The 144,179-nt window shown below is 34.9% G+C and overlaps 6 protein-coding genes across 8 annotated transcripts; 3 read left to right on the top strand and 3 right to left on the bottom strand.

The window, feature by feature from the left end:
* Positions 1-30,175: 30,175 nt before the first annotated feature.
* LOC110815587 (RAB6-interacting golgin (DUF662)) lies at positions 30,176-31,420 on the bottom strand. The gene is made up of 4 exons (XM_022043425.2): positions 31,132-31,420; positions 30,848-30,958; positions 30,583-30,663; positions 30,176-30,452 (listed from the first exon to the last, which is right to left on the bottom strand). The coding sequence occupies exons 1-4, from the start codon at positions 31,348-31,350 to the stop codon at positions 30,378-30,380; spliced, it is 486 nt and encodes a 161-aa protein (XP_021899117.1). The 5' UTR covers positions 31,351-31,420; the 3' UTR covers positions 30,176-30,377.
* Positions 31,421-58,190: 26,770 nt separating this feature from the next.
* Positions 58,191-62,879, top strand: LOC110815548 (serine/threonine-protein kinase D6PKL2-like). Its single transcript, XM_022043378.2, has 3 exons — positions 58,191-58,520; positions 59,554-61,499; positions 61,771-62,879. Exons 2-3 carry the CDS (start codon positions 59,758-59,760, stop codon positions 62,624-62,626), a joined length of 2,598 nt encoding a protein of 865 aa, XP_021899070.2. The 5' UTR covers positions 58,191-58,520; positions 59,554-59,757; the 3' UTR covers positions 62,627-62,879.
* Positions 62,880-69,181: 6,302 nt separating this feature from the next.
* Positions 69,182-93,114, top strand: IPT2 (tRNAisopentenyltransferase 2). Of its 3 annotated transcripts, none has more exons than XR_015816991.1 (10): positions 69,182-69,540; positions 69,666-69,745; positions 70,725-70,793; positions 78,850-78,922; positions 78,986-79,107; positions 90,945-91,019; positions 91,152-91,574; positions 92,235-92,324; positions 92,403-92,566; positions 92,717-93,114. XR_015816991.1 is itself a non-coding variant. In XM_088213348.1 (10 exons), the coding sequence occupies exons 1-10, from the start codon at positions 69,297-69,299 to the stop codon at positions 92,840-92,842; spliced, it is 1,173 nt and encodes a 390-aa protein (XP_088069474.1). In that variant the 5' UTR covers positions 69,184-69,296; the 3' UTR covers positions 92,843-93,114. The 3 variants fall into 3 exon arrangements, 2 of the variants coding, with proteins under 2 accessions (XP_088069474.1, XP_088069473.1); XM_088213348.1 differs by having other exon boundaries at positions 69,184-69,540; positions 91,431-91,574; positions 92,235-92,310; XM_088213347.1 differs by having other exon boundaries at positions 69,184-69,540; positions 92,235-92,310.
* Positions 93,115-96,121: 3,007 nt separating this feature from the next.
* Positions 96,122-97,518, top strand: LOC110815568 (Stress responsive A/B Barrel Domain-containing protein). The gene is made up of 2 exons (XM_022043399.2): positions 96,122-96,320; positions 97,137-97,518. The coding sequence occupies exons 1-2, from the start codon at positions 96,178-96,180 to the stop codon at positions 97,333-97,335; spliced, it is 342 nt and encodes a 113-aa protein (XP_021899091.2). The 5' UTR covers positions 96,122-96,177; the 3' UTR covers positions 97,336-97,518.
* A 13,743-nt stretch (positions 97,519-111,261) lies between these two features.
* On the bottom strand, positions 111,262-112,632 carry LOC110815590 (DUF868 family protein (DUF868)). Its single transcript, XM_022043427.2, has one exon. The coding sequence runs from the start codon at positions 112,306-112,308 to the stop codon at positions 111,412-111,414; it is 897 nt and encodes a 298-aa protein (XP_021899119.1). The 5' UTR covers positions 112,309-112,632; the 3' UTR covers positions 111,262-111,411.
* A 7,249-nt stretch (positions 112,633-119,881) lies between these two features.
* On the bottom strand, positions 119,882-142,139 carry LOC110815582 (PPR containing protein). The gene is made up of 3 exons (XM_022043421.2): positions 141,798-142,139; positions 141,568-141,671; positions 119,882-120,198 (listed from the first exon to the last, which is right to left on the bottom strand). Exons 1-3 carry the CDS (start codon positions 141,950-141,952, stop codon positions 120,167-120,169), a joined length of 291 nt encoding a protein of 96 aa, XP_021899113.2. The 5' UTR covers positions 141,953-142,139; the 3' UTR covers positions 119,882-120,166.
* Between the last annotated feature and the right edge of the window lie 2,040 nt (positions 142,140-144,179).

Here is a 144,179-nt window from a genome sequence, read left to right as displayed (position 1 = left end):
ACCCATATTAAATCAGATGGACAGCTCAGATTAAAAGGGGAAGGTTATAAATAATCGCATCCACGCCCAACCCCAAACCCTAGCCGCCAAAACCCTCGCCGGAGAAGATGACCCAGCCACCGGAGGAACCGGCCATCGCCACCCGCCGCCGCACCGGAGGATTTTTTGGCCGCCAAACATGGTAAAATTTCTCCCCATGGCTCGTTTTTCGATGCTGAACCTCCCTGTGGCCAAATCAGAGCTAAACCATCAGGCCAATTGGCCGAAAAATACCGTCGAAACCCAGCGGCGCCGCCACGGGTTTTCTCAATTTTTGCTTCCGATGAGGCCCTTCCCGGTTCCCATTCGATGTAATTTTTATACCACCGTGACCACCGTCCTTTTCTCTACAGGTTAACTAGAGTAAAACACCAAATCGCAACTCGCGTCGGAGGAGTCGCCGCACCCGAGAGCCCCGCCGCCGGTAAGCCTCGGTTTTCTGTAATTTTTTGGCCCACCGAGGGCTCTAGTGGTGTTTTATCACAAGAACCAATGCAACTTTGGCCGAATTCGGTCGAAAACGACCAACCCGAGGTGGATCGCCGATGCGGGCGGTGGCACCGTCGCTGGAACACGGCGGAGCCACCGTGCCGGAATTCTAAAATTGGCCGAAAGGGACCTAGGTCTGATTTGGGATTTTTTGGGGACATGTGCAGGTACCGGAAGTGTGTTTCAGTTTCTGGAAAAAAATTTGAGAAATCTAGGGACTGCCCGTAGGCACAGTGAGAACCCGATTTCAAACTCCGAAACAAGTAATAACCTCTCAGCCTATTTTCTATTACGGCATTAAAACTTAATAAATGATAAAACGGTATTTATGAATTAATAGATATGTATAATTAATTAAGGTTGCTAATGGAGCCCGAATTTGATGTATTTTTCGGTCAGTTGTTGTTTGATTTATTTTACAGTTTTAAATGAAGTATGGTTCCTTATGTGTTTATTCTATAGTTTCATATGTATGAATCACGGTTTCATTTATTATGCTTTGAATTATTGTGAACCCGATGTTGTGTTGCCTTGTTTGGTGTCTATTACTGGGTTACGTGTTTATGTTTGATTGGATAATTGAAATTAAGAAAAGAATGAAAAAAGGTATGCGAATTGATAAATAGATAATGTCAACAACCTGACTAGGTATCCTAGGAGATGGTGGACGGATCGGATCCATAGGGAACCCTACCGGGAACGTGGTCTCTCATATCGGACGGGGTATGGAGACTTTATGTGTTTTGACGCCCATACCGGACGGGGTATGAGGACGGCCCTGGAATTAAGTTATTAATGTAAATGGTTCACGTGTAGCGGGGACCCCCTATGGATCCCCATGGATACTAGTAGGCTGATAAAAGAGGAAATATATTGTCTGATGATTGAAATACAAAAATATGATATGTGTTATGTTACAGAGTGTGCATGATCTTATGATGTTTATGATGTTATTGTCTCTCATAAGTTGTTTTCATGAATCTCACTGAGGTAAGTGGACAGTAAAGGTTTTTATTATTGATAAATGAGTTTGTTATAAATTATGCTCCATTGGTCGTTTTTGTTTTCTTCCAACCTTTACTTTTATGACGGTGAGATAGTGTGATGTCTTTACTGGGTTAGTGTAACTCATTCCTTACTTAACAATTTCATATCAGGAGGACTTGGTTCCCAAGCCCGTTCTGTAGGAAGACGGCGAGTAGAAGCCAAAGAATTTATTAGTTTTCCTTATAGCATTCATTCATAATATTTCCTTTATGTTAGTCTATTCTTTCATACGTTTAATTCATTTTAGTTATTGTGTAAGGGATGTTAATCATAATCTATTTTATTTCACTTCCGCACTTAGAATAATTATATACATTTTTTTTTAATTTCCAGGGCCGTTACAATCATAAAATTGCATAATGTCTAAAAAAACTAAAGCAATATATGACAAAAAGGTAAAAGTGTACGGAAAATATATATATATATACATGGTAGGTTATTACTAAAATCCCATAAAGACTAATCAAAATCTCATACCTCTTTTGCAGGTTTTTCTTATTTGATCGAGGTCTCCCTTAACTTTTCTTTAATGCTTTTCTTGCCCATGCAAATTAAGAGTTCTTTTTTAATATATAATTAGTTATTACTAAATTTTACTTGAAATAAAATTTTTTTCCCTAAAAAATTTACTATTGAGAAAAAATAAAAGAAAAAATTGAAGAGAGAACAATAGTAATTTATGTTTAAAGAAAATGTAGAAACTGAAGCAACTGGAGAGCAAGTAGACAGAAATAAGTTATGGTTGATTGCATCTACTTTTTTTTAGTGTTTCTCTTCTTTTGTTTAAAATCGGGAAAAAAAATCAATCTGTGACAAAGCAAATTATGTTGGGTCTTTCAAAATAATCTTACTTGTGCAAATTAAGGGAATCACAAAATTAATCAACAAATATCAATTAATACTTTCAAGCCAATCAATTTGTAAATTAATTCCAATGCAAACAAAGAAGCAACCTCAAAAATAAATAAAAAACACAAGATTTACGTTAAAAACCCTCCACTGTAGAGGACAAAATCATGAACCAAATTACGAGTCAAATCTACTCTCACAAAAATCAAGTACACAGTATTCTAGAGAAAATATATAAATTCTTCCGTAACCAAACTTAATTTCTCTTGAATGATCACACCAAGAAATTAGAGAATAATCCTCCAAAAAATTAATTCAAAAATTACCAAAGAAAATTACCAAACCTTGTCAATAATTTTTCCTGTCTCGATTTCTATGTATGAAACAAAACAAATCCTTCCTTTTCTACTTTCATCAGTACCCATACATAGAGTAGAAGAAAATCAATTATGAACTATTTTGCTTTTCTTTTCCTTTTCTGAAGACAAAACCTTTTTCCCCTTCTCAGTCTGTATGCGTGAGAATGAGAGATAACTAAAAATTTGATGCTCTTTTGCTTTTACGATTTTCGTGCGGAGAAGAAAAATTGGAAACCCCTTTCTTTTATGTTAGTTCCCAAAAAACTACCAACACCCTTTATTTATTTATTTATTTTATTTTATTTAATTTGCCATGTGGGATGGATAACCAACAATCTACCGTTCTAGCCCATGAGGAGATGTACACTCATTTATCACTCAATTACTATTCAGTCCCACCATCTTAGTACAAGACTTATACTTGTCATGAATCAGCACCTTGGTCAATATATTAGTTGGATTTTAATCAGTGTGAATCTTTTTTAATAACATTTATTGATTATTCACCACTTCACATATCCAATGGTATCTCACATCAATATGTTTATTTCGACAATGATGTGTGATATTCTTACTCAAATCTAGAGTACTTTAACTATCACAATTCATCACATACTCATCTTGCTTCAAACCCAATTTTTTGAGAAATCTTTTCATCCAAAGCATTTCTTTACTTGCTTCTGTCATAGCTATGTACTCTGTCTAAGTTGTAGATAAAGAAACACATACCTGAGGTTGATGTTTTACCGTCAAGGTCACTTGTCATATCTGCATCTATATATCCCTCTAGAAATAGTTTTGAGCCTCTATATATAAATACATCTTAGAAGTACCTATCAAATGTCTAAAAATTCATTTTACTGCTTCCTACTGGTCCTCATTGGGATTAGAGAGAAACCTGCTGACCAAACCAACAGCCTGAGCAATATCTGGCCGGGTTCAAACCATAGCATACATCAAATTCTCAACTGCAGAGGAGTAAGGAACAATTGTCATTTCTTCCTTTTTCTTTTGAGTAAATGGACATTATTTCTTGCTAAGTGTGAAGTGGTTAGCAAGTGGTGTGCTAACTGACTTACATTCTAATATTAAATCTGTTTAGAACCTACTCGACATACTTATGTTGTAACAACCACAACTTTTTAGCTTTCTTGTCATGAGTAATCTCCATACATTTAGATGAGAATAAGTGACATCCTTCTCAAATCATACCTCTATGGAATATCAAAATCTAGAAGAACATATGGAGATCGATTCATTAAGTAGCATGTAGTACAGAGTGCTTTACCCCAAATGGCTTTGGTAGCTTAGCCATTTTCAACATGGATCTGACCTTCTTTAAGAGGGTTCTATTTGTTCTTTTAGCCATACCATTATGCTAAGGAATACTGTGAACAGTCTTCTCATGTATGATTCCATGTTGTAGGTAGTAATTCTCAAACTCTTTTGAAGTATTTTTACCTCCATTGTCACTCGAAGGCACTTCAAAGATGTTTTTTTCTCTCTTTTTATCAAAACATGAAACTGTTTAAAATACTGAAGAACCTGTCTTTTGTTTTCAACATAAACACCCAAAACTTTCAAAAAGTATCATGAATAAAAGTAAGAAAATATCTACTATCTTCTATAATTTCCACATTGATAGGACCACATACATAAGAGTAAACTAATTTAAGAGCATTCGTTTTTTTTTTAGATGAACTAATAAAAGAAATTTTATGTTGTTTTTTGTAAAAACAATAATCACAAGGGTATAAACTCATACCTTTGGCAAAAGCAATAAGAGACTTATTTTTCAGAATCTGCAACTACTTCTTACTCATATGAGCCAACCTCTTATGCCATAAATCTGGTGAAACATCAACTTCATCTTCATTCAATGCACCTATACTAATCTTAACTTGAGTCTTGTAAAGTATGCGAGACAATTTGCCTCTAGCAATAACAATTGAACCTTTAGTAAGTTTTCATTTTCTACCACTAAATGGATTGTAATAGCCATTTAAGTCAAGGGTGTGAGTATAAATCAAATTCAAACACAAATCTGGCACACGTCACATGTTCTTTAGAGTTAATGTGCAACCAATATTTATCTGTACACAAATATCACCAATACACATAATATCTGCGCAACTAGTATTACTCATATACCAAAATTTCCTACTTTGTACATAGTAAAGACATCTCTCATGGGTGTAGCATGATAGGATGTTATAGAATCAATAACCTACTTAGTATTAAAATCAATGACATGACTATGATCCTCAACAAATGAAAATACAACTAGTTCCTCACTATCATTAGTTACAGTTACAGTGGTGTTCTAATTATCTTTTATTTTTTAATTTTCTCATTGCCTCTTCTTCCTTCATCGATATGCAGATTTCCTCTCCTTCTCGTGCAGACACTAGAGGCATACACACCTCTTCCTCCTCCCCTTATGGAGGCAAACATGCCTTTGCAACTTTTTTTTGTCTTTCATCAAAACGGCATCGTTTTTAGGATTTTCCCAAAATGACACCATTTTTTATCCTTTTCTACTTCTGATGCCCATCTTTAGAATGACGTCGATTTGAAGTTGATGGGCTGGGCCCTATTTCTCTAGGCTTGGATGTTACAACTTGACTCCATTGTTTCTATATTTTTTTATAGAAAAGATATTTAAACTAACTTTGGTAATTCATTTAGTTCAGGTTTACCGCACACCAATTTTTCTAAAGAACTTAATACTTATTAGTGTATAAATAGTTTAGATCGTATAATTCCTATAAAATTATGGTTTTTATAAAATCTAATCTTTTTAAAACATCTTAGGAAAAAACTTCAGGAACTAATCTGAAAATGACATTGATTTATTCTTTGAAATGTATTCTCAAAAGTTTTTTAAAAAATAGACGAAACAATTAACTTATTCATCGAATATAATTTCCTCGCGATCAAGCTTGTGGTTTATTTCTTATGGAACATAAAGGAATTGATAAAAATAATGTCTCAAATTTAAATTGCATTTCCTTATGTTTAATAATTTAACTAAAATGAAGTTAATACAAATAATATTTCAAATGGCTAATAGGTTCTTCATGCACATATATTAAAATTCAAAAATTAATTTAAATACAATTGCTGACTACATAATGAATTAAATTATTCTTTATAATTATCTTGTATAAATTAAGTAAGATATCTGATAAGTATTATAAAATCACGTTCCAAATTATCACAGATTCTTTATTTAAGTTCAAAGATTTCATTTAGAAAATCACGTTCTAGATAGTGATAGATTTTTTATTTAAGTTAAAGATTTCTTAATTCACAGTATAAAATGAAGGATAGGCAATGAATGCTCGTTAACAAAAAAAAAAAAAACTAAGTTCTCTTTCATTATTCTTTATCTTTAGGTACAAACAAAAAATTTAGATGTTTGTGTTGGCATTTCTAAATGCCTAATCTCGAGTCATGAGATTCAAAAAGGGAAACCTTGGAGAAGACCAATGCTGTAAAAAATTTTGTAGGACCCAAGACCATGTTGCACTTGTTTCACTAGGTGCGACTTTACTCATTGTTATGTGATGGTATATAAGACACTTTCTCAATTCATTTTTTTCTGTATTTTAATTCTATTTGTGTTTAATGTGTAAATATATGTAGAAATATTGATGCATATTTTGTAGATAAAATTTTAAGGAGCTTCAATTATAAAATAGTGAAGTAAAATTTAATGAAATAAAATTTAACAAAATAAAATTTAATGACAAAAACTCTTTAGTTAATAGTAAATGAAAAACCTCCACTAGAAAATATATATGATACCTTAAGTTTAATGAAGTAAAATTTTTAAACTTCACTAGAAAATATAGATTATCAATGAAAAATAATTTTTTTAACTAACTTGTCTTATTTTTTTTACTAATATATATGTGATCATAGAAAAAAGATAGTAGTACTAAATTTATAAGGTTATTCGGCAGAAAGTTTTTTAAGCTAATTTGACAGTTTACTTTAGTTAGAAAAGATAGGTATTTTACATAATACATACTGCTCGTTTATAATAGTATATTAGTTTCTTAGTAAATTTTACTACAAATTGTTTGGCACTTAAATGGCAAAGTGATGGTTATAATTCAAATCCTATCTCAATATAATAGATATATATAATCCTAAATTTGAACGTTTTTGACATGTAATATTTATACATTAAATATTTTGTATTAAAATGGTTAGTAACTTGATATCTAATAATATCAAATTCACTGCCAAAAAGATTTTTTCTAAATCTGAATTTTTTTACCCAATACTATTTATATGTAGTACAATATTTGTATTAAAATAGTTAGTGACTTAATATTTAATAGTTTCGGATTCACTATAAAAAATATTATTCTATTATAGCTCATTTATATAAATATATATTAAAAATATAGACCCCTTAAGTTTATTAATATTATGAAGAAGTCACTAACTTATTTTTAGAAATTATTTTATTCTTGGAACAGATAGCAAGATAATACAGTCAAATAGTAATACAATATAGTAAATAATTTTAATGTACTGACACTTTCAAATATTATAGAGATACACATAGAAATTCTATTTACATCATTTTACAGAGTATTTTATTATATAATACTAATTTAAAATTTTAGATTTGTTTAAAGAAAAACTCTTAAAGAAGAAATTTTCAGTACTTTAAACTGTCCGTAAAATTAATTTTGAGATTTTTTTGTAAAACTTATTTATAAGTTACATTTGGGTTAAGTAGAAGCTACTGGAGAGCTTCCTTGAAATAATAAAAAGCTAAGATTATTTTATATTTTATGTGAAATTTGGAAAATGTTATTCCAAATGTTGTCAAGATTAGTAAAGTATGGGATTATTATTGGTATTCTATATGAAATATCATATGATCTTAATTTTTATTATTTTGTAATAAAAGTTACATTACCTAATAATTAAATTGAATACAAAAATACAAACGAATTTCATATAAATTTTAAATCTTTAGAAGATATAACAGTACAATAAGGTCCAATTTATTAATTGGATTTACGATTAATCCATATAAAAATATTACCAATTTGACTTGAAGTTTAAATTAGATATAAAATCTAAATTGAATAAAGAATCAAAATTAAAATAAAAGTGGACACATAATCGAAATTAAATCCAAATCCTGCCAATTAATCATAAAATCCAAATTATTAATTCACTTAGGTATATCAACAAAAACTTTTATAAAAGATTTGCTTACAAATTATTGTATCAGCGTAAATAGATAGATTGTTAAATGTTGAAACATCATGCTTACATGCATAGATAGATAGATATATATATATATATATATGAATATCTTGAAATATTAAGTACAAGAAATTGAATGAAAAATCTAATTAGTGTCATAGCATTAGAAAAAGAAGCAAATAAGTTGACAAGAGAGTAAGCAATTTAATTTCTTGTGAATAGACAAAAATGGTAGCACTTACTCTATCTCAAGAGCTCGCGAATTTCATGCAAAACCTGAAGAATCAGGTAAGTTCCAGACTTTGGTTTTCCCATTTTTTACTTTTTTCGGCTAGTAAATCATATTTTAATTTTTGAAGTGAGGTTTATTTATTTCTCATTCTCTCTATATATAAATATATAAGGATTATAACTAAATTTTTTATTTAAATCTTATGTGAGATGATACATAACCATGTAGGACACTCAAATATATTCCCTTATGGTCACGAAAAAAGTTACCAATCGTGCTAATTACGTTAATAAAATTTGACCTTGACTTAAGTAGTGATAAATTGTTTATAATTTGCATGCATTTTCATATATGTTCTTTTAAAATATTTATTAATGGTAGTTACTATCATTTTAATATCTTTTAATCACAATTTTCCCTCATGAGATTCAAGAAAATATATAAGAGGAACAGAATTATCTTTTTTTTTTTTGCAGGGTATTCTTGATGATAACGTTGGTGCTCTGCAAAGATGATGAAGCTTCTATACTAGAACTGACAAATGACATGTAATCTCTCAAACTATCTAAGCTATTTTCTAATTGTGACCTAATAATTCGTAAGAATATGTACTTTCGTTTTTGCTATGTGGAGTAATACATATATATGTATTACTCCACATAGCAATATGTATATATGTATGTAATTTTGCAAGTTCCTAACTTTTATATCTTTTGGTGTTTATGTTTTGCTTATACTTAGGAATGACATCAAAACAAGTATATCTAGGTATCTTTGGAAGAATCCATTTTATCCAATTATGTATTTTCTAAATTGTATTATACAAAAAAAAAAATTAAGTTCACATAGAGTTCTATACAAATTTAAAATAATATATTTTAAATGATATATGGAAATATCGTTCTTATTTCACATAAAATTTTATATTGACTTAATTTTTATTAATTTAGATAGAATTCTCATCATCTTATAGTTAAAATAAAACATAACTTTCAAATTCATTCCACAATAATTTACACTTGTTCCAATCATTGCTCTTTAACATAAGTCTTTCATAGGTTGTATTTTCTGTTCATCTATATAATCATTTTAGATGAGTAAACTAGGTGAAAAACACGTCCATAATTCCAAAAGAAAATGTGTTAGCTTGCCAATGAGGTAATTAGGTTTAAGTGTTTACAATATTTTTATATGAGGCCTAAGAACAAAATGTAATTTGTAACGGCCCCAGAAATTTAAATGGAATATATGTATCCAAAATCTCAAATGCGAAAGCGTAATAAAATTTTTGATTAACATCCCTTACACAATAATTAAAACGTATTCAAAACATGAAGGAACAAACTAACTAAAAGAGATATTCGAAATAAAAACTATAAATATAACTATGAAGTCTTTAGGCGTCCCCTTCGCCGTCTTCCTGCGGAACGGGCTCGGGAACTACGTCTTCTTGAGCTGAAATGGTTAAATAAGGGATGAGCTACACTAGCCCAGTAAAGACATCACACTATCTCACCGCCATGGAAGTAAAGGTGGGTAGAAAATAAAATGACCAATGGAGCATAATTTATAATAAACTCGTTTATTAACATAAAAACCTTTACTGTCCACTTACCTCGGTGAGACCCATGAAAGCAACATATGAAAACAATAACATTATCATCATCATGAAATCATATAAACTTTACAACATAACACTTATCATGCCTTTGCATTTCAATCATCAAACAACATATTTTCTTATTTTACCAGCCTACTAGTATCCATAGGGGTCCCGCTACCCGTGAACTCTTAACATTTATAACCTGATTCCAGGGCCGTCCCCATACCCCATCTGGTATGAGCGCCAAAACCATGAACCTCAATACCCTTTCCGGTATGAGGGTGAAACGGGCTATCCCCATACCTCGTCCGGTATGGGCGCCAAAACACATAAGGTCTCCATACCCCGTCCGGTATGAGAGACCACGTTCCCGGTAGGGTTCCCTACGGACCCGGTCCGTCCACCATCTTCCAGGATATTTAGTCAAGCTATCCACATTATCCATTTATCAATTCACATAACCTTTTTGCCTTTTTTTCTTGATCTCAATCATCCAATCATACACAACATGTAAACCAGTAATTGACACCAAATAAGACAACACAGTATCGGGTTCACCATAGTACAAACCATAATTAAAAAAACCATAGATCATGCATACGAGACCATAACATAATTACATCAAACATCATGCTGCATTTAATACTGAAAATTAGATCAAACAATAACAGACCAACACTGTATCAAACTCGAGCTCCCTTGGTAACCTTAATCAATTATATATTTATAAAGTCACACAGTACAGTTTAATTATTTATTTAGCTTTAATACCGTGATAGGAAATAGAGTGAGGGGTCCTTACCTGTTTCGGGGTCTGAATTCGACTATACAGTGCGCCTACAGGCTGTCCCTAATTTTCCTGAATTTTTTTCAAAAAACTGAAACGCACTACTGGTACCTGCACGTGTCCCAAAAAATCCCAAATCAGACCTGGGCCCCTTTCGGCCAATATCACAATTCTGGCACGGCGGCTCCGCCGTGCCCCGGCGACGGCGCCGCCGCAAGCAACGGTGATTCGCCTCGGGTTGGTCGTTTTTGGCTGAATTCGGCCACACTTGCATCGGTCCCTGCGATAAAACAACCCTAGGGCCCTCGGTGGGCCAAAAAATCACGAAAAACCAAAACTTACCAGCAGCGGTGCTCTCGGGTGCGGCGGCTCTTCCAGCGTGAGTCGCGTTTTGATGTTTGGCTCCGATCAACCTGTAGAGAAAATAACAGTGATCACAGTGATATAAAATTTGCATCGAACGGAAGCCGGGAAGGGCCTCATCGGAGGCAAAAATAGAGGGGGGGCGCGGTGGCACCGCTGGGCTTCGGTTGGGTTTTTCAGCTGTTTGGCCGGTGGTTTGGCTCCGGTTTGGCCATAGGCGGACTCAGCATCGAAAAACAAGCTAGGGAGAGAAAATTTACCTCGATCGGCAGTCAGAAACTTCCCCGGTGCGGCGGTGGGTGGCGGCGGCCGGCTCCTCCGGCGTCTGGTTCTTCTTCTCCGACGAGGCACTGGCGGCTAGGGTTTTTGTGGTCAGGTGTGGGAGGGGTTATTTATACCCTTTGCCTTTTAATCTCAACCGTCCATCAAGATTAAATCTGGACCGTTCGATCGCGATTTAATTTGGATTAAATCTAAGCCGTCCATCGCGATGCAATCTGGGCCGTCCGTGCCTGATTGAATCTGAGTCGTCCGTGCGCGTGAATCTGGGCCGCTGACGTGGCTGCTGACGTGGGTGCTGACGTGGCACAACTTTTTAAAATTATATTTTGACCCTCGGTTTCCGATTTTCTTTTCAAAAATACCCTCGGAATCCAAATTTTCACCCCTTTTTCCCAAAATCAATCTCAATTAAATTCAAATAATATTTTTATCCAATTTTATCATTATTATTATTTTTATTTTCATTAAATTAAATTAAATTAAATCAAATTAAATTAATTAAAAATCTAAAAAATTCAAATACAAAAAAAGGAAAATATGAAAAAAATAATAAAAATAATAAGAATGAGATTAAAATACTTGGGTGTTACATAATTAGCTTAAAAAGAAAAAATATTCCAATTAATTGTTTAAAAAGTTAGTATACTAAAATTACAAAATCAGGCATATGCGTAATATGTATTGGAAAAAAACCTACTTATAAAGACTCAAAATATAAGTTTCTATTACACAGTTTTAATAAATTACTGAATAAAATATTCAAATTATCAAATAAATTATTTTATAAATGCTTCAAAGACTTAAATGTCTCCAAGGTTCCATAGAATTCCCCTTTAAAACATCTTTTTATCATGTCTAATCCTATCATCATATCTTGAAACTTTTTAAATTAACAATTAAATTTAACTATAAATATAATTTTTTAATCTTTTTAGTTTTAATTTAGTGTAAAAATGAAGAAAATGTGATGGATGATGAAATTGAAAACAATTTTTAAAAAAATTGGTGAAAATTTGGGTTTTAGAGGTACTTTTAAAAGAAAAATCGAAAACCGGATGTCAAAATACAGTTTAGAAATAATTTGCCACGTAGGATGTATGGTCAGCAGTCCCGACGAACCAGGACGTGTCGCGTGGCAACGGATGCTGACGAGGTGCCACACGGGCAATCTGCGTTCTCGCGATTGAACGGTCCAGATCCGTTCCCGCGTGCACGGACGGCCTGGATGCTTTCCCTCCCCAAACGCAATTGGATGGTCAGATTTAAACGCGATCAGACGGTCCAGATTAGATCGAGATGAACGGCGCAGATTAGATCGCAATAAACAGTCCAGATTCACTCTCTTTTAATCACGATCGGATGGTCCATATCAAATGCGATAGACGGTTCATATTAAATGGGGACAGATATAAATAACCCCCTTTACACCCAACGTTAACCCTAGCCTCCAGCCACCCTCGTTGGAGAAGAAGACCCAGCCGCCGCCACCCGCCGCGGCGCCGGAGCTACTTCTGACCACTAAAAAAGGTAAAAAATTCTCCCTTTACTCGGAATTCAATTTAAACACCCACATGGTCAAATCAGAGTAAAAGGATTGGTCCATCGGCTGAAAACTATGGGTAAAGGCCGACGGCACCACTGTAGGGAATTTCATAAAATGCCTCTGATGAGGCCCTTTCCGATTCCCGTTCAGCATAATTTTGCTACCGTTGTGATCACCGTCTCCTTCTCTACAAGTTGATTGGAGCAAAATACCCAACCGCAACGTGAGTCAGAGAAGCTGTCGCACCGGAGAGTCCTGCCGCTGGTGAGTTATGATTTTTTGTATTTTTTCAGCCAACCGAGGCCCCTTAACGTGTTTTCTTGCAGGAATTGATGCAAAATCGGTTAAAAACAGCCGACTCGAGGCAGACGGCGGCACCGGCGTTGGAGCACGGCGAAGCTGCCGTGACAGAATTCTGGAATTGGCCAAAGTGGCCTTGACACTATTTTTGAGTTTTTTGGGATATTCGTAGGCACTTGCAGCGTGTTTTAATCCCCGAAGAAAAATTTAGAGAACCCAGGGACCGCTAGTAGGTGCAGTCAACAACTTAGTCTTTCGGGCATCAAATCAAGTAAGAATCCTTCATCCTATCATCGTTTATAGAATTGAAGTCTAAATAAATAATAATATGGTATTTTGTATAATTTAAAAGATATTTATAATTAATTACGGATTACTAATGGAGCCAGAACCAAAAAGTATCTACTATTGTTCTGTTAGTTGTTTTTACAGTTTAAATGCAAGATACCTTATTGATCGATTTTATAGTTTTGAATACATGTATTGTTTGATTTATGTGATTACGATCGAATTGGAAAAATTGAAACTAAAGGAAAACGAAAAATTTTGTGATTAATTAAATGGATGAAACGGCAGCCTTACTAGATATCCTGGGAGGTGGTGGATAGACCGAGTACAATAGAAAACCCTACCGTGAATGTTGTCTCATACCTGACAGGATATCGAGACTTGGTAAATCGGTGCTCATACCGGACGGGGTATGGGCACGGCCCGTTTCACCCTTATATCGGACGGGGTATTGAGATTTAATAATTTGGTGCTCATACCGGACGGGGTATGGAGACGGTCCGTTAATTGAAAATGTTAAAGGAAAGGATTCACGCATAGCGGGGACATCCCTGTGAACCTCCATGGATGCCAGCAGGTTGATGGAAAGTGACAGTTGTTGTTTCGATTATTTGAATGTAAAAGTATAATATGTGCTATGTTACCGATTACATATGAAATCATGATATGTATAATGTTATTGTTTATATAGATTATTTTTATAATCTCGCTACGGTAAGTGAACAGTAAATGATTTTATTATTAATAAATGAATTTGTTTAATTAAGTGCTCCATTTGTTGTTTTGATTTTCTACCAACCTTCATTTTTGTATCGGAGAGTTTGTGTGATATTCTTACTGGGTTGACATGATATTCTTACTGGGCTAGTGTAGCTCATTCCTTATTTAACCATTTTAGATCAGGAGGACCAAGATCCAGAGGTCGATCCACAAGAGGGTTGAGAGTAGGATGCTAGTTTTATTTATTTTTCGCTCATTTTCTTATTTCGTTGTATTTTTTAAAAAAATGTAATTTTCGTAGCACTGTTTGGTACTTTAAATTATTGTATAAGAAATGTAATCTTAACCATTTATTTCGCTTCCGCACTTAAGTTATAATTTATTTCTTTGGACATTCTGGAGTCGTTACAGTTGGTATCAGAGTCGCATTCTTTAGACCCATTCCTTACACAAAACCCTTAGAAAACACCAAAAATAATGAATTGTCACTCAACCATTCCCTATAAAATTCAGGTACAGATAAATAAGGAGAGAAAGACCCCCACTAAACCGAGCAGCCTGGGAGGGTTCGTTTAGAGATGATGTTGATCGGTTATTTGAGATGGTGGAGAGACTCATTGCTGCCCAACAAGCTTAGGAGAAAAGGAGGGAGCTACCTAACCCTCCCCCACTGCCACAGGTTAAGCCACCCCTACAACAGGAGGATCCTGAGCCACCTAGATATGACCCTACTCCTCCACAGTACCACCCAACACCCCACAATATGATCTGGTGCCCCAGCCACCCCATCACCCGGCACCACCACAGTACAATCTGGTGCCTCCACCGTACCATCAAGTACCACTGCAGGGCCATCCAATCCATCCTCAGCCCAGCCCACTCCCTCATCCACGTGACCCAGCTCCTCTCATGATGGACCCAGGCTATATAGAAAACTATAGAAGACTAAATCCTTCTACTTTTGCAGGGGGATCCTCCTTTGAAGAGGCTGAGTTCTAGTTATCTGAGAAAGAGAAGGCCTTCAAGACCCTGTGGGTGATCCCCGAACAGAAGGTCATCCTTGCTACCTACATGCTAGTGGGAGAAGCAGACCGCTGGTGGCAACTCAAGCAGACCACCCTACCATTTTCAATCACTTGGGAACAATTCCTGACGACCTTTCACACAGAGTACCTCTCAGAACATCTCCGACATCTGAAGGAGATGGAGTTTGCACACTTGGTCCAGGGGGACATGACTATATCAAAATATACTTGCAAGTTCCTAGAGTTGGGTTGATATTCTCCTAAGAGCATAATGGACGAAGGCATGAATGCTAGAAGGTTCGAGTGGAGTCTCCATCTTGAGATCAAACAGTAGTTGTTTGTGCTCGAGCTCAGTATTTATTCGACTGTTCTAGCTAAGGCACAGTTAGCAGAGAGGAGCCTTCACACCTTCCCTCAAGTAGCAGGGATCTTTAGGTCCTCAGCCCCACACTACATACCAGCACCTACTGCACCTTTTCAACAAAAAAAGAAACCCAGGCCAATGACTCAGGCTCCCCCTCAGGATTCAGTAGCAGGATGCGGCAAGATCTGTCAGTATTGTGGTAAGGATCATGGGGACCGACCCTGCAATCGCCTCAACAACACCTGCCGCATATGTGGTAGCGCCCAACATTATGCAAGGGAGTGTCCGAGGAACCAGAACCAGCCCAGACCTCTTATTCAGGGCAGGGCTTACAATCTGAATCAGCAGGATATAGAAGCCAACTCGAACATGGTACAGGGCAAACCTAAGAAAAAAATTTATATTCAAGAGATTTCGGTAGTCCGAGACTTTTTAGAAGTGTTTTCGGATGAACTATCTGAACTGCTAGTCGACAGAGAAGTCAAATTCATCATAGACATTCAGTCAGGCACCCAGCCTATTTCGGTTGCTCCTTACCGCATGAGCCATGTTGAGATGGAAGAATTTAGAAAATAAATCACAGAATTGCAGGACAATGGATTCATCTGACATAGTGTATCCCCTTGTAGTGCCGGAGTCACATTTGTAAGAAAGAAAGATGGGACGTTCAGGTTATGTATTGATTACAAAAGTCTGAACAGGGTCACGGTCAAAAACAAGTATCCTCTCTCCAAGATCGATGACCTCTTTGATCAGTTGCAGGGTGCACAAGTCTTCTCCAAGATAGACCTCCGTTCAAGTTACCATCAGATAAAAATCAGGGCAAAAGACATTCCCAAAACAGCCTTTCAAACCAGGTACGGACACTATGAGTTCCTAGTCATGCCATTTGGATTAACCAACGTTTAAGTCATCTTCATGGACTTGATGAACAGAGTTTTCAGACAATTCCTGGATCAGTTTGTCATTGTGTTCATCGATGATATCTTGGTCTATTCAAAGAGCAGAGATGAGTACGTTCACCATTTGACTCAGGTTTTGTAGGTTCTTAGAGAGAAGAAGTTGTATGCAAAGTTGAATAAGTGTGGGTTCTAGCTTGAGCAGAGGGTATTTTTGAAAGCAAAATTAGAAACCGGAGGTCAAAATGAAATTTAAAAAAATTTTGCCACATAGGATGCCCGGTCAGTAGCCCCAACAAATCAGGACGGGTTGCGTGGCAACAGACGCTAACACGGTGCCACACAAGAGGCCACACAAGCGATCTGCGTGCCCACGATCGGACAGTCCAGATCCGTTCTCGCGCGCACGGACGACTTGGATACGTTCCCTCCCCAAACGCGATCAGACAGCCAGATTTAAACGCGATCAGATAGTACAGATTAGATCACGATGAACGGTCCAGATTCACTCCCTATTTAATCACGATCAAACATTATAGCTCAAACACGATGGATGGCCCAGATTAAATGAGAACGGATATAAATAACCCCTTTCCACCAAACTCTAACCCTAGCCACCCGCCACCCTCGCCGGAGAAGAAGACCTAGCCGCTGGGAAGGAGAGCAGTCGCCACCCCCTGCCACGCCGGAGCTACTTCCGACCACCAGAAAAGATAAAAAAATTTCTTTTCACTTAGAATCTAATTTTAAACACCCCCATGGCTAAATCAAAGCAAAAGGATCGGTTGATTGGTCGAAAACTGCGGGCAAAACCCAGCGGCACCATCACTGGGAATTTCACAAAATGCCTCAAATTAGGCCCTTCACGATTCCCGTTCGGTGTAATTTTTTTACCATTGTAATCACTGTCTCCTTCTCTACAGGTTGGCCAGAGCAAAACACCCAACCGCAACGTAAGCCAGATGAGCCACCGCACCAAAGAGCCCCGCCACCGGTGAGTTTTAATTTTTTGTATTTTTTTGACCAACTGAGCTCCCTTAACATGTTTTCTCATAGGATTGATGCAAAATCAGCTGAATTCCGCCAAAAAAGGCCGAAAATAGTCGACTTGACGCGGATTGCCACCACAGGAGGCGATGCCATCCCCGGTTTTTTTGGGATATTTGTAGGCACTTGTAATGTAAATTAATCCCCGAAGAAAAGTTCAGGGAACCTAGGGACTGCCAATAGGCGCAGTCAACAACTTAGCCTTTCGGGCATCAAATCGAGTAAGAATCCCTCACCCTATCCTCGGTTATAGAATTGAAGTATAAATAAATAATAATATGGTATTTTATGTAATTTAAAAAATATTCATAATTAATTATAGATTACTAATGGAGCCAGAATCAGAAATTATATATTGTTGTTCTGTTGGTTGTTTTTAGAGTTTAAATGCATGATAGTACCTTATTGATCAATTTTATAGTTTTGAATACATGCATTTTTTAATTCATGTGATTACGATCGAATTCAAAAAATGAAAACTAAAGAAAAATGAAAAATTGTGTGATTAAGTAAATGGATGAAACGGCAGCCTTACTTGATATCTGAGAGATGGTGGACGGACTGGGTATAATAGGGAACCCTACTGTGAATGTTGTCTCATACCGGAGGGGGTATCGAGACTTGGTAATTTAGTGCTCATATCGGACAAGGTATGGGGACGGCCCGTTTCACCCTCATACCGAATGGGGTATTGAGGTTTAGTAATTTGGCGCTCATACCGAACGGGATATGAGGACGGCCTGTTAATTGAGAATGTTAAAGAAAAGGATTCATGCGTAGCGGGGACATCCCTATGAACCCCCATGGATGCCAGCAGGCTGATGGAAAGTGACAGTTGTTGTTTCGATTATTTGAATGTGAAAGTATAATATGTGCTATGTTATCGATTACATATGAAATCATGATATGTATAATGTTCTTATTTCTATAGGTTATTTTTGTAATCTCGCTACGGTAAGTGGACAATAAATAATTTTATTATTAATGAATGCATTTGTTTAATTAAGTCCTCCATTTGTTCTACCAACCTTCATTTCTGTGTCAGAGAGTTGGCGTGATATTCTTATTGGGCTAGTGTAGCTCATTCCTTATTTAACTATTTCAGATCAGGAGGACCAGGATCCAGAGCTCGATCTACAAGAGAGTTGCGAGTAGGATGCTAGTTTTATTTATTTTTTGCTCATTTCCTTATTTCGTTGTATTTCCTTTGAAATGGTAATTCCCGCAGCACTATTTGGTACTTTAAGTTATTATGTAAGGAATGTAAACCTTAACCATTTATTTTGCTTCCGCACTTAAGTTATAATTTATTTTTTTGGACATTCCAGGGTCGTTACAAATTTGATGAACCTTTTTGTGTAGTATGTATGTAATTTTTGGTCCGAAGAATTATAGTAGAAGATAACTTTTTTCTAAATGGCACATTTATATCTACACATAATAGTCTCATAGTTAAATTTCATCTGTAACACTCATAGTCACAATTTTATCATGAATAAAGTATTTTATTTTATTTTTAATAATATTTTCATGTTATCAAATTGTTGGCACAGATAAATATCTTGGATAGGCCCCGAAAAAATTGACTTAAGAGATATCTAATGGTTGATCTTTATTCCATGGAAAATATTGTTGTATTATTCGAAAAAGCCATAATTGGTTCTCTTCGGTGTCGAACATCTGTGCAGTTTATATTTTTTTATAAGCTAGTATTTTTTAATGTAGCAAAGAGCTTGACTAATTTGCCTTTTATGGTTAGCATGTTTAGTTGATAGTTGATGTTTAATTGGTTTGATCATCAATAATTGGTGAGCCATGAGCACACCCTAGATTTGATCTAGTAATTTGGGTTTAACTTTCTTTATTATATGTATTTAAGGTGCGTGTTTAAATATATGATGGATTTAGAGTAAACAAAAAATTAAAAATCTCTCCTTTCCTCTAAAAAAAATAATTCTCTATTAAAAAAATAAAGCACTCCTCTTAAAAAGTAAATTAAGAGTATTTTCATCGATAACAGTACTTGGGATCTATGAGACATTTGATAATTTATTACGAGTGCGAAAGAGAAGCGATAAGCTTTTAGGCTTCATCAAGCTAGATAATGGATGAACATAAGCTAGATATGTTGTATTATCTTGAATTGCTTTCATGCGCATTCTAGGATCTTTATATTATGAATATAAAAAAATAAATGTTCAATGCTTTTATAAGAAGATATTGAACCAAAAACTTTTAAATTTCAAGCCATTATTGATTTTTGGATTGTCTCAAAGAGCTTAACAAAGGGAAATCAAGATATTCATTTCTTCATCTTACAATTTTTATGAGAGAAATTTGATAATTATGAGAATTTTATCGCTCATATCAAAGACAAATTATTTCATGCCTCTAAATGTTAATCCCTAGATGTTATGTTTCAATAGGTAAAAATTTTCTATAGTAATGTTAATCCCTCTAAAATGTAAAATAATAGAACTTAGACTAAGAATTTATTCTAATAAAGAAAGAAAAGGACATTCAAAATTCAATAACAAAACTCTATTACATATAAAATATAAAGTGAAAGAGATCCAAGTACACCTTCAACAACAAAATTTGCTAGGTTACAATGTGGAGACTTTTTTAAAACACTATTTTAATCAAAAAATGCTTCAAGTTCAAGGATTTCTAAATCTTTCAAGTTTAAAATTTTAGATCTCTTTAAATGACAAACTTGCATAAATTTTTGAACTCAACTAAATTTTCTATTGTTGAGATTAATTATCATAATATTTTATTCTTTGATTTTCTAGTCTTTCAATGAATGTCCAACTTTCCATTTAAAAAGGAAATAGACCGCCCACAATCATAAAGTAACATAATAATAAACATAACATGAGAAAATAAGGAAAAGGCAAAAGAGTATGTAAGGGTGTTATGTACTGTTAAAATCTCATAAAATGGTACCAACATCCCATGTCTTTCTTATAGGTTAAAGTATTTGTCCTTGTGAAGTCTCCATAACTATTCTAGTAATGTTTTTCTTATCTACAAAATTTAAGAGTTTTTTTAATTAGTTAATACTAAATTTAAGTTTCTTTCCGAAAAATTTATTATTGAGAAAAAATAAGAGTAAGAAATGTTGGCTAAGTGGCTATTAATGGGTCCAACCCATTATCATAAAACTAATAGTAATAAAAAGAATACTAAAATCTTAGTTTTATGAAGGAAAAAAGGAAGAAAGTGGGCAGTGTTAAAGTTACAATATCGACCAGCACAGTTTTTATTTGATCGATTTTATTTTTTATTTTAATTTAATTTATTAATTTAGGTGCTATAATTTATCTTTACTAAGCCGAGAAGTTAGTGGAGAAGTTAGCTAGTCTTAAGCATTCAATTTTGGTTTTTTATTCTTTAATGATTTATTGAAAAATCATTAGTGGAGAAGTTAGCGGCAAAGAATAAGGAAACATGTCTTTTGTTACATTAATTGTGCCTATATAAGGTAGCTTATTTGCATCAAATGAATTCATTCATTTATACATTCATATTTTGTTTTGTGATATACCTTTCATTGAGTGCATTTCAAAGCTTTGAAGCCTCCTTCACGAGAGATTCTAAAGTCTTCTTTCTAGATGTCTTTCAATATTGTAATATTAAAGCAAGACAGTTAAGGAAGTCCTACATTAATTTCATGAGAGCTTTCTATTAACAAGATGGGTGATCTTGAATTCGTTGGCAAAAACAAAAAGCTCGATAATCAAAATAATAATTCTTGGTCTACATGTATGATGTCTTACATGCAATGCCAAGATTTGTGGGAGGTTATCAATGGAAACAATGTTTTATAACCGAAGGCAAAGGATGCACATGGTATATTACAGAAATAGAAGATAAAAATGGGCAAAACAACATTTGTTTTGAAGACTACGATCGAAGATGACATATTAGAGCATATTCGGGATGTCAAAACCCTAAAAGAATCTCATGATACATTTGCCAAGTTGTTCTCAAAGAAGAATGACACAAGACTTCAATTTCTTGAGAGTGAGTTACTATCTATAACACAATACAACATGACAATAGTCAGTACTTTCACAAGGTGAAGTTGTTATGCCACGAAATTTCAAAGTTGGATCCACAAGTTCCAATTGGAGAAACAAGGATGAAAAGAATAATTATTCATGGTTTGAGAGCCAAATATAGAGGCTTTGTCACTATAGTATAGGGATGCTAAAATCAATCATTACTTGTTGAGTTCAAGAATTTATTTGTTGATCAATAAGCCTTGGTTAAGAAAATGGGAGGAGTTTCGTTAAATGGTGAAGATGAAGCCCTATACACCAACAAAAGCATATGGAATTCTAAGTAGCATATTGTCGATGAATCTAAAAGAAATGAAGTAAAGGAAAGCTTCATCAAAGTGAGGGAAAGCTCGTGCAGGGGGAGCTTCAAAGAACCATGACAATAGAAAAAAATTTGAAGCGAAGTGGTATAATTGTGGGAAAAAAGGTCAAATGGCAAAAGTTTATCTGTAAAAAAAAAAGCACGTGGAGAGTAACATTACTACTTCTAAAAGTGAAGAGGAATGAGATGTTAAGGCATTCTTTGATATAAAAAAGGAGGAACTAGCTCTTATAGCAACAAAATCTAATCAAATTGATTAATACCTCACATCGGTAATACGATAGTCTCTCTTCACTATAATGGTACAAAGATGCCACTCTAAAATGTCTACTATGTTCTAGGTATGGAGAAAAATCTTCTCTCCATAGCACAATTAACTTTTTCATGCCATTTTATTTTGTTTGGTCCGCAAGATGTAAAGGTATATCATAGTTTTGAGATTATAGAAGAGTTGGTGATGAAGAGATAGAGACAAGAATCAGTCTATGTAATGTCTGCAGAAATTGTAAATGTTGACAATACAAAAACGAACAAGATGATAGATTTATAACACATGCAGTTAAGTCAAGTTAGTTATTCGAAGCTAAATGTGATGATAAAAATGCTAATGCTAAAGGGACTTCCACAACTTGAAGCAAGAACATACACCATTATGTAGGATGTTAATTTGGGCAAATGCATCAGTATTCATATAAAGAGTCCAAATTATAAGTGAATGAGCCATTATAGTTAATTCACTCTTATTTATTTAGACATGTCAACCAAGTCTCTATTGGTGTCATGACATATCTGGTGACTTTTATTGACCATTTTTTAGGTACTTGTGGATTTAAAAATCTGAAACATTTTTAAAATTTAAAGAGTTTAAAAATATTGCAAAAGTGGAGGTTGGTAAAAAGGTTCAATGACTACGCACTGACAAGGGGGAAGAGTATACCTCATATGAATTCTCTTAGTTTCTTCAAAAGTGTCAAATACGCCATTAATTCACATATGCTAGCACTCCACAACAAAATGACGTAATAGAAAGGGAATAACGGACACTTAGCAAAAGTTTATCATAGTATGCATCATGAGGAAAATGTCCCGGGATGATTTTGGGCATAAGCAATGAAGACTATAGCTTTTGCGATCAATAGGCTTCCTCAATAAAAGTTATGTTTTCTTTCACCCTTTGAAAAGTTTAGGAATACGAAACCTAAGGTTAGTTATTTTCTAGTTTATATATATATATATATATATATATACTACGTATTTGTACTTCATCATTTACATAATAAGATTGATAGTAAAGTTATTAGGTGTAACTTTATGGGATATAACATTAAAGGAAGGGGTGGAAATGTTGTGATCCTTTAACTAGGAAGTGCTACACCTCGTGGAATGTGGTGTTTGATGAAACATCCTCATGGTGGTCCTCAGAAAATGAGATATTACTATAATTAGACGCTTTCAAAGATAAGTTCCAAGCTGCGTAAATCCAACTGAGTTTAGGTAAAGTTAAAGATGCAAATGATAGATGTGATATCGAAAAAGGCATAGCGTAAATTGTATATATAAATGACCAAATGAAGAAATGAGTTTAGTGAAGCAAAAGTGTCAATTTCACTCAAAAGATCAATAAAAACCAAAAAGCCAAATCTCAAATATGTTAGTGATGTTATGGTAGAAGAAGCAGATGCAAAAAAACCAAAGATATTTAAAGAAGCATCTTAGAATTTGGAGTGGAATAAAACTATGGAAGAGGAAATTATTGCATTAAAGTAAAATCAAACGTGGGAGCTCCTACCAAAGCCGACATATGTGAAGCTTATTTCCTGCAAATAGATTTACGAGATAAAGCGTCGGACAGATGGACCAATTGAGAGACACAAGGCTCATTATAACTTTCTATCACAAGGTAATCTTATCTTTATTCATTAGGCCTCATTTTGGAATAGAAGAGATCGCTAATTTCTAAAGTTTTGAATTCTTTCTATGAGACTCCTATCCAATTTACCTACACTTGTAAGATTTTTATATGACAACTTGACTAATACTACTAACAGACTCCTAACCTCTAAATATAATGTTGAAATGGAAATATCACTTGATAACCTTTCAAAATTGAGGAGGGTTCCCAATAAAGGAGCTAATTTTTATGAAGGAAATGGTCTGGCTACATTTTAAACTATAGCAAAAGCAAAGCCACCAAATTAATGATTAATTACTTTAAACTTGAGCATTCCAAGTGTGACACCAGCTTCTTAAATGTTAGAATTCTGCATTATATAGTAAGAATTAATGTACTTCTTACTCATCATCAATTTGATAGTTTGGCCCTTTCAAAAATATTCATACTTAAGCACATACTTCAATAAAAGTTAATATATGCTCTATATGATCCCGCCTAGGATGAAAGTCATTAAAACTAAGACCACCCTAGTACCCTTCGATTCATTAATATCACTTATTGGAAGACTTAGAGTAACTCTTGATTTTTTAAAGGAAGAAGATATCATAAAAATGCCAACTACATAGAATTATGATGAAGACAACTTAGAGAATGAGGATGTAAATAAATCTAAATCCTAAAGAAACTAAACCAATAACAAGCCACTCAAAGCAATTAAAACACTAATTAATACAGAATTAGCTAGAACCTCTTCTATTAAGGGTTAGTTAATTTTGCTATATGAAATCTCAATCAAGATGAAAAAGTCTTGAGGCCCTTCAAAACATAAAAAATCAACTTAAAATTTAAGTTGGCTCAACATATCTAGTTAAAAAGGGATAGGAAGTAGTGACAGTAAGTTTTTGAGCTATCAACATATTCGATAGTCTTAATGAACAGTCTTGAGTCTTTTCTATTGTGAATGTTATATAGCCTTAGAACATTATACTTGCCCTGTTTTAAGCATGTGTTGCACTAGTGATTTGGTTGTGATGTGATGAACACATATTCTAGTTTTTGTGCCAATAGTGGAGTTATGTTGTGATCAATATGATGTTTCTTACATGTTACACGTAATTTTAGTATGCTACTTTTAAACTTTGAAAGACACCTGACTTTGAAAAGTTCTGAATGAGGAATTACTGATTTTGCACTATTCTTAAAATGTTTAAGTATTGTAAAATGAGAATTATAAATGTTCTATTAACTTATATACGTGTTGCATGTTCCACCTTGGGAATCCCAAGTATGATGAGATTCAAATTATAAGGTGATTTATTTGTATCTTTAAGGTTTGACAAGTTTCTATTACATGCCAAGGGTTTATGAAATTTTGAAATATTTATCATTTCATTGCATACATGACAAATCAAATATTTTTCTCCCATATATTACTCTTTTTAACTGATGATAGAAAGGTGAAAAGTAAGGGAATAATAAGCCATTAAAAAATGAAAAACACTATTACTTATAAGGACATTATCATTGAGAAAGTGAAAAAATGGACAAGAAAAAAAAGAAGGGAATAGGAAAATGAGAGAAATTTTAAAAATTTATAAAAGATTCTTTTATGGATAGGAACAAATAAAATGGGGAGAAATTTTAGACAAACTGAAAGATTCCATATTGGAGATAAGAAATTCTCTCTGAAATAAAAACCCTTGAATTTAACATTTCATTGGATTTAGTAAAATATCTTGAGATTATAAAATTAAAAAAAAAATTGAAAAAGTGCATGAATTTCCTTAAGAAGACACTAGTCCACTTGTACATTTCCCTTATGTTAAGGACTACTCATAAAATAGAGAATAGAATAAGAGAAAATGTGAACTATAATGGAAAAATCATTTACTCACCCTATTAAGTCAAGAGCATATAGTAAAGAGAGATGTGAACTAAATGAGAATGTTATTTGTTTGCCTTATTAAGTTGAGAGCATAAAGTGAGAGGGAGCATTAGTATTGAGAAATTTATTCCAACTTCTTTAGTAAACACTACCTTACCTTTCGATTGAAATTTAAAATTAGAATTATGTTTTATCATCTATAAGAAATTAAAATGGCTTTTGAAATTTTTATGTTGATTTTGTTTACATTAAATACCTAATATATGTTAATGAATACTTTATGAGCTCTTGAGAAGTTGAATATAGAACAATGATTAACGAAAAGCAATCGATTTGATGAACATCAAGGAAAGTAAAGACTGAGAGTAAAGAGAAAAACTACAAGTCGGTGACTTCACTTCTAAATATTTGTATAAAAGATTTCAAATCTATGAATCAAGAAAAATGAAAAGCTTTCTAGAAATAGTTTAAATTGTGTTTTGAAAAGTGCTTTCAAGAGAAGATCTTCTAAAGGATTCAAAAGAATTTGAGAATTAAATTCTGAGAATTTTTTTAAATAATCCACATGAATTGAATAAGGCACTAGAAGAACTTGACATTCATACAAGCAAAGAAAGGCATGTGAGCAAATCAAACGCTTTTAATTTGGTTCATCTTTGGGCTACAATCAAAGAAACTAAGTGATTATATCTTGGTGGACCTTTACACCCTGTTTGGATTTAGTGATGGTTAATTAATATATAGTAATGGCAGTAATTAGATGGAAATGACATAGGATGGGGATCGCAAAATTTTTTTATGTTTAGATGATTGTATATTAATGTATGTTAATGGCATATTTTTGGTTAGATGATAGGATGGTATGGTTGTATCTTCAGTCAAATTACTTGTAATGATCCCGAAAACTCCAAAGGTGATAAATTATAAATTTAGTACGGAAATGAAATAATAAATTAGAGTTTATATTCTTTACACAATGACTGAAAGTACCAAATAGAGCTTATGGGAATAACCATTCTAAAAGAATAACTAATAACCAAAGAAATAAATTAAAAGTAAACAAACTGAACGTCCTACTCACAACCCTCTTGTGGATCAAGCTCTGGATCCTGCTCCTCTTGATCTGAAATGGTTAATGAAAGAGTAAACTACACTAAGCCAGTAAGAATATCACACTACTCACCGACACATAAATGAAAGTTGGTAGAAATCATAAAAATAACTAATGGAGCTTCTTGATTTAAGTAAATCTGTTTGTCATAATAAAATCATTAACCACATACTTATCATAGCGAGATTACCAAAAACAACCTATATAGTCAATAACATAACGCATATCATAATTTCATATACGATCAATCATAACAACAACCTTCCCTTTTAACAGCCTACTAGTATCCATGGAGGTCCATAGAGATGTCCTCACTACGCGTGAACCCTCTTTTTACATTTTAAAATTAATGGGTCATCCCTATACCCCGTCTGATATGAGCACCAAAAGATATCATTCCTCAATACCCCATCCAGTATGAGGGTGAAACAGGTCGTCCCTATACCCCGTCCGGTATGAGCGCCAAATTACCAAACCTTGATACCCCGTCCGATATAAGGCAATGTTCACGGTAGGGTTCCCTATGTACCCGGTCCGTCCACCATCTCCCAGGATATCCAATAAGGATGTCGTCTCATCCATCCACTTAATCAAACAATTTCTCTTTTTCTTTTAATTTCCTGTTTTCCAATTCAATGTAGTCACAAAAAATAAGCAAAACATGCATCAAAAGAATACAATCGCATCATTATACCAATTTCAGTGTATTATCATGCACTCGAAAACTATAAAATCATAAAATCGTTTAAACATAGAAAACAATAATAAAATAACCGATTTCGGCTCCATTAGTAACATGTAATTAATTATGAATTTTTTCTAAGTTTCACAAAGTACCATATTATTTAAAATAAAACTTCAATTCCATAATAGGGAATAAGGTGAGGGATTCTTAATCAAATTGATATCCAAAATGCTAAACTTTTGACTGCGCCTACGGGCAGTCTCAGGGTTCCCTGAATTTTCCTTTGAGGATTAAAACGCACTTCAAGTACTTAGAAATATCTCAAAAAATTGAAAATAAGTGTTAAGAACCCTTTTTGGCCAATTTTAGAATTCCAGCACAACGACTCTGCTGTAGTGCTCCAGCGACGGTACCGCCATATGCGGCGGCAATTTGCCTCGAATCGCCTATTTTTGACCAGTTTTGTACCAATCTCTGTGAGAAAACACGTTAACGGGTCTCGGTTAGCCGAAAAAGTCAAAAAATCGAAATGGTGACCAATCCGCCGGCTCACCTTCTTAGTTTGGTGTTTTAGTTCGGTCAACCTGTAGAGAAGGAAATGGTGATTACAATGATGGAGAAATTATGCAGAACGGGAATCGAAAAGGGCCTCATTGGAGGCGATTTTTGTATTTTCTCGAAACGGCGCTGTCGGTCTTTCCCGTGGTTTTCGGCCAATCTGCCGGTTTTTTTGCTCCGATTTACCCATGGGAGTGTTTAAAATCAAATTTCGAGCAAATGAGAAAATTTTTACCTCTTTTGGCAGTCGGAAGTGGCTCCAGTGCGGCGGCAGCGACAGTCGGCTTCCTTCCTAGCGACTGAGTCTTTTTCTCCGGCGGGGGAGAGGGAGGAGGGTCTGGTGACTAGGGTTAGGGTTTAGTATGAAGAGGATTATTTATATCTGTCACCTTTTAATCTGGACCGTCCAATCGCAATTAAATAGGGAGTGAATCTGATCTGGACCGTCCGATCGCATTTAAATAGGAAGTTAATCTGGACCGTTCATCGCGATCTGATCTGAGCCGTATGATCGTTTTTAAATAGAAAGTGGATCTGGATCGTTCATCGTATTTAAATCTGACCGTCCGATCATGTCTGAGAGGGAACAGATTTGGACCGTCCGTGTGCACAGGAACGAATTTAGACCGTCCGATCGCAGGCATGTAGATCGCCAGCATGGCCTCCCGCGTGGCACTGCGTCTGCGTGCCTTGCCATGCGGCGTGCTCTTATTAGTCGGGGCTGCTGATTGGGCATCCCACGTAGCACAATTTTCTTAAATTGCATTTTGACCTCCGGTTTTCGATATTTTTTTTCAAAAATACCCCTATAACCCAAATTTTTACCTTTTTTTCCCAAAATTGTTTTCAATTTCATCCTCAAATTATTTTTCTTCATTTTTACAATAAAATAAAATTCAAAAACTAAAAAATATTTATTTATGTATATAAATTTTAATTACATTAAAATTAATTAATTAAAGGTATTACATTACTAATTTATCCCTACCTATTTATGTAATAATATGTGGTATATAAGAAATATATAATAAAAAAAATTAAATTATTTACCAATATAATTATATTTGTATTTAAATAAATAATTATTACAAATTAAATTTTTTTATTTAATAAAATAAATAATAAATTGTGATGATAAAAATAGAATTAAGTATATTATATGAGGGTATAAAGGAAAAAAAAGTAACTTGTCATTCACATATTCGATGGTTTTAAAATTCATCCCAAATTTGTCAGTCAGATACCGTTTATTACCATTAAAAGTTGAAACAAATATGATTTTTTCACACTCGTAAAATATCATACATTAAAATTCTATCATTTACTACGATCCAAACAGAGTGTTAGTAACACGCCAATTTACTAATGACTGTACCGTGGATGGCCACCATATAGCAAATGATACTTGTTTGCCTATTAGCATTGGAAAATTCTCATAAACTCGCGAGTATGATCCAATTATTTGGAATTTAAGCTAGAGATTTCTTACTAATAACAAAAACATTGGCGTTTGGAGTCAAAATTTAGAATATATTCTATATAGGTTTAGTAGAAGGGCATGTCTTGATTTATATATTGCCTTCTAAATGATGCACTTGGGGCTTGCTGCCATTTTACATGCTTTCCGTATTTGGACTCCATCAAATTCACCGGTTGATATGACTGAGATGGATGGTTTGGCTAACGCAAAGGCCACTCTACTTCAAGTTTTTTTATATCTACGTCTGTCTAGCCCTAAGTTCTACCAGTAAATTGATTAATCATTGTATATGAGTTCTACATGTACAATTAGAAGTAGTTGATTTTTTTTTACAGTTTTTATTAACAATTAAGATTAGCTTAGTAATGTATAGAGAAGATGTTTGAATTGTTAATAGGTGTTTACAATTTAGTTTCGATCAGAAAATCAAACTAACCAGCTATAGTTTGATTAAGTCTTTACTTTTGTAAGTTAAATGAGTTAAATGATTCAAACACTTTTCAAACTTAAACATAGAATTTATTAAGACTACAAACTTATATTAACTTAAAACATAATGAAGAAAAAGTCAATCTTAACAGCTGTCAACGAAAGTAATGGCATTTTGAAGTAAACTTGTTAAGGCTCTTGTATTGGAGCTTAACTAATTTGCAGTTACATTTTGTAAAAAATTATCAATAAGCCAACATCAAGAGATCATAAGAAAAGTAATAGGAGTGAATTTTTAATTCAAGTCAATATACAAAGGCTTACTTTCTGGGTAGAAGAAGTTAATCTGAGTAAATAGAACATTCTCTCCTAATTGGAGAGATCACCAGCAGAACTCACAAACAAAGTGTTTGGAGAAATCAATCAGCAAATCAGTGAAATATTACAGGCAAAACCCATATTGTTTGAAAAGTTAATTTAGAGTTTCAATGTTTCTGCTCAGCTCTTCCAGCTTCTTCATTCTCAATTTCTCACTTTCACCCACCAGCTGTGGAACCCATCATGTTCAATAACAAGGAACAAAAATAATTCATTAATTAGTTTTTAATACAAAGTAATTAAAAAAAAAAAAAAAAGGATGAGAAATTAATTGTGACAACCAAATTTGAATCCTATACCTCCATTAATTTGCCAACAAGTTGAGCTTTTTCTTTGTTCTTCTCATTCAAAGCTTCAAGGGCCTCTTTGTATTCTCTCTCCTATATACACACACACACAACATATGCTCAGGTTTTATCACTATTTCATCTTCAAATTGACATGGGTACGAAAATATATTTACAGAAAATATATAGTTTACATAATATGATGTTCATTTTGAATTTGAGTTCTACCACATCTTATATTATAGAAGAAAGGAAATTATAATAATAAACATTCAACCTTTTTCTGGCAGGTCTGTCCCAATGGTTTCAATTCTCGTTTAAGACTATCTATCCTTTTCCGTAGAATTGAAACTTCTCTTCCCATTGGATCCATAAGACTCTCAAGTTCCTAAAACCGTTAATTATAACATCAAATAATAAACATGAAGCAAATATATACAGATGTTTATCATAGTAGTAGTCTGTACCTATATAACATACATAGCATGCATATATATACATATTTAGATGTAGTTTGAAACTAGATTACATGTTAATTCTTAATTTTTTTCCCAAACTTACTTCTCGAATCTCGGCTAATCGTCTAGAAGCTTCTTCAACACGTCCAAGCTGAGCCTCAACCTTGTCTCGGATCTCAATCTTCTTCTTCTCAATCTCTTCTTCTTTGGCTCGAAACATTGCTAATGCAGATCTTGACATTTCTTCTTCCTTATCATCCATTTCACACCCATTAAACTTGATAACACCAGAATTCTTTACTCTCTGTACCTGTGTTGCCATTCTCCTTTACCTTCTTCTCTCTTCTTTTTAAAATAAACTTTTTTCTTTAGAATGATGATGGTCCTCTTTCTCTCTTGCTATATAAACAAGCTTATCTTGCTTGCTTTACAACACAAATCAATACACTATACTAATCAAATTGCAAGTAAAATTACCAAATTGCCCTCGCACCTTTGTAATCATGAAGCTTTCACTTTTGTTGAACGATGACTTTATTTAAAATCTTAAATGTTTTCCCACCTTAATTACTTAATTAACTTTAACACCCACTTAATCTAGACCGTCAAAATTTTTCTTTTTTGGTTACTTAATCTAATTAAAAATCCTTGTAGACTAAGTTAAGTTTGTAGAACAAATTAAGGAGATATAAAAATTGCATAAAGTATTTTAGTACATTAACTCCGTAAAATTTGTCAATAATTTTTCTTTCACTGGTCAGAATAATTTTTTAAAAAAAAATTCTTAAATTGAGATAATACTTTTTATTCGATAATCTTAAAGGCACATTTCTCATATTAAATATTTAAAATCTTACTCATCTGAATACTATTAGTAAAAATTAAATTCAAATGATTAATGTATATTTGTAAGATTTGTTAAATTTTAAGATTTTATTTGTGAAAATATGTTAGAGTATAAATATTTATAGATAAAAGTTCTATAAAGAATTATTTTTTATTATGTAATCTCCAATACTAATAATTTTTTGCATTTAAAAAGAATAAAAATTAAAAAAAAAAAAATTGGACAAATACATGTATTCGAGGAAATTACATAGTTATTGGGGTAATTACAATTTTTCTCCTAATTAATTATAAAATAAGCATATGTAAGTCCGAAATCCTATAACCCAATTATGTAAATAATCAAATGATATAAATTGAGGGTGTATTAGTTGCAAAGTCTTAGTTAAGTGTACTTGTAATTTGGAAAGGAGGTACTTGGGATAGAAGTTTTGTGTGAGTAGTGGACATTAAGGGCTCACCTACACAAAGATATATGTATATATATATAAACACACTCACACATGCATATTATATTTAGTAAATTGAAAAGCCTTAATGCCCAAGACAGAGTAGGAGAGATGGCCAGTAGCGACCTTCTTACCTTCCATGAATTTTGGAAGAATTTTTAATTTAAAAATTTTAATTTAATAGTTAGTAAAAATTTTTATTAAATTTTAATCTTCGTTGAACTCTTTATTAAATAGTTTAACTCTTAATTGAGCACAATTTGATAATATCCAAATAGATTTTCATATATGAGAGATAGTAGATAAAAGAATATAGATTATTTTCTTCTATATTTTGATAATTTCGAATTCTTACTAATAAATCATTTAATTATATATATATGTTAAAATTATTTCCAAAGAACACTGTAACATGTGGCAGCTACCGTTATTATATACATATATATAATATTTCTTTTAGAAAGGAATATCTTAGTTTATTGGGTTAATTAGTTCGTTTATGTAACACCTAAATTTTTATTATTTTTATTTTTTAATTTATTTTAAATTATATTAGAATTTTAGTTTAATTTTTTAATATTTAATTTATAAGGTTTTAATTTAATAAAAATAATAATGATAAAATAGGGTAAAATTATTTTTTTGATTTAATTGAAATTGATTTTGGAAAAAATGGGTAAAAATTTGGATTCTGTGGGTGTTTTTGAAAAGAAAATAGAAAACCGGAAGTCAAAACGCAATTTAGGAAAGTTGTACCACGTCAGCGCCCCAGCCAACTAGAACACGCCGCGTGGCAAGAAAGCTGACGTGGGAGGCCACGTGGGCGATCCGCGTGCACGCGATCGAACGGTCCAGATCTCATGCATGCGGACGGCCCAGATCTCACGCGCACGGACGGCCCAGATCTCATGCGTGCGGACGGTCCAGATTGAATCACGCACGGACGACCCAGATCGCATCGCGATGGACGGTCCAGATTTATTTCTATTTTAATCGCAATCGGACTGCCCAGATTAAATCGTGATGGATGGCTGAGATTAAAAGGGGAAGGTTATAAATAACCTCACCCACACCCGACCCCAAACCCTAGCCGCCAGTACCCTCGCCGGAGAAGAAGAACCAGTCACCGGAGGAGCCGGCCGCCGCCACCCACCGCCACACCTTCCGACCACTAAACGAGGTAAATTTTCTCTCCTTGGCTCGTTTTTCGATGATGAATCCGCCTATGGCCAAATCGGAGCCAAACCACCGACCAATCGACCGAAAAATACTGCCGAAGTCCGGCGCCGCCGCCGCGGCTTCCCTCGATTTTTGTCTCCGATGAGACCCTTTTCTGGTTCCCATTCGATGCAATTTTTACACCATTGTGATCACCGTCTTTTTCTCTACAGGTTGACCGGAGTAAAACATCAAATCGCGACTCGCGCCGGAGAAACCGCTGCACCCGAGAGCTCCGCCGCCGGTAAGTCTCAGTTTTTCGTGATTTTTTGGCCCACTGAGGGCCCTAGGGTTGTTTTATCGCAGGAACCAATGCAAGTTTGGCCGAATTCGGCCAAAAACGGCCAACCTGAGACGGATCACCGTCGCAGGCAGCGGTGCCGTTGCCGGAGCACAGCGGAGCCGCCGTGTCGGAATTCCCATATTGGCCAAAAAGGGGCCCTGGGTCTGATTTGGGATTTTTTGGAATACATGCAGGTACCGGTAGTGCGTTTCAGTTTCCCGGAAAAAATTCAGAGAATTTAGGGACAGCCCGTAGGCGCATTGCAGAGCCGATTTCAGACCCCGAAACAAGTAAGGATCTCTCACCCTATTTCTTATCACGGCATTAAAGCCTAATAAATGATAAAACGGTATTTTATGATTTAATAGATATGTATAATTGATTAAGGTTGCCAATGGAGCCCGAATCTGATATATTTTCAGTCAGGTGTTGTTTGATTTATTTTGCAGTTTTGAATGTTGTATGGTGCATGATGTATTTATTCTATGGTTTCGTATACGTGAATCACCGTTTCATTTATTATGCTTTGAATTATTATGAACTCGATGTTGTGTTGCCCTGTTTGGTGTCCATTACTGGTTTACGTGTTTGTGTTTGATTGGATAATTGAGATTAAGAAAAATGGTAAAAAGGTATGTGAATTGATAATGAATAATGTCTACAGCCTCACTAGATATCCTGGGAGATGGTGGACGGACCGAGTCCATAGGGAACCCTACCGGGAACGTAGTCTCTCATATCTAAAGGGGTATGGAGACCTTATGCATTTTGGCACCCATACCGGACGGGGTATAGGGACGGCCCTAGGATCAGGTTATTAATGTTAATGGTTCACGTGTAGCGGGGACCCCCTATGGATCTCTATGGATAATAGTAGGCTGGTAAAAGAGGAAATTCGTTGTCTGATTATTGAAGTGCAAAAATATAACATGTGTTATGTTACAAAATGTATATGATTTTATGATGGTTATAATGTTATTGTTTTCATATGTTATTTTCACGAGTCTCACCGAGGTAAGTGGACAGTAAAAGTTTTTATCATTAATAAATGAGTTTGTTATAAATTATGCTCCATTGGTCGTTTTTGTTTTCTACCAACCTTTACTTCTGTGGCAGTGAGATAGTATGATGCCTTTACTGGGCTAGTGTAGCACATTTCTTACTTAACCATTTCAGATCAAGAATACGTGGTTCCCGAGCCCGTTCCGCAGGAAGACGGCGAGTTAGACGCCTAAAGATTTTATAGTTCTATTTATAGTTTTTATTTCGAGTATTTCTTTTAATTAGCTTATTCTTTCATACGTTGAATACGTTTATGGTTATTGTGTAAGGGATGTTAATCAGAATTTTTATTTCGCTTTTGCATTTAAAATTTTTAATACATACATCTTCATTTAAATTTCTGAAACCGTTACAGTTTATATATACATATATATATGTATATACTATTTTTAGAAACACATAAAAGCTAGGTTATTTCATCCAAAAACTAATAGTTGATTTTATTATTGATTTTTTAACAGAAATGATGTAATACCTAGGGCTGAAATTTGGCCTGGGATCAATATTAGCATTTAAAAATAAATAAAAATTTCTTTATAAATTAATTTTTATTGAATTTATTGAAAAAAAATAGGTTAGGGATGTAATCGAACATAATTTTAGAAAGATATGTGAAAATTTGGATTCAGTTGGTGTTTTTAAAAGAAAAATTAGAAACAGGGGGTCAAAATGCAAATATAAAAAATTGTGCCACGTAGAACCGCCCGTCAGCAGCCCCAACGAACTAGAACACACCGCGTGGCAAGGCACGCTGACATCGGTGCCACGCGGGAGATCACGCAAGCGATCCGCATTCCCCGCGATTGGACAGCCCAGGATCGATCCTACGCACGTGGACGGTACGAATTTATTTTTCCCTTAAATGCAATCGGACGGTCGAGATCAAATTGTGATGGACGAGCCATATTCATTTTCTCCTTAAGTGCGATCGGACGGTCGACATCAAATCGCAATGAATAGTTCAGATTCATTTCCTCCTTAGACACGATCGGATGGACGAGATCGATTACGATGGACGGCCTATATCAACGCAGGATGGGAATAAATAATTCGCATCACATAGAAACTCGAACCCTACCCGCTAGCCCCCGTCGGGGAAGAAGAACCAAACGCTAGAGAAGGAGGCCGACCGCCAACCGTTGCCGCACCGGAGGCACCATCGATCGCCAAAAAATGTAAAACTTCTCCCTACCCACTCAAAATTCGATTTCGAGCACTCTGTTGCCAAATCAGAGCAATATGGATGACAGATGAGCCAAAGCCCGGCAGAGCTACCACGGCCAAAATCCCAAAATCCCTCCGATGAGCCCCTTTCGATTCCCGTTTCACATGATTTTTTTATCATTCTGTTCACCGTCCTTTCTTGTGCAGGTTAGCTGAAGAAAGAACCTTAGTCGCGAAGGAGGACCGGCATAGCTACCGCACCCGGAGGTTTCTCTCATCGGTAAGTTTGGTTTTTTGTGATTTTCGGCCAACTGAGGCCCCTAACGTGTTTTTGTATAGGGATACAGCTAAAACTAGACAAAACTTGCCAAAATCAGCCAAAACTAGATGGGCCGAGGCGAACTGCCGCCATGGGCGGTAGAGTCAGCACCAGAGCACGATGTCGTCGCTGTGCCGAAATTTTAAAATTGATCGGAATGAGTTTTGGACACCGATTTTGGATTTCTATGGTATTTTTAGGTATGTGACGAGTGTCTTCGATTCTACATAAAAAATTTAAGAAACTCAATACCCGTTAGGAGGCGTAGTAGATAGCTCGACGTCTCGAAATACTGATTCGGATAAGGATCCCTCACCCTATTCTCCGTTACGATAAATTGAGACTTAACGTTACATAATTTCATATTTTTATAAAACATTAGAAAACTTTAAAAATAATTACAATTACTAGTGAATCTAGAACCGATTAGTGCAAATTTGTCCTGATTCCCAGTATATTTTCATGTATTGTCTAAATTGCTTACAATGACGTCGTCCATGCTTACATTGATAGTTTTTATAGTTTTCTCGATTATTTGGGTTAATCAGTTCCTTTTTGCATGATTTATCTGGTTATCTGATTATTCAGTTATTGGTTATGCTAAGTTTAATTGCTTGCTTAAATATTATTTTATTGATCTGTAAATATAAAATGAGATATTGGGATTGCGTCGTTGATTGTTATATTTATAGAAATTTATATGTGAAAGACTTACTGGGTACCTAAAAAAGGGCAGATGGACCTGGTACATAGGGAATCTTACCATGAACGTTACCTCAGTCGGACGGGCCTGAAAAGTCCCTTACGAGTAAAATTTTGTAGATATGGTTCACTCTCATACTGGACGAGGTATCGAGGTAGTAGAATATTTGGCGCTAATTACTGGACAAGGTATGGGGACAACTGATTAATTGTTTAATTGAATATTGGATTCACGAGTATGAGGACATCTCCATAAACCCTCAGGGGTACCGGTAAGCGGGTGAAAACGAAAGTGATCGCCTCTTATTATCTTATATGTAAAAATAAAAAGTGTATGAATATAGGTATTCATAGGTTGTTTTTAAAAAAACATGTTACGTAAATATGGAATAAATGGCTTTCTTTATATTAAATAAAATTACATTAAATTAAGGGGTTCATTAGTTATTTTTTTATTTTTTCCAATCTTCAGTTTTTCGTATCTATGATTAATGTAATATTCTTACTGAGCTAATGTATCTCACCCTTTCATTAACTATTTCATATCAAAAGGGTTAAGATCCAGATCTCAATCAACATGAGGGTTGTGAGTAGTTCAATACCTGAACTCCCTTAAAGTACTAGTGAAGGTTGTCCTATGATATTTATTTATTCGTTTTGCTATAATTATCGTTTATCTTTTAGAATGGACATTCTCATAGCCCTATTGGATATTCTAAACTATTGTGTAAGGAATGTAAAATTTATCTCTATTATTCGCTTTTGCGTTTTATAAATTTATTTTTATTTAAGTTCTGAGCCTTTACAGTTGATATCAGAGTCGCATTCTTCAGAACTATTCCTTACACAAAGACTTAAGAAATACCAAATACGAATTATAGCTCAACCCTTCCTTGTGAAATACAAGTACAGATAGATTATGAGAGGAAGGCCCGCACTAAATCGAGTAGCTCATGAGGGTTTGCTTCGAGAGGATGTTGACCGACTCTTTAAGATGCTTGAGAGACTTATCGCTGCCCAGCAGGCCCTAGAGGAAATGAGGGAGATACCTAACCCTCCCCCGCTGCCACAGTTTGAACCACCCTTGAAGTAGAAAGATCCAGAGCCACCCCGGTACAACCCTGCTCCTCCTTCATACCATCCAACACCACCACAATATAATCTGGTGTCTCCACCGCATCATCTAGTGCTTCCATAGTATAATCCGGTGCATCCACCGTATCATTCGGCACCACCACAGGGCCACCCAGTCCCTCCCCAGCACAATTCAGTCCCTCTTCCAAGGGATCCAGCTCCACTCATTATGGACTCAGGCTATATTGAAATATACAAAAGACTAAACTCATCTACTTTTGCAGGGGCATCCTTTTTTAAAGAAGCCGAGTACTGGTTAGCTGAGATAGAAAAGGTTTTCGTGACTCTTGGGGTGGTTCCCGAATAGAAAGTTATACTTGTCGCCTACACACTTGTGGGAGAGGTTGGTCGTTGGTGGCAGCTCAAGCAGGCCACACTACCCGTTCTAGTCACTTTAGAATAGTTCCTGATGGCCTTCAATGCAGAGTACCTCCCATAGCACCTCCGGTATCTGAAGAAAATAGAGTTTGCACACCTAGTCCAGGGTGATATCATTGTGTCAAAGTATGCTTGAAGGTTCCTAGAGTTGGGTCAGTATTCCCCTGCGAGCATTATGGATGAAGGTAGGAAGACAAAAAAGTTCGAGTGGGGCCTTTGTCCTGAGATTAGATAGCAACTGTACGTGTTCGAGCTCAGTACTTACTCAGCCATTCTGGCCAAGGCATAGCTAGTGGAGAGGAACCTTCGCATCTTTCTTTCAGCAGTGAGGAATCTCAAACCCCCAATTTCACACCGCAAAACAACACCCACTACACCAATTCAGCAGAACAAGAGATCTAGACCAGTGACTCGGGCTCCAGTAATAGGACGCAATAGGACTTGCTAGTACTATGGCAAGGATCGTGGGGACCAATCCTGTTATTACCTCAATAATATTTCCTACATATGTGGGAGTGTCCAACACTACGCAAGAAAGTGCCCACAAAATCAAAACCAGACCAGACCTCCTATCCAGGGCAAAACTTATAACTTCACTCAGCAGGATGCTGAAGCCAACCCATGTGTGATACAGGGACGTACACTATCTGTAATTACCTTGCACATGTCTTGATTGATACTGGTGCTTCACATTCATTTGTCTCACATGTTTATATACCAAGCTTGAATGTATTTTCTGAAAGACTTGATTTTGTGTTGTTTGTGTCTACTCTTGGGAATAGGACACTACTAGAGGAGGTTATATATAGAGCTTGTATCATAAACATAACAGATGAAAAATTGAGTATGGACCTAATAGAGATTGACATGGGGGACTTTGATATAATTCTATGAATGAAATGGCTAGCGGTGTATCACGCCACCGTAGATTATTTTTACAAGAAATTTGTATTTAACTCTCCTAATGAAGAGTTATTTACAAGCTAATAAAAATTTTAAACATTATTCCCTCATGGAAATTTCCTTATTACAAAGTTTTTTAACTCGGTTGTTTTCTCTAACTAGGCAAACCTAAGAAAAAAATTTGCATTCAAGAGATTCTAGTAGTCTGAAACTTTCCGGATGTATTTCATGATGAACTACCTAGACTGTCAGTGGATAGAGCAATTGAGTTCACCATAGATCTTCAGCCAGGCACCCAACCTATCTCGGTTTTCCCTTACTGTATGAGTCATGTTAATATAGAAGAGTTGAGGCAACATATCAATGAATTGTAAGATAGTGGGTTCATCTGATATAGTGTGTCCCTTTGGGGTGTTAGAGTCACATTTATAAGGAAAGAGGATAGGACGTTAAGGTTATGTATTGACTACAGGGGATTGAATAAGGTCACGATCAAGAACAAGTACTACATCTCCAGAATCGATGACCTTTTGACCAGTTGTAGGGTGCCTAGGTCTTCTCCAAAATAAATTTACGTTCAGGTTACTATCAAGTAAATATTAGGGCAGAGGACATTCTTTAGATAGCCTTCAAAACCAGGTACGAACACTATGACTTCCTGGTCATGTCATTAGAACTAACCAATGCACCACCCATTTTTATGGACTTGATGAATAGGATTTTCAGACAATTTTTAAATCAGTCTGTCATTATATTTATCGATAATATCCTGGTCTATTCAAAAAGTAGAGAGGAACACGTTCACCACCTGACTCGGGTTTTGCAAGTTATCAGAGAAAAGAAGTTGTATCCAAAGTTGAGTAAGTATTTTAGCTCGAGTAGAGTACCTTCCTATAGCACATCATATCAAGGGATGGAATGTCAGTGAACCCCGAAAAGGTTGAGACAGTGCTTGGTTTGGAGAGATTGACCTCGATCAAGGAGATTCGTAGCTTTCTGGGAATGACAGGTTATTACCGCAAGTTTTTAGAATGATTTTCTAGCCTAATCGCTCCTTTGACGTGGCTCATAAAAAAGAACGTTAAGTTTGACTGGAACGAGAACTGTGAAAGGAGGTTTTCAGAACTAAAGAAGTGGTTGACTACTACACTAATGTTGGTTTTACCGAGTGGGACATGTGGATATACAGTTTATAGTGATGCCTCCTACCTGGGGTTGAGTTGTGTTCTGATGCAGCATGAGAATGTCATAACCTATAAGTCTAGGCAGTTGAAGAATCATGAGAAAAACTACCCCACCCATGACTTAAAACTCGTCGTTATTATCCACGCCTTGAAGATTTGGCGCAACTACTTGTATGGGGAGACGTTTCAGATCTACACTGACCATAAGAGTTTGAAACATATATTCACTCATAAGGATCTCAACATGTGTCAGAGACGTTGGATAAAACTCCTCAAAGACTACGATTGCAATATTTTGTATCACCCAAGGAAGGACAATGTGGTAGCCAATGTGCTCAGTAGAAAAAGTACAGGTATATTAGCTCACCTAATGATTTTAGAATGCAAGGTAATAGGGGCCGCACAACAAATACGACTTCAGAACTTGAAGAAAATTATATATTTGGCCCACCTGACTATTCAACTTGATTTAATCCAGAGAATAAAGGAAGCTCAATCGGCTGATTCCACCCTAGCAACTTTAGGAAGGATGTAGAACATGGAGTAAATTAAGAATTTTGAGTCTCTGTCGAATGGTTGCTCAGATTTCAAGATAGGGTGTGTGTTCCAAGTGACAGTGAACTGAAAAGGGACATCATGACAGAGGCTTATATCTCAAAGTTTATCATGCATCCTGGGAGCACTAAAATATGTCAAAGTATGCGACTTTTGGTATAACAGGATGAAAAAAGAGGTAGCCAAATTTGTTTCCAAGTGTCTAATATGTCAATAGGTTAAGGCAGAGCATCAACGGTCAGGTGGGCTACTTCAATCATTACTGATCCCATAGTGGAAGTGAGAACATATCACAATAGATTTCGTGACAGGATTGCCTAAAGCATGCTCAGGACATGATGTCATTTGGGTAATTGTCGACCGGCTAATCAAGTCTTCTCACTTCTTGGCTATCAAGATGACCAACCTCTTGGACAAATTAGCAAGAAGGTATATCTTGGAGATAGTCAGGTTACTTGGAGTGCTAGTAATAATAGTATCTAATAAAGGCCCTAGGTTCACTTCTCGATTTTAGTCTAGTTTTCAACAAGTTATGGGAACGAAATTGTCTCTTAGTACAGCATTCTACCCTCAGGTCGTAGACAATCATAGAGGACGATTCGCACACTGGAGGATATGCTCCGAGCTTGTGTTCTTGACTTCAGGGTCCATTGGGATGATCACTTACCTTTAATAGAGTACGCCTACAATAACATCTACCAAGCAAGTATCGACATGGATCCTTACGAGGCATTGTATGGCTGCCCATACAGATCATCAATCCGTTGGGAAAATGTGGGTGATAGAAAATTGTTCGGCCTAGATTTTGTGAATGAGACTACAACCAAGATAGTTAAGATCTAAAGAAATCCAGACGATTTAGAGCAAACAGAAGAGTTATGCGAACACCTGGATGAGAGATTTAGAATTTGAGAAAAGTGATCGAGTGTTCCTCAAGATCACCCCTTTCAAGGAAATCAGTAGGTTTGATAAGAGGAAAAAATTAAATCATCGGTTCATTGGGTCAATTGAGATCTTAAACAGAATTAGTACCACCACCTACAGACTGGCACCACCTTCAGAGCTATCTAGGGTTTTATAATGTGTTTCATGTGTCCATACTACACAGGTACAACTCGAACCCCTCACACATCTTGGCCCACGAGCCCCTTTCACTCCAGAAGGATCTATCCTAAGAAGAGGTACCAATGGACATTGTAGACCGAAAGAGTGGAGTACTCCGCAACAGAGAAATTTTTTTCATTAAGGTCCTATGACAGAATCACACGCAGAGAGGTCACATCTACAATAAGACTTTAGAGCCAAATATCTCCAATTGTTTGATTAAGTGAGAGGATGACAAATTTGAGAGACCAAATTTCTTCTTAAGGAGGGGAGAGTTGTAATACCTGGACTCAGAATTTGGTCCGGGATCAATTTTAGTATTTAAAAATAAATAAAAATTTATTTATAAATTAATTTATTAATTTTTGTTGAATTTATTGAAAAAATAAGTTAGGAATGTAATCAAAAATAATTATGAAAAAAATGAGTGAAAATTTGGATTTGTTAAAAGAAAAATTAGAAATAGTGGGTCAAAGTGCAAATAGAAAAAATTATGTCACGTAAGACCGCCTAGTCAACAACCCCAACAAATCGGAACATACCATGTGGCAAGGTACGCTGACATCGATGCCACACGGGAGACCACGCGGGCGATCCGTGTGCCCTGCGATCGGATGGCCCATGATTGATCTTGCCGTGTGGACAACCCAGATTTATTTTCCCCTTAAGCATGATCGGACAGCCAAGATCAAATCGTAATAGACGGTCCAGATTTATTTCTTCCTAAAGCGCTATCGAACGGACGAGATCAATCGCGATGGATGGTCCAGATCAATGCGGGATGGGTGTAAATAATTCACATCACATGGGAACACAAACCCTAGCCGCCAGCCCCCGCTGGAGAAGAAGAACCAGACGCTAGAAAAAGAGGTCGACCGTCGACCACCAAAAAATGTAAGAATTCCCTCTACCCGCTCAGAATTCAATTCCGAGCACTCCCAGCCAAATTAAAGCGAAAGGGACAACGGGTGAGACAGAAACTGCAGGCAAAGCCCAGTGGAGTAGCTGCGGCCAAAATCTCAAAATCCCTCCGATGAGCCCCTTTCTGATTTTCATTTCGTGTGATTTTTCGATCATTATGTTCATCGTTCTTTTCTGTGAAAGTTAGTCAAAGAAAGAACCTCAGCCGCGAAGGACCGGCGAAGCCACTGCACCCAGAGGTTTCTCCCGCCGGTAAGTTCAATTTTTTGTGATTTTCCAACCAACCAAGGCCGCTAACGTGTTTTTCTATAAGGATACGGCTAAAATCGGTCAAAACTGGTCGAGTTGAGGCGAACCACCCCCGTGGGTGGCAGAGCCGGTGCCAAAGCATAGCGTCGTCGCCATGCCAGAGCCTCAAAATTGGCCGGGATGAGTTTTGGACGCCGATTTTGAATTCCTAAGGTATTTTTAGGTATGTGACAAGTATTTTGAATTCCACATGAAAAATTCAAGAAATCTGGTACCCATTGGGGACGTAATAAACAGTGCGATGTCTCGAAACACCGATCTGGGTAAGGATGTCTCACCTTATTCTTTGTTACGATAAATTGAGGGTTAACGTTGCATAATTTCGTATTTTTATGAAAGATTAAAAAACCTTAAAAATAATTACATATTACTTGTGGAGCCGGAGCCGGTTAGTGCACATTTATCCAGATTCCTAGTTTATGTTCATATATTGCCTAAATTACTTACCATTATATTGTACATGCTTACATTGATAGTTTTTATAGTCTTCTCGATTATCTTGGTTAATTGGTTCCTTCCTGTATGATTTATCTGGTTATCTGATTACTCGGTTATTAGTTATAATAAGTTTAATCGTTTACTTAAATATCGTTTTATTGATCTGTGAATATAAAATGAGATATTGATATTGTGTGGTTGATTATTATGTTGATGAAAATCTGTGTGTGAAACACTTACTGGGTACTCGAAAAAGGGCAGACGGACTCAGTACATAGGGAACCCTACCGTGAACGTTACCTCAGTCGGACAGAGTTGGAAAGTCTCTTACCACTAAGGTTTGGGAGATATGGTTCACCCTCATACTAGACGGGGTATCGAGGTGGTGGAATGTTTGGTGCCTATTATTGGACGGGGTATGGGGACAGCTGGTTAATTGTTTAATTGGATATTGAGTTCACAAGTAAATGGACATCTCTATGGACTCACAGGGGTATCGGTAAGCAAGTAAAAATAGAAAGTGATCATCTCTTGTTATCTTATATGTGAAAATAAAAAGTGTATGAATATAGGTTTTCATATGTTGTTTTTAGAAAAACTCATTACGTAAATACGGAATAAATTGCTTTCTTTATATTAAATAAATTTACATTAAATTAAGAGTTTCATTAATTGTTTTTCTGACTTTTACCAATCTTTAGTTTTCTGTGTATGTGATTAGTGTGATATTCTTACTGTATTAGTGTAATTCACCCTTTTATTAATTATTTCATATCAAGATGATCAAGATCCAGATCCCAATCAGAAAGAGGGTTGTGAGTAGTTCACCACCTAGACTCCCTTCAAGTACTAGTGAAGATTGTTTCAGGATATTTATTTATTCGTTTTGCTTTAGTTATCGTTTGTCTTTTAGAATGAATATTTTCATAACCCTATTGGGTATTCTAAACTATTATGTAAAGAACGTAAACTCTAACTCAATTATTCACTTCTGTATTTAATTTATAAATTTATTTCTATTTAAGTTTCGAATCTTTACAAATGATGATTTGCTACAATTAGTATATAAATCTTGCTTTGGAATTTGCCGTAAAGCAAAATTAGTGAGGATTAATTTTTTAATATTTGCATGCATGGATTTGGGACATAAAACTTTTTGGCCTGATATTCTAATTAGTAAACAACTTTTATTTTTATTAATGTCTAATTAATTATTGAAATTAAAATCTCTTTATTGTAGTATTCATTGTCAACTTTATAGTATAATAGTCATACTTCTGCTAACACTTAGATTGTATATGGTGCAAGACTATCTCATTTTTATTTAATTTAAAATTTTAATTATTTAATAGTCTTATATTTGAATTAACACAGTTGAGATGATGAAATTGCTTGAAGCTAAAATGATTTTTTTTCATTTTACATCATATTCTTAATTTATATATTAACTAATAAAAATATTTAAAATAAAAAAAGAGAGACTGTTATTTTTTAACTATAAATTATGATCTGCAGCTTAAAATATATACATATATATATATATATATATATGTTGATACATGTTGATAGAGCCAGAATGTCTGCCATCCCTAATTTATGGGAAAGGCTACTAATTATAATAAAGAAATGTTAGTCTGTCAGAATCATAAGCTTTGCTTTGGGGTTTTAAATTTCTAATTATATCCTTCTCCTTTAATCCCTTCAAACAACAGCTTGTAATGAAATGTTGCCAACTTTGAAACCTAAAATTTTTTAATGGCCATTCAAAGATTCCCACTTTGAGGTATACAAATATAAAATTTGTTGAATTTATTTATAAATTTAATTCGAAAATTCTAAACACTATCTTTTAAAAGGATTAAAAAATTTAACTTTTGTTGAGTTTAATATGAAATAACCAATTATTTCTTAACTAAATATTGATTGTCTTCATCTATTTTTATAAGGGTTTTAGTTGGGTTGAGTTGTGCAATTCATAATTATCATTACAAAATTGTCTTATATATATATATATATTAGTAAATTGTGTTTATTGAGTTTTAATCAATCATATAGACTTAATGTGGGTTTTATTATATATAAAAGACTATCGATTATAAGACCCTTTTAAAAGTGATCGGGTTACAAATATTAAACCTTAATGCATTTGGTAAAGTACGGACATTTTTTATATGTAGAGATAAAAAGTATTATTTCTGATTTTATGATGCACTAAATCATAAATAACCAAATTTGACAATGTAAAAATATAGTTATGGTCTCCATATTGCACATAAGATTTATTCCTCTTATTATTTCATCAGCAAAAAAAGAGAATTTAAAATACCACAGGTTAATTTGGAAGATCTACCGTACTAAGCACAAATTTCTTCCACTATGGATTCAACTACACTTCTGATTATAAATCTAATCATTTTGATTCAATATAAGCATAGTTATTTGATTTCATATATAAATTATTTTGAAATCCTACAGTGTTATCATAAGTATTCGGATGTTATTTACTAATAAAATATATATATTTGTATTTAATAAAAATTAAAATAATGCATTTAAAAACTCATTTATTTTAATAAATTTTGAAATTGATTGTTCTAGTTTTATATTAAATTCAATACGGATCAAATTTTCTTATTTTCTAATAAATGTTTGAATTTGTAGATAAATTTATAAAATCATAAATATGTTCGGAACACAATGTTAATCTCCAATGTCATGAACTTCTTTTAGTTATTTCAATCTAATGAGTGCTTTCTTAAATTGTGTTGAGAAAATAGTATGTTGGTATTTTAGATATACTAATTGGGTCAGAGTACATATGTGTATTTATAATGAATTAAAACAATGTAGGCTGATAATCCTGAAAGCCAAAAACTACATCTAACTTGACAGAGATAACGGATGAAGTTATGGATAAATTATGTATGGGAAAAAAGCTTTTGGACAATGAGGTGAAGAGATATCATATTTGATGATATTAACTTGATAGTGTTTGGATAAAGAAAAAAACTTTAAGAATATTATAATCTCTATAACTTCTACAAAATATGTGTAGTTTTTATCTTTATGATTGACAATGAGATCAATAAATGTCCCTAAAAGATTTGTCTTTTGATAAATTTACACTTTTTTAAATAAGTGGTTTTATTATATATTTTATTTGTAATTTCTCAATTTCTTTCAATGAAATATTTTATATGTTTTACACTTTAATTTTAATAACATAATGCATATTGTCATTTTATTTGTCATTATATGTTATTTAGGCCTTTTGATCCCAAGCCCATTACCCTTAAAACCCAAGCCAACCAATTGAAAAACAAATTTTTTTAGGAAAAAAAAAAAAAAAAAAACACTTCAGTGAAACGACAACGTATCACTGAAGGGAGCAAGCTTGAGAGAGAAGCAAAGAGAGAGCGGCTCCAAGAGCTGGTCTCTTGACGCAGCACAGTTACACCGGAGGTGAAAGCCCAGAGATGAGGTCCTTTTTGCCATTTTACGTGATGATTAACCTTTCACCGGAAACAAAGCTTGGGGGAGAAGAGAAGCAGAGATCAGAAAAGCGCTCCGATCGATGAGACAGAAATGAAGTACCCAAAGAGAAGTAGAGAGCTTCAGGTGACCAGCTTCTCACCAAAGAAGAAAGAAGGAAAAAAGAGAGAAAGGAGAAATTTCAAATGGGTTTCCTCTCTGGTGAGTGTGCTCTGTCCGAGGAAGACGAAGGGAACAGGGAGTAGTGGCAAAGATGGGGACTCGGCACAAGGAAGAAACAGAACAGGAACTTGTAGAAGAAGCCTCTACTTCCTAGTCTGCAAAAGCCAAAGACCAGAAGAGAAAGAGGGACACGGTTGAAAAAGGAGAAGGGGTAAGAAGTGAGTCTAATGGAATTTCTACATGTGAATAGACTAATGAAATTTTAGAATAAATTAGAGATAACTCCAGAATGAACAAATCAAATAAAAAGGGCAAAGTAAATATGTCTATCTACAACTATGAGTTATTTTCTTAGGATAAAAAATGATGAAATATCGAGGAAACAAGGATAAAGGAGTTCCTGTATAAGAAAATTAGCGTTGGGGTTGTGAGGAGCTCTATGTGCTTGTGCATTAGCTCTTTTGTTTCAATCCTTACAAGTTCAATTTAATAAAATTGTTGGGTCCGAATTTAGATATAATTAATTGTATAAATTAATATAATTTTAAATTAATTTATAAGAATTAATAATAATAATTTTAAATCAAATTAATGTACAATTTAATAAAAAATAATAAATAAATAATAACTTTAAAATTAAATAAATATAAAATTTTACGCGAAAATTTATTCAACGTGAAGAGAAAAACTATAAGTCAAATTCAGCTACAAGTTAAATTCTGAATCAAATTCACTATCAATAAAAATAAGTACAAAATAATCTACCAAAAATTAAATCCAGAACAAAAATAATAACGTATTTTTGTGCAGAACTTGAAGAAAAGGAAAACAATCATGTCACTTGTGAGAGAGAATGGCAACCTCCTTTTTCTTTTTCTCTTGTTGTCACTCTACCACTCTACCATACATATATATATATATATATACATATATATATATATATATACCCTTCCTTTCTTTGTTCTCTTCATTCTCTCTTTTTTTCTTCTCTCTCTCTTTCTTCCACACAACTACTTTGTTTTTGAATTTTTTTCTTTTTTATTTTTTGATCGTGCAGTATACATGTATATATGACCTCCAGCCCTAATTCTTTTTTTTTTTCTTTTTAAATTACTAATTTGTCTTTTTCTTCAATAGGTTGTATCTTAACAATCTCTCCCTCTAGCCCATGGGAGGTATCTACTTATCTATTGCTCAATTTTTATTCAACCCCCTGTCTTGGTATAAGATTGATACTTGTCGCGAATTTTGATCACCATATTAACCAGATCAGTCTAAATCTTTTTCAAATAACTCATATTCTGCTTTATTACATTTATCCACTGATTCTGCATTTCTTAAAAGCTTTCTTGCTCTCCCTCTTTAATAACTGTAATATATTCAGAACTTGGATATTTGGAATGTAAATGATATGTCTGTTTGACCTTCTAACATGAGGTTCTTCAACAATCTGAGGTGGAGATGGCTACTCCCCCTGCTCAACATCATCATTTACATCTATTGATACTGACACATAATCACTTTCATCTCCTTTATTACTACATTTCTTATTTTAGGAGGAATCAACGCAGGAAAATGAATCTTTTCACTTGTAGTCTTCTCAGATATCTCAAAATCTAGTAAAGTCCTATATTCATCAAAGATTACATCTCTCGACCTGATGACTTTCTTTTTCACTGGATCTCATAACTTGTACTCAAACTCTGTATTTTCATAACCCAAAAAAACACATAAAACTGTCATGTCATCAAGTTTATGTCTCTGCTCCTTAGGTACATGTATAAATGTCTTACAGCCAAAAATTTTCAAATGAGAATAACTGACATCCTTCCCAAACCATACTCTCTAAAGAATATCAAAATCTAAAAGAGCTTATGGAGATCGATCCATCAAGTAGCAAGTAGTGTAGATTGCTTCACCCTAAAATAATTTTGGTAAATTAGCCATTTTTAACAAGTATCTGACATTCTCTAAGATGGTTCTATTTGCTCTTTCAGCAACATCATTGTGTTGAGGAGTACTTAGAATGATCTTTTTATGTCTGATTCCGTGCTGTAAATAATAATTCTCAAATTCTTTTGAAGTATATTCGCCACCATTGTCATTGCAAAGACACTTTAAAAGTGTTCCTTTTTCTTTTTCTACCATAGCATGAAACTAGTTGAAACACTGTAGAATCTGATCTTTTCTTTTCAAAATAAACGCTCAAATTTTTAGTAAAGCATCATCAATAAATGTAACAAAATATCTACTACTACCTAATGATTCTACATCAATGGGACCACATACATCAGAATAGACTAACTCAAGTACATTCATTCTTCTTTCAAAAGAATTGCTAAAAGAACTTTTATGTTGTTTACTATATAAACAATCATCACAAGAATTTAAACTCGTATCTTTGGCAAAGGAAATGAGAGACTTTTTTGCCATAATCTGAAATCTTTTCTCACTCATATGAGCCAACCTCCTATGCCACAAGTTTGGCAAAACATATTCTTCTACTGCATTGTAACACCCAACCTTTAATTTTTTATTAATTATTATTATTTTTATATATAAATATAATTAGTATTTATATGATTTTAATTAATTAATTTAATTTTAATTTAATTTAATGAAAATAATAATAATAATAAATGGTAAAAATTAATTGGGAATTTAATTGAAAATAAATTTGAAAAAAATTGGTGAAAATTTAGATTCTGGTGGTATTTTTTAAAGAAAAATAAAAAACTGAAAGTCAGAACACAATTTAAACAAGTTACGCCACGTCAGCTACCCAGTCAGTAGCCCTGACCAACTAGGACGTGCCAGGTGGTAGAGACGCTGATGTGGGAGGTCACGCGAGGGGGACCACGTGGGTGATCCACGTGCGCGCTATCGAATGGCTAAGAACCGTTCCCGCGCGCACGGATGGCACAGATCAAAAACGCGCACAGACGACCTAGATTGCATCGCGCATGGACGGCCCAGAGTGAATCGCGATGAACAGCCCAGATTCACTCCCTATTTAATCACGATCGGACGGTCCAAATTAAAAACGATGGACGGCCCAGATCAAAAGTGGATTGGTATAAATAACTCCATCCGCACCCAAACCTTAACCCTAGCCGCCAGAGCCCCTCGCTGCAGAAGACAGCCCAGCTGCCGGGGAGCCGACCGCCGCCACTCGCCGCCGTTACTTGAGCAATTTCCGACCACCAAACGAGGTAAAAATTTCTCGTCTTTCACAAAATTCAATTTTAAACGCACCTATGGTCAAATCAGAGTGAAAGAACCGATCGATTGGCCGAAAATACTGCTAAAGCTCGACGCCGCCGCTGCAGGGTGTTTCGAAAAATGCCTCCAATGAGGCCTTCCCTGATTCCTATTCGATGTGATTTTTCCACTGTTGTGACCACCGTTTCTTTCTCTACAGGTTGACCGAAGCAAAACACCCAACCGTAATATGAGCTAGAGAAGCCGCCGCACCGGAGAGCCCCACCGCCGGTGAGTTTCAGTTTTCTGTATTTTTTCAGCACACCGATGGCCCTAAGTGTGTTTTCTTGCAGGAACCGGTGCAACTTCGGCTAAATTTGACCGAAAACGGCCGAAAACAGCCAACCCGAGGTAGATCGTCGTCGCCAGAGCACGGCGGAGCTGCCGTGCCAGAATTTTAAAATTGGTCGAGTGGGCCCTGGGTTTGATTTTTGGGTTTATTTGGGACACTTGTAGGTACTGTAAATGCGTTTCAGTTCCCGAAGAAAAATTCAAAGAACATAGAGACCACCCGTAGGCGCAGTAACCATCTAGTTTTCGGCGTCGAATCAAGTAAGGACCCCTCACCCTATTTCCTATCATAGATATGAAGTTTGAATAAATAATAATATGATCCTTTGTACAAGTTAGATAAAAAAGCATAATTAATTATGGATTGCTAATGGAGTCCGAAATCGGACATTATTTTCTATTGATTCCTGTTGATTTATTTTACAGTTTAGATGCATGATGGTATCTGATTTATCTATTCTATGGTTTTAAATGTATGTATTACTGTATTACTTGACCACTGTGTGATTTTGGAATTTAAGATATGATTGTATTATCGGGTACATGTTCATTATTTATGTGATTGTGTTTAATTTGGTAACGGAGATTAAGGATAAACAGGAAAGGGATGTAATCTGATAAATGGAGAAGATGAAAGCCTCACTAGATATCCTGGGAGATGGTGGACGTACCGAGTTCATAGGGAACCCTACCGTGAATGTTATCTCATACCGGACGGGGTATGGAGACTTGGTCATTTAGCACTCATACCGGACGGGGTATGGAGACGGCCCGCTTCACCCTCATATCGAACGGGGTATTGAGGTTTAATGTCTTGGTGCTCATACCGAACGGGGTATGGGGACGACTCTGGAATTAAGATTGTTAATAGAAAGGGTTCACGTGTAGCGGAGACACCCCTATGGATCTCATGGATATTAGTAAGCTGATAAAAAAGGGCAATTGTTGTTTGATGATTTGAATATAACAGTATAATATATTCTATGTTGCAGATTATATATGAAATCATGATATTTATAATGTTATTGGTTCCATATGTTGTTTTTATAAATCTCACTGCGGAGGAATTCGGTTAAGTTGCCTACATGGCTACTTATAGCAGCTCCCCAAGATCAGGAATAGCCTTTAAGAACCGAATGGCAAGCAGAAAAAACTTTAGCCCCAGAGATGGACTTTGGACTTTACGCGAGATTGGTTCTAGATGCATCTATCCTGGAAAGTGAGAGCGTCATCTATTCAAGCTATGAAAGAGAATGAGCTGCTTGAGAATTTGCTTAAGTAGACGATAAATAGTTTTATTATTGATAAATTAATTTGTTTAAAATTTGTGCTTCATTGGTTGTTTTTGATTTTTTACCAACCTTTACTTCTGTGATGGCGATATATTGTGATGTTCTTATTTGGTTAGTATAGCTCACCCCTTATTTAACCATTTTAGATCATGAGGACCCGATTACCGAACTCGATCCGCAAGAAGGCTACGAGTAGACCCTAAATACTTTATAGTTTCCTTTATTTTTTCTATTTTTCGTATTTCTTTCAGAAAATTTATTCCGTGATGTTTGTTAGTACTTTTAAGTTATCGTGTAAAGGATGTTAATCTTAACATTTATTTCGCTTCTGCACTTTTTAAATTTTCGGGGTCGTTTCATGCATTTAAAGTATCTCTAATTATCTTTACTTGAGTCTTGTACAAATATACCCCTAGCAACCACAATTGAACCTTTGATGAGTTTTTGTTTTCTATCACCAAACGAGTTGTAATAACCACCAAGATCCAAAGCATGTGTAGAAATCAAGTTTTGGTGTAAATCAGGCACAAGTCGCACATTTTTCAGAGTTAATGTGCAACTAACATCTATCTGCACGCAAATATCACCAATACCTACAATATCTGTATAACTAGTATTACCCATCTTTATTTTGTCAAAGTTCCCTACTTTATACATAGTAAAGACATCCCTCTTAGGTGTAGTATGGTAGGATGATGCTGAATCAACAACCCACTAAGTATCAAGATCAATAGTATGATCATGATTCTCAATAAAATAAAGTACAACTAGTTCTTCATTATGAGTTACAATTGTTGTGCTATTCTAATCATCTGCATTTTTCTGATTATTTTGTTCCATTTTCTAAATTCTACAATTCTATTTCATATGTCCTTCCTTACCACAATGATAACAACTGAATTTACCTTTATTTCGTCCTTTAGTATCTCTGCTTTTTACTTCTACCCCTGCCCTCTGTGACAAGGGCTTGTGAGGTATCAATGTCCATATCCTTCCCTCTGATCTCTTCATTATAGAGACTATTCTTTACCATGGATGAAGACAAAATATAATATGGAGCAGAGTTACTAAAAGACACTACCAAAGTTTTTCAACTATCTGACAACAAACTCAAAAATAATAATGCCTACATTTTCATCATCTAGGGTTAATTTCATAATATTCAATTGATTTATCAGATTTTGGAACTCACTCAAGTGTACTGCTATTGATTGTCTATCTCGTAGTTTTATATTCACTAACTTTCTAATTACAAAAGCTTTATTTTGAGCATTTTTTCTCTCACACATATTCTCTAATTTTTTTCATAAATCCTGTGTGTTGACTTCTTTACTTATATAGTGATGGATACTAATATCCACCCACTGTCGAATAGTTCTACCAACTTTCGTGTGCATTTTCTCTCAATCATCTTCTGATTTTCCAGTTGGCTTGACAGTTGCTAATTTAATAGGATCATACAGATCTCTGCAATAAAGAAGATCTTCCATCTTCGTCTTTCAAATTGAATAATTTGAAGTCGACAATAAAATCATAGTACATGCATATTTGTCCATCCTAATCTGTACAATTAATTCCGGATCACAGATCAACCAGACTCTGATACTACTTGTTGGGTCCCGAACATGGATATAATTAATTATATAAATTAAGGTAATTTCAAATTAATTCCCAGGAACTAATTATAATAATCCAAAGTCAAATTGATCCACAACCGAACAAAAAATAATAAGCAGATAATAATCCTAAAATTAAGTAAACACAGGATTTTACGTGAAAAATCCCTCAACGTGAAAGAAAAAATTATAGACCAAACACCGAATCAAATCCACTGTAAACAAAAATAAATATAAGATAATCTAACAAAGATTAAATCCAGAATAAAAGAAACAACTTGTTTTTATACAGAAGTTAAAAGATTTTTTACCACTCTACCATATATATATATATATATATATATGTATATATGTATGCCATTCTTTCTTTACACAACCACTCTTTTTCTAAATTTTGTTTTCTTTTTTGTTTTTTCTGCTTAATGTGCAACATATATATATATATATATGTATACCATTCTTCTTTTTTTTTTTTCTTTTCTTTTTAAATTACTAATTTATCTTTTTTTTAATGTGTTAGATCTTAACAAAAACTACATCAATACTATGATACAAATAAAATAAATCATCTACATCAATATTCAGATTAGGTAATTATATGTCTGAGTCATAAGATTTTCGACCCGTTTTGGATTTCTTTCCACATGTATTCTTGTGATTATCATCCATAATACTATTTACAATTCCTAAATCATATTTTGTATATCAACATATAGTAGAGTGGATACTTTTCTTATATATGTGAACAGATCAATCCCGTTATAATTTCTCCATATAATTCAAAATCTTGTATATCCATCTATATATCAATAGAGACGTCACCGTTAAGTTTTAACATATCTTGCAATGGTGGGTTCTGATGCAAGTTAACAGTGTTAACCCCTGTACCCTCTCCATGTGATTGAATAGAAGCAATTTCTCTTGTAGAGTGAAAGTTCATTTAATTTATGTGGGTTAAGTAATTTGTGAACCAATAAAAATAAACAGTCTATTCATTAAAAGACATTAAACATAATTTATTAAATATTAATTAATTATGTGATAAAGGGCATATAGTAATTTTATAAATTATATTATTATTCAATTATTGATATAAAATACTTGTCTGTCTAGATTTTACACCATCTTCTTAACGTTTCAAAAATTATTTGAAAAAGAAAATGACTCACCAAAAGATAAAATCGAAGTTTGATTAGTTTTAAAAAAACTTTGTTTTTAATAAGATTATTTTTCTTGAGAAGATAAAAACATAATTCATTAATTAATCACTTTTCCAAGAGTTGGATAAGGTAAATAAATGAATCAAGACATATTTCATGACATGAAGCACAATTTTTAGAATCATTTTATATCTCAAAATTGAATACAAACATGAATCTTGTTAAGGAAATTGTTTTGACTATAAATAAGAGCCTGCACTCCTTTACTAGTGGTGGAAGCCAGAAATCTAGATTAGGTAGGTGAAAAAAAGGTTTTCTATTTATAAGTAAATGATATGGGAGATAATGATAAGTTTTAGTTTATTATTTAGTATTATATATAAGCAATATATTTATAAAAATATTGAAAAATGATTAAAGAATATATATCAATATTTCAAATTATGGGATAAAATATAAAGAAAATATGGAAGAAAATTTGGTCCTTTAACATGCTAAATACACATTAATTAAAAACTTTTATAACATTTTAATTAGATGAATTAAGTTTTATAACATTTTAATTAGACGAATTATATAGGAACCGAAATTGAGAGATATAGTGTAATGACTCCAAAAATTTAAAAGAAAATACATATAATGATCTGAGTGCGGAAGGGAAATAAAAAATTAAGCTTAACATCCCTTACACAATAACTTAAAAGAACTAAACAATGTCACATAATAAGTTCTCCGAAAAAAATACGAGAAATGAGAAAAATAAAAGAAACTATAAAGTATCTAGCATCTACTTGCAGTCTTCTTGTGGATCGGGTTCGGGAACCAGGTCCTCTTGATCTGAAATAGTTAAATAAGGAATGAGCTACACTATCCCAATAAAGATATCACACTATATTACCGCTACAGAAGGAAATGCTGGTAGAAAATCAAAACAACCAATGGAGCAGTAGATTTAAACCAATACATTTATTTAAAATAAAACTATTTACCTTTTTTCTTACCATTGGAGAACATGTGAAAATAACCTATAAAGACAATAACATCATAGAGATCATAATTTTATGCATAATCAGTAACATAAAATATATCATAAATCCGTATTTATTAACAATAACTTATTATTATCGTTTCTCGTTTTCACCAGCCTACTAATATCCATGGAGATCCATAGGGGTGTCTCCGCTACACATAAACCATTTTTCTTAACAATCTTAATTATCGAGCCGTCCTCATACCCCGTCCGGTATGAGTACCAAGGCATTAAACCTCAATACCCTGTCCAGTATGAGGGTGAAGCGGGCCGTCCCCATACCATGTCCGGTATGAGCGCCAAATGACCAAATCTCCATACACCGTCTGATATGAGACAACGCTCACGGTAGGGTTCCCTATGAACCCGATCTGTCCACCATCTCCCAAGATATCTAGTGAGCTTGTCACCTCATCTATTTTCCTTTAGTCTCTGTTACCAGGTTAAACATAATCATATAAATAATAAACATGCACCCAGTAATACAATCATATCTTAAATTTCAAAATCACACAGTGGTCAAGTAAGACAGTAAGACGTACATTTAAAACTATAGAATAGATAAACCAGATATCATAATGCATTTAAACTGTAAAATAAATCAAGCAGGAATCGACAGAGAATAATGTCCGGTTTGGGCTCCATTAGCAACCTTAATTAATTATGCATATCTATTTAATTTGTACAAAATACAGTATTATCATTTATTCAAACTTTAATTTCATGATAGGAAATAAGGTGAGGGGTCCTTACTTGATTTGACGCTGAAAACTAGATGGTTACTACGCCTACGGACGATCCCTGAGTTCCTTAAATTTTTCATCGGGAACTGAAACGCGTTTATGATACCTACAAGTGTCCCAAATAAACTCAAAAATCAGACTCAGGGCCTACTCGGTCAATTTCGAAAATCCGACACGGCAGCTCCGCCGTGCTTCGGCAGATCCCTGCCATTAAATTAAATTAAATTAATACATATTTATATTTATATAGAAATAATAAAAATAATAAAAATAATTAGATGTTACATATAGAAAATTGAAAAAATTTCATCTAATATATCAGACGTTTTTTACTTTTTAAATTTTAATAAATAACATTATGTTGTTAGTTTTCTTTTTAATTTATTCTGTACATTTCGGAAAAGGAAATTTCTCTATTTGTTATAAACCTTTCTTCTTTAATTATATGAAACAAGTGAAGACTTGACTTTAATTGAGGGTGGACCAAGAGTTGAAATTTTTCTGAGAAAATTTCATCTATTAGCCAAAATATATAATGACAAAAAGGAAAAGGAGAAACTAAACAACACTCTTGAGTTTTCCTCTTAAAGATATTCTAGACAGTGAGTTTTTGGGTTAAAAAAAAATATATATTAATTCAAAATTTTGATTGATGTAATTATTCTAATTGAAAAAGTTAAAATATTGTGAATTTTTTTTTAATACGTAATAAATTTGTTGGAATTTAATTTAATTTGATCACTATAATTTTATTAATATATTAATAAATTAAATATTATTAACATACTATCATTTATAATACATTAAAAAATATTAAATTTGTAATTTTTAAAATAGAATTAAAAAATTTTAAATACCAAATGATCATATTGTTAGCACTCTTTGCAAAAACTTAACTTAGGAGAGAATAATAAATGAAGCTTGCTGATAAAATTGAAATTTGCACAATAGTAAACATTCTTATTATTTCCAGAAACTTGGTATTTAAGTTTTAAAATTAATGTTTCAATAATTTTTTAAAAATAACTGTTTAAATTAACTCACATCCTCAAACAAAGGTGAAATTTTGGAATTTGCACATGTAATATAATGGAAGAAAGAATCTGTCTGTGTGGTGTATATATAAAGGGTATGTACATATATACACATATATATAGTTTGTGGAAGAGAGGGGTGAGTATCTGTTATTTGTTTCCGCCATTTTAGAAAGAAAAGGAAACAGTGAACTTCCCGTGATTTGTATTTCCACCTATCTTTTTCTCTTTCCCCATTCACTTCGCAGCCACTGTCTCTCGTGCCCTAACCCTCCAAAAGCAGAATCTCCCTTTCCTTCTCTTTCTCTTTGCACTTCCACCCTAGTTTTTCTTCTCCCTTCGGAATCAAAATTGTCCGGGTCTTCCAATCAACTCTAGTTGAGCGTATTCTGAAAGCATCTTTCTTTCCTATTTTGATCTCCTTGTCTGTTACTGCAATCAGGTATTTCTGTTTTTGCTTTTCTTTATATATATATATATATATATTATGTTCTATTTACACGTTTATGGCTTCTTTCTCTCAGTTTTCTTTTTTAGGATTTTCGGTTTTATTCGGTTTGTGGGTTCTGATTTATGTAAGGAAGGACTAATATACATGTTTGAAGTAAAAGGAATTGAAGAAAGGTTTTTATGATTCTGATTTGGCTTTTTTTTTTCTTATATTCGTTTCCTTTTATAAATTTAAGCTTGTACTTCTATCATTTGATTTCCTTTTCCTTTTTCACTTGCTTTTCTCAAGTTTATGTATCAAGTTCAGTAATTGTTGCACTTAGGATGAAAATAAAATGAGACTATCTCCTTCTAGTATTTGACATCTCTGATCATTTTTGTAACTGTCAATAGCTTTCTATGATGAGGAATTTAAGATTTAGGACAAGAATTTAATTAATATTTGTAAGGAATATATAATATTTTAGCAGATTTTCAGGACTTTTTTTTCTTCAAAGAAAAGTGAGCTTCCATGGCAGCAGTTTTCATAAGTGCAAAATGGAAAGGGGTTCTAAACTTGAAAGCATAATTAAAGTTCTTAGGTATGCTGGAAATTTTCTAGCTAGTGCGGGGTTCTTCTCTTTGTTTTGAGGCGTTAAAGGTCCAACTAAGTTTTGAACAGGGTGGTTGCAAATGTTAGGTCCTATTTTGACCTTGCTTCTTAAATGCATGATAGTGTGTATGAAAGCTAAAGTCTTCATCTGTGCATCTTTCCCGAACTGAATTCTTGGTATGAAGTAGGAGATAGTTAGTGCATCTGTATATGACTCTTTTTAGTTGAGTCAGCTTCCTCATTTCAGCTTTCTCAACCAGAATTTGATTAGTTGAAGAGTGATTAAGATGAAGTTTAATGTCTTACTTATATATGTAAGGGTTCCTGAAATTAACTCCTATGCAACTGTTGCCTTCACAGTATTAGGGTCTCTTTTATGCTCTCAGCATAAAATTTTTTATTGTACTTACCTTAAATTCCTCGATAATGTCAGGATTGGGGTGCTTCATCCCGAGTTTTTTAAAGGCCTCTCTTTGTTTTTCTTGCCATTCAATTCTGCAATCATTATGGTCGAGGACAACTTTGAGGGATATGTGACATTCTATCTCTACTCAGTGCTTTTCTACCTTCGAACTATGTTATCAGAAATGGGTTAGTATAACTTTGTGAATTAATATCTAGATTTGTTAGTGTTGGAATGAATTTGGGGGAGATGGATACTCTTCCCAGCACTTCTGAGATTGTTGAATCAATTGAAGGGTTGGAAAATGAATTGAGTATGGGTGGGAGAAATGGAAAGCATATTATGCCAAATTCAGGAAATAAGTATTCCATAGAGGATAATATCAACCGTCTCTTTGAGGCAATTGATATCAGAACCTCAGCTAGCAGAGATGGTTTAAGAAAAAGTGCCATGAAAAGACCTGTTAGACCTGGCTCATCTCAAGCATCAGGAATTGGAATCTCAGAGCATGTGAGTCTAAAACAGGCACTCAGGGGACTATGCATCTCTCAAGCATCAGAGATGGCTGCCATGAAGAAGAAACTATTAAAGCCATCAGGTTCTTTAGGAGTCTCTGAAGCAGGAGCTATCAAAAGATTATATAGGACAGTAGTAGTTGAGGCTAATGGATCTGGCCTTCGTTTGAATGAAAGTAAAGGAAATTTGGTTAAAATCTCCCTTATACCAGAAAAGGTCACATCTTATTCTTCTGAAGATATGATAGAATCTCTGCAAGTGCCTTTTGCAGAGTTTCCTAATCAAAGTACTCATTCTTCTTCTCCATCTGATAGTGCGACAAAATTAAAGGCAGTCATGACCAAATTACCTTCATTGGATCAGATTGTGCCTTTGGAAACAGTATCTGGAAGTAAAGTATCAAATGCAGGGTTTAGCACGAAAAATTTGAGACATGATGCTCCTCCTATCTGCAATGGTGAGAAAGTACAGGAGTTAGAAGTGATATCTCCTGCCTGGACCGATGTTCCAGCCAAACCTTCAATTCCAGATGGAGATCAAAAAGACAAGCTCCATAGTGGAGCTCTTCTGAATAGTCCTATTGTGTATAGTAAGGTAAACAATTCTGTTAGCAACACTCCGCGGTTACTAAAACCAGTCTTCAGGAACAAAAGCTTCATCAAGAGAAAAGTGAAGCAGGGTTCAACTTTTTGCAGCAGCAGCCATCCTTTCAATGGAAATGTCAGTAATGATTTGGGTCTGAGCACAAGTTACTCAGACTGCAGGTCAACCAACCATACAGCTAAGGATGAAAGTGAAGAAAATCTGAAAGCCTCCCCAGCATCCAGCAGCAAAAATAATAGTATAGAAGTCAATTCAAACACTGTGGACACATGTGGAAGCAAACCAGAGATTAGTTTGAACTGTGGTAACCCAATCAAACTCACAGTAGCAAAAGCTGATGAAAGATCAAGGTTCAGAGAAAAGGGAGAATTCTCCCAGAGTTCAAAAAGTAGCATCGGTGATTATAGCAGCACAACAAGCATTAGTGAGGAAAGCAGTCTAAGTGGGTCTAATCGTATTGGCAGTAGGCCTCATATGTCAAAAGATGCAAGGTGGGAAGCAATTCACCTTGTTCAGAAGCAGTATGGCAGCCTGGGCTTGAGGCAGTTCAAGCTGCTGAGAAAACTTGGTTGTGGGGATATTGGGACTGTATATCTTGCTGAGCTCATGGGTACAAATTGCTTATTTGCTTTGAAAGTGATGGACACTGAATTTTTGATGAGTAGGAAAAAAATGGCAAGGGCCGAAACTGAAAGAGAGATTCTGCAAATGCTAGATCATCCATTTCTTCCTACACTTTATGCTCATTTTGCAACAGAGAAGCTGTCTTGCTTGGTTATGGAGTACTGTCCAGGTGGTGATTTACATGTGCTGCGGCAGAAACAACCATGCAGGAGTTTCTCAGAACATGCAGCCAGGTATTGATCTTTTATTGATGTTTGGATTTTCTTTATGAATTTTATTATTTATGTTTTGATGGTATGATTGTTTTTTCCACTTCCATTGTTGTATTTTATTATCTGTTTGTGGCATCTCTTTCATTCTCCTGCTTACTGGTTGTAGAACACATCTGTCTTCTGTTATTCAAAGCTGTAGTTGACAAAGGCTTCTTTGCTTATTATTGGAATAAATCACCTTTTCTAGTCCTTTGCTCCTCACTGGAAAGAGTCATTCTAATTCAATTTGCAGATTTTATGTTGCTGAAGTTCTTCTCGCATTGGAGTACCTTCACATGCTTGGTGTTGTATATCGAGATTTGAAACCAGAAAATATCCTTGTTCGAGAAAATGGTCACATAATGCTCTCAGATTTTGATTTGTCTCTCAGATGTGTGGTGAATCCAATACTGCTTAAGTCATCTCCACCTACCCAAGAACCTGCAAAAAAGATTTCGAGCCCTTGCACTGGGGATGGTTGTATTGACCCTTTCTGCCTTCATCCATCCTTTCAAGTTCCATGTTTCACTCCAAGACTCCGATCAGTTTCTGCAAAACCCCGAAGAGTAAAAGTTGATGCGGGTGCTCAAGTAAGTCCGTTACCTCAGGTTGTAGTGGAGCCAACCAGTGCCAGATCAAACTCATTTGTTGGGACACATGAATACTTGGCCCCAGAGATCATCAAAGGTGAAGGACATGGGAATGCTGTTGATTGGTGGATGTTTGGAATCTTCCTGTTTGAGCTCTTGTATGGTAAAACGCCCTTCAAGGGCTCTGGAAATGATGAAACGCTATCCAATGTGGTGTCTCAGAGCCTCAGGTTCCCTAGTACCCCCGTAGTTAGTTTTCATGCCCGGGATTTGATCAGAGATTTGCTGGTAAAGGAACCTGAGAATCGACTTGGATCTGTCAAAGGAGCAGCAGAAATCAAACAACACCCTTTCTTTGAAGGACTTAATTGGGCTTTGATACGGTGTGCGACACCACCGGAGCTGCCTAGGTTCTGTGACACAGGAACTGGAGCAGGTACGACAGTGCACAAAAAGGAGAGCTACAAATGCGATGAATTGCTGCGTGTAGAAGAGCAAATTGAGTTCGAGATGTTTTAACTAAAGTGCAGAAGACAAATTGCGTTTGAGATGTTTTAACTAGAGCTAATGGATAACGTCGAGAGGAAGATCTTTGAGTTTTTGTTTCAACTGATATAATAGCAAATAGTGTATATGTACTTTCGGAAAACTGCTGGCTAGTACCATACATGTATCTATTTATATATACTATACTAGTAGTTGACACTGCAAACATCTGGTGTACTGCTTCTCCATGCTTTAAATGATTATAATCTCACAAGTTTTGCATGTACTCAAGTTTTTAAAACAGGTGGTATCATTTTTTTCCCTGTTGAAGTCATAAATGACTGCATAGAAAGGAAAAGTATTTGTGACATTTACATGAAGATACCTCCCGAGGAGAGATTTGGATCATTAGTTTTCTCTTTTTACCATCATCTTTCCCCTTTCCTTCCTAAAAGATAATATCACTTCAAAATTCAAATTAATTAATCTGTTTTTGGACTATCCATAGGAGGAAAAACTGTGTTACCTTGGATCCAAATATCATACAATTTTTTCTTATGCTAAGCATGTTTAGATATAATATGATTTTATCTTCAGTTGGTATATGGTTCAATTTCCATTTAATTTCTAGTTTATAAGACAAATTTTTAAAAAATAATAATAATAAAGATAAATCAAATAAAAATAAGACAAACATAAAACAACATAAATAACTTTTTTGGTAAAAGAGATGGAGCATCAACCAAACTCCTTATTATCAATAAGATTGGTAAATCTAGTTGCAAAACTAAATGGAATAAAATAAAAATTTCTTTTTAACTCTTTTACATTGATTTAAACTAAGCCAAATTCCATACGATCATTGTGATTGGAACCACAATGCTAACATTTCAACAACGGAAATTGAGTTGTTATTTATTCCCTTTTATTTGATCATAGAAACAAATATGACCCGAAAATATTAGGAGCAATTACACCCATTCTAATCTCACCTTTTTTTTTTCAAACTATCCATCTATGTTAATCTTTAACTTTGTCTCTGAGAGTTAATGTAATAAGATGTAATTGAGAACACATCTGATTTACAAAAAACCATAAATAAAAAGATATTATTCATTATGATATGTCCCAGTCAAAGAGGTAAAAAATTTATTTTGCTTTTGGTGGGAATTAAACCAGAAGGTTGCTATTAAAATTCATTGCCTTCATTCAACAACACAATGCTTTAATACACAATGAAATGAACCAATTTTCCTACTTCTACTAATTGAGATAAGACTAAAAAACCCAAAAATTAGCAATATAAGATGATGGAAGATAAAAACTAAAGATGATTGACCGGTTCTAGTGGTGGCATGTTCGGTGGTGCTGATCAATTTTTTTACCATGTTCTGCTTATGCTTCTTTTTGTTGTTTAGTGCAGATATTTTGGGTTTAGGATGGGCCTCCTGTTGGTCCTTTTAGGCTTCTCATTTCTATCATTTTTGGGCTTATTATCGTCCCCTCGTTGGAAAGAACCTTGTCCTTAAGATTTAGGTTGAGGAATATATCCATGAGCTCTTGAGCATTTTTTCATGTTGTATATTTAGGTGGTAACTACTACCATTTAACCAAGCTCTCTTCTACAAACTTTGAGCCTTTCTTAATCCAATGTGTGTCAAGAATTGTTACAAGTTTGTAGCACAAAATCTCTTTTTTTTTTTTTTTGTGGTGGGGGCTAAATCTTTAATTTGAAGGACTGATTCTCCAATTTTCTTCTTGTGTAGTGAGACATGGAACAAAAGATGAATTTTGGATCCGGCAAGTAGCTTGAGCTTATATGCCATGGGTCCCAACTTTTGTTCTATTTAGTAGGGACCATAAAATTTACATGAGAGTTTTTAGATAGCTCTTCGAAAGGCTATATGCTGGCGGTATGGTTAAAACTTGAGAAAAACCCACTCTCCCACTTGGAATTCCAAATGGCACCTTTTGGCATTAGTCACTTGTTGCATGTGGTTGGTGGCAGCATCTAAGTTGGCTTTAAATTGTGTGAGCAATTTGTTTTGGTCATTGAGCTATTGGTCATCCTCATTCCTCGTGGCCGTACTTGTTTGATAGTGAGGAATGGTGGGCAAAGGTCAGTCATAAAAGCTTGGAATGGTCATTCCAATAGACGAGTGGAAAGTAATGTTACACAAGAATTCGCCCCATGGAAGAAGGGAGTTCCACTTGCAAGGCTATTGATGAGCCAAACAACGAAGGTATTGTTCAACATATCCATTAACCACCTTTTTTTGTCCGTCGGTTTAAGGATGGTATGAAGAGTTCATTTTTAGCTATGTACCTGACATCTTAAAGAACTCATTCCATAAATGATTGATAAAGATTGAATCTTAGTCACTTGTGATGGAACGTGACATTCCATGGAGCTTGACTACTCCCTCAACAAATCTTTCAATTACCACCTTAGCTGTATAAGGATGAGACAAGACCAAGAAATGTGTTGATTTGCTAAGGTAGTCAATTATAACCAAGATGGTATTTTTTCCACTAGATGGTGGTAACCACTAAATAAAATTTACAATGTTGTTGTCCCATACTTGGTAAGGAACCAGCAAAGGTTATAGAAGTCTAGTTGGGGATAGTGTGTCATATTTAGCACGTTGACATGTTTGACAAGCAGCCATGCATTCTTGCACTCTTCACCGCATGGAAGGCCAATAAAATTGTTGGGCAAGTCTCTTGTAAGTACGGAGGACTCCAAAGTGGTCTTCTATCTGTGAATCATGATAAGCTTGTAAAAGTTGTTGGATAATTTCTGACCTGGGTGGTATCATCACTCTATTTTTGTAGAGGATAAGTCTATTCTTCTAACTATAGGGTCGATCAGGCTTGTCGGAGGCTAATTTCCCAATATGTCAAGTGAGGATGACTTGTTATGGCTTTCTTTATGTCTTCCCATATTTGGTGGTGGGAGATGAATAGGGGCAGCTAAAGATGGGTAATGCATTTGTCTTGAGAGTGCATCGATCTCAATATTTTCCTTCCCATGCTTGTAAGTGATCTTATAGCCATATCCAAACAGCTTGGACACCAACTTCTATTGTTTTGGAGTAGCAATGCATTGTTCTAAAAAGTATTTCAGACTACACTTGTCTGTTTTGATATAAAATTTATACCCCATTAAGTAAGGCCTCCAGACTTGTATTATAACCACAATAGTTAACATTTCTTTAGCGTAAATTGACCATGATTGTTTGGTTACTTCTAATGCTTGATTCATGTATGCAATAGGTCTTCTTTGTTGTGTCAGGATGACACTAATTTCATTCTTCGAGACATCTGTTTCAATGATGAATGGTTCATTGAAGTTAGGTTAGGCTAATGTCAGAGTGTTTGTGAAAGCATGCTTAACTGCAATAAAGACAGATTCTGCTTCTTCATTTCACCCAAATTGGCCATTTTTTAAGTAAGTTGGTCAATGGTCTGGTTATATTTCTATAGTTCTGGACAAAATTCCTATAATATCTTATTAATCCTAAAAATCCTTGTAATTTAGTGATAGTAACAGATCTTGGCCAATTCATCATAACTTATACCTTGTCTTGATCCAATTTTACTCTTTGAGGAGTAACGATATGCCCCAAATACTCTAACTTTTATTGTCCAAACATACATTTTTTTATTTTCACCAAGAATTGATGCTGCTGTAAGATTTCAAAAGTATATTTGACTTGCTCAAAATATAAATTCCAGTTAAGGGTATAAATTAAAATGTCTTCAAAGAAGACCAGAATGAACTTGCGCAAATATGGTTGGAATATGGTGTTCATAATGGCTTAGAAGGTTGACGGCGCATTGTATAACTCAAACGACATGACCAACTACTCAGTGGTCATTATGGGTTCTAAAGGCCGTCTTGTATGTGTCTGGTGGATGTACCCTAACTCGGTGATAATCGAAAGTCAAGTTTAATTTGGTGAAGAAGGTGGCCTCCTGCAATTCATCAAGCATATTGTCGATGGTGGGAATGGGGATGCAATCCTTAATGGCAATCGCGTTTAGGGCATTATAGTCAGCATAAAAGCACCACATACCGTCTTTTTTCTTGATTAACAGCATCGGGAATGAGAAGGGGCTAACACTCGGCTTGATGATCCTCATTTTTTATATATCCTAAACCTATTTCTCAATTTCAATTTTTTAAAAATAAGCATATCTGTAGAGTCTAATGTTGATCAGATTAGTACTTTCTTTAAGATTAATTTGATGGGCAATTTCTCTAATTGGTGGGAGCTCAGTTGGCTCTTGAAATATATCATTGTATTCTGTCAATAATTCTTCTAATTACATACATACTGCCACAACTATATTTTTCTGCTGAAGAGTTTTAGTGACTAACCTCATGGAGGTCGCTTGGATGGATTGTTCACCGGTGCCCTGTAACTTCTGCATCTAGCCATTCCAGAGAAATTTCTTGGTTATCTTCTTTCAATCATAGGTTATGATACTGAACAACTCTAACCATTAGATTCCTATCACTAAATCCAGGTCAGTTAAAGACAAAACATATAGAGTAACGTAAAAAGGGGATGCCTTGTATAATGATAAGCATGCTGCTAAACCTCCCTTAACATTGCAGGGGCTAGCCATTTACCACTTTTACTTGCAATGACTCAATTGGTATCACCAAAAGTTGTAGGTTGTCAGCAATCCTTTTATTGATAAAATTATGGGTTGAGCCACTATTAATGAGAGTCGTCATCCTCTACTTGCCAATGGTGATCGATAATCGCATCGTTTGGGCGATGGTACATCCCACGAGCGCATGGAGAGATTTTCGAGGTTTTCAATGTTGTCGGGTTCATCTTCATCCTTGGCTCCTTCCATAACCAGGAGCTATGATTGGTGGCAACGGTAGCCTGAAGTGAATTTTTCATTGCAGTGGAAGCAGAGCCCCTGCAGGCGACAATGTTGTATTTCTTCCTAAGATAGTCGTTTTGGTTGTCCTACGTCGGGGGCTTGGGCTTGGGATGCTATGAGGTGGGGTTCGGAGGCGGATTACACCCGACCCTGATGGCTCTATGCTAGCAGCCCAATTGGTATTCCCGCATCCGAGCCAAGCTGATGGCCTTTGTTAGTGTTGTGGACTTAAATAATCGGATCCGATCAATGATCTCAAGCTTGAGCCTGCCCATGAAGGTCCCCACTAAAGCCTTTTGAGTCTTGCCCTAGACCTTGTTATTAAACTTCTCACATTCCTTTTAGTAGTCCCTGAGTGAGCCCACTTACCAAATTCTGAAAATAGCCTCATCAAAATCCTCACATTCAGGTGGCTCGTAACGAGCTTGCAACTTAGTGGTGAACCCGATCTAGGTAATTTCTCTGCCTTCTTCATGATACATTTTTCGGAGCCACTGTCACTAAGAATTCGCTTTTCTCTCGAGGTGGAATACGTTCATGATAACTTTATTGTCATCGATGGTCCCTTAAAACTCGAAGAATTACTTAATACTTCGTCGAATCACCGCTGGTGAAGGTAAGAAATTCTAGTTTGGCTAGATTCAAATAGAAGTTCTGTCGAGTCGCATCTGTGCATTCAGGGTCGTCGTCTTTGATGGTTCTGGTCTGTCCAAGCCAGCTTATGGATTTTTTGGCAGGGCCTTCATGGCTGGACATCCGGTGTTTGTGAGGCGTTGCAAATTTTCCTCGATGAGGTGGAACTTATCAACCATCCCCACTTCTAGCCGACTAACGATATCTTATAACCAGCCCAAGCCATTCTCGAGGTTCTCAATTCGTTCTTTGTTCGAAGCTAACCTGGTTCTGATACCAATGATAGGTTCAAATTAGAGATGTAAGAAATATATTCTGTTTTTGGTGAGAATTAAACTAGAAGGTTGTTATCAAAATTCAATGCCTTCATTCACCAGCACGAGGCTTTAAATACACAATGAAATGAACCAACTTTCCTGCTTCTACGAATTGAGATAAGATTAAAAAAGTTGAAGACTAGTAATTACAAGATAATGGAAGATAAAGACTAAAGATGATTAACCGGTTCTGGTGGTGGCACGTTCGGTGGTGCTAACCGATTCTTTTGTCATGTTTTGCTTCTACATCTTTTTATTGTTTAGTGTAGATATTTTGGGTTTGGGATTGACCTCTTGTTGGTCCTTCTGGGCTTCTCATTTTTGTCATTTATGGGCTTATCACATTATGATTTTAAGTGAAAACTAATTCATTCTTACCCACCAAATGACTCAAACACTTCTATTATAATGGTTACCCTAACCTCTCAAGGATCAACGGTAGAAAAATAGACAAACATGATGATAACTTTTAACTTACTTAAAAGTATAAACATAAATAATTTTGTGTTCTCTTTATAGACTAAATAAATAGTTCTTAAACAATACTAATGAGAAATGATTCCAAATTTGCTTGTGAGCCACTAATGAGCTGGTTTATTTATCTACCCATAAAAATTCAAGATATCACTTCTAAATCCAAATAAAAATGGGGAGAGTCTTATCTCTCAACTTTTTTTACCTAGTTCCTCTTAATAATGAATTTTACTTTTCTTCAAAAGATATTTATTTATTATTTTCTTTTCTTGGTAGGCCGAGGGCTGGCCTCATGTCCAAATGTTTTAGTATGAGTAGTTCCCAACAATAGTGCCCGGCAAACGAGGGAGAGCTCGAGACTGAGCGGGAGAGACATGGACGGTCCTGCCGCCATTCGGTCGGAGGAAACTTTAAACCCTAATAACGGAGGACACAGAAAAGAAGAGGAGGCGAAGCCGAAGGTGGTGGTGATAATGGGTCCTACAGGGTCAGGCAAATCAAAACTAGCAATTGATCTAGCATCCCACTTTCCGATAGAAATCATCAACTCCGATTCCATGCAGGTCTACCGAGGCCTTGATGTTCTCACCAACAAGGTTCCCCTCCATGAGCAAAAGGGTTAGCATTAACACCCCTCCCTTTTCATCTCTCTATATGCATCTGTTTGCGTATGTATGTAGTAAAGATTAGTTTTAGTGAGCTCGAATGCATTTTGCAATGGGTCCTTTTATATGAATTTATAGGAGTCAAACATCATCTCTTGGGGACCGTAAGCCCAGACGTAGAGTTCACTGTCAAGGATTTCCGGAATGCTGCTATTCCTGTGAGTTTTGCCTCCTTTCATGCATTTTGCACTTTTCTTTTGTCACTTTTGTTGAAATTTTTTATTAGGATTGATCAATCCCCGTGAACACTCAGTTCGGTTTTTATTTCTTAGCTTATTAATGTAAAAACAATAGTGTTTTGATGTCTTAAGTTCACATTTAGGTTTCATATATAAAGTAGATGCTGTATTAAAGCCAAACATGCTAAGCTTCTTATTTAAGGCCTTTCCAGTCATGTTCAGAATTGTGAAGTTACAAAGAACTGCTTTGAACTTTTGTCTGCATCAATTACTAACCCTGTTATTCAGTTTGGGCTTATTTATTTATTTTCTGTTGTCTTAATTAGCATCATATATTTGTAAGTAAACTAGTTTTCTTTTTCAGAGAAAAAGATAAATAGAATGTATAAAAGGGCAACTTGGGGTGCAACCCATGTACAAAAGAGAACAAAGCTGGGTATATCTATGTGGACAACCCAGAAAGCCATGTACCTGTGAGATAACAATATGGAGAATCCTTTACTGCCCCTAACAATTTGACTTTCACTGGAAACAGCGATGATTTCATTTACCAACACTTTTTTGTCATCCACTTGGCCTGGTTGATTTTGTTGTTGGCTATTTTGTTGCCTAAACTGATTATTCAATGTATAGGTACTGTGATATATCTATATCAGTAAATGTTTCATGGTTCTCTTTTTATTTTTGTTTTGTCTTTCAATCCTATATGCAGCTTGTGTAAATCTGGAAATCTAGACATTTGAATTTATCTCACCTTTTGAGATTTCAAGACTCAACCTGTATTTATTTGGGAGTCTAGCATTTATCTCATTTTTATCATTTATACTTTTTCCTTTCATTATCACCGAGCACAATATGTCACATCATTATTTGTTGTACTTTTAAGTGCAGTCATGTATCTTTTATGAATTGTATTTTTCCTTATATTTTTTACTTAAGTGGGTCACTATGCTTTCAGCTAATCATGGACATATTCTCTCGCAACTGCTTGCCTGTCATTGTTGGGGGAACAAATTACTACATTCAGGTAATAAATTATTATATTTTCTCAATTTGAGTGAGGCTTTTTCTTTTTTCATCTACAATATATACTCGGGTTTGAGTTCTCTATGGTCCATGAACATTGTTTTTCCCAACTAACCAAATTGCACTTCTCGAAGCTTGAGAAGGATATTTCATGCTAGCTTGTTTGTGGTTGGTATACGTACAAAAGAGTCGGTAGACATTATTTGCATGGCCAAAGACCTTCAAGGTCTTAATTCTCCTTCATTTGAGAGTGAATGATTAGTAAGCCTTAGGTCTATACCATGAAACTAGACGTGTCTAACTCTATGGCATAGGAGTTCAGGAGGTTTATTGTTCCTTTTGGTTCAAATAACCCAGAAATTAGCAAGTTGCATTGATGAAATGACCCTTATGGTTTTTGTATGGATATTTTTTTTGTTTGAACTAGTTATCTGTTATTGTTCCTTTTGGTTTAGATAACCCAGAAATTAGCAAGTTGCATTGATGAAATGGCCCTTATGTTTTTTGAATGGATATTTTTTTTTGTTTGAACTGGTTATCTGTTATTCTAACGTGTTTTAGAATCACAGGCTGAGATGGAAATTTAGGGTTTATGGCTTGTTAGAGAGAACCCAAAGATCTCTATGGTTAGGGTACTCTATAACCCATTTTTAATTAATTGTTCTAAGAGATTCTATTCATGCCAATTGTTTATATATTTATAGATGGTGTCACGAACCTGATCCATAGTTCAGATCTGGAAGAAAGTGAGAGAGAGAGAGAAAGCCAAGAAAGAGTCGGCAATATTTGTGAGAAAAAATATATTCTAATTTCAATAATTTTTGGATGATTCTCTTTGAATACATGCTATATATAGACTACAAAAGTAGAAAGTTGTAACCGCTTGAACAACGGAATGATGATCGGGTAAAGGTCCCGATCTTCGTCTTTGTTTTATGTTTTTTTGTTTCTCCATTCATCCAATCCTGAGCCTAATTTGTTATAATGGAAAAGAAAAAACTATCCTTGTACAATCTTTACCTTTTTTACCGTGCATGTTAATTCTTATTTCCCAATTTACCTCTGGTTCCATAGAATATCCTCCTCTTGAGCATCTACCTTATCCCCAAGGTTGAGATCCAACTCCCAAATATTTGGTGACAAAGATCTAGTTAGCCTTTGATATATATATATATATATATATATATACTCTAAGCGTGGGCTTCTTCCCTCCCCTGCCTCCTCCCCCCCCCCAATTCTGTGGCAGAACTGTAATAAACAAAATCATCATCCATGTAAGTTGCTCCATCTCTCGCTGTCCCAGTGACATCTTCTCATATGTGCTGGATCCATTTTCACCATATAGGAGCCTAAGTGATGTGAGCAAGGAAAGGAAAAAGAATTTCTTCTTAAAAAGAGAATCAGCCAAGGGGTGAATTTCCTTCCTAAACAGCATAGGAAATCAAGAGAAAGAAGAAAACAAATCTCATATCTTAATGGGAGATTGAATCTCATGGATTTTGAGAGATTATGGGAGCAATTAATTCTTTCCCAAACTTGTCATAATCTTCCTTATTTCTCCCTCAACCATCTCTACAATTAATTAAGATCTTCTCTATTTAAAAAGAAAGATCATATCTATCATATTTTAGTAAACAATTCTTTTAATTGTTGTAAGTTTTCTATTCTATTTTACATTTATTTTTCTATGTAACTTTGCCATTAATTTAGGAGATTGTTTTTCTTATTATTTACATGACCTACACTATAAATAAGTTATCAATTCACAGTTGTAATAATTGAAGTTTTGATAATAATAAAAATACAAAGTCTAGTTTCAACTAGTGAAGTTTTCTTCAATCTTCTTGTTGAGTAGAGAATTAGTGTTTACTTATTAAAGTAACTTGTAGTTATTTTATCAATTTCTTTCTTGAATTAATTTTAGGTTATCAAGGTTTTTCTTGTAGCATTCTAATTAATTCATTTTTCATTCCCCTATTGAGTGCAGGTCAATTAAGGAGGGTTCACTTAAGTATTTTAAGTTTCTGATTACTGATGTATATGCGGGGTTTTGGATTCTACTGTTGATTCCGAGTTCCGCATCATTTAGTGTCAGAGTTTAGGCTCAATGGAAATCTTACTATTTTGCATCTTTTATCCTTGCATATTTTTTTTATTCTTCATATTTAAAAAAAAATACTTTGCATCATTTCTTACATAAAAAAAAATTCATATCCGTATTGTGTTTCGTGCACTTTAGGTTTTTTTTTTTTATTGTGTTTTTGTTCCATTGCATTTTTAAGTAGATAATTGCACCATAGTTATGTAGTATCATATATAAAACACACACTATCTTCATCTGTGTGTTTAAATTGTTATTTTTAGAATTGTTGTACCACTTTCTTTCCCTAAGATTTTTTGAAGTGTCGTAAACAAAACTTGATTATCTTGATTTAAGCAAATTCAATTCTAACATTCAATTTGAAGGAAGGAAGTTGAGTAAAATATAAAGAGTGAAACACGTGAGAGAGTGTTATTTTCATTACTAACAATTCCTTGCAGATTTTCAATGACCTTATACAACATCACATCCGATGACATTTTCTCAAATAAAGTAGAATTGGTGAAACCCTGATATAAGAAGTGTCTGATTCGAGGACGAATCGTTTTTTAAGAGGGAGAGGATGATGTGAGCAAGGAAAAGGAAAATAATTTCTTCTTAAATGGAGAATCAGCCAAGGGATAAATTTTCTTACTAAACCGCATAGGAAATCAATAGAAAGAAGGCATGGGAGATTGAATCTCATGGATTTTAGAAAATTATGGGAACAATTAATCCTTTCCCAAGCTGATCATAATCTTCCTTAATTCTTCCTCAATCATCTCCATAATTAATTAAAATATTCTCTTTTTAAAAAGGGAGATCATTATTACCCTATTTTAGAAAACAATCATTTTAATTGTTGCTTCCTATTTTATTTTAGATTTATTTTCCTATGTAATTTTATCATTAAGTTAGAAGATTGTTTTCCTTTTTATTCACATGATCTACACTATAAATAGACCATTAATTCATACTTGTAATAATTGAAGTTTTGAGATTAATAAAATTACAAAGTTTTAGTTTCAACTAGTGAGGTTTTCTTCAAACTTCTTGTTGAGTGGGGAATTGGTGTTTTACTTATCAAAATAATTTGCGGCCTTTTCATCAATTTCTCTCTTGAATCAATTTTAACTTATCAAGGTTTTCTTTATAGCGTTCAATTAATTCATTTATTTTTATTATTTTGGTTTTCACTCTCTTGTTAAGTGCGGGTCAAGTAGGTAGGGTTTACTTAGGGTTTTAAGTTTTTGATTACTGATGTATATGCGGAATTTTGGATTTCATTGTTGATCGTGGGTTTCGCATCACTAAGTCAAGTCCTTAACCTCATGGACCAATTCATCGAAAATCCTTTCCTTGTAGCCTCACGTGGAATGAGAGCTGGACTTTGCTGAGGCTGGGAAGCCAAGGTCTCTGAGCTGTCGATCTAGAATGATGCCTCCACCTTGTTCATTTCACAGATCTTTGTATACTGAATAAGGAATATGTAGAGCTTTTTGAGGTTCGGTTTAAGCAAAGGCTTGTTCTTTTTTTCATCATCTTCTTCTTCATCGATTTCTCCTTCTCTGTTTTCTTCCTCATTTTCTTCTTCATCAATTTCTCCTTCCTTGTATTCCTCTTCATCTTCTTTTTCATCAATTTCTCCCTCTTCATATTCCTCTTTGTCTTCTTCTTCCACTTCTTCTTCTTCATCAAAGGGGTCTGAACCACTTCGGTTCAATGAACCAGTCTAGTTTAAACCGGATTCGGTCTACCCCATGTTTTCTTCGACCGATTCATACCTTCTTGTATCGCAATCTCATCTTTATGAAGGATGTTCTTTTTCTGGCAAAGCAGATCTGGAAGATGAAGACCCCTCCTAAAGTTACTTTCTTTGCTTGGCAAGCGAGTAAGAATAAGTTGAAGAGGAGAGGTATAATCATGGTTAAATAGATGCTTATTGGGTAAAATGTAGGAGGAACCTTGCAATCACATCTTTCTTTGGTGCCCTGTGGTTTTTAATATTTGGACCATGGTGTGTAGCCTTTTGGGAATTAACTAGGTAATGGTGGGTCGATTAGGGATGAGTTGTGTGCTTGGGCGGGCTTGTGTGATTAGGGATGATTAGGGATTCCTCTTCCTATCTTTTGGGTTGTGTGGAATGAGAGAAATGCTAGAGCTTTTGAGAATATTGAGTCGGAGATAGGTAATATTAGAGAGATGGATCCACGTTTTTAGTTCTATGCTTTTGGGTTATGACATTAATTGGATGGATGATTTTGGAAATGTCATTGATCACCTTATCGATTTGTAAATAATATGTATACAGGTTGTACCCCTTTGGTACCAATGTGAATTCTATATTTTTATACTTTTATTTCAAAAAAAAAAAAAGAAAAATGGAGGTCGGTTAGTGGTGGGGATGTTCTGCGGTTGTCTTGGTTCCCTCTTCAAGTTAATCTGGTGGTCATGGTCCTGTTGGAAGGGGGAAGACCTATAGTTGGCGCATATATGGGTTCAGATTTTGCTAAGACCCATTCCACATCTAGCTGTCTATTAGACTTAAGAGAACTGTAGTTAATTGTAATAGAATAGGAGGATGGATGCCTGAATACCTCTCAATTTAACTTGGGATCCATGCTAGAAGAAAGACATTTGTCGTAGAAAAAATTCTAATAAATGGAGATCAATGGCTGCAGCCAGTTGACCAACGAGAATAACTTGTAAACTATGCAGTGGTAGGACATAAAGGTGCAAGCAGAATTGATATCTGTCGAAGACCAAGGAAATCTTTCAAGAAGTCTCCACCCATGCTTTGCACTCATTCACGATTGGCTAGTAGGTCTTGTAGCTGTTTTTGGCCTCAATACGTGTACTTAATTGGCCAAGTTTGTGTCTATGAAGTAGTAATTACTGTTAGAGTTTATCGAGATCATCAGATACTTTCCTGTTGGTGCCGTCTGTATCCTCATGGGCTGGGCTTGGGATATCTACGTGATTGCATGGTGTGATGTTTTGGATCATTGATGTCCTCCTTTAAAATCTATATCCTCTTGTAGCTCTACCAAAAACAGTTGCTTATAAATGCATTGTGCTTATGGTTCATCGAAATTGAACATAAGGCCTTTCTGGTGCTTGCCGTCCATCTCTATGCATCTCAATCCTTTAGCAAATTGTGGCTTAGCTCTGTTAGGCTTAATTGTCCTCTCTTCTTTTGTCGCTGCATCTCTCTTATACTCTAGCTAGGCTCGTGGCAGTTATAATGTCGTGGGATGTTTTAGTTCCACTTCACAACAATAGTGTTCTGCAAACCACTAAGAAAAATCTCTTGATTCTTGTTTAAATGTGAGCAAAGAAGCACGTGCAAACAATTGCTCAAACATTAATACTCCTTTATTGTCTCAGTTTGACACGGTTTGATGAGCTCATCCTGTTTGTTGCTATTGCCGGGGAGCCTGAACTGGAGATTGCAATGTTGTTCAAAAATGCTCCCATGCCAAGATCGGACTCTAATTTTAGAAATAAAATGTGCGTCCCCTAGAAATGGAAGGATACTGAGCCTACTTTACCCTCCTTTTGTGTGCTTTGGTGTTGGAAAAGTGCTTTCAACGATTGAGACGTCCTAGTAGGTCAAGGTTTTCATCGAAGCACAGGAAACCCAAGTTGGCATACTATCCTACACGTGCTTCATTGTGTTGTCTTGCTAGAGCCATTGTGGTAGTATTGATTGCCTTTGAATGCCTTATGGCTTTTCAATTGGTTGGTTGAGAGATCCTTGGAGAGGACCTCAGTTTTTGTTGCAAATTCCTTCTGCCTCTGCTTGCACATAGTCTTGCTGAATTGAATCTTCATGAAGATTTTGAAGTGTTGTTGAAAAGCTTTGAAGTTTTCCATTAGAAGCTTGCTATAATACCAAGATGTTAGGAAAAACCTCAGACTAATTCCTATCACTGTCTTCTAGGTACTTTGGAAAGAGGGAAACAATCGTGCATTTGAAGACAAAGTAGCTGACTTTAGTATTATCACTAACAGTTGGTTTCATTTTTTTTACTCCACAGTTTTGGGACATAATATTGACTGTTTAGAAGATCTTGGTTTTGTGGAATCGACTTGTAAATAATTTTGTACATGGGTGGTGCCCCCTTGGCACCTTTACATCAATATATACAACACTTCTATTTCAAAAAAAAAAAAAAACCAAGATGTTAGAACCTTGTGCCTGGGGTCGTGTCATGGGGTGACTGAGCATGAAACCAAAGTTGGCATACTATCCTGCACATGTGCCTTGTTCTGTGCCTTGCTAGAACCAACAAATTTTTTGTCCTTATGGCAGCATTGGTTGCCTTTGAATGCATTATGGCTTTTCAATTGGTTGGTTGAGAGGTCCTTGGAGAGGACCTCAGTTTATGCTGCAAATTCCTTCTGCCTCTGCTTGCGCAAAGTCCTGCTAATCTTCATGAAGATTTCGAAGTGTTGTTGAAAAGCTGTAAAGTTTTCCATAAGAAGCTTGCTATAAGACCAAGAGGTCAGAACCTTGTGCCTGGGGTCGTGTCAGGGGGGGACTGAGCGTGAAGTTGCCTAACAAAGTTATTTGTGGATAAGTTTTGCACGTGATAAATTTCTTGAAGAAAGAGAGGCATTAATTCACTATCTCCTGGCTGACAACAGTCATAGGTTAGCCATCTGTGACATTAACTTTTCTTGTTCCAGAGTGTGGACTATAAATAATGACTATGGTTGGGCTGTGTCATGTGATCACTAGCTTCCGAATCTACATCCCAGCAACAAGGAGGTGAATTTAAGGCAGTAAAAGCATAAGGGGGACAAAGCACCTAGTTAACTGAGCCATTAAAGAGCACTAATGGGTTTAGCAAGGGAATGGAGATCTGTGAGTTTTCGAGTTCTCCTCTTGAGTTCTCCAAAAATGATGTTGTGGGATTAAATTTTTCTGACAGGATTCTTCCCTATTTGTGAAGATTCTCCCTCTTGGAGTGTGTTTTTCTTAAAATATTTGGGCCAAATTCCTTCTGTTTAAATGACTTAAGACTATTCTAATCTCCTTTTCTCATTTTTACAATTCAGCCATGGATTACACTTGAGTCCATTATGTTTTATAAGAAAGTTGAACTGGTTCTAAAACTATAAGAGAGTGTTTGAGATTGCTAAAATAACTATTCTTAAAGCAGTAAAGTACTTTAAGTTACTTCAAGTACATAAATTCTTATTTTTAAAAGTAAGTAGTTATGTGTTTGGATGAAGTGCTAATTGCAAAAAATAAACAGCTTTTTTTTGGTAAAAATAAATAATTGAGAATACATATTTCTTACAAGTATTATATAACTTGTATTATTATATGTATTGTTACTAGTTAAGTAAATTTCTTGGATAAAAAATAGAAACTTATGGAGTTGGAAATGAGGTGCTTACTTTATACATTCTTAAAGTCGTTTTTAAGAACTTAAATAAATATCTGTTTCTTATGTTACTGAACATAGAAATTTGATGCATGCATAGAGCTGCTTATAAGTAGGAAAAAAGCAAATATCAAACACCTCCAAAATTGATTAAAAAAAATTGTTTATAGATTATCACTTTTGATTCATCATCATATGACTACACGTCTGTTTCACATTCTATCTGTTAAGTTCATTGAGCTAAGTCTCTTCTTTGAGGAGCTTCTTAAATAAATATCTGTTTCTTATGTTACTGAACATAGAAATTTGATGCATGCGTAGAGCTGCTTATAAGTAGGAAAAAAGCAAATATCAAACACCTCCAAAATTGATTAAAAAAAATTGTTTATAGATTATCACTTTTGATTCATCATCATATGACTACACGTCTGTTTCACATTCTATCTGTTAAGTTCATTGAGTTAAGTCTCTTCTTTGAGGAGCTTCTTAAGAACTAATGGAATTCTCTTTCAATTTACTTCCCGTAGGTGGTACTTCTTCTGAAATCATCTTGATAATGTTCTTTTTTTTATTATATGCAGGCCCTTGTGAGTCAATTTCTTCTTGACGACTCAGCAGAAGAAATGGATGAAAGCTGTTTAAATCACCCTCCTGGTAGGTAAAAGCTACTGCTTCAAATATCCATGCGCAATTAACAGAGAATTGATTTCTTCACAGGTGATGTGCTTGAAAAGTTTGAGCCTGACTTTGCAAGAGACAGTTCCAACTATAACTATGGCCTACTTAAAGATATTGATCCAGTCGCGGCAAACAGAATTCATCCAAATAACCATAGAAAAGTAGGTTTTCAAATTCCCACTCACGATACATACTTGCCACTGAAGTCTGTAACCAAGTGTGCATCAGTGCACGTATAAGACCTTTTCTTTCTCCAGTTTTTTTTGGTTTTGTGATTAAATGAAGAAGTTTAGAATTGATATTTCTAGTTGGTAATAATTATGTCTATGATACTCTGGATTATTTTTGACGAAATACCAATGCAGTTGGGCCTTAAAATTAAATGCTTTATGGTATTAATTCGGTCTGTGCTGTGATGAATTGATGTTCAACATGTTTCTCGTTTTGATGGCATTGAAGTCGAAATTCTCTTGCTTATTGAATGCTTTTGAGAGATTAACTTTCATGATATAGTCCATCATTTGCCTCTTTTATACAATGGGACAATTAAGGTTCCAAAAGATTCCATGTAGCTTTGAAGGGTTCTGGGGGATCCCCTATCTCATTTGTTATTCTCTCTAGTTGGTTGTGTATGTCCTGTTTAGATGTTTGCTAGAGGGGTCTAGAGAGGCTTGCTAAGAGGTGTTTATGTGGGGAAGGAGAATGTTGAGGTCTTTATACTCGGTTTTCGATGATTCCGTTCTCTTTTTGTTCACAGATAAGAATTTTTCCTCACTGTCACTTTTTCATTTTTTGGAGGTGACTTAACTTGGGAATCAAGTTGCATAAAATTGGTCTAGCAGGTACAAACATTTAGGGAATAATGTTTTTAGCATTTAGCAAGTTTAGTCGGTTTCTATCTTGGAATGACCATTTTGCTTACCTAGGGGCATTACTAGGAGGTTATCCTCTTCTCTCTCTCTTTTGCAATCCCGTTATAGGAAGATTTACAAGTGTTTAGAGGGCTGGAAAGAGGCTTTATTTTCAAGGGGTAGGATAACTTTGTTGCAAGTGTATCTGTCTAGCATTCCCTAGTATTATATTTCTCACTTTAGAATTCCTATTGTTGTCGCTAATAGAATTGAGAAGATCAAGAGCATAGTTGCTAAAGATAATTTCCTGAAATTTTCCTTCTTTTTCATACATTTAGAGACACCAAATGGTGCTTATTTATAGAGGGATTACAACCATATTTTTCCAGCTGTATAGCCAGGTGTGATAACAGAAAAATGGAATCACACATCTCCTACCATACTGGAGATTCCCTTTACCCGAATAACAATAAGAAAAAAACAGAATGAAAAAACTAATAATTCTCTACACACCCCCTCAATTTAGTTTATATGTATATTAAGTAATCCTATATTGGATAAAATGTCATCAAATTGCTACCTTGGTAGTGCTTTAGTTAGGATGTCTGCAGTTTGTTTATTTGTAGGAATGTGCATAAGAGTTACAGTTCTATTTTCAATCTTTCTTTGATAAAATGGCTGTCTATCTCCACATGTTTGATTCTGTCATAGTGTACTGGGTTCTTTGCCATGCTAATGATTGATTGGTTGTTACACCATACCTTCATCGAAGCAGTAATGGGAGTCTTTAGCTCAAGTAGTATTCTTCTTAACCACACTCCCTCACATATTCTGCGGGCAATAGCACGAAACTCTAATTCAACACTACTGCGAGACACTACAGATTGCTTCTTGCTGCGGCAAGTAACTAGATTTCCCCAGATGTAGGTACAATAGCCAGAAATTGATCTTCTGTCAGTAATAGATCCTACCCAATCAATATCAGTAAATATTTCAATGTCCCTGTTCACCCATTTTTAGAAGAACAACTCTTGACCTGGTGTCTTCTTTAGATATTTCAGGATCCTGTGTATAGCCTTCATATGTGTCTCTGTCGGTTGATTCATGAATTAACTTACCGTGCTGACTGCAAAACTGATATCTGATCTTATGTGTGATAAATATATGAGTTTGCCCACCAGTTTTTGATACCTTTCTCTATCAGCCATCTCACCACAATTTTCGGATCCAAGTTTCAACGTTGAGTCCATGGGAGTGTTTACGGGTTTACAACTGAGCATACATGTTTCTTTCAAGAGGTCTAGTACATACTTTCACTGTGACATAAAGATTCCCTTCTTGGATCGTGCGAATTCCATACCCAAGAAATACTTGAGTGTTTCAAGATCTTTAATTTCAAATTCCTTGGCTAGAAATTTCTTAAGTTTCTGAATCTCCTCGATGTGATCCCTTGTGAGAATGATGTCATCAATATAAACAATCAAAATTGATTTCTTACCCGAGATACTATGCTTAATAAATAAGGTATGATCTGACTGGCATTGCTCATATCCAACTCGCTTTACTGCTTTTGTGAATCTCTCGAACCAAGCCCTTGTGGATTGCTTAAGTCCGTAGAGTGATTAATTAAGTTCGTACACCTTACGGATACTGTCGGCAACTTCAATACCTGGTGGGATATCCATGTATATTTTTTCTTCTAGATCACCATTTAGGAAGGCATTCTTTACATCTAATTGATGAAGAGACCAATCAAGATTCGAGGCAAGAGAGAGCAGTACCCGTATTGTGTTATGTTTGGCAACTGGATCGAAGGTCTCCTGGTAGTCTATCCCATATGATTTGGTAAAGCCTTTGGCTACAAGGCAAGCTTTGTACTGATTCACACTCACATCTGGATTATATTTTAATGGTAAACACCCATTTGCATCCAACCTTATATTTCCTTGGAGGTAGTTCAGTCAACTTTTTTCTCAATTGCTTCAATTTCTTCTTGAATGGCTGCCCTCCATTATGGCAGCTGAAGGGCTTCATCAATTGTTCTCAGTTCTGGAGGACTACTGTCTATCTTGCTTACAAATGCATGACACTTAGAAGATAAGTTTCCAAATGAGACAAAATCTTGAATAGGATGTCTAGTACACGTCCGAGTACCTTTCCTCAAAATAACAGGTAGATTAATGTCAGTAGTAGAGCTAGTGATAGAGATCTCATTACCTGTTGACTTTTGGACAGTTGGAGCTGAATTCAAATCATGGTAGGGCTTGGTTGACTACAGCACTTTCTCTTCTCGGGATTTGTTCCTTCTAGTATAGACACGTAACTTATTAACTGTAGGTAATGCACTTTCAGTTCTTGTGAGTGGTGTGCTTAAATTGGTGTTTCCTTGATCAGATTCAAGTGTGGATGAAGGTTGTGAGAGCTGTGGGTAGAGTGGTGGTGTATCATCCCACAATTGATATTCCTGAGTATGTTCCTTCCCCTGAATATCAATAGTGGGGTAAAAGGGTTGGTTTTCAAAAAAGGTTACATCAATTGTGTTGTAAAATTGACAGGCATCTGGAAAAAACAATTTGTATCCTTTTTTATTACAGGAGTATCCAACAAAGATGAATTTCAGTGCCCTTGGGTCGAGTTTTCCTCTAAGATGGGAGTGTATGTGAATAAAAGCTGTACATCTAAAGACCTTAAAAGGTATGGTGTTCAAAATATGAGAATCAGGAAATGCTTTTGAAAGAAGTTCATGAGGTGTTTGAAATTATAAAGTTCGGGAAGACATTCGATTTATCAAATAAGTGGCGGTGAGTATGGCTTCACCCCAAACATATTAGGAACATGGGTAGCAAACATAAGTGATCGGGTCACTTCAATAATATGCCTGTTTTTTCTTTCGGTAATACCATTTTGCTGAGGGGCGTAAACACAAGAACTTTGGTGAATAATCCCATGTTCTACAAGATATTTTCCAAGGATGGTTTCAAAATACTTGCATGCATTATCATATTTCAATACTTGTATAGTGGTATGAAACTGGTTTTGGATCATTGTATTGAATTTTTTGAATATAGTTGCAATTTCCGACTTTTCTTTTATGAGGAAAATCCAAATAATTCTATTATGATCATCAATAAATGATATAAACCACTTAGTTCTGGATACATTGGTGACCTTGAAAGATCCCCAGACATCATTGTGAATCAATGCAAATAGTTTTGAGAATTTATAAGGAAGACTCGGAAAAGAGATTCGAACATGTTTAGAAAACTGACAAACTTCACATTGAAATAACACAAGATTTTTATTTTTAAACAAAGAGGGAAACATTTTTCGTAGATACAAGAAATTAGGGGTGTCCTACACGATAATGTCATAACAAGATATCACTGTCATTATTGGACCGACTTACAGAAACTGAAGTTGCACATCCTACTTTTCGAGATTGTCTTCCAGAAGGTTCAGCTTGAAAGAGATATAGTCCCGAAATCATCTTAGCACTGCCAATCGTCTTCTCCAAGTTCAAGTCCTAAAATTCACACATGTTGGAAACAAAGTTAACCATACAATTCTGATCTCTGGAAAGCTTGCTCATTGATAACAAATTGCAGTCTAATTTTGGGACATATAAGACAGATCGTAAAGTCAAGTATGGTGACAACATAATAGAGCCGTGTCCAACTATTTGGGAGATTGACCCATCAACAATTTTAATTGTGAAGTATTCATTACACTGTAATTTTGGAATAAGGATACATTACCAGTCATATGGTCTGATGCCCCGGAGTCAACGATCTATGTCTGTCCACTTGTTGAGCAAGCTGTAAAACCACAAACATCAGGATTCTTACCTTTGTGGGCCACGGTTACATTAGCTAGATTAACTTTTGGAGAAAATATTTGCTGAAGGGCCTCAATCTGCTCAGAGCTGAATGGGCTTTTCTCTATAGCATTCCGTGGCACATCCTCTGCAGTTGATATCATCACAGCATTGCCTTGGTGCTCATCAAGCTTTTCGTGCTTCACTGGCCTTCGATCAGCGGGCTTTCCATGTAACCTCTAGCATTTTTCACGCACATAGCCAATTTTCTTGCAGAAATCGCACCAAGGTCGCCCTTTCTTTCCGCGTACGTCAACCCGAGTCGTGAGTGCAGAGGTGTTTTTCGGTCGTCGACAGTGAGCTCTGCACTTCACCCATCATCACTTTCTTCCTGCTTTCTTTCTGTCTTATTTCGGAAAATACTTCATGAATACTCGGAAGTGGTTTCATGCCCAAGACATGTCCGCAAACATCATCGAGATACCTATTCAGACCTAACAAAAATTTGAAGATTCTCTTACGTTCGGTGATAGCTTTAAACTCCTTCGCGTCATCTGGGCAGCTCTAGTGGTGTTCCTCAAACGTATCAAGCTGCTGTCAGCTACGAGACAAAGCATTGTAATATTGAGTTATAGTCAGCTCTCCTTGTCGCAAATCGTGGAGGGTCGATTCAATATCAAAGATATCAGAGATGTTGTCCTTGTTGGAATAAAACTCTCGCGACGACTCCCAGATTTCTTATGCGGTGTTGTAGAGGAGAAAGTTCTCCCTGATTTTAGGTGCCATCGAGTTCAATAACCACGACATCACGAGGCTGTTCTCTATGCTCCATACTCGGGCATTTGGGTCATCAGCAGGAGGCTGTGCTACAGCCCCCGTAATGTATTCGTCACGGCCCTTTCCACGGATGAATATCTGTACGGACGACGACCATTGAAGATAGTTATTCCCATTCAATCTATGAGCAGTGATGAATGAGGAAGACTGCTCAACCGGACTGTGGTTGAGGGACAAAGGAAGATAGAGGCCTGAAGAAATATCGGGCGGAGAGGATGAGGTTTCTCCATGGCCATTTTTCACTCTGGCTCGCTCGGGATAAAGGATATGGATTAGGAGAGCTCTGATACCATGAAGATAATTTCCTGAAATTTCCCTTCTTTTTCATACATTTACGGGCACCAAATGGTGTTGATTTATAAAGAGATTACAACTATATTTTTTCAGCTGTATAGTCAGGTGTAATAAGAAAAAAAATGGAATCACACATCTCCCAACATGCTGGAGATTTCCTTTACCCGAATAATAATAAAAAAATAGAATGAAAAAACTAATAATTCTCTACAGTTGCTAAATTGAGATTTGAATTAAATATTTAGAATCCAAAATTTAGATGAGAATTGTATATTGAATTGAATCATAAGATTCAAATATAGTTTATTAATCAAAAACTACTGTTATTTATATATATATTGTGTGAACTAAAGTAATTAAAAATAAAAGTTTTTAAGGAATTTAGACATGTATTATAAATGAGTAAAAAGTACTTGTTTCTCAAAGCAAATTTGTTCAAACATGTATGATATTCTTCCATGAGTATAATTTGTTTTTCAAAGTAACTAAAAATAATTCATATATCATCCTCAAAATTGTACTTAATAGCTAATAAACGTAAATAATCTAATATTTAATTGGATTTAGTGTTGACCAAAATTGACTGAATCACATAAATTGAATTGAATCATGTGATTGGCTCTTTATTCTTAATATTTGCTTAGATTGATGATGAATTGCAATTTAACGATATAATTCAGGTAATTTTTTCACTTAATCGAATTGAATCATAGGATTTAAATCTTGTAAAATTATAATGACAATGGTCATGAGAGACTTTCTTTGGTGTGGTATGGGTGAGGACGCAAGGGATCATCTTGTTAAGTGGGAAGTATGTTGCCTTTATGAGGAGGAATCAGGTGTCGAGGAATCTAGTGTCCTAAACCTTTTTTTGATGGGTAAGTGGCTTTGGCAGTTCCCATTTGAACCTAGTTTATTGCGGCATAGGTTGGTGAAGAGTAAGTTTGTGCTGCACCAGATGTCCAGAATGGTTCGGATGCCAAAGCTGGAATATCTATTTCTCATAGATGACCCTGGAAATCTATCGCACAAGTGTATGATTCTTTTCAATGACTTTGGAAATCTATTGCACAAGTGTATATATATTTTCATCCTTTCCTTCGGTTGGGAGTCGTTTCCTTTTTATGGAATGATCATTTGTTGCGAAAAGAGCCCCTTGCCTTGAGATATCCTCAGCTTTATAGTCTTATCACTATGTACCACTTCCTTTTTGAACCACCATGATGAGCTCATTTTTCTGAACCTTTTCCCTCTCAGAAGTCCTAATGATGGTGGATCATTAGAATTGATGTCCTTGATTACTTTGTTGGATTCATTTCTTTTCACTTGTACTCTTGATTACAAATTATGATCAATTAAATCTTTGAGGGCTTTTACTTGCAAACATCTTTTTTTTTTTGAGTTTCTTACCATTGTCCTACCATAAGCATTTTTGACTTTTTACCCTGTCTTTGAAGAGTGAGAGTTCCCTCGAAGATGAGTCTTAGTGTTTGGCGGTGATACTAAACAGGTCTGACCAATGACTTGCTTCAAACCCATAAATGCTGCATCTGGATGTTTGTTTATGTGCTTTGACAATCCAGAAGACAACAATCATTTGTTTCTTTGTTGTGGGATGGCTTGGAGGATTGGCACTAGATTATTTTCTTTTTGTGTTTCTTGGGTATTGTCCTTCCGACTTGAGGATCTTCATATCCATCTCTTTATGTAGTGTTGGATTGAGTAAGGATCAAAAGATGCTTTTGATAGGCCCTATAGTTTCTGGGTTATGGATCATTTGGTTGGAGACAAAACTGAGAATTTTTAGGAGTTGTTTGATGACATTTGGGAGACAACAGTTTCTTAAGCTTCCATTTGGGATAACTTTAACAGCTTATTAATTTTGTGCATTTATGTTGTGTTAATGTTCTTTTTTTTTTTTCTCTGATTATACCAATAGGAGGATGTCTTATTCTCCTTTTTTGTACTTTTTCCCTCTTCTCTTAATAAAGTTAGCGACTCTTTGGGGTAAAGCCCATAGTTTCTTTTGGGGAACTTCTTTGTCGACAATACAAAAGGATTGGATTGTTATCATGTATAAACAGTGCATTTACTTTGTTTCCTTTCCTTTTAGAGGGATAGGTTTTCCTTCTTTAGTTTGTTTTGTTTCCTCCCTTCTAAAGATATTTCTGCAGAAACAGAAGGGCAATTTGGGCATCGAGGGGGTGGAAACCGAACATCCCTGGTACCCAATGGATGAGAGTGGAAAGGAAAAGGGGAAGGAGCCCAGAGTTACAGAAGGGTTGGAGATGGATTGCTATTCGGAAGCGAGGAGAAAGGAAGATGAGGTAAAGGATGGTCTGTGCCGGATTACGGGATCCGGTCTATCTATGTTTTCTCTGGGGACCGAGGGGGTAGGAGGTGTTGGTGGGGGAGAGAGGGTCGAGGGTTACGCAACTTCATCGGGTGCGAAGGATGTGGGAAGCGACCTTGCTTTAATGGAGGTTGGGTTATTTGCGAAGGATAGCGGGGAGGCCTTGGTGGTGACCCCCATTCAGATTGTCAACCAGAAGGAGGCTTTGTTGGCAAGGGGAGATGAAGACTTGGCTGCTCACTACTCGGATTGGGTTCGGCGGAATCTTGTCAAGGTGAGTAAGATGTTTGGGATGGGTTTTGAGGATTTGGAACATAAGGTGTTGAGTTTATTGGCTGAACTTGAAAGCAGATTTATGGAAGCTGAAAAGGAAAAGAAAAAAGAAAAGAGGAGTAGAACAAAAAAGGGGGAGGGGGGCAGCAGAGAATTGAAGATGTTAGAATGGGCGTGGAATTATGAAGAGAAAAAAAGTAGGAAGAGAGGGGAATGGGAGATTTCTGATGTATTAAATTAATGATTGGTAAAACCATTTCCTATGACGTGAGGGGGATACATGAGGTTAAAAAGAGAGGGGTTATTAAAGGGTGTGCCTGAAGAGGTGGAAACCGGATGTTGTTCGTCTTCAAGAAACTAAATCGGAGGAGATAAATAAAAAGGTGATTAATTCTTTGGGTAGCTATGTGTTTGCTTCTAAATTGAAGACTCTAAAAAATGAAATTAAGAGATGGGCGAGGGTGGAGGAGGGTAGGCTTGAAACGATCTTAAAGGATAATCTTACTGAGTTGGAGGATTGTGACAGAAGGGAGATGGGTGGTATTTTGGGTGAGAACGGAAGGGTGAGGAGGGAGCATTTAAGGAAGGAAATAGCTGAGGTTATGCATTTGGAGGCAATCTCGCGGAGACAAAAGGTTAGGGAGAAATGGCTTAAAGAGGGGGATAGAAACACTTGGTACTTCCATTGCATGGCAAATTCTCATCAAAATAATAATTATGTGGAAGAATTATGGTGTAATGGTGAGGTGGTTAGTGGTAATGAAAATATGAGAAAGATGACAAGTCTGTTTTTTCAACAACTATATAAGGAAGAGGAGCAGAGAAGACCCAATCTTGATAATCTGCATTTCGAGATATTGTGTGATGAAAGTAGAGATGGGTTAGAAGAGCCATTCACTGAAGAGGAAATTAGAGGGTGTCTTGATGAGTGTAATGGGGATAAGGCGCTAGGCCCGGATGGTTTCAACATGAAATTCTAGCAAGTCTTTTGGGATGTAATAAAGAATGATGTGGTTGTTGTTTTCAATGATTTTCATAGTGCTGAGTCTTTTGTTAACTCTATCAATTCAACCTTCTTGGTTCATATTCCTAAGGTGGCTGAGTGCGAAAGATATTAAAGATTTCAGACCAATTCGTTTGGTGGGGAGTATCTACAAATTGATTTCTAAAGTTCTTGCAAAGAAACTCTCTAAGGTGCTGGGTGAGGTTATTGGTGAAAACCAAAACGCGTTTGTGGAGGATAGACAAATCCTTGATGCTGTAATAATTGCTAGCAAATTGTTGGATGAATTGGTTGGGCAAAAAAAAGAGGGTATTTTGTGTAAAATTGATATAGAAAAGGCGTATGATCATGTTTGTTGGGATTTTGTGGACTATATGCTTAGAAGAATGGGTTTTGGATGCAAATGGCGGACTTGGTTCATGAAATGTATTTCTACTACTTCATTTGCAGTCATGATTAATGGGGGCCCTTCCAAGTTCTTTAAAACTTCTAGAGGTCTTCGCCAAGGGGATCCGTTATCGCCATTACTTTTGCTCAATGTTATGGAGGCCTTTAGTAGACTCATGGAGAAGGCGGGGGAGTTAAAGTTATTGAATGGGGTGGCTGTGGGAAGGGGGGTGGAAAGTGTTGAGATCTCCCATCTTTTTTTCGCGGATGATACCCTTATTTTTTGTGAACCTTCTATCAATGCTATACTTCGCTTGAGATGCATACTTCTTTGCTTTCAAATGGCGTCTGATCTCAAAATAAATATGAGAAAAATGGAATTGGTTAGAATCGGTGATAGGAGGGATGAGGAGAGTTTGACGATGGCGTTGGGTTGTAAGACAACAACATTTTCTATTAAATATCTTGGTATTCCTCTTGAAGCAAAATTTAAAGATAGAAAAACTTGGGAGCCTATTTTGGAGTGTTGTGAAAAAAAAAGTTAGCGGGGTGGAAGAGAAATTTTCTTTCTAAATGGGGTAGACTTACTTTGATTAAAAGTACATTGGCCAATTTACCAATGTATTACCTCTCCATTTTAACCATTCCGGCTAGTATTGCAAAGAAACTTGAGAACATTCAATGCATATTTCTTTGGGGTGATGAGGAGGAGAATAGAAAATACCATTTAATTAGGTGGGAGGAGGTGAACTGTTGTGGGAGGGGGGGTTTGGTTTAAGGTCCATTAGAGCACTCAATAATGCTCTTCACGGAAAATGGCTATGGAGATATTTCATGGAGGAGGGGAGGCTGTGGAGGAGGGTCGTGCAAGTGAGGTGGGGGGCCTGGGAGAAGGAGAGGGGTAGGTGGGGTAGATTCAAACTGCATGGGAGGAGTTGTTGGAAGAAAGTCAGGGATGACAGCAATGTTTTCATGGGCTGTGGGGTGGCACCTTGGAAATGGTGAGGATATTAGTTTTTGGGAGGATGAATGGATGGGAAGTTTTAAACTCAAAGACCGTTTTAAAAGAATTTTTTAGATTGCTAGTGATAAGGAGGCGACGGTGAAGGACATGTACGAAAATATGGGGGAAGGGAAGACTTGGAATGTGAAAGTTACAAGGAACCTGCAGGACTGGGAAATTAATGAATATTGCAACTTGCTGTTGGCTTTGGGCAGCATGAAGGTGAAAGAAGCAAGGGATAAAAGAGTATGGAAGCCTGATGAGAAAAATGATTTTTCTGTGAAATCGATGTACAATCTTCTTGACACAAATGCTGGAAATATTATCATTTCAGCTCCCTTTAAACAAATCTGGAAAAGTGGGCTTCCTCCTAGGATGGTTTTTTTTTACGTGGAAAGCGGCTAACGAATGCATTTTGACCATTGATATGCTGAAAAGAAGAGATAATACCATGGTTAATGGATGCTGTATGTGCAAATCAGATGAGGAGACCTGCAACCATCTACTTTTGTGGTGCCCGATGACCTACAGCATTTGGTATACTGTTTTGGGTTTGCTGGGATTAATTTGGGTTATGACTGAAAGTGTGAGTAAAGAGTTGTGGGCGTGGACAGTGTATTGTAAGAAAAAAAAATATTTCTTCCTTATTCCACTAATTATTTTTTGGATTGTGCGGAAGGAAAGAAATGTAAGAGCTTTTGAGGGCATAGAGACTAATATTACAAAAATTAAAAATAAGTTGATCCATATTTTTGGTTCTATTTTGTTAGGTCATGATCTCATAGATTGGGATGATTTTTGTTTGGTCATGCGCCACTTAACAGATTTGTAATATATACTTCGTACATGGGCGGTACTTCCTTGGTATCTTTGTGAATAATATTTTTTGTCTTATATTTAAAAAAAAAAGGATATTTCTGCAGAAGAAAAAAAACAAAAGCTTTCAGGATTTCAGATTTGAGTTGTGTGGTAAAATGTGTTGTTGAACTGTGCTAGGTGTGAGTTGATTTCGAATGGTGAAGGTTCTGCTATTACTGGATTGAATTGCTAATATATGCTCCTTGTTCTGACACTTAAGAGTGCAAGTGAACATGTCCAAGAGCATTTTGTGGAATATTATAAATTTTTGTGATATTTCTAGTGTTGTTTTTGGAGTTATACAGATTTGTTGAATGTTTTGCAGATTAATCAATACCTAGGTTTATACGCTCGCTCCGGTGTTCTCCCTAGCAAGCTTTACCAAGGAAAAGATTTGGAGGTTGGTTGTTAATGTTGATTGAAGTCTATGTTGAAATGTTACATGATAATAGTGTCATTAACATTTAAATCAATCTTCTTTGATCAAGAGAGATGGGGCCAAGAGATAATTATTTTTCTTGTGACAGGGCAGAACTGGGGCCAAGTACATAATTTTAGATTCAATTGCTGTTTCATATGTGTTGATGCTGCCACTCCTGTACTGGACCATTATGTGGAACAAAGAGTAGACTGCATGATAGATTCTGGATTACTTAATGAAGTCTATGACATTTACAATCTAAATGCGGATTATACAAAAGGTCTACGGCAGGCAATTGGTGTTAGGGAATTTGAAAACTTTCTTGAATTTTACCTCTCCAACAGCAGCAGCAACAAGCCAGTGGATTCTAATGACGATTCTATGTTCCAGATCCCAAAGGACAACGGTGACAAGGTGTTGAAAGAGAAAATGAGGGCCATCCTGAATTCCCCAAGAGATAATAAACAAAAAATTCTGTTGGAAGAAGCAATTAACAAAGTTAAATTGAATACTAGAAGGCTAGTTCATCGTCAGGTAAGTGCATGCTTATGTTTTCCCATCACTGGGTTAGGGACGTGTTATCTTTGTTTTCTTGCTTGTCCTTTCAGAAAAAAAGAAGTATTTAATTTTTTATATTAGATGGCTAAAATATTGGCTGTCTCTCTAAAAAGAACTGGGAACTCTAATGGTTTATGATCCTCTAAACCATCTTTAATCAACTCACTGAGGTTCATAGAGTTATTATTTATTGAAATCTTGGGTTTTTAATATGTTCTGTCGCAATAATCGTTGTATGTCTCCTTCCATATAACTGAGTCTTGGTGGATATTTTCAACTCAGTTTCTAGTTCTTCTAGGCTTAGAGATGACGAGTTCAAAGCTTGTGTATTTTGTTTAAAGATAATTCTCTCCTCAAGGGAGATCTTGGTGGCCCTCTTAGATAGTTTGGCTGTTCATTTTTTGGAAGTTTACTTTCTCCTTATTCCTTCATAGGTGGCATTCCCCTGGTGCATTTGTTTATATTTCTTCTGAAATAATAACTTCCTACCATTTAATTATTTGCTGCTCTTCACCATATGTTTAAATAGCAAGAACGATATATTACTAACATTGGGCCCTTGAATAGCATCACCTTTAATTATGCCACTGGCTGATTCTTCCTTGTCTGAAACCGTGAAGCCCAATTGTATTGCAGAAGAGGAGGGTCAATCGACTGCAAACATTTTTTGGTTGGAACATACATTATGTTGATGCTACAGAATACGTATCACGTATGCCTTCTGTGGTCAGCATATTCTTTGACATGTGAAAATTTCTTCTAGGCTCTAGTACGAGCGAAGATAACCTTTCAAAATTGTTCCAGGCAAATCTGATGAATCATGGGTTGCACAAGTGGTTGAACCTGCTGTGATGATCATCAAATCTTTCTTGAATGAGAACTTAAGATCAGTATTTGACTTGGAGGCACCAAATAGTGCAGTGGTGGAACCAGTACAAAGAGATTTATGGACTCAGTACGTTTGCCAGGTGAGCAAAATCTGAGAGGCCTTGGTAAACAATCTGTTTGATTTTCCTTTTCACTTCCATTTTTGTCGGTTCTTAGTTGTTGTCAAGCTTTTAGCTGGTTGTTTATATGAAGATCCTGGAATTAAATTTGTTTTGCTTATTGTTTGATAGGCTTGTGGGGGTAAGATCCTAAGAGGATCACATGAGTGGGAAGAACACAAACGGGGACACAGGCACCGGAAGAGGATTTCTCGGCTGAAGAAGGCTCAGGCTCAGGGTGTGCGCTCTGCAGAGTAATAGCTGCAACCTGACCAATAAAGATCAACTCTATTGAGGAGCATCAACATGGTCTCCGATGCTAAGAGTCTTGGAGATGAAGTTTGAATGTCATTAGGGTTTACATGGATGCCTGAGGTACTTAGATAGTTCTGTAACTTGAGGCCAACTTCATCGTTGTATGGATGCAATGAGAGACATACCGGAGGTAGGTACGTGATCGGTTTTTAGCATCTGATCTTTGATTTATAGTATTCTTGAAATATACATTCAAGAAAAGTTAATTTTGTTAATATTTGAGATAATAAGCTACATTTAGTGGTGCATATCAGTAGAAAATTGGATTAAACTGAAGATCTTGAAACCGAATTAAGAAAAAAATAAATGCCAAAACTAGAACCCAAAGTTGGTTCAGTTGGTTAAAATCCAAGTATGGACATAGTTTGATGCACAATCACATGTAATGTTACAGGCCTATTATCAAGTATGAACTTAGCCTGGACACATTATTTCACCTATATTTTTCTTTTAAAAAAATTAAAAAATATATGTATGTACGTTGTATAAAATAAATATTAAATATTCCTTAATTTTTAAAAGACAAAAAAGCAATACAAACGGTGATATACTATATTATTTTTAAAAAAAATCAAAATAAAAAAAAGTTTTAAATTACAATTAAGTGTTTAAAATAAAACATTAAACTAAAAATTTAAGTTAAATTTACGAAGAATATCGAGTCAGCATATAAGTTTAAAATTGTTATATCGTGAAGATCAGTCCGAGCTGAGAGCTTAAATAAAAGAAATTCAAAATTAAAATTAAAAAGAGTCGTACATTTATCCAAAAAAAAAAAAGTGTTTAAAATAAAATATTAAAATAAATTTATGAAGAATATATTAATATTATTATCTGAGTTGGGTCTAAATTAAATATAAAAATAAAAAAAAGGACAATCCAAGCCTGTCCCAATTTTTGGAGACCTAAACATTAAAGAAGTAAAAGTTAAATTTAGAATCAAACATATAATAAAATACAGTATATCATTTTATTTAAAATATTTAAATAAAATTAAATATAAATATTAGTTTTAAATCCTTATTACTTAACTTCAAATAAAAACATTGAAACAGTTTATAATAATTCATTAATATAAACCTGTTGATACTAAAGTAATATTATATTCTAATTTTAATAAAACCATTAAGTTAACAAATTAATAAGACATAAAATTAATAAATAACTCAATTAAAAATATTATTTATTTTTAAAATATTTATTCATAACTTTTGATTTCATATTTATTAAAAGCTAAATATAAATTTTAATTTTGCCTAAAAAAAACATACTTCTGAGGTAGATATGATAAAACTCTATTTCTACTAAGGGAAATAGAGAACTTTTTTAATTATTTTTTTTAATAATAACTCTGGGTATTTTTCTTCTTTCACAACATCAATATATATGTGATAAGCATGTAAAATATATATTTTTGTGATTATGATTGACAAAATGTTATATGATTTGAATTTGAAATTAAAGAAATATAAAAATTAGCCCACATCCAAAACTGAGAAAAATGAGTTTTTATTTTATTTTTTTTTAAAATGTAATATAGCGTAAAATAGAATAGAAATTAATGTGTAAAATTGGAGATTTATTTATTTATGTTCCCCTTAGGCTCTCCATATGTATAGAGATTGCAAAAATCCTTAATTGCTAAATGCTGGAATTTGTTTGACGTACCTTCCCATGTGCTCCAAGGTTATGTAATTATTAGAAATTTGGGTCATGGATGACTTATGACCACCACTTATCTTTAAGGAATCTTTAAACAGTAGACACCCTTTTCTCAGATAATGATGGATGGATGGATGGATGTGGTGATGAAAAAGTTATACATATACATGATAGGTTCTAATTATAAATTTATAGATTTATTTTCAAATTATATATATATATATATATATATATTGTTTATGGTATTGATCAATTTGATGGATAGTGGGTATTTTTTACATCTTTACTTGAGTGTAAGTTTGAACTACAGGTAATGTATTGTTTATTAGAAAGTTGTATAATTCGTACTCTATTTAAGAAATGTGTAATTATTATTATTATACATACATACATACATACTTACATGTAAATTTAAATTTAAGTTTTCTCCATATGTGTCTTGTAAGTATTTTGCTTTGGACAAATTCAAAAGATTTGCTTAGATTTTGAGGAAGCAAAATAACAAATTAGAGAGATTATTAAGTCATGATTTAGCTTTTTCTTTGTTGGTAGTATGCTAATTAGCTACGTGATTAGTAGTTATATCAACTAAAATTGACCATTAAGTTTTTTCAATGACTCAAAAGTACAATAATTATCTCAACTTGTTCATCCAAGGATTTGACTTTTGACGCCTCTTCAAACAGATTTAAACCCACGAAGCTAATTTACAACAAACCAATTACCTTTTAGTAAATAATTGCTTTAAAAATACTTTTAAAACTCATAGTATAAACTAGAAACATCCACTTATGCCAAATAAGTTACATATGATTTATTTATTTGGAGCATATATATTTATGAGCTAATTGTGTATGTGTGGGGTTTGAATTGCATTACTAATTTGGATTACTCATCTTTTAAGTAAGCAATTCTTTTAGTATTCTTTCTTTAGAAGATCAGTATGATGCCCGTCTTGGATTTAAAGGACATACTTTTTTCACTTAGTGGGGTTGTATAGAATTGCCTTAAAATTCTAAATTTAGTGATCTTAACTGGTGAGAAAATATACCAAGTTGTAAAGTGCTAACAAACGAAACAAACATTCAAAAAGTATAGAAACTAGTATTTGAGTTTAAATTCTAAATTTATTTTACTAAAGAAAAAAGTATTGGGTTTTACAAAAAAAAAAAAAAAAAAAAAAAGGATGTTGCAATTAAGTACATTATAGTTTCATAAGTTGAAAAAATATTGATTAATCATATAAAAAATAATGAAGGTAAAAACAGAAGATGGAGATTAGAGTGGGAGTTGGATTGTTATATACTTGTGTGTGTAAAAAAAAGTAAATAAATAAATAAATAAACTACCCCACTCATGTGCAAAAGGAAGAAGTGAGGACAAAAGGGAAGAGACAATGAAGGTGGTGAGTAGTGGGTGTCAACACTCATTTCCATATATTTAGCTGCAGATTCTGTCTAACAAAAGATGAATTTTGATGATGGATGGGTGACATTCAAATAATATTCATATATATATATATATATTCTTTCTTCTTCTTTTTTTTTTTGTATATAAGTAAATTCAGAGTCCTAAACCGAGTCATCATCAATTTCAAGTGTGTGGTGAAGAAGAAAATGGCAGGAACAGGAGGAGGAGGAGGAGGTGGGTTCAAGCATTTAGTGGTTATTAAGTTCAAAGATGGTGTGAATGAAGAAGAGATTTTGAAAGGCCTTCAGAAATTGGTTTCAGAGATTGATTATGTCAAATCCTTTGAATGGTTAGTCTTTCTTTCCCTTAATTTCTTATTATCCTAAATCTTTCTGATCAATTACAAAAGAAATATGTCAAGTTATCTTTTGTCTAAATCTTGTACTAATAAAGATTAGTGTAATCTAAGTGAGAATTATGTTTTGATATTTACATACTGATGGTAATATACTAAACAAATCATAATCTCCCCACATATAATATACAGCTTAAATATCTACCTCCACCTGAATAAAATTACAAGTATCAATTAGATATGAATAATTTAGTCAATAAAATAAAGTCGGTTGATATTAAAACGAAGATTACTAACCAAATGTCTCGAGTGAAAGGAATTAAAAATTAAATTAAATTATCTTATAATATGTAATTTATAAATTCACTGTTTCTCTATAACATATTAATTAAAGAAAATATTTAAATTAAAACAAAAAAATAATCTTTTTAAAATTCTATAATCTCTAACAAAATTTCAAATTACTTTTTATTTTCAATTTCATTTTTAGGTTATTTTTATATTTTTAATAAAAATCTTTATTATCTCTAACCAGCTGAACTAATAATTGTAAACTTTTAAAAATATTTTCACCAAAAAAAGAAATCCTTGTGCTCTGTGCAATAAAATCTCTGTTAAATTTGTCATTTTAATCGTCACCCATTTTAACCCCAACAATATAATATTATAAGAAAACAAAGCTAGAAATTATATGTGTGTCTGCGTGTGTATATATATATATATATATATGAAAATATATACCATTTATAAACCTAAAGTAAATATTATTGATTTTGAATGAATTAAATAATTATAATGGATGCGTTGCAGGGGGAAGGACACTGATAGCCATGATGCACTTAGGCAGGGACACACCCATGCTTTCTTGACCAGTTTTGACAGCAAAGAAGACTACAATTCATTTGTCAGTCACCCCATCCATGTTGAATTCTCTGCTACTTTTTCAAACGCCATTGAAAAGATTGTATTGCTTGATTTCCCATCTACTCTTGTCAAGCCACCAGCTTGAATGCATTTTATCTATACCCACCCACCACCCACCACCCACCATTTTAAGTTCGTCAGCACTATTATTAAAAGAAGCTAATTAAGCTACTCATGATAAGAATCCAATGTGTATTTTGAGTCCATGTATCAGAATCTCTAAGTGTTAATTTTGCTTTTATAAGTATGAGTAAGCTTTTCCTATCAATCTCCAATTATTAAGTCTCCGTCTGTTCATTTATGATTTCTATTTTTAGACAAGTAGAAAAATGGAATTGGGAGCAAGGCTATTTTGAGAATAAATTCAGAAATTTGGTAGACAGCATTTGTAAATTCATACTTTAGTTATGTTTAAAATAATTTTGCCAAAATTATATAAAACCATGTATATATTTTTATTACATATCAAGATCAAAGACGTCCAGAATATTCATTAAAATTAAAAAATTGACATTCAATAATTGGTGTACTCTTTTTTTTTTTTTTTTTTTTTTTTTATATTAGATGAAAATAAAATGCACTTTGAATTCTTCTACAATCAAATAATTTAATATAAATAATGATTTTTAAAAATAAAATAAAATAAAATTACTTGAAGAAAATGTATGGACATGATATCATTCATCCTCTATCTATAAAGATAAAAGAACACTTCTATCCATAATTGTAATTATTGATAATAGTTGTTATTGCAATCAGATAGTGTCTTTTGTCAAATAATTGTAATAGGTCATTTACAAATGATAAATAATTAATGTTAGTCATTATAAATAGTTACAACTTGTCACTTAGTGCTAACGCCTAACGGCTAAAGTTTTCTAAATAATGTAACTAAGTTCATAAGTTTCTTTGATTTCTTATAATATCCATTTTCCAATGTATATTTTGTAGTTAATTTCTTCATTCCGTTCATCCAAATCCTTTTTTCTTCACCGTTAAGTTCTTAGAAATGTGCTATATTATCTTTTTAAAGAACATAAACTTAAGGTTTTCAAATAATACCTCTTGCAATACTAAGTCTATACATTATTTATGACAAAACTAGGCAAGTGATGAGGTATTAGGTTGGCTCCACTTTAGCCTATACCATCTTCAATATGCCACTTACCTATTTCATGGTGTTTTAGAAGAGATGAGATATGGTTGTGTTACAAGAGTAACTACGGTTATCTTATATATTCAATATTTCCTTCAAGAAATGAAGTTAAACTTCAAAAGCAACCCATTACTCTCATGCTAATCTAGTACCAATATATATATTTGTGCTACTCTAGTCTTTCACTTTCAAATAAAATATAATTTTTAAAACTATTACTTTGTGAGAGAATAAGTATAAAAGAATAAACTTTTTGTTTCTCACATTTTTTTGAAATGATCTTCTAATAAATCTGTAAACGAACCTCAAATTTCTAACAAAACAGTACAATAATGATATACTCAAAGTTTACTCATTATAGTAGAATATTAGATAAATTTCAACATGTTTGTTTCCCACTTAACCTCCATTTATATCTTGTATCTAATTTTCACTTTTTGATTAAAAACAAAAAACATAAACATCATCCATTATCCAAACACTTATATTAAGGATGTGAGGGGATTCATGAGGGAGCGAATAAATTAATTTTAATGTCTTAACTTCTAAGTTTCAAAGGTGGTGCCCCATAACAATAAAAAAATCACAAGAACAAATTAGAAGACTTAAGGCATGTGGTCCTATAGTGAAACTGTCACATGAATAGTGTTGGAGACAATGTAACTTAACTTTTAGAGCATGTCTTAGAAGATGAATAATAGTAAATTAATTTGATTGACCATAAAAATGGGCTGGTGTATTACTCAGTTCATATTAGATCCAAAATCTTTTAATTAATATTTGTTAAGAATTATAAATTTTAAACAAACATTAAATATATAGATATTTAAGCAAAATTTTAGTATTTTATCTTTTGCTTGAATCAAAGACTAGATTGGAATTATGATGTTCTAAATTTTTTGGTGTAAAGTCAGGCTAAACTTTTCTCTTTAATTGCATTCCATTTCTACAAAGCTAATTTTTTCTTTTAAATACCAATTCAGACATCTGGTATACTTATATTTATAAAAACAAAAGTTGTAATGCCCAATTTTAATTTAATGTAAATTAAATTAATTTATGCAATTTTTTAAATTTTTTTAATGTAAAAATGAAGAAATTTTGATGGATGATGAAATTGAAAACGATTTTAGGGAAAATATGTGAAAATTTGGGTTCTATGGATATTTTTGAAAGAAAAATTAGAAAATAGGGGTCAAAATATAATTTAAAAAACTTGTACCACGTAGGATGCTCGGTCAACAGCCCCAACGAACCAAAACGCGTCGTGTGACAACGGACGCTGATGCGGTGTCATGCGAGAGGCCACGCTGACGATCTGGGTGTCTGCGATCGAACAGTCTAGATCCGTTCCCGCGAGCACAAACGGCCTGGATGCGTTCCTTTTCCAAACAAAACCAGACGGTCAGATTTAAACGCGATAGGACGGTTCAGATTAAATCGCGATGAATAGCCCAGATTAAATCACGATGAACGGTCCAAATTCACTTCCGATTTAATCGCGATCGGATGATCCAGATCAAATGCGATAGACGGCTCAGATTAAATGGAGATGGATATAAATAACTTTCATTACACCAAATCATAACCCTAGCCGCCAGACACCCTTGCTGGAGAAGAATACTCAGTCGCCGTCGCGCTGGAGCTACTTCTGACCGCCAAAAAAGGTAAAAATTTTCTCATTTGCTCGGAATCAAATTTTAAACACCCTCATGGCCAAATCGGAGCAAAAGGACCGGTTGATTGGCTGAAAACTGCGGGTAAAACCCGACGCCGACATCGCAGGAAATTTCACAAAATGCCTTCGATGAGGCCCTTCACGATTCTCGTTCGGCGTAATTTTTCCACCATTGTAATCACCGTTTCTTTCTTTATAAGTTGATCAGAGCAAAACACTCAACCGCAACATGAGCCGGAGGAGCCGCCGCACTAGAGAGCCCCGTCGCTGGTGAGTTTCAGTTTTTTATATTTTTTGGCCAACTGAGCCCCTTTAACGTGTTTTCTCGTAGAAATTGATGTAAAATCGACCAAAAATAGCAACCCGAGGCCGACCGTCGTTGTAGGCAGCAATGCCGACGCCAGAACACGACGGAGCCGCCATGCCAGAATTTTGAAATTGGCCAAAATTGGGTTTTGAGACTGATTTTAGGTTTTTTGGGATATTTGTAGGTACTTATAGCGCGTTTTAATTTTCGGAGAAAAATTTAGAAAATTCGGGGACCGCCGGTAGGCGTAGTCAACAAATTTTACTTTTCAAGCATCGAACTGAGTAAGAATCTTTCACCATATTTTCTGTTATACAATTGAAGTCTAAATAAATAATAATATTGTATTTTGTATAATTTAGAAAATATTCATAAGTAATTACGGGTTACTAATGGAGTCAGAATCAAAAATTATTTATTGTTGATTCTGTTGAATTATTTTACAATTAATTGCATGATAGTATTTCAATTATTGATTTTATAGTTTTGAATGCATGTATTGTTTGATTTATACGATTACCATTAAATTGGAAAATGGAGACTAAAGGAAAACGAAAATTTGTGTGATTAAATGAATGGATAAAACGGCAGCCGTACTGGGTATTCTGGGAGATAGTGGACGGACCAGGTATAATAGAAAACCCTACCGTGAATGTTGTCTCATATCGGACGGAGTATCGAGACTTGGTAATTTGGCATTTATACCGGACGAGTTATGGGGACGACCCGTTAATTGAGAATGTTAAAGAAAAGTGTTCACGCGTAGCAAAGAGATCCCTATGAACCCCCTTGGATACCAGCAGGTTGATGGAAAGAGATAGTTGTTGTTTGATTTATTGAATATGGATTTATAATGTGTGCATGTTACCGATTTCATATGAAATTATGATAAGTACTATGTTATTGTCTATATAGGTTGTTTTTATAAATCTTGCTGCAGTAAGTAGACAGTAAATGATTTTATTATTAATAAATACATTTATTTAATTAAGTGTTCCATTAGTTGTTTTGATTTTCTACCAACCTTCATTTCTGTGTCAGTGAGTAGCGTGATATTCTTACTGGACTAGTATAGCTCATTCCTTATTTAACAATTTCAGATCAAGAAAACTAGGATCCAGAGCCCGATCCACAAGAGGGCTACGAGTAGGATGTCAATCTCATTTTATTTTTGTTTATTTCCTTAATTTTTTATATTTCCTTCAAACGGGTAATTCCTGTAGCACTATTTGGTTCTTTAAGTCGTGTGTAAGGAATTTAAACCCTAACTAATCATTTTACTTCCGCACTTAGGCTATTATTTATTTTCTTTAAATTTTCGGGATCGTTACAGTTAGTATCATAGCCGCGTTTCTCGGATCCATTCCTTACATAAATTCTTAGGAGACACCAAAAACAATGAATTGTCACTTAACCATTTCTTATAAAATGCAGGTACATATAGATGAGGAGAGGAAGATCCCTACTAAACTAAGCAGTCCGGGAGGGTTCGCTTAGAGAGGATGTTGACCAGTTATTTTAAATGATAGAGAGACTCATTGTTGCCCAGCAGGCCCGGAAGGAAAAGAGGGAGTTATCTTACCCTCCCCCGCTGCCATAGGTTGAGCCACCCCTACAGTAGGAGAATCTCGAGCCACCCCGATATGACCCTGCTCCTCCACAGTACCACCCGGCACCACCACAGTATGATCCGGTAGCATGATCCGGTGCCCGAGCTACCGCATCACCCGACACAACCACAGTACAATCCGGTGCCTCCATCGTATCATCAAGTACAACTGTAGGGTCATCCAGTCCATCCTCAGCACAGTCCACTCCCTCATCCACTGGACCCAGCTCCTCTCATGATGGACTCAACCTACATAGAAATGTATAAAAGACTAAATCCATCTACTTTTGTAGGGAGATCCTCTTTTGAAAAGGCTGAGTTTTGGTTAGCTGAGATAGAGAATGCCTTCAAGACCCTCGGGGTGATTTTTGAACAGAAGGTTATCCTTGTTACCTACATGCTAGTGGGAGAAGTAGACTGCTGGTGGCAACTCAAGCAGACCACCTTGTCCCTTCCAGTCACTTGGGAACAGTTCCTAACAGCCTTTCATGCAGAGTACCTTCCAGAGCATCTCCGACATCTAAAGGAGATAGAGTTTGTACACTTGGTTTAGAGGGACATGACTGTATCAGAATATGCTTGCAAGTTCCTAGAGTTTGGTCAATATTCTCCTGAGAGTATGATGGATGAAGGCAGAAAGGTTAGAAGGTTCGAGTAGGGTCTCCGTCCTGAGATCAGACAGCAGTTGTTTGTGCTCGAGCTTAGTATTTATTTGGCTATTCTGACCAAAACACAGTTAGTGAAGAGGAGTATTTGCACCTTCCCTTAAGTAGTAGGGAACCTCAGGTCCTCATCCCCACACCACAGACCAGCGCCTACTGTACCTGTTCAATAGAACAAGAGACCTAGACCGATGACTCAGGCTCCCCCTCAGGTTCCAGCAGTAGGACGCGACAAGATCTATCAGCATTGTGGTAAGGATCACGGGGACCGACCTTGCTATCATCTCAACAACACCTGCCGCATATGTGGTAGCGTCTAACATTATGCAAGGGAGTGCCCGAGGAACCAGAACCAAGCCAGACCTCCTATACAGGGTAGGGCTTACAATCTCACTTAGCAAGATATAGAAGCCAACCCGGACGTGGTACATGATATGTACACTATCTGTAACCATCTTGCTCATGTCTTGATTGATACTGTGCATCGCATTCATTTTTTTTCATATATTTTTGCATCAAAATTAGATGTATTACCTGAACAACTTGATTCTGTGTTGTTTGTGTCTATTCTTGGGAGTAGGACACTACTAGGGGAGGTTGTATACAGAGTCTGTGCCATAGATATGGTAGATAGAAAATTGAATGTAGACCTAATAGAAATTAACACGAGAGACTTTAATGTAATCTTTCCACTTTTTGGTGATCAAGATAACCAATCCCTTGAACAAGTTAGCAAGAATATACATCCGAGAGATAGTCAGATTACATGGAGTTTCAGTGACAATAGTGTCCGACAGGTACCCCAAGTTCACTTTTTAATTCTGGTCTAGCTTCCAGCAAAGCATGGGAACGAAGTTGTCCTTTAGTACTGCATTTCACCCTCAGACTGATGGACAGTCGGAAAGGACGATCCGCACATTTGAGAATATGCTCCGAGCTTATGTTCTTGACCTTTGGGGCAATTGGGATGACCATATACCCCTGATAAAGTTTGCCTATAACAACAGCTACCTAGCAAGTATTGGCATGCCTCCGTATGAGGCATTGTATGGCCGCTCATGCAGATCATTGATATGTTGGAAAGAAGTGGGTGATAGAAAACTATTCAACTCAGACCTTGTAGAGGAGACTACAGGCAAAATAGTTAAGATCAAGAAGAATATTCAAACGGCTCAGAGCAGGCAGAAAAGTTATGCGGACACCCGGAGGAGGGATTTGGAATTTGAGAAAGGCGATCGAGTATTCCTTAAGGTCACTTCTTTCAAGAGAATTAGTAGGTTTAGCAAGAGGGGAAAACTAAACCCCTAGTTTATTGGGTCATTCAAGATCTTAAACAGAATTGGTACCGCTACCTACAGACTGGCCCTGCTTCCATAACTTTTCATGGTCCATAATGTGTTTCATGTGTCCATGTTACGCAAGTACAACCCAGACTCTTCTTACGTCTTGGCCTACAAGCCTCTTTCACTCCAGGAGGATATGTCCTACGAAAAAGTACTGGTGGATATTGTGTACCGAAAGAGAATATTACTCTGCAATTAAAAAATTCACTTGTTTAAGGTCATATGGTAGAATCACACACCGAGAGAGGCCACATGGGAGTTAGAATCAGACTTCATAGCCTAATAACCCCAACTGTTTATTTGTGAGTGAAAGAGACAAATCTTATGGACCAAATTTCTTTTAGGGGGCGAGAGTTGTAATGTCCAATTTTAATTTAATGTAAATTAAATTAATTTATGCAATTTTTTTATTTTTAATTTAATGTAAAATAAAGAAAATTTGATGGATGATGAAATTGAAAACGATTTTGGAGAAAATAGGTGAAAATTTAGGTTCTCGGGGTATTTTTGAAAAATAAATTAGGAAATGGGGGTTAAAATATAATTTAGCAAACTTGTGCCACGTAGGATGCCCGGTTAGTAGCCTCGGCAAACCAGAACGTGCTGTGTGGGAACGGACGCTGACGCAGTGCCATGGGAGAGGCCACGCGGGCGATCCGCGTGCCTGCGATCGAACGGTCCAAATCCATTCTCACGCGCATAGATGGTCTGGATGCATTCCCTCCCCAAACGCGATCGGATGGTCATATTTAAATACGATCGAATGATCTAAATTAGATTGCAATGAACGGTCCATATTAGACCGCGATGAACAGTCCACATTCACTCCCTATTTAATTGCGATCGTACATTTCAGATCAAACGCGATGGACGGTCCAGATTAAGTGGAGACGAATATAAATAACTCTCTTCACACCAAACCCTAACCCTACCCGCCAGATACCCTCGCTGGAGAAGAAGACCCAGCCGCCGGAAAGGAGAGCCGTCGTCGCGCCAGAGCTACTTCCGACCGCCAAAAAAGGTAAAAATTTCTCCATTTGCTTGGAATTCAATTTTAAACACCTCCATGGCTAAATCGGAGCAAAAGAATCGGTCGATTGATCGAAAATCTCTGGCAACCCGGCATCGCCGCCGCAAAAAATTTCACAAAATGCCTCCGATGAGGCCCTTCTCTATTCCTATTCGGTGTAATTTTTTCACCATTGTGATCACCATTTCCTTCTCTACAGGTTGACCGGAGCAAAACAGCCAACTGCAACGTGAGTCGGAGGAGCTGCCGTACTGGAGCGCTCCGCCGCCAGTGAGTTTCAGTTTTTTGTATTTTTTCGGCCAACTGAGGCCCCTTAACGTGTTTTCTCGCAGAGATTTATGCAAAATCGGTCGAATTTGGCCAAAAACAGCTAACTCGAGGCGGATCGCCGCTGGTCATTGCTTGAGCACGATAGAATCGTTGTGCTAAAATTTTGGAATTGGCCAAAATTGGGTCCTGATACTGATTTTAGATTTTTTTGGGACATTTGTATGTACTTATAGCGCGTTTTAATTTTCAAATAAAAATTCAGAAAATTCGGGGACCGCAGGTAGACGCAGTCAATAAGTTTCGCTTTTCGGGTATCGAATTGAGTAAGAATCCTTCACCTTATTCTCTGTTATGGAATTGAAGTCTAAATAAATAATAATACGGTATTTTGTGTAATTTGAAAAATATTCATAATTAATTACGGGTTACTAATAGAGATAGAACCAGAAATTATCTATTGTTGATTCTATTGAATTATTTTACAATTAATTGCATTATAGTATTTCATTGATCGATTTTATAGTTTTGAATGCATGTATTATTTGATTTATACAATTACCATTGAAGTAGAAAGTGGAGACTAAATAAAAATAAAAAACTGTGTTATTAAGTGAATGGATGAAACGACACTCTTACTGGTATCCTAGGAGATTGTTGACGGAACGGGTATAATAGAGAACCCTACCATGAACGTTGTCTCATACCAGATGGGGTATCGAGACTTGGTAATTTTGCACTCATACCGGACAGGGTATGGGGACGTCCTATTTTATCCTCGTACCGAACGAGGTATTGAGGTTTAATAATTTGGCGCTCATACTAGACGGGGTATGAAGACAGCCCGTTAATTGACAGTGTTAAAGGAAAGGGTTCACGCGTAGCAGGGATATCTCTATTAACTCCCATGGATACTAGCAAGCTGATGAAAAGAGACAGTTGTTGTTTAATTTATTAAATATGGATTTATAATGTGTGCGTGTTACCGATTGCATATGAAATCATGATAAGTGCTATGTTATTATTTTTATAGATTATTTTTATAAATCTTGTTGTGGTAAGTGGACGGTAAATAGTTTTATTATTAATAAATGTATTTTTTTAATTAAGTTCTTCATTAGTTGTTTTGATTTTCTACCAACATTCATTTCTATGTGAGTGAGTAGCGTGATATTCTTACTGGGCTAGTGTAGCTCATTTCTTATTTAACCATTTCAAATCAAGAGGAGAAAGATGTAGAACCTGATCTGCAAGAGGATTACGAGTAGGATGCCAATTTCATTTTATTTTTCGTTTATTTTCTTAATTTTTTGTATTTTCTTCAAACGGGTAATTTTTGTAGCACTATTTGGTATTTTAAGTTCTTGTGTAAGGAATGTAAATTATAATTAATCATTTCGCTTGTGCATTTAGATTATTATTTATTTTCTTTGAATTTCTGGAATCGTTACAAAAGTAATATTTGAAAAATAATAGTAACACAATGTAAATTTAGAAAAATATTAATTGTTTCGACGCCATGAGTATCACATATTTATGTACCAAAATATTCATTTTTTACACAAATATACATACATAAAAAATTTTTATAAAAAAATATCCTCCTAATAAATTGTGCCTAATTTGGGCTCAAGTGGAAACAAATTAAAGGCAAATGATTCAATTAAATGGGTAAGAAAATTGGGTTGACATTTGTTTGTGTAATATTTTAGTGTGAGAGGCTCCACATTCAAATCTTCACTACTTCCAAGCTAGCATGTAGTATCAAAAAATGTATTTAAGATATGGGAAGGGTATATTATTGAAACAACTAAATAAATTGACATTCAAACAAGTTTTAAAATGGTACTAAATAATAGCAGTTAGTTATTTATTAAAAGCTTTTTTAATGAAAAATTATATGATATTTGGTATAAATAGTTGTTTAAAGTATTATCACTTTTAAAAAAATAAAAATAAAAATAAAAAAGTAATGTTGAGATGGCTGAGTTGGTCTATGGTGCCAGATTAAAGTTCTGGTTTGAAAGGGCGCGGGTTTCAAATCCTACTTTTAACATTTGATTAATTTTGATAATTTTATTTCCAAATATATATATATATATACATTATTGCTTTTAAGTATAGATTTGTCAAAAACAAATTTTGACTTTATTTTTACTAGCAATACCTTGAATTTAGTTTGAAAACGCAAAAAATAAAAATAAATATAAAACTTCCAATCATAGTGCCTAAGTCGTGTCTGAAATCAAGTTCAAGCTTGTGGTATATCATATCTTGGCATGTGTCAAAATTATGTTTTGAATTAAATCATTCTTAATTTTTAGTTGTACAATAAAATTATAGTTATGCACAAATATTCAAGAGTATGATTTGGATTGACTTTACTATTATACCAATTAAATATCAAGCTTGAGAGTGTACCTTAATTTAAAACTTAACTATTAATTGAGTAGGAGACTACGTCTCATGGCCATACATGAGTTTAAAATTGTGCTTGGAGAAAGTTATGCTCAAGCTAGGTTATGTTTGTAGTCTAATTTTTGATTGTATATTAAATCTAGACTAAGGTGGAGTTTGGGATTGTACCTATGATTTTTTGTGTCAATAAAGGAGATATATAACTATCATATTCATATATATGAATTCTTATTATTTTATTTATTAAATACTCATACAAAATTTGTTAGTAACTAATTTAGACCCTTATATATTTATCAAAAAATTTCACATCTTTTTATTTTTTTTAATCATCAAAATAACATGGAAATCCTTCAAGTCTTTATCTGACATCGTTCTTTAGTTAATAGAAATAATAAAAATAGTTAATATGTTCAAAGATTTGCCTCTATTTTTTCTTCATTTGGTTTCCATAATCTCAGTTATGTCAATTGTTTTTTTGAGTAGTCTTCCCACTAAGTAAATAGTTTTCATAATTAGAATCATTAGCCCCAACTTCAGTACTAGTCAAGGTTGGCGATGCATCACTTTGAGGCGATGATGCCATAAAAGCTTACACATATTTGACACATAATCCTGGCATTCTAAACAACTACAAATGTCTTACTCAAGACCATTAAGAAGAAAAATAAAAGAAATACAATTATTAAGGCAAAGAAAAATAAAGTTTTGACAAGTAACAAATACAAAGGGGAAAACAATTACAAAATAAAAGATAATTCATAAAAAATTACAAACACCTCCTAAAACAAATGACTCAATCTCATTAAGTAAGAGAGAAAAAAAAAAAAAAAAAAAAAAACCTCAAAACCAAAAAAATATTAAATTATTATTTGTACTATTTTTAAATTTTCAAATTATTATCTGTACTATATTTTTTCTTGTTTAATATGTATATTTTCAGAAAATTTCTCTATGACTTATTAATGCCCTAATGTTATTAGTGGAAGTACCATGTGATAGCTGAGACAGATACATGATTGTACTTGATTATGTGAATTTCCATGTATTTGGCATCATGCAAAAAAAATATTTTAATTTTCAATTATTTTTTAATACAGTAAAAACATAAAAAATAAACTCTTCCTCCAGGCAACATCTCTCTTGTCTCCTTCCTCTCTTCCCCTTATTATGTGCAAGCTTCCTTTGAGACAGATTTTTGTTTTGCTATTTTTTTTCTTTTTAAATTTGGTAAGCTAATTCTATGTGTAGTGGAATGGTCCATTTTGGCTTGGTTAACTGCTGAGGAAGAGGATGAGAGTGTTGTGAGCTTCTCTCTCTTCTGATTATGTGAATTCCACTTTCTATAATTTCAGCTCAAGAGCATTGCTTTTAGTCGCTCTTCGGTATCTTCTGATCCCTTAAGCCTCCTTTCTTATATTTGTTTAAAGCTTTCATGGAAGCTTGCAGATGATGAACTAAACCAAATATTTTTTGGAAGTACATGGACTACAGTACAAAAGAAAATAGTGCAGGAACAACTTGAGTGTTGAAAAGTAGTATAGGCACTAACTTACTATTTTGGTCATTTAAAGTAAGTTCAATACACAAGCATATATTAAACACTGAGACTAAACAAAATTACATTATAGTTTCTTACATTAGAATATCATAAAACAATTATCAAACTATAAAAACTGCGACTTCTGTACATATGGAATGAAAGTTCGATGATGATCTTTCAATATATTATCTCTTGAAGATGGAGTGTTTCCAAAATATTAAAAGTTAGAAAAGCTTGAACTTGAAAAAGACTAAAGTAGCCCAATACTACGTAAACTATTTCACCAACTCTCTTGTTTTCTTCTACTTCTGTAAACTGACTATCTTGCTAGCTGGCTTAGTAATTCTGGAAATTCAAAAGAGATTCCAAGAACATAAACTAATGATTTTCATACTTGTAATCGACCATTTAACCACTAGAATTAAACTCTTAGTAAATGTTAGGATTATGGGAAGGACTCATTTTCCACATATTCAAAGGATTTGTTTTTGTCTATTTCTAACTCAATTGAGAGCTCTATAAATGGAGATCTCTTTCTCATTTGAAGGGTTTTGAAAGGTGTGAAAAATAAGCATCCAAAAATTCTATTGAAATTGTTACTCAACCCTACTACTAACCATTAATTGAACTCTTCTAAAAAACTGGGAACTAAATAAACTAACCCTCACTAAATTCTACATTTGATCACAAAGCATATTTACTAGATACTTGTAATTATGGCTTGTTCATTTCCATTTAAGTTGAGGGATTATGAGAACTTAGGTGGATGTAATGTACTTATGTTTTGTTACTTTTCTAGTATATTTTACATACTATTATTTGAATGTGTTCTACCTTAAGTGACATTATTCTTCGATATTGCTTTGTTTTTTATTTTTCGTTCCTTTATTCATTTCAAAAATTCTCATCTTTCTTTTGGAGTTTCTAAAATAAAAAATTACGTAAATGAAATTTTAAATTTCACCAACTTTTTTATATTAAAAAAACATATTTATTCTGGTCTTTAAAGTATACCAAAATGTCCCATGATTTTAAAAAAGATAAGCTATCAATCGGTTGTTGATATGAATTTGCTTTTATCTCATCTGTCAACTCATATGTTTTCTTTAATCTTCTTTAATTTCTTTTCTTTTTTATGTGATAGATATATGCTTTTATAGAAATATGCATTTATGATTAAATAGATAATTTAAAAAGATTGATGAACTTAAAAAAGTAGGAAAAAAAATGATTATAGTGACTTCGCATTTTTAGCATATTTCTCAAACTATATGCTGAGTTTAAATTAGACTAGAAATCAAATCTTCTTTAATCAACTTTGATCATATCTCGAACATAAATTTGAATATATTTTTGCGGGAGTTTAAAGAAAAAATAAATAGATATAAAGAAGTTACAAGAATGTAAAAAAAGTATGATGAATCCACATCCAAGCTTTTAAAGTGGTATGTAAATATGACAAGCAAGTTATTGATATCCTCATTTATTAATCCAGCATGCAGGCCCATATATGGAGCTAAAATAATTAATATCACTCTCCAAGATTTCTACTTTTGTCAATTCAAAAAACTCTTAAATGAAAAGAATAGATGTACCAAGGAATAAATTTAAACTTGTTATATTGAGACAGATTCTGAATTCTTTGACCATGCAATAATTTTAATTTAATTATTTGCTATGAGGTTAAAACTTGAATAATAAACTGTATAAACACATTACAATATATATATATATATATAGATGTGAAAAAGGTTATAGCCAATATATATATCATACTAAAATTGATCTCATCAGGAGATTCTCAACTGTAGTTTGTAGTTTCAAGAGAAAATCGTCATACCAACGTCCCTTTTACCAGATTCTCCATTCATTTAACCTCTTCTTGAATTGTACTTTCCTTTTCAGAACACACATTCAGACTTTGAATAAATCAGATATATATACATATAAAAAAAAACCAACTTGTTAGATCTGGAGTTCAGATTTCTACAAATCAAAACCACACACAATTCTGAATTTTCATTTCTAAGTAATTTATTTTTGTTTCTTTTCTAGTTACTCCTATTTTCCAAAGAATCATCTGTACTTCCTTTCAAGATAGAAAGGATAATAAAGTAATATCCAGAGAAGAGAAATCAAGGTGAGAATTCAAGGGGTCTTACAGGCATAAATCAACAATGAGAATTCAAGTTTGTCTTGCTCTTTCTTGACCAACTTCTCCTCTAACCACAGCCTGCTATCCATTCCACTTCTTGTCCTGAACATGAACACAGCATGGCCTGAACCAGGATTACTGAAGAACCAATCATGTAAATCCCACATCAGATCAACCAGCAATCCATCAATGAAAATTGTTTGATTTCCTCTGAAATTCAGCTGCAGCTTCTTAACCCTAATCACCGTCTTCTTATCGATACAAATCGATAAAACAGGATGATTTAGGCCCTTGTTTTCTCCACCGTAGTTAATGAGAATGTCATGTGTGATGCCAGTGTCTGAGAATTGAGCCTTGGTGGAATAAAGAGCATTGCCTGAGCAATATTCTTGACGAGAGATGAGGGAGACTTTCGCAACAGGAACATTGCTCTTCAACTTTCTCTGCTCTCCGGTTATGTCACCTAAAGCAAGGGCTATCTCAGAATCCACCATTACCAACACATAGAATCCATCAACAGGTTCTGGTCCAGTTTTGTACTTAGCTGCAGAGAGATCCCAATAAACTTCTACTCTGGAATGATTGGATTCGAGGGTTTTGCTGCCTTTCTTCTTCCTGAATAGCCTCAGATTGGTGTTGAGGTTGAAGCAAGATGAAGGGTCATTATCAAGGTTTATGCTGAGGCCTTGGCCTGTGTTGTTCTTGCACCATGTGAGGGTTAGCAGAAGCTGTTTTTGGTTGGACAGGATGACTTTATAGACACTAGTGATTGCTGTTTGGACACATGGGATTTGACCAGGGGATATGCAAGCATTACTTGGATAGCTAGAACATGAAGGGTTAGAGATGTTTATGGAGTTTTCGCTGAAACAGGATACTATATCTCTCATTTTTTGGACAAATTACAAGAGAACTAAAGCACTTTGAGAAAGGAATATATATATATATATATGTAGAGAGAGAGAGAGAGATTAGGAGAAGAAATGGAAGAGCTTTATGTTTTGGCTTGTACTAAGAAGAAATAACGTAAGTTATGGACATGACAAGGTAGGTTGGTTTTGTATGAGTTTTGTAAAGAGGAAATTCCATTTTGTGAAGAAATAAATAGAATCAGAAACCAAATCCAGGTTCCTCACAGTTTCTTATGTATTAAATTTAAAAAAAAAAAATGGAAACAAAAAGCTTCAGATCCTCAAACCGATAACTCCATAGCTGGCTGAAATGGTAGAAATTCTTTAAATTAAACATTTAAAATTCAATTCAATCCATGAGATGTTTATCCCACATTATTATAATTCAATTTAATTGGGTTGAAAAAAAAAAAAAAAAAGTCATAAAAAATTATTAAAAGAGTTCCCTAACTAGTGCCAGTTCACAAACACATTAAAAAAAATAAACGAGGAGGAGAAGATGGACTTGGTCTCTAGTTTCTGCACAAGTTATGACACAACCATGTTTGCTTTAAATTCCCTAATCATTAATCAAAAGTTGTTAATAGCTTCTTTCTTATATTTATAATTTAGTTACTGAGAATTAATTAAATAGCAAGAACTGATTTAAAGAATTTGGGGACAGTCAAAACCATGAGAGATCTGAGATGAGTTATGTGTTTTTTTTTTTTTTTATTATTGGGTATGTGCGAATTTTTTTCTGGGTTTATTTAAAATTTGTTTATTTGTTAAAGAAATCTATGGGTGTGATGTGGGATGAAATGATAGTGGATTGTTGGTTGGCCCTACAAATAAATATTAGTGTGTAGGTCCACCAACTGCTACTAATCCCAACACACAGTATGATTAAAAGCCATGTATGACTTAATTTATATATATATACATATATATATGTGTGTGTGTGTGAGCTAAAGACTTTTACTTTGCTTTATATGGTTGATTTTTAATTTAAAATTTGAATATGAATAAAGTTAGAGTGAGTATTTTAGTTAGAGCTACTCTACTTAATTTATAAAAATAAAAAAAAATTAAAAAAGTTTAATTGTTATAAACTTTGTGATAATTTTTATTTTTTTCCAGATTTATTTTATGTTTTAATAATAAAGTAAAATAATATATTAATGTCGTTGCAATTGAGAGAGGAAGAATTATTAAAAATCTTTTCTTCATTTAGTTGTTGGATTAAATCCTTTCTAATTCCAAAATTAAATACCAAATTGAGTAATTACTTTTCTAATCCATTAGATTTCCAACAGCCATATTCAGTGAGACATTGCCCCTCGAACTAATTTAATTTATTCTTTCTTTCTTTTTACATTTTGCTAAAAAGTGCTTTTAGTTAATAATTTTAATTGTCAGTCAAAAACTGAGTTGTATATTTGAAAACATGCTATTAAAAAGGGAGCAGTAAAAAAAGCTTCAAGGAGACGAGATTTTTTAAATTAAAAAAAAAAAAAAGGTAAGTTCAAAAAGAAGAAAGAAAGGGAGGAAGAGGGAAGTGAGTCAAAATTACATGTTCTGATTTTGAATTTGAAGCAGGATCAAATTAAAACATTTAAAATGTTTGAGTATGTGATCACAAAAATAATAATAATAATAATAATGAAAAAGAAGAAGGAAAAAAAAGGGTTTAAATGAGTTTCACCCCAAAAAAAAAATGTCTAAATGAGTCGAAAATGTAAAAGAATTTAACAAACGATATTGTTACTTTTGTTTAAGGGGTTATGGAGCTCAGGGACCACTTGAATACAAAGGATATTGAATCTAGCCATCATAAATATTGTGTAGGGCAAGATGGTTGGCCACCACTTCAACTTAAGTCTTTCACTTAGCCACATTATCCTCACACTATCCTCATCCTCAAACTTACACTAAAATCTTACAGAGAACAAATTAGTAGATTCCGCGTCCGTATGATCTAAAGATCGGTATTCTACTAATCACTATGACTAACTAGTAAATTTTTATTTGTGGATATAATTTTATCTCATAATGTAGTTATATATAAATACTCTATTAACTCATGATACAAAATATATATATATATAGTAGATATGAATCATTCATTTATTATAATATATACTTGAAATCACATGTAAGAAGAATCTAAACAATAAAAAATATCTAAAAATACCTAAAGATAGTTGCTTTAAGGAGATAGGTCTCAATGTGTAACATTTATAATAAACTCTTTAATTCTATGGATATTTGCTACAAGACAAAAGGTTAATAAAGACATATTTTATATATGCATATACCCATCTAAAATTCATTTTTAATTGAAAATAAGTCGTGCGATACAAGTAGCAACAATATTAGAGATTTTTAAGTATGCAAGATATATGCTATAATAAATTATAGCAAAAAGTGGTCATCAATATCTCTTTTTGTTCGAAATAATTTTATCAAAAAATAAGACGTTTTCAAGTTAAATTTACAATGTTGGAGACTCTTTATTGAAACCATGCAAGCATAACTTTTCCAGATAAGTAGAGTAATGGAAGACACAAGAGGTGGTCATGCTGAAGTAAGACATAGGACGACCCATAATACACAATGACCTAGAACTTAAATCAAGATGAAAAGAATGGGTCTTGTAATGATGACTAGGAGGAAGTCCGGACCTATCAAAGAGAAGATAGAAGAGATAATAATATAAACTTGATAAAGATGAAAATCTCACCATTCAAAAGAATAAATAATGCTGAAGTCTACTTGGAGTGGGAGAGAAAAGTAGAATTTGTGTTTGATTGTCATAACTATAGTTAAGCTAAAGAATATAAAACTAGCAGCTGTAGAATTTACCAACTATTCCTTAGTTTGGTGATACCAACTAATCCTCACTAGATGGTGTAATAGAGAGCAACATGTCTCCATCTAGAGAAAGATGAAAGTCATAATAAGAAAAAAATTTATACCCTTATAGTGTTTGAAGTAAAGATCTATGTACGTTGAATAATACCATAAGGAGATAGAGATGGTCATGATTAGAACCGACATAGAGGAAGATCCCAAGGCTACAATGACACAATTCTTAAGAGGTGTAAATGAGGAAATTACCAATACTCTCAAATTGCAACACTACTTGGAGTTGGATGACATGACACATATGGCTATGGAGATCTAGAAATAACTAAAACACAAAGGAAGGAATATGTCACACGTCATCCTTACCTATAACTCAATGTGGCCAAAGAAGGGAGCCTATATGAAAAAAGAAAAACAAGTCTGCTTCAATCCAAAAGGTAACCTCCAAACACGTAATACAACTCAAAAGTAGAGTACTATCAAATATTTTAGGTGTTTAAGCGTCGGACATATTGTTTCTCAATGCTCAATAAAAAGATCATGTTATTAAGAGATGATGGCAAGATTGATAATGTTAATGAGTGTGGAAAGAAGACAATGATAGTATGTCATCATTGGAGGAGGTAGATGAGGAGCATGGATATGCTGTACAGTGAGAATATTTGGTCATTAGAAAAGCATTAAATATTCAAGCTAAATGACTAAAGAGAAAACATAAAAACATCAGTCCAATATGCAATAGTAATAGGTAAAGGAGTATATAGCCCGTGAGCTAAAAACCTCGATTTAGTTTGCCTACATGCAATGCATCTATTAAAATGAGAGTCTCTAATATCATTTATCATAAATGCAAGTAAGAAAAAAATATATATATATATATATAAGAAAATTAGGAGAAAAAAATCTTATTTTTCTACTTCATTATAATCGTAAAAAAAATAAATATAAACAATTGTTTAAAACAAATTCTATCATATTAAAAATAGCATAGATACCTTAATTATCCTCTTAAGCAACCTCAGGCATACCAAAACAAGATTATACACTAATATAAGATTCCTACAACTAAAAAATAAAAAAAATAATAAAACGTAAATTTAGATAAAATAAGTTTCTTTAGTTGACGACATATCTCTATTATCTTTCTCCTCCATTATTTCTCTTTTTTTTTCAAAAAAAAAAAAAGAAAAAAGAAAAACAAACAAAACAGTGACATCAATTAGTTATACAAATTTTAGTTGTAACGAAAATTTCTTATTTTATTTAGAAACTATAAATTGTCATAATCATAAATTGGAGAGTTATATAACCAATTATTGAGAGTTTATGTTAATTTTTTATTTGTAAGTAAAATTTTCTATACTTAATTTTAATATTAATTCGGAAATTTTGTCAAAAGGAAACCATTTCAGCAGTTATTTGTAGTATTATTGCCAGGTAAGTTACATTTGTGAAAAAGAAATGTACAAGCATTAAAGAGAGTTATATTTTTCAACTTTGAGGGCTTTATTTAAATGCAATTAAGAAAATATGAACAAACTCATATTTTAACCTTAAAGCATATAATTTAATTGAAGTCAAAGAATACAATGCTCAAGTAGTAATAATAATAACAATAAATATTAATTTAAAACTCTAACCAACTCAATGCAGACATGTAACTAAAGCTAATTTAATGGAACTGATAAATAAAGGATTAAGCACTCAAACAAGTTTTACACAAATTCCCATTCTTAATTTCTAAGATATATATATATTAAATAATCAATTACTTAATTCTGTATATTAAATTTATGTTCCCTCAGTTTCTTGTGGAAGCCAATTTTATCCACATTAATTAATATATAATTTTCAGGTAAAATGACTTTTAAGATTCATTAAAGAAATTGTATCCTAACTCCCCCTCATTAATGAATCTTAAAAGTCAAAACTGTATATATATATATATACATACTGCAAAAAGCCAATATTTTTAGTAAATTAAGATATTGTTAGGTTTTGTTAAGCATGTTGCTGCAAGTTGTTAATACTTCATTTTCTTATTAACAGAAATTAAAATATTTTAATTCATTGAAAGTGACAACAAAAATGCTCTCGTCTCTCTCTCTCTCTCTTCTCTTCTTTATATGCCATTGGCCACAACTTCTCTCCATGAAATTATACAGACACAATACAACCATGGTTTACATCAACTCAAATTCATATATACATATAATTATATAATTCACTTCCTATGTTTTACCTGACAATTATTTCACATAAGATTTTTAAATGGGTATTATTAAAAATAATTTTACATAAAATAACAAACAACTAATACTATGAGGTACTGAATTAAAAAAATAATAAGAAATTTGTTCTCAAAAGTCAAACAAACCAAATTTCATATATAATATTATTAACGGTTTCTTCAACGACAAGTAATTACATCATTTCGTTTTTATTTCCAATTATTTTATTTGTTAATAAAATTTAAGAACAGCAAATAATAGTTTTGACTTTATTTTCCCAAATTTAGTATCAACCAGAGCATCTCCAGTAAAGAGGTCAAATACACTCAATTCTATATATATATATATATTTTTATTTATTTCACCATCCACAAGTATCCCGAAAAAATTATACTGCAGAAATAATTGATAGGGGATTGATATCAGATTTGAAGAGCTCCTCCAGGTCCACGAACAAAACATGTAGACAGGAATATCACCCTCAATCCCACAATGAGAATCTAGCAGACTTAAAACAACTATAGTCTTCTCCTATCTCAGTTACCAAATCGTTCTTACCCAACAAAATGTAAGCAAACCCCATCAATCGAATAAAAACATCTAGTAACAGGAGTAGACGAATTGCCTATAACTGTAACTACAACATTAATAATGCTATTCGAATAAGTCTTGTTTTTTTTTTTATCTGTTTTCACACGAGTGATTGAGTTCATGTAGTAATGCAGTTCAAAACTCTAGCTGGTAATTATCGTAAAAGTACACTTGAAGAGAATCTGATTTGGGCTATAACCAAGTATAATGATCTTTTGCAACATTTCAAAAAAAAAAATTCTAGCAGAATTTGATAATGCAGTCATTCTTACGAGAGAGAACACATGACTTTCCCTTAGATCCAAAAACAACCTAGTTTCCACTTTTTCAAGCCTTGAAACTCTATATTTGCTCAAAAGTAAGGTACCCAACCAAACATTAACTAAAGATTGCTAATATAACAACTATACACGTAATCCTCTAACCAAATGTATTTTCAAGTCAAAGAAAGACTTAGCAATTATCACAGTCAGCTAATGGACAAATCCTCCAGATGTTAGATAAAAATAACCTACGTGAAAACCATCGTACAGCTTCCATAGGACTCATCATCTGATGCAAACTAAAGAATTTTCGCCACCTAACTGATGTGTAACTATTGACCATTGTAGCAAAATAATACCTTTCTTACAGTAGTTCAGATCTATTATAAAGGACTCAACTTATGTAAGACGATCGCCAAATAGAACAAGCCTTCAAATTTTGCAGAAAATGACATACTTACTGCTAAACTTCAAGAAAAAGGAATTTCACATCAATTGAAATTTCTTGTTTCCTTAAAGTTTCATTAAAATAATTCAAGAAAAGGCCAAAAGCCTAGTTTTGATTGCTAATAGACAAATTAACAAATAATTAAATAGCTGTACAGGCTTACTATCTGGAATGGAATTAAGAACTTCAACATCGTAAACAATCAACGCCAGAATCACATAAACAATCACCACTCCGACCAGCTAAGTAAGAAGATATTAGTCCTTTTGTTTCCTCTAAACAAAAAGTTGTAGTTTTATATCTCTATCTCCTAATAGTACAGATATTGACAGGTTTTTATGCTTTTCTAGCTATTCAACAAGGTAGAGGTTCTCACAATAAAATATTTACATTATTCAACCAAGAACAAGCAAACATCCAACTATGAAGTAAAAAGTAAACCATAATCTTCTATTGTCACCACCATCGAGATTCAACTAAATTCTAATATCATCTCAACCATCGAGATTCAACTAAATTCTAATATCATCTCAACCATCAAGTCCAGTCCTGTCTAAGTGGGCACAAGGTAATATGAATACTTGAATATTTGGTCCAACAGTTTGGAATTTTAAAAAGAAAATTTAAGTACTTTTTTCGTTGACCTTATGATTGCTGCTTTTGTAGATCTTTTCTCTTTGAGAGAGTTGTGAATATTTTTTACATGGGTGGCACCACCTTGGTGCCTTATACCATTATTTTGTTCTCCAAAAAAAATGTCAACCTACAATTATTATAAAATGAAAGTTTTTTTAATTCAAAGAAGTTGTGGATTCTGTGAGGCTGCTTTTATTCTAATCTTATAGTAACCTGAATTTACAAAAACAAACTAACTTCTTAGTTTCTTTGTTCAAGCGATTAACTCTTTGTTGAAAAGCTAATTAGAGGGAAGAGAATTGCAGTACATTTTCCACATTCTAGATATTCCAACTTTACAGGTGAAAATAATAATTGTGTCCGTAAATTATTGCTATTTTTACCTATAATGTTGGACTATGTAGAACTGAGAATATTTGCTGCAAATTTCTCACCATCCCACTAACTTTTGGAAAAATAAATCTAACTGTAGTCATGCTGGCACCTCTAACATCAAGGACCTTTCAATTTGACAAAACATCACTATTGCAACCATATGCCTTAATGTCTCTGCTTTTCATTCTAAAATTGATTTTCTGATGGTTCAGATGAAACTACAGGAAAATTTTACAAGAGGATTATTTCACTTATTAAAGTTAGAAAAAATTCATAACAGTAGGTAATCTATGAGAAATTACTTTTAAGACTTCCTACTGGACTAAAGATGGTAAACAAACATGTCTAATGATTGATCTCAAAACCTGAACTTCACACATCAGATGGAACCAAATTGTATTGCAACTGTCAGAGAAGAAGCCTTTGATTTTATCACCTAGTCGCCATTAGATGGGACTTAGATAATTTGCAAACCTACCTGTCACCAGCGGAAGAAAAGTTAATTATAAGGTAGATTGATGTAATATGGTCATTTCTTACAACAGCAATAGAGAACTTAATCAAGTAATTTGACAATGAAGAATAATATCACAGAGAAGCAAGCATCATCTCTACATTTTTGCCCCCAATTTCAATTTCTTATGTTAATAAACATAAATACAATTAAATATATACCCATGCTTGGTGCATATTGCATGATTGTTTACATATAAAGTAAATCTAATAGTTAAAAATAAAGTATGTAAATTGTAAGCCATAGTTTATTTTTTAAAATTACATTAATCACTCTCTCTTAATAAATATGAGTTTAGTGGAAACTATATTTTTCACATGTTATGCGACTGAGAAGAACAAACCAATGCAAATTAAAGAACTAAATGAATTCATCGCTGACCTGCTCCATAAAGAGATAGAAATTTGAAATTACTATGACAATTGAAGATTATAATACTTTTCTCACACGATCAATCCTTAACTCCAGTCTGCTCAATCTCTCAAAAATAATAACTCCAATGCACTCAATCTCTTAAAAATAATAATTTAATCATTTTTAGAAGAAATGAGAAAATATATAATGGTTAAGAAAGAAAATCATACCAACTCCATAACATGAAAAGACTATTTTACTGGCATTTCAATATGGATGAAAGTGAAGATACATTATTATATTTAAAATAAAGAGTAATTTACCATTTATTCAATGGACTAAAGGCAAATATTACAATTAAATCTATTTTTTTTCATTACAACTTAATTTCTGAATCCACAAAATTATTTCAAACCATAAACCTTTTAATATTTTTTACAAAATGGAAAAAGATCTTTCTATAATGTTTGGATGACAAAAAAAAGATGTAAAACGATCTAGTCCTAGAAAGTGCTGACCTAAAATGAGGTTTAAGAAATAATCATCTAAGCTTCAATATGGGTTTAACAGACCAAAACAGTCGATAGTTTCAAAAATGTTGGTTTTTGTACATCGTCAATATTTTTCCCCATCTAATCATGTCTAGAATTATTTTCAGAATTAAAGTGATGTTCTTCATCTCCTACTAGTAAAAATTTAATGTATTCATTAAGTTTCTTTAAAATAACATTTGAATGAGCAATAATTACCATCAAACATATAAAATTTATAAATTCAGAAGAATTTTGTTCTCCTGCAAGATTTGAAGCTTAAGATTTCATCAAGAATATTCAATAAAGCACTTCAAAACAATTAAGCACGTGCAAGCTTTAAAGTTGGAAAACAAACACCTGAGTTTATAAGCCAATAAATGACCCATGTTGGTGTTTTATGATCAAGGGCAAATTTTCATTACATATTGATTAATCAAACATTATAAAAGGACCAAAATGATTAAAAATAATTAATAAAATATTCTTAATAATATTTTTTTATTTTATGATTATTTAAAAAGTCTATATTCTTAATATATCTAGAAGTAAAATTATTAGAAATCAACTCTTTTTTAAAAATAATGGAAATCAGATCTTAATCTTGATGTTATATTTTCTAAATCAAACTCTAGTTTTTTATTTCAAAAAAAAATATTATACTTATTTTAAAATTTCATGGGATAAATAACATTTTTTTTTAGATAAACATGGGATAAATAACCATTAAATATATTCAAAAGATAATAAATTAAATAATAAAAAATATTATTTATTTATTTATTCAAATTATCATATTTATTTCAAATGTAGACATAATAGACTTTTTCCTAATTGTTATTGACATTAGTATTAATATTATCAATATTATTTTATTTTATTATTACTCAAATTTTATACTCATTAATTTTTTAAAAAATAAAATAATTATGAATCACATTTCAATTATTTATCTTCTATTTTCTCAAATCAAACTTGATTCATTTAGTTTATACAAACAATTTTCAACTATGTTATCATTTCAAATAGCTATAGACAATATGTTACTATTGTAACACCTAGGTCTGAAAATTAGGCCCAAGATAATTAAATAATAATAATCTAAATTAGAAAAAATTTAATTTTAATTTTTACTTAAATTTTTTAAAAAAATTGTATTTTTGGTGTATTTGAAAACATTTTCAAAAATCAAAGTTAAAGTATAAATAAAAGAGAATCTATTTGAAATAAAAAAATCTGAAAAACTGTGGTAAAAGTGAAAATACCAAACATTTGGCCGTGTGGATCGCCACGTCAGCAGCACTGCTGGGTCGCTGTGCGCCACGTGGCAGACACGCAAACAATTGTCCCCGCAGGCGATCCGCGTGCTAACAAAATCCAACGGTCCAGATCTCCTCCTGTGCACACGGACAGCGTAGATCTATTTCCTCTTCAGACACAATCGAATTGCTAGATTTAATCCGATCGTGCACCCCAAATTAATTTTCCAAATATGAGCAATCCAACGACTGAGAGTGGGCCACGTGTCCTGCACATACGGCCCAGATCGACATAGAAAGGGTATTTAAACATCGTTTCCCAAAAAAATCTAACCCTAGCCGCATCTGATCTCGCCGGAGAAGAAGAAGAAGGGCAGTTGGAAGGAAAACTGACCACTATCGCTGCCACACTAGAGCCGCCACCGACACCGAGGAGGTAAGTTTTCCCCTTTCGTTTCGAAATTTGATTTCAAGCCTTCTCACACCCATATCGACGCCAAAAAGCCAAAATTTAATACCCGGCCCCAAAAAACGACCCGAAATAATTTTTTTATTATTTAATTATTAATTTAAAATAATTGATTAATTTATTTTACTTTTATTTAAGTGAAATTTTGAGAAAAAATAAATTAAGGACAAGATTGAAAACAATTTTGGAAAAAATAGGTGAAAATTTGAGTTCTTAGGGTGTTTTTGAAAAAAAATTTGGAAACAAATGGTCAAAGTACAAATAGAGAAAGTTCGGCCACGTATGACAGTCCAATCAGCAGTTTCGACAAACCGGAGCGCACCGCGTGGCAATATGCGGTCACGTCGGTGCCATGAGAGAGGCCACGCTGGCAATTCGTGTGCCCCACGATTGGACGGCCCAAGATCGAACCCCTGCGCGTGGACAGCCTAGATCCGTTTTTCCCTTAAGCATGATTGAACGGTCAAGATTAATCACGATGAACAGTCCAGATTCGTTTCTTCTTTAGGCGCGATCGGACGGATGAGAAATCGATCGCAATTGACGGTCCAAATCAATACGAGATGGTTATAAATATTTCGCATCACACGGGAACCTAAACCCTAACCGTTAGCCCTCGCCGAAGAAGAAGAACCAAACGCTGGAGAAGGAGGCTGACCGCGGACCGCCCCCGTGCCAGAGTCACCGCCGACCGCCAAAAAGATAAAAATTCTCTCTACCCGTTTGGAATTCGATTCCGAGTACCCCTGTGGCCAAATCGGAGCAAGAGAGACGGTAGGTGAACCGAAAACTACAGGCAAAACCTGGCGGAGCCATCGCGGCTAAAACCTCAAAACTCATCCGATGAGCCCCTTTCCGATTCCAGTTTCACATGATTTTTCGATCATTGTGTTCACTGTCTCTTTCTATGTAAGGTAGCCGAAGAAAGAACTTCAATTGTGAAGGAGGGCTGGTGAAGCCGTTGCACCCAAAGGTTCCCCCGCCAGTAGGTTCAGTTTTTTCGTGATTTTCTGGCCAAACAAAGCCCCTAACGTGTTTTTCTGCATGGATACGGTCAAAACTGGTCAGGGCGAGGCCAACCGTCGCTATGAGTGGCGGAGCTGGCATCAGAGCACGGCAGCGTCGCTGTGGACGGCGGAGCCAGCGCCAGAGCACGGCGACACCGCCATGCTGGAACCCCAAAATTAGTAGGAATAAGTTTTGGGCACCAATTTTGAATTTTTGATGTATTTTTAGGTATGTAACAAGTGTTTTGAATTATACAAGAAAAATTCAGGAAACTTGATATCCATTAGGAAGTGTAATCGATACTTCGACACCTCAAAACACTAATCCAGGTAAGGATCTCTTACCCTATTCTCCGTTACAGTAAATTGAGACTTAACGATGTATAATTTTGTGTTTTTGTTAAAAATTAAAAAATCTTAAAAATAATTACAGATTACTAGTGGAGCCGGAACCGGTTAGTTCACAATTGTTTCAATTCCTGTTTATTTTTCTATATTGTCCTACTTACTTGATTTTCGTATAGCACATGTTTTAATTTATAGTTCAATAATATTATCAACTTATCTTATTATTTTGTTTATATACCGCCAGTATGAATGTAATTTAATTGATCTGTGAATGTGATATGAGATATTGGTATGAGTTTGTTGGTTTTTTGTTGATGAAAATCTATATATGAAAGACTTATTGTTTATCCAAGAAAAGGGTTGTAACACCCAAAGATTTTTCTTTTATTTTTATTTTTATTTTATTTTAATTTAATTCAGAATTTTGTTTATTTTATTTTATTTTAATAATTAATTTATAAGGTTTTAATTTAATTTAATTTAATTTAATAGAAATAAAAATAATAATAATAATAAAATGGGGTAAAATTATTTTTGAGATTTAATTGAAATTGAATTTGGAAAAAATGGGTGAAATTTTAGATTTTTGGGGTGTTTTTGAAAAGAAAATCAAAAACCGGGGATCAAAACGTAATTTAAAAAAATAGCGCCTCGTCAGCAACTGCATCAGCGGCCCCGGCCAACCAGGACACGCCGCGTGGCAGGGACGCTGACGAGGGAAGCCACGCGGGACGGAGACACATGGGCGATCCGCGTGCGCGCGATCGGACGGCCTAGATCCGTTCCCGCGCGTGGATGGCCCAGATCTCACGCGTGCGGATGGTCCAGAATTGATCACGCACGGACTGCGCAGATCGCATCGTGATGGACGGCCCAAATTTATTTCCAATTTAATCGTGATCGGACGGCACAGATTAAATCATGATGGACGGCTCAGATTAAAAGGGGATGGTTATAAATAATCGCATCCACACCCAACCCCAAACCCTAGCCGCCAGAACCCTCGCCGGAGAAAACGACTCAGCCACTGGAGGAACCGACTGCCGCCACCTGCCGCCGCACCGTAGGATTTTTCAGCCGCCAAACGAGGTAACATTTCTCCCATTGGCTCGTTTTTCGATGCTGAACCTCCCTGTAGCCAAATTGGAGCCAAACCACTAACCAATTGGCCAGAAAACACCGTCAAAGCCCAGCGGCGCCGCCGCGGGTTTCCTCGATTTTTGCCTCCGATGAGACCCTTCCCGATTCCCGTTCAATGTAATTTTTATACTACCTTGACCACTGTCTTTTTCTCTACAGGTTGACCGGAGCAAAACACCAAACTGCAACTCGCACCGGAGGAGCCGCCGCACCCGAGAGCCCCGCCACCGGTAAGCCTTGGTTTTTTGTAATTTTTTAGCCCACCGAGGCCCCTAGGGGTGTTTTATCATAGGAACCAATGCAAGTTTGGCCGAATTTGGCCGGAAATGGCCAACCCGATGCGGATCGCCCCCGCGGGCAGCGGCGCCGTCGCCGTGCCGGAATTTCCGAAATTGGCCAAAAGGGCCCTTGGTCTGATTTGGGATTTTTTGGGGACATGTGTAGATACCGGAAGTGTGTTTCAGTTTCCGGAGAAAAATTCAGAAAATCTAGGGACTGCCCGTATCCGCAGTGAGAACCCGATTTTAGACTTCGAAACAAATAAGGATCCCTCACCCTATTTCCTATCACGGCATTAAAATTTAATAAATGATTAAACAGTATTTTATGAATTAATAGATATGTATAATTAATTAAGATTGCTAATGGGGCCCGAACCTGATGTATTTGTCGGTCTGTTTCTGTTTGATGTATTTTACAGTCTCAATGCAGTATAGTATTTGATTGTTTATTTTGTGGTTCCATATGCATGAATAACTGTTTAATCTATTATGGTTTGAATTATTGTAAACCCGATGTTGTGTTGTCTTGTTTGGTGTGCATTGCTGGTTTACGTATTTATATTGATTGGATAAGTGAGATTAAAAAAAGAATGAAAAAAGGTATGTGAATTGATAAATGGATAATTTTGACAACTTGACTAGATATCTTGAGAGATGGTGGACGGACCGGGTCCATAGGGAACCCTACCAGGAACGTGGTTTCTCATATCGGACGGGATATGGAGACTTTATATATTTTGGCGCCCATACCGGACGGGGTATTGAGGTTTATGGTTTTGGCGCTCATACCGAACGGGGTATGGGGACGGCCCTGAAATTAAGTTATTAATGTGAATAGTTCACGTGTAGCGGACCCCCTATGGATCCCTATTGATACTAGTAGGCTGATAAAAGAGGAAATTTGTTGCCTGATGATTGAAATACAAAAGTATGACATGTACTATGATACAAATTATGTATGAATTCATGATATTTATGATGTTATTGTTTCCATAGGTCATTTTCATGAATCTCACTGAGGTAAGTGGACAGTAAGTTTTTATTATTCATAAATGAGTTTGTTATAAATTATGGTCCATTGGTCGTTTTTGTTTTCTACCAACCTTTACTTCTGTGACAATGAGATAGTGTGATGTTTTTACTGAACTAGTGTAACTCATTCCTTACTTAACTATTTCATATCAGGAGGACTTGGTTCCCGACCCCGTTCTGCAAAAAGACGGCGAGTAGAAACCAAAGAATTTATTAGTTTTCCTTATAGCATTCATTCATAGTATTTCCTTTAAGTTAGTTTATTCTTTCATACGTTAATTCATTATGATTATTGTGTAAGGGATGTTAATCATAATCTATTTTATTTCGCTTCCGTACTTCGAATAAATATATATATTTTCTTTTATTTATGGGGCCGTTATAAGGGTAAACGAGCCCAGTACATAAGGAACCCTACCATGAACGTTACCTCAATTAGACGGGACTGGAAAGTCCCTTACTGGAAAAGTTTGGGAGATATGGTTCATCCTCATACCGAACGGGGTATCGAGGCAATTGAATGTTTGATGCCCATTACCGGACAGGGTAGGGGAACGGCCGCTTAATTGTTAAAATTAGATATTGGGTTCACAAATAGAGAATATCTCTATGGACCCCTAAGGGTACCAATAAGCAGGTAAGAAATGAAAGTTTCGTCTTTTGTTCTATTATGCGTGAAAATAAAAAGTGGTATAAATAGGGGTCTTTATAAGTTGTTTTTGGAAAACTCGTTACGGTAAGTACAGAATAAATGCTCTTCTTTATATTAAATGAATTTATTTAAATTAAGTGATCCATTAATTATTTTATGATTTTTACTAATATTCAATTTTCCATATCTGTGATTAGTGTGATATTTTTACTAGGCTAATGTAACTCACCTTTTTATTAACTATTTCATATCAAGAGAACCAAGCTTCAGATCCCGATCAGCAAGAGAGTTGTGAGTAGTTCACTATCAAGACTCCCTTTAAGTGCTGATGAACGTTGTCCTAATATGTTTATTTATTTGTTTTTCGTTGCATTTCTTTAATTTCCGTTTATCTTTTATAATGAATATTCTCGTAATCCTATTGAGCATTCAAAATTATTGTGTGAAAAATGTAAACTCTAACGTTATTAATCACTTACGCATTAAATTTATATATTTATTTCTCTTTTAATTACGGATTGTTATACAAAAAGGAAGTCGAAAACCGATAGCAGAGCTCGGCCAAGCCGACCGCAGCCCAAAAACCGCTCCGATGAGCTCGATCTCGTTTCTCATTCCCCCGTTTCCTTTAATCTTTCAACCGTCATGTCCCCAATCCTTTTTTGGTGCAGGTCAACCAAAGGAAACCCTCAACCGCGAGAGAGGAACGGCAGAGCCACTACACCAAAAAACCCCTTCCGCCGATGAGTTTCGATTTTTTCCCTTTTCCGACCAACAAAGGACACCACCTAACCTTGAATTTTACTGGTTACCAACCAAAACCAGTTAGGCTGAGAGGAGACGCCGCCATGGGCGGCGAAGCCGACGCCAGAACACGGCAGTGCCGCCGTGCCGGAATCCTAAACCAGCTAGAAAAATTTAAAAACCCTTATTTTAGCCATTTTGGGATATTTCGGAATATACGTGACGTGCATTTTTTATTTTTGCAGAAAAAATTCAAAAAATCGAGGAACCGTCAGAAAGTACAGTGGAAAATGCAATGTTTCGAATACCGACCCGAGGTAAGAATCTTTCACCATTTTCTTCCGTTACGGTTAATTGAAGTCTAATAACTAAGAACAATGTAATTTGCAAATATTAGAAACTCTTAATTAATTAAATACAGGTCACCAGTGGAGCCGGTCACTAGTCAGTACGAAACTACTTATTTTACCTATACTGTTTATCTATTGTTAGACTATATTTGTTTGCTTACCGCATGCACTTTAATTCACTTGTTCACTTGTTTTCTCCTTTATTGATTTACTTAACCGTTTATTTCTATCTGCGATTGATTTGAAATAAATGTCATAATCACGTTTTTTTTAATTGTTAAAGTATCGATTTTTATTGTCTGTTTAAACGTTATTCTATTGATATTATGAAATGAGATGTTTGTGTGCAAATGATGGCTGGTTGATGAGGTGAACATGTGTATAAAAAGCTTACCGGGTATCATGGAAAATGGTGTACGGACCTGGTACATAGGGCAAACCTTATCGTAGACATTACCTCAGTCGAATGAGACTGAGAAGTCCCAAACCGGAAGGGGTTGAGAAGTATTGTTCACCCTTATACCGAACGGGATATTAAAGCGGTGGTACGTTTGGCACCCATTACCGGACGGAATATGGGGACAGCCAATTAATTACTATGTTGGATGTTAGGTCCACGTGTAGGAGGAACCTCTATGGACCTTTAAAGGTACCGGTAGATAGAGAAAAAGATAAAGTTAGCTATTATTGTTCCTTGAAATGTATTGTGAATTGTTATCTTGATAATTGTCTTCACAAGTCGAATTTGAGAACTTAAAAGGTGAGTATGAAACTTATGTTTTTTTTTTAAATTAATAAATTTACTTAAATAGGAAAATGGTTTCATGTTTTATGATTTTTTACCAACATTTGATTTTCTGTATCAGTGTTAAGTATTGACATTCTTACTGGCTAGTGTAACTCATCCTCCCTTATTTAACCATTTCAGATCAGAAAACCAAGATTCGGATCTTGAACAGCAAAAAAGTTAACGACTAAAGATTACCTCCCGCATCCTATCAGAATTACCGAGCGGAGGTTGACCCTATATGAGTTTAGTTATATTTTCATTTCTGTTATTCAAATTTTCTCAAAAGGACATTCCCGTAACCTTAATAGCCATTCTAATTTACTATGCACGAAATGTAAACCCTAAACTCTCAATTGTTTTCATTATTATTTCATTAATTCAATATTTCCTTACAATTAAGTCTTGGGCCTTTAGAGTTGGTATCAGAATCGCGTTCCTCGAAACTATTCCTTGCACAAAAGTTAGAATCATTCAATACAACATGACCCTCAACCTTTCGTTGTAAAATGCAAGTACAAAGACATGAATCGCTTCGAGAGGATGTCAATCGACTCTTTGAGATACTAGAGAGACTCATCTCTACTCAACATGCCAGGGAAGAGATGAGGGAGCTGTCTGACCCTCCACTACTTCCACAGTATAAGCCACCCCTACAACGAGAAGACCCAGTGCCACCTTGGTACAACCCTGCTCCTCCACCGTATCATCTAGTGCTCCCACCATACAACCAAGTGTCGCCATAGAGCCACTCGGTCCCTCCGCAGCATAATCTAGTTTCCCTTCAACAAGACTTAGTTCCACCCGTGAGAGACCTAAACTATATTAAGAGGTACAAAAGACTTAACTCATTTATTTTTACATGAGCATCCACTTTCGAAGAAGCGGAGTACCGGTTGGTAGATACAGAAAAGACATTCGCAACTCTTGGGGTAGTTCTCGAGCAGAAGATAATACTTGTTACTTACATGCTTGTAGGTAAGGCAGGTCGTTAGTGGCAATGGAAGCAGGTCACCCTACCCATTCCGATTACCTAGGAACAGTTCCTGACAGCTTTCAATGCAAAGTACCTTCCATAACACATTCGGCATTTGAAGGAGATGGAGTTTGCACACTTGGTCCAGTGTGATATGACAGTATCTAAGTATGCCCGAAAATTCCTATAGTTTGGCCAATACTCTCATGAGAGCATGGTGGACAAAAGCAGAAAGGTAAGGAAGTTTAAGTGGGGTCTTCATCCTAAAATTGACAACAATTGTATGTATTCGAGCTCATAACTTATTCAGTAGTTTTGGTCAAGGCACAGCTGATAGAAAGAAACCTCCGCATCTTTCCTCCAGTAAAGGGCAGTTCCAAGCCCCCGGTTCCATATCGCAGGTCAGTACCTACTGCACCGATTCAGGAGAATAAGAGACCTAGATCTGTAACTCAAGTTCTTCCTTAAACCCCGTCAACAGGACTTGCCAGCACTGTAGCAAGGACCATGAAAACTGACACTGCTATCGTCTCACCAATACCTGCCGCATATATGAAAGTGTCAAGTTCTACGCGAGAGAGTGTTTGCAAAATCAGAATCAAGTCAAACCTCCAATCCAAGACAGAGCCTATACCCTCACTCAGCAGGATGCTGAAGCCAACTCGAACGTGATACAGGATACGTACACTATTTGTAATCATCTTGCACATATTTTAATTAACACTGGTGTTTCACATTCTTTTGTTCAACATACTTTCACAAAAAATTTAAAAGTGTTACTACAAAATCTTGATTCTGTACTGTTTGTATCTACATCAGAGACATGATTTAATTGACACTGGTGTTTCACATTCTTTTATTTCACATGCTTTCACAAAAAATTTAAATGTGTTACTAGAAAGTCTTAATTTTATATTGTATGTGTTTACATCTGGGAATTGGACACTATTGAGGAATGTCATATACAAAGTTTGTATCGTAGAAATAGCATGTAAGAAATTGAGTGTAAATCTGATAACACTAGACACGAGGGATTTTGATGTGATTCTGGGAATGAACTGATTAGCAGCATATCATGTCACCGTAAATTATTTTCATAAGAAACTTGTATTCAACCTTCCAAACAAATAATCCTTCACAAATTAATAAAAGTTTTAGATATTATCCCCTCATGGTAACTGCATTGTTTATCTGATACTTTAACTCAGTTATTCTTTTCTACGTTAAGTAAGTCTAAGAAAGAAATTTGCATTCAAGAGATTCTTATAGTCCGAGATTTTCCGAACGTATTCCCTGATGAACTATCAAGACTACCAGTGAACAGAGAAATTGAATTTACCATAGATTTTCAACCTGGCACCCAGCCCATTTCAGTTGCCCCTTACCAAATGAGTCATATTGATATGAAAAAACTGATTAAACAAATCAAATAATTGCAGGATAATTGGTTCATCCGACACAGTATATCTTCTTGGGGTGCTGGAGTCACGTTCGTAAAGAAAAGTGACGAATTTTTAAGATTGTGTATTGAATACAGGGGATTGAACAGGGTCACAATCAAGAACAACTACCTCATCCCCAGGATTGATGACTTTTTCGATCAGTTACAAGGTGCTCAGATTTTCTCCAAGATTAACTTGCGTTCGGGTTACCATCAAATAAAGATCAAGGCATAAAACATTCCCAAGACAGCCTTCAAAACTCGGTATAAGGACTATGAGTTCCTGGTCATGCTATTTGGGTTAACCAATGCACCTGCTATTTTTATGGACTTGATTAACAGGGTCTTCAGACAGTTCTTGTATCAATTCGTCATAGTGTTTATTGATGATATCCTAATCTATTCAAAAAGTAGAGAAGTGCTGAAGTTTTACAGATTCTCTGGAAAAAGAAACTATATGCAAAACTGAATAAGTGTAGGTTTTGGCTTGAGCAGACTACCTTCTTATGGTACATAATATCAAAAGATTGAGTGTTAGTGAATCCCGAGAAGGTTGAGGCAGTGATGGGTTGGGAGAAATTGACTTCAGTTAAGAAAGTTCGAAACTTTTTGGGCACAATAGGTTATTACCACAACTTTATAGAAGGACTTTCAAGCCTAACCGCCCCCCTAACTCGACTTATGAAGAAAAACGTCAAGTTTGAGTGGAATGATGAATGCGAGATGAGCTTTACAGAACTCAAGAAACGATTTACTACCGCGGCAATTTTAGCTCTACCAAGTGGGACAGGTGGATATACGGTATACAGTGATGCTTCATGCCAAGGACTGAGTTGCATTCTGATGCAATACGGGAATGTCATAACCTATGGGTTTAGACAGTTGAAAACTCATGAAAAGAATTATCTCACCCACGATTAAGAATTCACCGCCATTATCCATGCCTTTAAGATTTGGCGTCACTACTTGTAGGGAAAATATTTGAGATTTATACAAACCATAAGAGCTTAAAGCATATATTCACTCAGAAAGACCTCAACATATGTCAGAGGCGTTGGATAGAGCTCCTCAAGAACTACGATTGAAAGACCTTGTATCACCCGGGCAAAGTTAATGTGATAGACGACACTCTCAGCAGGAAAAGTGCATGTATGTTGGCTCACATAATAATTTCTGAATGCAAAGTAATAAAAGTTGCCGCAACATATACAGCTCCCGGATTTGGAAAGGGCCACATGTCTGGCTCATCTAGCTGTCCAACCCGAATTGATTCAGAGAATAAAAAAAGCTTAACTGACTAATCCCACTCTAGCAGCTCTCAGAAATAATACAGAACAGGGTTTAAATTCAGAATTCCGAATTTCTGTAAATAGGTTGCTCAAATTCTAGGACATGATATGTATTCCAAATGACAGTGAACTGAAAAGGGATACCATGACAGAAGCTTACAGTTCAAAGTTCACCATGCATCCCGGAAATACTAAGATGTATCAAAGCATGCGACCTAAATTTTAGTGGAGCGGGTGAAAAAGAAAATTGTTGATTTCGTCTCCAAGTGCCTTGTATGTCAGTAGATCAAGGCAGAGCATCAACGCCTAAGCAGGCTACTTCAGCCATTAATCAATTCTGGAGTTAAAATTAGAACATATCACTATGGATTTTATAATAAAATTACTTAGATCACGCTCGGAGCATGATGCAATCTGGGTAATTATTGATCGACTTACCAAGTCCTCTTATTTCGTAACCATCAGAATGACCGACCCCTTGGACAAAGTAGCTAGAATCTATATCCGGAAGATAATCAAGCTACATGGAGTTCCGGTGACAGTGGTATCAGACAGGGACCCCAAGTTCATCTCTCGATTTTGGACTAGTTTTCAGCAAGCAATTGGGACAAAATTGTCTCTTAGCACAGCATTCCACCCTCAAATAGATGGACAATTAGATCGAACCATTCGTACATTGAAAGATATGCTCAGGACTTGTGTTCTAGATTTCAGAGTGCATTAAGACGATCACCTACTCCTGATAGAGTTCGCTTACAATAACAGTTATCAAGCACGTATTGGTTGGCTCCATATAAGGCATTACATGGTCGACCATGTAGATCGTCGATCTGCTGGGAAGAGATGGGTGATAGAAAATTGATCGATCTAGACCTTATAGATGAGACCACAGCAAAAATATTTAGAATAAAAAAAAAAACATCCAAACGGCCCAGAGTATGCAGAAAAGTTATGCGGACACCCGAATGAGAGATTTGAAATTTGAGATGGATGATTGAGTGTTTCTTAATATCACCCCCTTTAAAGGTATCAACAGGTTTAGAAAGAATGGGAAGTTAAACCCCCGATAAATCAGACTGTTTGAGATTTTGGACATGATTGGACACGTGCAGGTACCGGTAGTGCGTTTCAGTTTTCTAGAAAAAATTCAGGAAAATTAGGGACAGCCTGTAGAAGCACTGTAGAACCGTATTCAGAACCCGAAACAAGTAAGGACCCTTCACCCTATTTCATATCACGGTATTAAAGCTAAATAAATAATTAAACTGTACTGTGTGACTTTATAGATGTAAAATTGATTCAGGTTGCCAATGGGGCCCGAGTCTGATACAGTGTTGGTCTGTTATTGTTTGATCTAATTTCCAGTATTAAATGCAGTATGATGTTTGATGAAATTATGTTATGCTCTCGTATGCATGAACTATGGTTTCTTTATTTTGGGTTTGTATTATGGTGAACCCGATATTGTGTTGTCTTGTTTGGTGTCAATTACTGGTTTACATGTTGTGTATGATTGGATGATGGTGATCAAGGAAAAAGGCAAAAAAGTTATGTAAATTGATAAATGGATAATGTGGACAGCCTGACTAGATATCCTGGGAGATGGTGGACGGACCGAGTCCGTAAGGAACCCTACTGGGAACGTGGTCTCTCATACCGAACGGGGTATGAAGACCTTATGTGTTTTGGCGCCCATACCGGACGGGGTATGGAAAGGGTCCGTTTCACCCTCATACCGGACGGGGTATTGAGGTTCATGGTTTTGGCGCCCATACCGGACAGGGTATGGGGACGGCCCTGGAATCAGGTTGTAAATGTTAAGGGTTCATGGGTAGCGGGACCCCTATGGATCCCCATGGATACTAGTAGGCTGGTAAAAGAAGAAAATATGTTGTTTGATGATTGAAATGCAAAGGCATGATAAGTGTTATGTTATAATGTTTATATAATTTCATGACAATGATAATGTTATTGTTTTCATATGTTGCTTTCATGGATCTCACCGAGATAAGTGGACAGTAAAGGTTTTTATGTTAATAAACGAGTTTGTTATAAATTATGCTCCATTGGTCATTTTTGTTTTCTACCCACCTTTACTTCCGTGGCGGTGAGATAGTGTGATGTCTTTACCGGGCTGGTGTAGCTCATTCCTTATTTAACCATTTCAGATCAGGAAGACATCGTTCCCGAGCCCGTTCCGCAGGAAGACGGCGAATGAGATACTTAAAGACTCCATAGCTATATTTATAGTTCTTATCTCGAGTATCTCTTTTACTTAGTTTGTTCTTTCATATTTTGAGTACGTTTTGGTTATTGTGTAAGGAATGTTAATCAAAATTTTTATTACGCTTCCGCATTTAACATTTTTAATACATATATTTCATTTAAATTTCCGGGGCCATTACATAAAATCAGACTTTAAAGCTCAGTACTCTCAATTGTTTGAGTAGTGAGAGAGCAGTAAATTTGAGAGACCAAATTTTCTTAAAGCGGGAGAGTTGTAACACTCAGCCCCGGGCTAATTAAATAATAATAATATAAATTAGAAAAAAATTAATTTTAATTTTTAATTGAATTTTTGAAGAAAATTGTGTTTTTGGTGTATTTAAAAATGTTTTCAAAAATCAAGACCAAAATAAAAATAAGAGATGATCTATTTGAAAAGAAATTTGAAAAACTATGGTAAAAGTGAAAATAACAAAAATTTGGACACGTGGACCACCACGTCAGCAGCGCGGCCGAGTCGTCGTGCGCCACGTGGCAGACACGCGGACCCGCTTCCACACGAAAAGCCATACAGGCGATCCACGTGCCAACAGGATCCAATGGCCAAAATCTCTTTCTGCGCGCACAGACGGCTCAGATCTGTTTCCTCTTCGAACGCAATCAAACAACCAAATTTAATCCGATCGTGTGGCCCAGATTAATTCCCCAAATAAGAGCGATCCAACGACTCGGAGTAGACCACATGTCCCTGCACGAACGGCCCAGATCGATGCAGGGAGGGTATTTAAATGTCATTTCCAAGAAAACCGTAACCTTAACCGCACCTGACCTCACCGGAGAAGAAGAAGGGCAACTGGAAGGAAAAGCGACAGTCGTCACCGCCGCACCGGAGCCGTCACTGACACCGGAGAGGTTAGTTTTTTCCCCCTTTCGTTTTGGAATTTGATTTCAAGCCTCCCCACACTTATATCAGCGCCAAAAACCCAAAAGGGAAGCCGAAAACAGAGAGCAGAGCTCAGCCGAGCCGCCACGACCGTGACCCAAAAATCGCTCTGATGTGCCCGATCTCGTTTTTCATTCCCTTCAAACTTTCGACCGTCGTGTCCCTAATTCTTTTCTGGTGCAGGTTGACCAAAGAAAACCCCTGGCCGTGAGAGAGAAACGGCAGAGCCACTGCACTGAAAAACCCCTCCGCCAGTGAGTTTCGATTTTTTCCTTTTTCCGACCAACAGAGGCCACCTAACCTTGAATTTTGCAAGTTTTCGTACGAAACCGGCCAGGCCAAGAGGAGACACTACCGTGGGCAGCGGAGTTGACGCTGGAGCATGGCGGCGCCGCCGTGCCAGAACCCTAAACCAGCCGAAAAACTTTAAAAACCCTTATTTTAGCCTTTTTGAGATATTTCGAAATATGTGATGTGTATTTTTTATTTTCACATAAAAAATTCAAGAAATCCGGAAACTGCTAGGAAGTATAATGAAAAATGCGATGTTTCCAACACCGACTCAGGGTAAAAATCCTTCACCTTTTTTTTCCGTTACAATTAATTAAAGTTTAATAAATAAGAACGGTGTAATTTGCGAATATTAGAAACCCTTAATTAATTAAATGTTGATCACCAGTGGAGCCAGTAACTGATTAGTACGAAACTACTTATTTTACCTATACTGTTTATCTATTACTATATTGTATTTATTTGCTTACTGCATGCACTTTAATTCATTGGTTTATTTGTCTTCTCGTTCATTGATTTGCTTAACTATTTATCCTTATTTGCGATTGATTTAAAATAAATGCTCTAATCACGTTTTTCTTAAATATTAAAATATCGATTTTTTATTATCCGTTTAAATGTTATTCTATTGATCTGTGAATATAAAATAAGATATTTGTGCGCAAATGATGGCTGCTTGATGAGGTGAACATGTGTATAAAAGACTTACCAGGTATCATGGGAAATAGTGTACGGACCTGGTACATAGGGCAAACCCTACCGTGAACATTACTTCAGTCGAACGGGACTGAGAACTCTCATTTGGAAGGGGTTGAGAAGTATTGTTCACCCTCATACTGGACGAAGTATTGAAGCAGTAGTACGTTTGGCGCTCATTACCGGACAGAGTATGGGGACAACTGGTAAATTAATAAGTTGCATGTTAGGTCCACAAGTAGGGGGAACCCTATGGATCTCCAAAAGTACCGGTAAGTAGGTAAAAAAGTAAAGTTGGCTATTATTGTTCCTTGAAATGTATTGTGAACTGTTATCTTAATTATTGTCTTCACAAGTCAAATTTGAGAACTTAAAAAGTGAGTATGAACTTTACGTTTTTTTTTTTAATTAAATGAATTTACTTTAAAATGAAAATAGTTTTATTGGTTGTTTTATTATTTTTTACTAACTTTTGGTTTTTCATATCGGTGTTAAGTGTTGACATTCTTATTTGACTAATGTAGTTCATCCTCTTTATTTAACTATTTCATATTAGAAAGAGCAAGATCCGGATCTTGAACAACAAAAAAGTTAACGACTAAAGATTGTCTCCCGCATCCCACCAGAGTTGTCCAGTAGAGGTTGACCCTATAAAATTTTAGTTACAATTCCATTCTGTTATTTAAATTTCCTTAATGGGACATGTATTAACTGGATGTATAAAAAAAATAAATAAATAAATAATAATAATAATAATAAATAAAAATATAGAAGGGTGAGAGGGAGGAGTGAGAGGGAATAGTTCAGATTAAGAGAAGGGAATGGACGGTTGGGATGGGTTATCAGGCTGGGTATAAATAAGATGAGAAAGGGAAGGAAAAGAGTGAAAAAGAAAAAAGAATAAGAAAGGGAGAAGAGAGGAGAAGAGACAGTCGGTCGAGGAATGGAGAGAGAGTCGTAGAGGGAGGAGACGATTAAGGTGATTAAGAGAATTGTTGTTGTGTTATGGATGATGGAGGCAAAAGGTATTATAAATTCGAATCTTAGACACTGAAAATGGCAATTTATAGTTAAATCCTACAGTGTGATGAATGGTTGTGTAATGAATCCTATAAGAGAGAGAACGGGCCAACGGAGAGGATAGGGAGCTGTGAAATGAGGAATCACTCGCTTAGGAGGGTCGATTAAGAAGGGAATCAAGAGGAGGAAGTATGGTAGGTGAAATCGTGAGGAGCTCGAGCAGGAGGGATGAGCAGAAATGAGACTGAAAAAGTGTGTATATATATGTCAGTATATATATATATATATGCACTAGAATATCACCAGAGAGAGAAGCAAATTCGGAAACATAGGGATTAGGCAAGGAAATGTATGAACATATATAGAAGAGTGCTTGACGAGCACCAAAGAGAGAAGAAACTAGAGATGTTGAAGTTAGGCTGGGAATGGAGTATGGAATGGGACTGTGATGGTTGGAGTGTCCTGAGAGGGACGGTTAGGAGAGATGAGACAGAGAGATACATGTGAGAGCAAGATGGAAACAGGAAGTATGGGATTGATGTTACAAACAGTGTGTGTGTGTGTGTGTGTGTTACTAAATAGGGGGAAGTAGTTGTGTGAAGTGAGGGGAGGGGATGATGGAAACATGCAATAACAGTGTGTGTGTGTGTATGTTACAGGATAGGAATAATGAGCATGTGGAAACTGTATGGACGCTGTTAATTATACATTGTCAAGGTGAAAATGAACTATTATGCGTGCTGATTAAATATGTATGTATATATGAATTATTCTATGTGTTTGTTGAATATGCATGCATGTATGATGACTGATTATGATTGTAAAAAATGGTATAAGTGTAGTTGTGGTACTTTTCAGGGGTGGTAATGTCGATGTTGGCTATCGATGGTCGTTTGTAATGGGACAAGGGGAAATCGTCGATATTGGTGATGGTTGGGGGTTACCTGGAGGGTAATGGTGTGAGTATGTGGCCGGTTTGGGGTCGATTATTGGCGGAAGTGGGAGTAAGTTGGGTCGCCGATATTGGTGATAACCGGGGATTATCAAAAGGGCAACGGTCTGAGTGTGTGGTGGTTTAGGGTTGATGATTGGCAAAAATAGGGATAAGTGGGGTCGCCGATATTGGTGAAGACTGGGGGGGGGGCGGTGGGGGGGGGGGGGGGGGGGGGGCGGGTATGGGGTGTGTGTGTGGCTAATCTATGGTCAGGTGGACAGGTGCTTTGTGTGCAGATGTTATGGCATCTAGTGGTGACTTTACGTGATAAAAGCTGACAGTTTCCTTTCGGGGAGAGTTGTGATTGTAGTGGTAATAAGCGCATAAGGGGAAAAGAGTGTGGGGGTAGGGGAGAAGAGACTAATAAAAGTAAGGGTATAGGAAGGGGGGTACTTATGTAGGCATTTAATTGGGATTCTATACTATGTTTATATTTTGAATTTATTTTACTGAACTTGTGTATGCTCATTTTCTATCATTTACAGATACGGTAACATAGGAAATTGGACCAAAGTCACATTCCTTCGAGCTTAGCATGTAGAGGAGACTAAATGGGAAGCATAGGTAGTGAACCGGGATACTTGTATAGCTAGTGGAAAGTAGTTTATTTTGAAATGAGATTTGTGTAATTGTGATATGCGATATTAATGGGTGTATAATGAAAAAGCTTTAGACATTGAATAATTAGATTTGAACATTTAATATATACCGAATGAGCGAATTTGGTTATTGAACAGTATGTCATACCACATATGCAAGCAGGGTCATCATAATGTCTTTGAATTTAAGGTCAGGGCGTTACAGAATATTCTCGTAACCCTATTGGGCATTATAATTTACTGTGCACGGAATGTAAACACTAAATTCTCAATTGTTTCCATTATTATTTCATTAATTCAATATTTCTATTCAATTAAATTTTAGACCTTTACAACTTTTCTCATGTATTGTTGTTGAAGATTGGATTCAACAACTATACTAGGCATGGTATTGGAGAGGGTTACTAGGCTACGTTGCTACAACAAATTCCAAAGAGTCCATGGCGAAAGGATGCAAATCAAATCTAAATGCAACCAACCCTAAGAAAAGAACATTCAACTTGCACATGCTTTTAAAACCTAAAATTTAAATCCTAAAAACAAGAAAAAAAAAACACTAAAACTAAAACAATCAAAAGAGAATACAAAATATTAAACAAATCTGCTTTATATTTTCTATTTGAGTATAGGAGTACAAGACAACTTTAAGTTTAAGCTTATTAAGCTTAATCGACCTAGCCCGATGATGAAAACTAAAATGGAAAAGAAATTATTAGACCTAGTCTAGATCAAGACATCAGAGGACAATAGTGTGATAAATTTAACTGATCCAAGTGTACATCAACCCTTGAGTTAACTAGCTTTTTCTTTTATGACTCTTTGCAACCTAGCCTGATGATAAAAAATAAAACCGAAAAGAAAAGGTTAGACACAGTCCAAATCAAGACATTAGAGGACAATAGTGTGATAAATTTAACAGATCCAAGTGTACCTCAACCCTTGAGTTAACTAGCTTTCTTTTATATGACCATTTGCAGGAAAATTATATATAACCACAAATCCTCCTTACACCAACTGTTGATTGAGCCAACTACTTCAGCTCTGAAATTTCAGAATTTGAAGTCCAACTTAACCATGTCAACAGACATGTCAACAGAACTACATCAAATGCCTGAATCACCTTTCACCTAAATAATAATAGACTTTGTAGATCAATAGCTGAATACAAACACAAATCCACTCTGTGCTTGTACAACTGCAGATCTCACTAGTGTTAATGGATTGATTCATATGTTTGTATTTAAAAGTTTAAAAATTGAGTGCCCTAAATGGCTAAATCCCATTATTATATCTGTTAATGCCGCAATAACTCTCAATATCAACTCCACTAAGTGTCATACCACTCAAGTGGCAAAATAATCTGAGAAAAAGAAGCAGAGAGCAATGGCTGAAACAATTATCTGTCAGATCAACTATGGGAATGTACATTACTCATCAAACTGCACCATATTTGCACATGTTCACAGAAGATTTACATGATCGTTTTGTTTAAGGCCGCAGGAGTTTATCAACCTTTGGTAACTCAAACTCCCAACAGCCAAGTGCACTCTTTTGGTGCATTTTACAAACTTCTGTAAAACCATCAAGTTTAAGAAGAATACAAGGAAGAAGTCCAAAACAAACCCTGCTTTTTTAGAACCATTTAGGAATGCTATGGAGGATAAATTCTCCGAGTACTTTCCCACTTCAGCAATTGTATTCTAAGAATCAAGGTTAAGACCAATATCTAGCGGATACTTTGGCAACTCAATACAGCAATGCAGACTTTTCTTTTAAATGTATCACAAAATTACCTATTTCCAATGACGCAACCAAGATGTAAAACCGCAATCACGCAAAAAAGGACCATCAGTTACATAAATAAAAATGCATAGAAGAGAAAAAGAAAAGAAAAAGAAATGAAACCTTGGTAGAATGTGGTGAGGTCGGTGGGCAGCTTGGAGACAAGGCAAGCGGAGGCAATGGCGCTATGGACTGGTTGAAGGGTGCTAAGTTCTCGGCGAACCAACCTTCCAAATTCAAACAAATTATCAAAGAAAATTACAGAAACACAACCATCGATATGTTATAATATAGTGAAATTATAGAAAGTGTGCGAAGTGAGTATCAATGAGAGGAAGAGAAAGCACAGGTACCTAGAAAGAGAAAGGTCAGGAAATGTGGAACGGTTGCCTGCAGACGAAGGATTAGAAATCGGTATTGAGAATTTTTTTCTGGATGCCGATAAATTAGTTGTTTTTCTCCAAATAGGTCGCATAAAAGCTGACCTTACAGCAGTAGCTGCTACCATTTCTTCGTTTTGTCTGTCGAATATTGAAGTGAACCCTAACGATGAAGCTAAAACCTCTGCCTTCTTCAAACCAAAACCCCCAAAACCAATGTTTTCTGCTTTCTTCCTCGTCGGGTTACAGCACTCTCATTCGGCCCAGAGAAAACGTACTAGGGACCAAGAACCCATTCTGTCTGTTTTTTTTTTTTTTGGTCGATTTTATGTTTTGAATCTTGAAGATACCGATAAGATAATTATTTAAAAAATATTTTAATTAAATAATTTATTATTTAATAGAAATAATAGTAAAAAAAATTTAAAAATAGATGGTATTTTAAAAATGAAGAAATTGAGTGTTTGATGAAAATAAATTTTGATATTTTTATTAAAATTTTAAATTATTTTTAAAAATTACAAATTATAATTTTTGTATTCAAATTAATCAAAAATATATTTAAACTCCTAAAGCTCTTATATGTGCGAATTTAAACAGAATTTGAATTCAATGTGTAAAAACTGAATTGAGGAATGATGAAATGGTTGTGATATTTCTTTCACAATTGAACCAACTCTCTTTGATTGTCATGCCCATAACTCACTACATGGTTGAATTTAATAACTCTAAAGAATTAATATTTTATGACCGATTAAAATTAGATGTATCACTTTACCCTTGTATTATGGAGTATGTCATCATTTCCACAAATTGAAGGTTAGAGATTTACTTCTTATGTAATAAGATATAGTATGTTGTATTAAAATATATATATATCATAAAATACTGTGAGTAAAAACTTAATTTCATAGGACATCTAAAAAATTTTCTGCCCACAAATTTTAACTATGATTTTCATATCTATAACGTAGGTAATTAATTATTTACAAAGTGAATTTTTAGGTATTTTATTAATTTTTGAAGGTCTTCTAACAATCTTATAAGATTTTATCATTAATTCTATAATATTAAATAGTAATCTATTAATGTTATATAGTTTGGTAAGTATTTTATCCTTCTTTTTTTTTTTTTTTTTTTGCTAAAGAATATCCATATGACTCAATCTACGTTAATAAGTTAGAATTTAATAAATAAACTATTTCATATCGAATTATCTCGATTTTTTTCAAGTTTTTAATTTGATGGGTTTTATCTAATTTCAAATAACATCAAATTTTTATTAGTTTCATGATAGACTCAGCTTAATCTTAAAATAAAATTGATTTTTTGATTTTTTAAAAAAAAAAACAACTTGGTTGAAGGAACAACTAAACAAATTTTGTTTTCTGATTGTTGGATGTCTTTAGATGATTTTGAAAAAAGAATCTCAAATCGCTTTGAAACATATGCTATAACACTGGGGCCCAAAAATTAACTTAAAATGCTATTTACGGATTATGTATATATATAATAATTAAAAAAATATATTTTATTTTAATTTGATTGAATTTTTGAGAGAAAAAACAAATTAGGGACGAAATTAAAATTAATTTTGGGAAGAAATAGTGAAAATTTAAGTTCAAAGAGTGTTTTTGAAAGAAAAATTGAAAACAGTGAGTTAAAAGTGCAATTAAAGAAAGTTCGGCCACATAGGACTGCTCAGTCAGCAACTTCGACAAACCAGAGCATGCTGCGTGATCAAGCACGCTGACGTTGGCGCCACGCAAGAAGCCACGTTGGCGATCCGCATGCCACGCGATCAGACGGCCCAGGATCGATCCCACGCATGTGGACGATCTGGATCCGCTTCTTCCTTAGGCGTGATCGAATGGTCAAGATCAAATGTGATAAATGGTTTATATTTATTTCTCCCTTATACACGATCGAACGTTCGAGATCAAACGTAATGAACGGTTCAGATTTGTTTCTTCCTTAGGCGCGATCGGACGGATAAGATCGATCGCGATGAACGGCCTAAATTAACGCAGGATGGGTACAAATATTTCGAATCACACAGAACCGAACCCTAGCCACCAGTCCTCCGCTAGAGAAGAAGAACCATACATCGGAGAAGGACACCGACCGCTGACTACTGACTGCCGACTGCCAACCGTCGCCGCACCAGAACCACCTCCGACTGCTAAAAAAAGTAAAAATTCTCCTACCCATTCGGGACTCGATTCTGAGCACTCCTTAGGTCATATCGGAGCAAAACAAATGGCTGGTGAGCCAAAAAAATGCGGGCAAAGCCTAGCGGGGTTGTTGCAACTTCTTCCGATGAGCCCCTTCTCAGTTTTTATTTTGTGCGATTTT

Source organism: Carica papaya, chromosome 2 (genome assembly GCF_054855325.1).
Source record: "Carica papaya isolate Zhongbai chromosome 2, ASM5485532v1, whole genome shotgun sequence".
Classification (NCBI taxonomy): domain Eukaryota; kingdom Viridiplantae; phylum Streptophyta; class Magnoliopsida; order Brassicales; family Caricaceae; genus Carica; species Carica papaya.
The sequence above is the reverse complement of the archived record's forward strand: the minus strand, read 5'-3'. Positions and strand labels throughout refer to the sequence as shown.

Bases quoted from the DNA above. Each gene is read 5' to 3' on its own strand.
- LOC110815587 (XM_022043425.2), bottom strand. From the start codon at position 31,350: ATGGCAACACAGGTACAGAGAGTAAAGAATTCTGGTGTTATCAAGTTT. The intron at 30,664-30,847 runs GTTGAATGTTTA...GTGTGTATATAG, and splicing joins GACAGACCTGCCAGAAAAAG to GAGAGAGAATACAAAGAGGC. The intron at 30,453-30,582 runs GTATAGGATTCA...TGGGTTCCACAG, and splicing joins TTGTTGGCAAATTAATGGAG to CTGGTGGGTGAAAGTGAGAA.
- LOC110815548 (XM_022043378.2), top strand. From the start codon at position 59,758: ATGAATTTGGGGGAGATGGATACTCTTCCCAGCACTTCTGAGATTGTT. The intron at 61,500-61,770 runs GTATTGATCTTT...TTCAATTTGCAG, and splicing joins TTCTCAGAACATGCAGCCAG to ATTTTATGTTGCTGAAGTTC.
- IPT2 (XM_088213347.1), top strand. From the start codon at position 69,297: ATGGACGGTCCTGCCGCCATTCGGTCGGAGGAAACTTTAAACCCTAAT. The intron at 91,575-92,234 runs GTAAGTGCATGC...ATTGTATTGCAG, and splicing joins GAAGGCTAGTTCATCGTCAG to AAGAGGAGGGTCAATCGACT. The intron at 92,567-92,716 runs GTGAGCAAAATC...ATTGTTTGATAG, and splicing joins GGACTCAGTACGTTTGCCAG to GCTTGTGGGGGTAAGATCCT.
- LOC110815568 (XM_022043399.2), top strand. From the start codon at position 96,178: ATGGCAGGAACAGGAGGAGGAGGAGGAGGTGGGTTCAAGCATTTAGTG. The intron at 96,321-97,136 runs GTTAGTCTTTCT...GATGCGTTGCAG, and splicing joins TATGTCAAATCCTTTGAATG to GGGGAAGGACACTGATAGCC.
- LOC110815590 (XM_022043427.2), bottom strand. From the start codon at position 112,308: ATGAGAGATATAGTATCCTGTTTCAGCGAAAACTCCATAAACATCTCT.
- LOC110815582 (XM_022043421.2), bottom strand. From the start codon at position 141,952: ATGGTAGCAGCTACTGCTGTAAGGTCAGCTTTTATGCGACCTATTTGG. The intron at 141,672-141,797 runs GTACCTGTGCTT...TGAATTTGGAAG, and splicing joins CCTGACCTTTCTCTTTCTAG to GTTGGTTCGCCGAGAACTTA. The intron at 120,199-141,567 runs GTTTCATTTCTT...CGCTGGTGACAG, and splicing joins CCTCACCACATTCTACCAAG to GTAGGTTTGCAAATTATCTA.